The sequence below is a fragment of the Python bivittatus genome, unplaced genomic scaffold (assembly GCF_059951505.1).
Source record: "Python bivittatus isolate LINGU-HERP-01145 unplaced genomic scaffold, Pbiv_v1 ctg000700_np1212, whole genome shotgun sequence".
Lineage (NCBI taxonomy): Eukaryota > Metazoa > Chordata > Lepidosauria > Squamata > Pythonidae > Python > Python bivittatus.
Window position 1 is genome coordinate 66,299,030 of NW_028277098.1, and position 144,179 is coordinate 66,443,208.

The 144,179-nt window shown below is 38.8% G+C and overlaps 6 protein-coding genes and 1 long non-coding RNA gene across 7 annotated transcripts in view; 3 read left to right on the top strand and 4 right to left on the bottom strand.

The window, feature by feature from the left end:
• Positions 1-11,535: 11,535 nt before the first annotated feature.
• GUCA1B (guanylate cyclase activator 1B) lies at positions 11,536-18,827 on the top strand. Its single transcript, XM_007425521.3, has 4 exons — positions 11,536-11,739; positions 15,850-15,999; positions 17,103-17,217; positions 18,270-18,827. The coding sequence occupies exons 1-4, from the start codon at positions 11,536-11,538 to the stop codon at positions 18,395-18,397; spliced, it is 597 nt and encodes a 198-aa protein (XP_007425583.3). The 3' UTR covers positions 18,398-18,827.
• Positions 18,828-26,295: 7,468 nt separating this feature from the next.
• GUCA1A (guanylate cyclase activator 1A) lies at positions 26,296-37,855 on the bottom strand. Its single transcript, XM_007425526.2, has 4 exons — positions 35,750-37,855; positions 30,107-30,256; positions 28,504-28,594; positions 26,296-27,379 (listed from the first exon to the last, which is right to left on the bottom strand). Exons 1-4 carry the CDS (start codon positions 35,945-35,947, stop codon positions 27,219-27,221), a joined length of 600 nt encoding a protein of 199 aa, XP_007425588.1. The 5' UTR covers positions 35,948-37,855; the 3' UTR covers positions 26,296-27,218.
• Positions 37,856-38,149: 294 nt separating this feature from the next.
• On the bottom strand, positions 38,150-45,715 carry CIMIP3 (ciliary microtubule inner protein 3). Its single transcript, XM_088154021.1, has 3 exons — positions 45,603-45,715; positions 41,170-41,230; positions 38,150-40,570 (listed from the first exon to the last, which is right to left on the bottom strand). The coding sequence occupies exons 1-3, from the start codon at positions 45,713-45,715 to the stop codon at positions 40,157-40,159; spliced, it is 588 nt and encodes a 195-aa protein (XP_088010147.1). The 3' UTR covers positions 38,150-40,156.
• A 7,352-nt stretch (positions 45,716-53,067) lies between these two features.
• LOC112540343 (uncharacterized) lies at positions 53,068-63,331 on the bottom strand. The gene is made up of 4 exons (XR_003084413.2): positions 63,202-63,331; positions 55,373-55,451; positions 54,096-54,193; positions 53,068-53,181 (listed from the first exon to the last, which is right to left on the bottom strand). It is a non-coding gene; the product is annotated as an uncharacterized LOC112540343 (long non-coding RNA).
• Positions 63,332-65,711: 2,380 nt separating this feature from the next.
• Positions 65,712-109,710, top strand: CUNH6orf132 (chromosome unknown C6orf132 homolog). Its single transcript, XM_015887625.3, has 5 exons — positions 65,712-66,053; positions 80,974-81,089; positions 99,226-99,301; positions 103,993-106,951; positions 107,735-109,710. Exons 1-5 carry the CDS (start codon positions 65,906-65,908, stop codon positions 107,835-107,837), a joined length of 3,402 nt encoding a protein of 1,133 aa, XP_015743111.3. The 5' UTR covers positions 65,712-65,905; the 3' UTR covers positions 107,838-109,710.
• A 9,944-nt stretch (positions 109,711-119,654) lies between these two features.
• Positions 119,655-132,358, bottom strand: WDR77 (WD repeat domain 77). Its single transcript, XM_007425523.4, has 10 exons — positions 132,145-132,358; positions 130,375-130,560; positions 127,024-127,165; positions 126,890-126,939; positions 126,311-126,381; positions 126,025-126,079; positions 124,424-124,495; positions 124,225-124,333; positions 122,741-122,809; positions 119,655-121,601 (listed from the first exon to the last, which is right to left on the bottom strand). The coding sequence occupies exons 1-10, from the start codon at positions 132,266-132,268 to the stop codon at positions 121,439-121,441; spliced, it is 1,041 nt and encodes a 346-aa protein (XP_007425585.1). The 5' UTR covers positions 132,269-132,358; the 3' UTR covers positions 119,655-121,438.
• A 2,013-nt stretch (positions 132,359-134,371) lies between these two features.
• The window catches only part of ATP5PB (ATP synthase peripheral stalk-membrane subunit b), a 13,933-nt gene continuing 4,125 nt past the window's right edge, over positions 134,372-144,179 (top strand). Inside the window, exons 1-6 of the mRNA XM_007425524.4 lie at positions 134,372-134,519; positions 134,605-134,653; positions 135,578-135,723; positions 137,500-137,663; positions 138,969-139,094; positions 141,862-142,041. Coding sequence (XP_007425586.1) covers positions 134,486-134,519; positions 134,605-134,653; positions 135,578-135,723; positions 137,500-137,663; positions 138,969-139,094; positions 141,862-142,041 — 699 coding nt within the window. The 5' untranslated portion in view covers positions 134,372-134,485. The remainder of the gene's footprint in view (positions 134,520-134,604; positions 134,654-135,577; positions 135,724-137,499; positions 137,664-138,968; positions 139,095-141,861; positions 142,042-144,179) is intronic.

Genomic DNA, 144,179 nt, shown 5'->3' on the forward strand with positions numbered 1-144,179 from the left:
TCCATGGGAACGAGCTGGTGTAACTGGTCTAACCTGTATGCTACCCCCCACCTCCACCCCAAATGCCAAGACGCTTCATACTATTTTGCCTTGGAGGTTCTGAACTTGATTTGAGTCAACTGGCGTGACTACTTTTACTTCGAATTGCTTTAATCCATTTCAGTTTCCTGGAAAGTAAATGTAGTATGACTAAAATCAGAAGCAGATTCTTACAAAATATTTCTATAATAGTTTTCCTACAATGGTGGCCTTACAACCTAAGCTCAGGTAGTTAATATTTCCAAGTGACAAATGGTATAATTAGGCAGGATATTCTGCTCCTGAACACAGAAGTTTCACTCACAAGCCTTTAACTGTACACTACTTTATGCTTTAAAAAAAAAAATAGGAAGCAGAATAAAAATGTTTTAAATATATTAATAAATGCTATATCTCCTCCATGATTCTCTGCAGTCCTTTTGAAAGTCACTTTTAAAAATTTCATATCATGCACAGTTCCTGGAGATTTCCGGGACATATCCATGTGGCTCCTTTAGGTAGTTCCTGTCATCATATCTTTTGATAGCAAATTCTGAAAATGTGGCTAAACTAGAAGCAATTTTAATACATCAGTTTGAATTCTATCATTAGTCTATTGTTGCTGTAGATTATAAACCAACTGATTACATATTTAACTCAGATATGCAAATTAAAATGTGATCTCTTCTGCAAATGAAGAATAAAAGGACAGTCAAACATGAACAAGTGTTTCCTACCCCCATCAAAAAACTTCCAGAATTGTCTGAAAATGGATTATCTTAGCCAACCATATTAAACCAAGCATGAGAAACCAAAACAGGCAAGAATTTTCCCCTTTAGGTGCCCCTGCCAAAAAGGCTGTATTCCTGACATGTGTCCTATAAAGCAGGTGAAGAATTTTTTGTATCTTTCAAACATATTATTTGTAATATGGATAATAAAAAATTATTTGTAATAATTTCCATGGGTCTGTTTCTCAATAAACAAAACTGCTTGCTTTTAGGAAGGATGCTTGATCTTTTAATTGAGTTGCCTTTCTCTATACCTCTTTTAGCCCTTTGATAGTTTTTTGAGAAAGACATCTGAACAGTTTGTAGACTGTTTAGAAAGATCATTTAATGGTTCTTCATTATCTTCTTTAGGTTTCACCATTCTGAATAATTGAGGGCCATGATGTTATATGCCAGCTTGGCTTCCTCCCTGCACACCCCTCAGGCCAGACTGTTGATGAATATGTGCAGGAAATTGATCCTAGTCCTCAGGGATTCTGTGGCTGGTTCCCTTTTATTAGGAGAATTATGTATGTTCTTGATGGCGCTCCAAAATCTGTTGGGATGGACTTCAGGATCTTATGAAAATTCAATCTTACGAAATTCAGGATCTTATGAAAATCTTAGAACTTCACCCAGGACTCAGCAATAAATCTGTTTCTGGAAGCTCAAACCTGCACTCTTGAGCTAGCAACACAAAGAATCAAGGTCAAGGCTCAGATAGATAAGTTGCTTTTATTCCAGATACAAGAAGTCCCAGTAATAAAGAAGGTCAGCTTCTGAACAGTGATGACCTCTAGGTATAAGAGCCCAAGGTTTAAATATCTTTTTCTCATTCCATTTTATGAGTGGGAACACACTCCTTGGTGGAGGACACTTGTGCCATGTTCAAATAATGATTTTATCTCATCTCAAGCTCTTTTGTCCTTGCCAACTTCAACTCTCTCACCATCTTAAACTGGGAGAGTGAAGAGGGTGCTATTCAAAACATGATTATAGCAAGCAAATCCCCCCCTTTTTTTTAATACAGTAAAGCAATTGTGAGAAGTTCAAGTCTTAGAAAAAGAAATCTAATGATACTGCTCTTCCCAAAAACAGCTTTTCCAGTGGATGTATAGTTTTTAGAGAATCCAAAGCTTTTGGCAAAATGACAAAAGCAGTGCCATCTTGCTTTAAGCTTTGCACTTTCATATCTGTGTACAATATCAAAAGAGGGAGAACTTACAACACACATTGCTTTTATCTGTGACTCCTCCTGGCAGATGGCTCTGGTACTTTTAAACTTTCCTTCTGTTTTCTTTCTCCTTATGGTATTTTATACCACTTTGGTCATTTCTGTATAGTCATAGGTTTGAGTGGGGGTGGTAAGCAGCACAGAGAGATAAGACAACAAATCCTATTAATCAGTTTACTGGCAATATGATTACAGGAATTCTCTCTCCAAGCTGTCTGCTCAGGGATTTGGGCCTGTGCTGGCTTCTCCTTTTGCACTGGTTTATTGTGGTCCCTCCAAGAACCCCTAGAATTTAACTGTGAACTGGTAAAATGTCTTTTGAGACCAGCTGGGCGTACGGAGTTCAGTTTGCGTTCTGCCCTAGAGAAGCCGACCCAGCTAAACTCAGCCTGTTTAGCCACTGATCCTCTTCAGTGGCTCACCCACCACTGTGGCCTCTTCAGCAGTCTCTTCCCACTGGATATCTTTGGAGGTCTTGCCACAGGGGTCTCTTGGTTGGCCACGTACTTCCCACACAGTAGTTTTATGATTGACTTACCTACCTACTAGGACTTTTCCCTAGGTCTCACCTGCTGGACAGCTTCTGGCTATCCATGCCAAGTCCATTAACAGACTACCTTTCCTGCTGGAGCATTCCTAGTCTGCTTCATTTCTGCTTGGACTTTTTGTGCCCTCAGTACTGCTTTATCTTTGTTTGACACAGCTGCTGGACCTCCAGCACACTTAGCTAGCTGTTTTCTTTCTGCTTGTAGGTACTCAGTTTCCAGCCCTGCAACTCAAAGGAAAAACTCTTCCTAGCTCTCTTGATAAGAAACTTCAATGTGTCACTCCAACCATTTCCAAACTGCAAGAAAAACTCTCCCATATATGTATGTCTGTTGCTTTCTCTTGTCTTTCAGCTATTCATTCATTCATTCATTCATTCATTCATTCATTCATTCATTCTCTCTCACTCAGACACAGTTGGACTGTACATTTCTGCTTTTACCTACACAGCTCCATCAGCATCAACTGGTAGCAGATTCTTTCCTTCCAAAGAGATTCATACATCATGGTAAATTATAATGTGATTTGTTTGATTTGGAATTAATATCAGAGTCAGTTCTGACTGAAGCAACCTACATTATAAGTCCCACTAATTAATAGATATATATGTTATATGAAGTAGATGTTCCAGCTGATACACCAGGTTTATGGGTTAGGATATACAGTATTTTTCTGTTCCTCTGTAGGTTCAGCATACTGTGTTTCTTCAAAGCTCTTTGGAGATAATCTAGATCAGTGTTTCTCAACCTTGACCACTTTAAGCCGTGTGGACTTCGACTCCCAGAACTCCCCAGCCAGCACAGCTGGCTGGGGAGTTCTGGGAGTCAAAGTCCACACGGCTTAAAGTGGCCAAGGTTGAGAAACACTGATCTAGAGTAACACATTCCAGTTGAAATGCAATTGTAGGTACAGGTCCCTGGGTTAAGAATGCCCGGGTTACAGACAACCCATAGTTAAGAACGGAGCCTATTGTAGCAAAATTTGAGTTAAATACACAATGATTTGAATTAAATACACAATGGTTCAAGTTTATTACACAATACTACTTATACAGCATTATACAATAATACCGTTCTGGCTTACATACAAATTTGACTTAAGGACAGACTTTGGGAATGGAACTCATTCTTAAACTGGGGACTAACTATATTCAGTATTCTGTTTTATAGCAGTATTGTTTCTTAAAAACATGAACTATATACATTATTTCAAAGTAAGATATGGAGTGAGCTTAAGTAGCCTATTTCAAAATGCTGTAGCAACATTTTGAAATAAGCTACTTAAGGGGCTTTGATGAAGCATGATTAAAATTTCAGCAAAAACTGGATTTATAGATGATACCAAGCAATGATTTATTGAACTCTAGTTTACTGAATAAACTACAGTCAGCTGCTTCATATTACATGTAAGCCAAAACCAAACAGAACATGTTATAGTTTAACATGGTATATGTGCCTAACTACAGAATCAAGAACTTCCCAAACAATATCAAAATACTTCAGTCTCCTTGCTTCGATTGTATCAGTATTCCAGTAATATGCCTTTACTTTTATGATCACAGTACTTTGTGATCTTTTTTCCAGTAAGTTTACAACTGGAAATTGTAAGTATTCTCCTTACTTTCATTGCCTCCTGAGTTAAGGATCTGATGACTCAGTAACAAAGCTTGGTTTCGAGAGAGCAAATTATACACTAATTTTATGCATATGAATCAGAAAAAAAAGGAAGGGATTCCCCCTTTCTTCTATCCATATAGAGCACTGTTTTTCAAACTTGGAAACTATGTGGGAAAGGGAATTCTGGGAGTTGAAGTCCACACATCTTAAAGTTGCCAGGTTTGAAAAACACTGATATAGAATGTAGTCTGCTCTGAAGTATCTTCAATATGTTTCTAATTTTGGAAAGTCTGTCCAACATTAGGCTCTGTGTCAGTATTTTGAAATGTGTTCATCTTAACTAAGTTTGCAACAATAATAAAAGGGAAAATGCTATCTCACTTGGCTTTTGCTATCTTTTTAAACAAATGTTCCTATCGTATTGCTATTTTATCACTGAAAGGCATATACTTCAGAGTTGAATTATGAAATAATGGCATTTAAATCTTGTTAAACTACCAATGCAAAATTAATTACTCAGGCTTCCAGAAGATTTCAAAGCATGAATGTTTTGTTTTGTTGTTTTGTTTGTGGGCTTTTCAAAGCTGATTTCTATACTGCCACAATACAAGACTCATAAATAATGTTCTCCCTATTTATGATGGACCAAGTTAAGGAAAGCAGTTGGTGGATTTCCTTGGCCAATGTAATGAGGACATGCAGGAAAAAGTGGTTCATACCATACCTCAGGTCAAGTGAGGGAGAGACACTTACTCTTCCTGCTAGTTTTGATTCAATGCCATTACACACAATATCCTGGAAGTATGTAGGTGTAGCTTTGTTGTAGGAAGTGTGCCAGTGTTCTAAGCAGAAATACTAATTCCCTTATACATCACGTTCTTGTTTGTTTTTTCAAATCAAGATGGTATTCCAGTGCTACATATATTTTTAGAGCAAAATTTAACACAAAATGGGCTATGTTGATGATGCTTTTCTACCTGAAGGAACTCAAAGCAGTGTGCAAAAAACAATAAAAACAATTTGCAAAAAAGCAGTACAAACTGCAACAATTAAAACAGTATATGTACATACTGTATGTGCATACCCTTCATGCTTGTTTTCATGTGTAATTATGCCTTTAAGAAACTTTTTAAATGGAAAATGGAAAAGAAAACATTTACAAAATGTAAAGGGTATTGCACTGTAGGGGAAAGATGCTTGGGAAAAAAAATGAACAAACCTCAGCACAATGTACAAGAAGTATGTCCTTATTCCACTGTCAGAATCCAGTTAGAACTTGGACTGAAGTTCAAAGTCTCCATGGGAAGGTGGCATCTCCAGTAACTAGACAGCTGAAGGACAAAAAGAATTCATGTAACAATCTCACTATTTTTTTCTATAATATAGTATGTGTTCACTCCTGTATTAGCTGCCCACTCCCCTAATAAACAATTTCCTTTGATAAAGTGAACAGGGGAAATGAACAATCTCAAGATATATCTAAACAGGAAAGAAATAAGGGAAGAGGATAAAATTCATATCCTTTGGAAGAATGTTTACTGAACTTGAGAAAATGGATAGGGGAATTTTAAGACATGTGAATGGTGGTAGAAAGGTAGTGGGTTATGAGAAATGAATACCATCAGAAGAAAAGTTCTGCCCATTTTGTTGTGTGGAAGTGAAAAGTATGTCAGGACAAATTTACAAATAAGGTGGCCACAGTGTGAATGAGTTACTTAAGTGTATATAGTAAAGCAAGAAGAGTTGGGCCAAAAATTAAGAGTTTTAATTCATATGGATTGGATGCAAAAGTGAGTGATCAGTACAGAACAAAGTTTGTGGAACTGGTTTGGACATATAGAGAGAATGATTAAGGGTTAAACTGCAAAAGAAATGTATCAGGGAAGAGTGAATGGGTTGAGAAGAAGAGGAAGATTAAGGAAGTTGTGGTTAGAGTTGATGAGATCCTGAAAAAGAGATTGGTGAGAAGTTTAAAGAACAAAAGGCAATGTATGAAGTGATATACCATGCGGTGGAAACAAGGATGGTTTGCAGAGAAAGAAACTTATGGTGAATGATATGGGTGAGAAGTAATTTGCTATTTTTATCTAATCACTTTAATTTCTTTGTCTTACAGTTTTTTACTTCTTTTCTGCACTCTGTGCAACTTTGATTACCCGGAAAGAGAATAGCAGCAGGATGAACATATATTTGTGTAAAATGCAACCATTCTTGTAAGACTACCATATCTGGGCTGCAAAAATCTGGATGACCATTAGACAGGAGCAAAATATAATGGAATTTTGTGTTCCATCCTTCTGCGTTAGACCCTTAAGCTGTAATAGATGCTAGTATGCCAAATGGGAAATCTCAGTGATACCTTTTTCCTCTTCCTTTACCTTTCTTATAGCCAGCAAAGATCTGATCCCATCCTGTTGCTGGCATTTCCTGAATTTCTTTCAGTCTTTAATGTAGCTAACATGTGGGAACACGCCTTATAAATAGTCTGAAAGAAAATGAGTAATCAGTTTGGTTAAATCCTCCCAGGGTTCTTAATTGGGTAAATCTTTGTGCTCATGTTTGCTAATAGTATCTATTGCTTGCCTAGGACAGCTGATGATTGGATTTTGGCTCCTCAAGATACTTTTTGCTGTTGCTTTCTTACCTTGTATGAACATTTCACGTACTATAATGGATCAGAGTTAGTTTAATAAATCTGTGCAATAGAAGCAAATGATAATGTGATTTCTTTGGCTTTGACTTGAGACACTTCTAGACAGCTTTCCCATCACTCAAGTTTTATGATTGCTAGACTACCAGTTTGAGTTGGCAGAAAGTTTTAGAATTTTCTGTCTCTTTGCTGCCATCTAGTGGTCGTTTGGATCTTTGTAACCCAGATGTGGCAGTCCTACCAACTGCACAAATTAAACAGAGCTAGACTTGAGCAGGCTGTTTTATTTACGGCAATTAAAGCACTGCAGGAATGAATATATTGTACATCACCAAAGTCTACTGTACTTGCAGAGAACCAATAATTGATCACAGCTCAACCTTTCTGGCCAGTGGTAAAAACTCCCTTGAGTCAAATTTGACTCCTGGTGACTACCCAGAGGGAACTTATTTGCCATTGCCTTCTGTTGTTTTTGTTATTTTTAAAGATTTCCAATCAACTCTACAGTCTTGGAATTTCTGGTGGTGTCCTATCAAAATTCTAACCCAGTACAACTCTGCCCAGCTGTTGAGCTCACCCAAGGTCAGCTAAATCCTGCCAGAGACATCCTTGCTAGTCAGTGCTTGTACATTGCTAGTGAAAAGTACTAATTGCTCCTTAGTTTCACATTAAGATCCCTTTCCCCTACATAGAAGAAAAAGTAAAAGAAGATAAACTGCAAAGATTTTGTCTGCTTGCTACGGTGGTATCTCTCTGCTGCAGTACAGTAGCAGAAGCTAGGGGACTGGAGGACCCAGTGTTGATAAAGATCATCCCATGCAAAATGGCTAAGCAAATTGGTCCCATTTTTTCAAAATCGCACTTGAAAAAGATTTAAAATGGGAGTTCTTGAGATTACAGCAAGAAGAATCCAGAACATAGCATGACGGTAAGCATCCAATGAGGCTCAACACAATTTAATTTTCCTATTGCAGTCCTGTCTGGAAAAGGACTTAGTTGCAATGTGAAACTAGCCAACTGTGATTTTTTTTCCCAGTAAAGCATTCTAGATTATCATATTGTGTAAACCCAGCTGTAGAAATGCACTATACCTCTTGTATTTAGGACAAGGCACCATGACCCTTGTGCTTTCTGTGCTTCTGGTCTCATTGGCTGTGTTCACACAAATGCTAAAGAAGCAATATAACCTTCTGATAGTGCTTATAGATACTCCTTCTTGAAACTGTTAAGCACCAGGACCTAAGTAACTCCTAAAACTAATGCATTATATATATTTATCTAAAGTCCATGAGTTCAATTTCCAATAGAGAGTCTGAATCCCAGAAAATAATATCTGGCTGCTTGTATCTGAAGATTCCCAGTAAAGGTGAAACTGGCAATGTAGTGCCTCCTGGTGGTTCCTATAATTGAAAAAGTAAAAACACTCTTGAGCCAAAGTCAATTCCTTGTTTTTCCTTGGCACTAATACAGAAGTGATTTACCATGGTCTTTTGCTTGTTTTTTGACCTCCCAGTCTAACCTGCAGCCTTAAGATTACCTTGCTTTTTTTTTTCCAACTACTAACCACATCTAACCCTACTTATCTTTTGGGGGACCACTTGAGGATGGCTAGATGTTAGCTCCTGCTAAAATTGGTGTGGTTTGCTTTGGTTTTAGTTTAGTATTAGTAAACTAAGACCAAAGCAAACCACACCCATTTTAAATCATGGTTTATTGATTAAAAGCAAATGTATTCCAGAGAGTGGAACCTAAAGCACTGGGATCAAATTATTATACACATTCAGTGTGGAAGAGAAGCTTTGGAACATGCAAAGGTGCTTTACTGAATTCTAGATAGTTTCACACTGTCCAAATAGACAATAAATAGAATATAAATATTATGTATCAAAAGTATAATCTCCTGATAGTAAACAATACTGAGCACTGCAAAGATTTCCTCTAAATATAGTGAAATTTCTTTTGTTACATGTTTTAAGCAGAGGCTGATGGCCACCTATCAGCAATAACTGGTTTTCTTGTATTAGCAGGAAGTTAAATTAGATGATTCCTGAGATTCCTGCTACTTCTGTGATTTTATACCCACAATGGAACCACCATAGACAATGTTGTTCTGTTCTGTTGTTTTTAAGAATATTCACATTGAAGCAGGCATCTCTGAAATGACAAAGACATACATTTGGTCATTATGATTCCAAAATACCATGAAAGTAAAATAATAGATATTCCCCACTAACAGTGTAAAGGATCCTTAATAGTAATTAGAAGCATGTTCATATTAGTAGTACTGTACATTAGTATTTAAAAGGACTAGCATCAGCATAAGGAAACAGCATTGCATGGCGGTGTTATTTCAGAGTAAATACAGAGAGGCTTTTCTGTCTTCCTGAGAACAAATCATTAACTTCCAAACTTGCGTAACAGTGATGCAACACATGGTGATGCCCTGAGCATGTGGAATCTTGTTTCACATAGTTGATTTTGAAATAGCATATTTGAGAATGCCTTGCACTGCAAGAACAAATAATTCAGTGCTGGATCAAGTAAAACTAGACGGTTCCCTGAAAGCCCTAATAATGCTTAACTATTTGGGGTACATAATGGAAAAGCAAGAGTCTCTGGGGAAGACTCTGAGGCCTGGAAAAATCTAAGGCAATTAAAAAAGAGGCTGGCAGAAAATAAGGTGGCTAGATACTATCGCTGATGACACAGGTGTGAACTTGTAAGAACTCAGAAAAGTGGTTACTGACAAACAGTTTTGGGGAAATGATGTCCATCAGATTACGGATAGCTGGAAGCCACTGAATGATTGGAGCACAACAAGAAATGCCTTGTCCTCTGTTTCTGTCCTGTGCCTATGCCGGCTCAATATCCCATGTTGGGGGTTCATAATATAAAGAGTCATGTAAGTACTATTACGCATGGACAAATATGGACAGTTTGAAAGACTTTAAAATGCCCTTGAACATCAGTAAGCTTTTGGTGTAATCCACCCAATATAGTATCAGGCAGAGCAGTAAATGCAGACTTATTTTTCTGCTTTACTTGGTTTTCTACTGCAAAATAATTTGCCATCTGTGGCAAATAATAATTTTAGAAAACTGGTAGTCAGTTGGTACAGAAACTCATATAGTTTGACTTCTTTTCTTCCATTGTGGTCACATTTGGATCAACAGGATTGTTAATATGACTCTGGATCAACTGCTGTATATCCATATGTTTTTACTGGCCACATAAGTGTTTGAGATCTGTCAAGATAATATCAAGAGTTGTGCAGTTTGGATGGGAATGGAAGATGGCTAAAAGAATGATCGAACAATGGATTTTTAACACATGACAGTTGCTAACTGTCTCACAAATTGTCCGTATTGTATCTGCATAACTGCCTCCCTTCCTCCACCTTATTCCACCTTAAATTATGGAAATAGATGAAATATTGATTTAAGTTAACCAGCTAAGTGTTTGTGTAGGCATTTCAATTCATTATAATACTATTTGGGGTTGTATTTTGCTTGAAATTGACCTGCTGTACAGTCCATCCCCTTTAATCCTTCATGTCCTGCTATTATTACAACAGAGATTATTGTTTCTTCTAAACACTCTGCTAATCATCTTGGAATGGGATGTATCTCTTTATCAGGAGGGCTCAGGCCTATTTAAAGTGACAGGTTGTTTGTTTCTATTTAACAGGAGAACAGAAGTTTGGTCTGGAGTGACAGGGAAAAAGGGAATTGGGATAAGCTTTTAATTTAATGGAGACATAAGGCTGATATCTTGGGAAAAAGCCTATATTTGTAAAACAAACGGTTGTTTAGGAGCTCAGTATACAGGGACCTGCAGCTTCTATTCAATCTTGTTGCAAAATTTTCTCACTATTCCATCTGGGGAAGAATGCAAATAAATTTATTTTCTTCAAGAGCTTGAAAACTTGAAAATGGCTATTGATTGTTAAACATTCATATCTTGATGCTATGGCTAGGTTGAATTATGAACTATAATTGGCTAGATTCACTGAACCATAAATCATGGTTAAAAATCACAATGACTAGGTTTACACAACATGTTAAGCCCAACACAAATAAGCCATACTTTGGTTTATCAACCCGACCCCTGTTTCAGAGATTATGGAATATATGAAGAAAATCAACAAAATAATTTAGATTTAATCACATCTTCATTTCTGAATGTCTGAATGTCTCATATAATTTGAAATAAGCAACAAGGTTGTTATATAATAGATTGGCTGCTTACTTGTAGGGAACAATTGTGATGAGTTCATATATGGTTCAAACGGAGTCAGCAAAAAAGAGGTTATAAATAACTGTTAATCAGGTAGCATCCATATCAGTAGATTAGCATCAGAGACCAACCTGGGAGTTCTTCTAAATAAAGCATTGCACTGAGACATGTAGAGGTCTCTGTGCAACGTATGTGGGAATCTCCTATTGACCTTACTTATTTTTATCTTGTAATGATTTAAGTTAAGGAAACTGCATTAAGCTGAAATAGTGAGAAAATTTTGCAACAAGATTAAATAGAAGCTGCAGATCAGAAAGGTAAAAAGGAGTCCAGCTTACATGTGCAATAGTCACTGAAGGAAGGTAAAAGAAATTAAATATCTAAGAAGAAAAAATAAATATTTACTGAGAAGAAAGCTGAGAAAAAAGAAAGAACAAACATTTCTTCTCCATCTTTCAAAGCAAGATGGGACAACATTTCACTAATGAGGAAGGAGAACAAGTTGAGATTGATGTGGCTGAATTGCAGGAATGGTATAAGAAGTTTGTAATAGAATGTCCAAGTGGGACTCTCTTCATGCATGAATTCAAACGATTCTTTGGGGTTCATGATAATCAAGAAGCAGCAGATTATGTGGAAAACATGTTCAAAGCTTTTGATAAGAATGGGGTAAGCACCTTTTTTTATGCTGTATCAGTTAAAGGTTGTGTTTATTGTCAGATTCTTACTCTTCTTCCTATTGATAGATTTTATCATCATCATCTGAATAGCATTGATGAAGACCTTATAAGATGACTTTTAAAATAAATACTTGTTTGGTCAAAATTCTTCCAATACTTGCTGACAGTTATGTCCCATAGCATCCAGTCCATTATTTCCAAAATTGGAGAAAAATCTGATGAATTCTACTGTAGCATAAGATGATAGTCCCAGGAAGAAAAAAAGTAGGGATGTCATAATTGGAGAGATTAATGTCATGATAATAATTTATTTTGGTAAGGAAGCAATAGATGCAGGATTCATGCTAACATTTCCATACAATGGAAGAATGGTTTTTGTTTTTTTTAATGCAGTGACTGTGTTAAATGCATGGTTACTTTTTATGCCTGCTATTTAAAAAGGCATTTGACTCTGATCAAAATATATTGCTGTCTTAGTGGCTCTGGATCAAATAACCCGCTTTGGGTTAACAGAGAGTTACAAGAAAAACAGTTTTTTGTAATTCCTGCTAATAAACTGGAATTCTCTCCCTGAACTTATTATTTAAATACAGTGCAAATGCTAAAGGCATTTTAATTAACACCTACATATTCATTTTATAACATAATAATAATGTCACAGTACTTCATATTGTGTTAACTTCATACAGCCATTCTAGTGAGAAAAAGAGTAATAAAACTTAGTGTACTGAATCTGGCACGTGAATGTGGTTCAATCTTTTCTGATAAATGTGAGTTTCAGTATCAGAATGCAGCATTAAACACATGCAAAAACATTTTAAAAATCAACCTGTTTAATTCCAGTGCATTACAAATAGTCATTTTGAGCCACAGAGTCGCGTAGGTTCATATATCCACGTATCAGCCAAAAAGAAGCAAGAAAATATGCATAGGATCACACCGTCTTCAGACATCCCATCCTGTATGACATGGCCTGGGAGTGCATCTACATGATGGAAAGCGAAGGCACTTGGATTCAAGTCATCCTGATGATATTCACACTTACTGTTACTTTTTCTCTGGAAACATCCGTGGGCTTTGTACTCCAGCCTGTAGTTAATAAAAAGTTAACATATTTTATTACAGGAAGTGTATGGTTGAGAGATAAAGCTCCTGAGAACCAAAGTGGTTTTGCCATTTGTATGGGGTAACTTTTTTTTTACAATATAATTTAATGCAAAATATATATTTAGTGCAAAATTAACTAATTCAGAGCAAGGAAGGGAAAAGAAGGAAAAGAAAAGATGTGTATGAAATTAAATAAGATAAATATATTTGATTTAAAAATGGAGGAAGAGAAAGGAAGGCAGGATGTGGCCCATTTTATGACTTTAGTACTGGCCTTCTGTGAGTGTTTTACCATTACAATTGGAGGAGAAATTAATGAAATAGTTGGATTGATCATCTTCCTCCCAATAAAAGAGAGTTATTGACTTAGATTAACTTAAGGTTTGTTCCTGAAATTTTTCAATGGAAACACATTAAGAGAGAGGGTAATAAAAGTGTTCTTTTAATGAAAGTTATTTAACACATTTAATCACTCTAGATGGATACAACACTGCACGCTATCTCTTCACCCCATCCTCTGCAGCTTCCTAACCATTTTTTACACTTAAATGTACTATGCAAACCCAGAGCACGGTGCACTTACTGTTGTTTTCATCATTCTCTTCGAAGTTCTGGCATTCAGGGAAATGGGATTTTACTTCAGTCAACTTCACTTTCCACCACTGCATGCTGCTGTCATATTTTGCACAGAGTGGACATGCATACAACTTGCACTCATAAACTCTTTCTGAAAGAGTGTCTTTGCCCGTAGACCATGCTTCACGTAGTTCAGTTTTTACTCTGAATTTCTTTCCCCATCCAAACAATGGAAAAACAAATCTGAAGATAATGATTAGTTAAATATAATAGTGAGAAAGATCTGGTGCATGCTTAGACAGAGAAACCCAGATCCGGTCCACATATTGCATTATTTAACTATGGCTGGGTTCACGCTACCCTAGAAGCCAAAACCATATTATGACTTAGTGCGATAAGTGAATCCTGCCATCCCCATTTACACTCCTGTATAAAGTATGTAAATTGAGGAGGCATATTTTGTAACATAAGGGTGCTTGTATAGCTGTTCCACCATTCTGCCTTTTGAACAGATTTTATCTGGGGGAACAGAGGACAGCAAAAGCAGTGGGAAAATACTGGAAGGATATAAATGGATGAGAGCTGCAAATAAACATTATCTGAATATTATCTTTAAATCTCCATGCCAGGGCAGGAGGAATTGCATAATAAAAGCCTGGTCTGGAATGACTGTTCAACTTCTCTACTGGGTTTTGCATACTTTAGCAATGAGTCCTCGTTCTCTTGATGTCTCCTGACTAGACGTAGGGCTAGCATGTCACCTCGAGGAGGGTTCTTGTGCCACAGATTCAATCCACATGCTTTCGTCCATGGAGAAGGTGCTGAATTATTCATTTCTTTATTATTAGATTTGAATGTTGCCTTGAGCTGTACAAAATAACATATCAACAACCCTGTGAGGTGGTTGGGCTGAAGGAGGCTAGCCCAAAGTTACCAAGTCAGCTTTCAGTTCTAAAGCTTGTAAAGTATAGTTTATGCTATATGACTTCATGTGGTATACACTCAATTAACTATGGCTTATTTGACAAACCATGTCTAACCAAACCATGGCTTATGCAATGTGTGAATCCCATCTTTAATAAGAACAGAAGACATTTTTAATGGGCAAATAGCAGTGGCAGAGATCCCAATTCAGATCAAAACTTCAGCAATGGATTAACCATTTTCCCTTCACTTGTTCTGATCAGACATATGAATGCTGGTAACTGCTGTGTCCTGGAAGAGAAAGAGGAGCTTTAAATAGCAATTTCTACTGGAAAAACATTGCATTGGGAATAAGTAATAACAACCCATATCTGCCAACAGTAGGTTCAAATTCCAAATTGCCCTCTATCCTTATTGTTAGCTATTTTCAAAACTCCAGGAGATCTGATTTGCGAAACTTGCTATATCATATTTAAATTCAAAAGCTGTCATTGTGAACTAATTCTTTATAAGTGAACAAAGAAGTAATTCTGGGTGTTGTATACCATTGCTTCATTTCCCAGCTGCATCAAGAAATTAACCAGTCATTATAAATGTGTTTTGCATTCGATTGCAGCTGGGGATTAATAGCTATTCTCACGGACACTGGATCCACAGTTAACAAATCCCTTTAAGACCAAATGCAGATACAGTACCTACCTCTTCCTTGCAGAGAAGGGGTAGGCAAAATTTATTTATTTATTTCTCAAATTTGTATAGCCACCTATCTCACGAGAAGTGACTCTGGGTGATATACAACAATCAAATAAAAACAATTATATGAATACAATCATTATAAAAATATAAAGCAATCATTATTAAAAATTAAAATATATTAAAAAATAAAAGGTTGGTGCATGGGTGGGAGCGATCCTTTTTGTCAATCAAAAGCTACAGTGGCCAGAGCAGTAATGTGGGTTAGAGCCCGTCTCCTGGTTGTATGGATGATAGGTTAGATTGTGCCCAGCTGCTATGTGTTTTTATTTTTGTTTTATGTATTTTGTGTTTTTATTGTTTTATTGTAAGCTGCCTAGAGTCACATAAAATGAGATGGGGAGCTATATGACTTGTATAAATAAATAAATAAATAAAATGTGATTATTATGTCATTAGAAGGGACAGGATGTTCATTTTCAGACCTTCCTTCTTTCTTTTTCATGAGAAATAGCTGCTTTCAGCCCATTGGAGGCTTAACTATTTTACTTGAGGTTGTTGTTGTTTTTCCTTCTCCACCCCCCTGCACAAAAAAAGAAGTTGTACCACCATGATTCAGCTGTTTGCTGTTGAATTTTGGCAACCCGCTCTGGGCTCCAGAGTGAAAAAGAGGCATGGGAGCCATTGACAGCTCATGGCCATAAGTGGTGTGTCATGTCACAGAGCCACAAAATAATCAGTGTACTACTGTTGAGAACTACTGTTGTTCACAATTAAAGTGACCATTTTATGTTCCCAGGATAATACCATTGACTTTCTAGAATATGTGGCTGCTTTGAATCTGGTTTTGCGAGGGAAACTGGAACATAAGCTGAGATGGACGTTCAAAATGTATGATAAAGATGGAAATGGCTGCATAGATAAACCCGAGCTCCTAGAAATAGTTGAGGTGAGTAGAAATGTGTGATGTTTTTGCCAGATGTTCCACCTTTTTAAAAATTTTGGCCAGCTGGAAGCTAATGCTTTAGTTTCCACATGCCAGCTTCCTACTTTTTTTAAATTAGAATTTAAATAGAATCAGAATGAAGCTGTTATGTACATTACACTTGCTATACTGTGGTTAGTATAAGAGGATAGACTTTCCAAATCTGTTCACCCCTTTCCCAACTCATAAGTTCATCTACAGTGCTGTTTACTACTTTTACAATTAAGCGGTAACTTTTTTAGTGAGCCAGACCTCCACTTTGTGAATCATGAGTATCTAGAAGGGAACAGTGTTTGTGCCTAAAGGATATGTCTATTTTACATGGCTATTCCACAATCTGGTAAAAGGCAAGCCCAAAGTTGTTTCTGATTAAAGAATAGCTCATAATAACATGAGAAGCAAAAAAGAGAAGTCTAACATTTATTCTTTTAAAAAATTCAGAGTCCACAACCTACAACCCCGCAAAAAGAAGGAAGGAAGATGAATAGAGGATTTTTTTCCCCCTTACATTTTAAGCAGAAGGTTAAGAACCAAATGAAAGGAAGATAACGGATGTAACAGTTCTTTGGTGGCTTATGATCCCAGTTTGTTTAAGAGCAAACAAACAGGTTCAGATAGGACAATGAGTTATTCTTTCCTGGTTAATTTTACCCTCCCACAGAAAGAGAAAAATGAAGTGTGAAAGGATAAGTTGTGTGTATTAGTTTTCTTTCCACAACAAACCCAAAATCCTGGATTATAGGCAAACATAAGTAATGTATGTTTTAGCATCGTTTTCCAATTGTTCTTTCATATTTTTGTTTTTAACACTGCAAATGTTAAAAAGAAGAAAAGAGGGAACACCTGCACAATGCCTCATTTCTGACACAGCACTAGGAATGGTCCATATGGAAGCAGTCTACATCACTCATGGCTATACATTCCTTGAAATGTTTCTTTTGTTATGTTTTGTTTTTTAAACTCTTGATCAAAGTATTTGTCAAATTTCTATACTCATCTGTCTCAGAGGTTTACATATGCTTTATTGTGTGGCTTCCTGTTAACACTATGGGTGTATTTTCTTCCAGGCTATTTATAGGCTTAAGCAAGCATACAAATCTGATGAAGAAAGAGCTGTTCCCAGTCTCACTCCAGAAGAAGTTGTGGAAAGAATATTTGAACTGGTAGATGAGAATGGAGATGGTAATAACTTGATTTTGGGCCACATGTCTTATTTGAAATTAAGGTTGGCAATTTGATGCCCTCCAGATCTTTTGTAATGCAGATTCCATTATCTCCAAATACTACTGTCAATTACAAGTCTAATAAGAATTGTAACTCAAAATTTATGGTGGCAACAGATTGTCTATGCCTGATGCAAGTAGTACACAAATTTAATCAGTGTCATTTAAAACATGGAGATTTTTTAGATAACACTTTTGTATTGAATTATCAACTGACAGTCATCTAGTCAATGCACCCATGTTGAGTTCCTTTCTTTTTTACAAAAAAAAAATAGTATTTGATTACTGAATTACATATTTTTTTCAATCTTTATTTTTTAAAAATATGTGGAAAGGTTACAGATATTTAAACAATGTTTAAACATACATTTCGGCAAATTTAACTGGTTTCATATAAGTTCTAGGAAGAGAGCAAACATTCCATAATACTACAGATTGGAAACTTCAGCTCTCTCTTTCTCTTTCTCTAACAGAACCCCAGATTCATTATCTCTGCTATGCAGGAGGGGTGGAGGTAGAGAAAGACTTGCCAATTTTCCAGATTGTGAATCATTCACCTCAATATCTGTACAGTACTGTAGAGAATACTTTCCAGAAAGATTCATTCCCAGCACACCTAAATATTTCATTATGTGGTTTGTCCTTTCCAAATTTGCTCTGAGATTTCCTGACTTCCATAAATATTTAGGAGGGGCAGATGACCTACCATCCTAGAAAATCATGTTTCTGAAAGTTCAAATCAGACTTTCCAAGTGACTGCCTCACTTAATTGTTCTTGAATATCACTGTCCTTGTTGAGGAAAATATAAATGATTCTATCTGTTCTAACATTTGTTTTCCAGTGGCAAATGAATCAAAGAAGCAACATTTCAATCTGGTAGCACATTTCCTTTTCCTTTTTATACTCCAATGAAAAAGGAAGGTGATAGTTGACTAGTGGGATTGGACAGAGTGCATCTCCCTCATCTTTAACATACTATGACTTCTTCTTTCTTGCCATTGATTCTTTAGGGCAATTATCTCTGGATGAATTCCTAGCTGGAGCACAGAAAGATAAGTGGGTGATGAAGATGCTGCAAATCGATGTAAGCCCAGGTGGATGGATTGCAAAGCAGAGAAGAAAAAGTGCACTGTTCTAATCACTGTTGGTGCTACTTTAAAAGTTTGATGAGAAAAAAGCATCCCCTGTCCTTCACTCTATTTTTCCTTGATAGCAGCATGCTCAGCAGCAGGGGGGAAAACCCTCTAATGCTGCCCTTTTAATTATTCTGCAGTGCAGCTGGGCCACAGCCATGGGACAATGTTATGTCATGGTGATTTGGAAAGATTCAACAACAACAACAACAACAACACCTGAAATGCAGTGGTTAGGACTACATGGGTAGCTGTAGCTGATTTTGGGCTATTGATAGGGTTGGCAAAAGGCCCAACCCAAAGACTCAGGCTATTAGCAACTACCCCATGTTGCTTATTTCTGATCCCAGACTTAGTCTGGGTTAGAAAAAGATGGTGCTTAAAATCATGTCTGGGTTGTCATATTTCTTACTGCAAGGTGGTATTACATGATTGAAAATTCTGTCAGACAGAAATACATATATAGAGAAAATTAGCATTTCAGGGGAAAACTAAAGTAGATCCCTTTTTAATGTTCTGTAATCTTACAAGGACAACCAAATAATGAATTAATGCAGTTGCAAGGGCTTACATGGTCTGGTTTGCACAATATATTAAGTTATAAACAAGTTAGGCATATTGCAGCTTAGAATATTGGGCAAACCCAACCATTCAATGTGAATGTAGCCTAAAACAGCATCAGCAGATGCAACTGGCATTCTCTCCAGCACACATGTTTTTGTACGTGGTACATGGCTGCTCTTGGAACTCTCTGTAGAAAAATGCAAAGAGCATTTGTAGTATAACTACAAATCGAAATAGTTTGATTTCAGTGAACTAAGGTCTCCCTGCAGCAATAGTGAACCCTAGTTTTGAAGGAAGGTCAGAAAAGATGACAGCACAGCACTTCCAGTAAGATGGATGGATACATGTTAACTTGCTTTTTCGGAACTGGCTTACAAAAAGACAAGAGTTTTCATAAGTTTGCTTCGGCCCCATGCTGCTCATGAAAGAACTGCTTCCTGATCTTGGAATTTTATGATCGCAGGTCCTCCTACAGTTACACCAACTACAGTGCTGCAGTTATTTGCAAAGTGGTCAGAAACATCAGGTGAGGAGTACATCATATCCATGCCATTTTTTCTTATGCTTCAGAAGCCCAGAAACTATACAATAACATCTTAATATTCTGTGCAACATAAGCTGTAAAATGTATTGTCGAAGGCTTTCACGGCCGGCATACGATGGCTGGTGTGGGTCTTCCGGGCTGTGTGGCCGTGGTCTTGAAGTTTTGTTTCCTAACGTTTCGCCAGCACCTGTGACCGGCATCTTCAGAGTGCAGGAGCACAGACAGGAGCAGTTCTCTGGAAGAACTGCTCCTGTCTGTGCTCCTGCACTCTGAAGATGCCGGTCACAGGTGCTGGCGAAACGTTAGGAAACAAAACTTCAAGACCACGGCCACACAGCCCAGAAGACCCACACCAGCCATAAGCTGTAAAACTTTGCTGAGCTTCATATGCTAGGATGGATTTACAGCTGAGGAGCACTTTATCCACACTTGGCATTGATCTTTCTGGTCAACTTGGAGATGAGAGGAAGATATTTAATGGTGCAGCTTCCCCAATCACTTGCTGGAGAGGTCCCTGATATAATTATGCCCAACACTGCTTCCCCCAGATTTCACCTTTGATAGTAACTTTACAGAAATGCAGCAGGTCCATAATCTATTCACAATAACCACTTTGAGTGAAGTTTACGGATTTTTTATTGATTGATTGATTGATTGATTGATTGATTGATTGATTTTTATTTCTATATCAAATTTCTACCTGATCCACATTAACATAATTTCCATTTTAAACATTAACTGTTACTATAGTAATTAAGCAAAAGAAATTCTGCACATTCACAATTTATCTGCAGTCAATTCCTGCATTAATTCTAAGTAAAAATTAAGCAAATCTAATAGAGTATGTAACTTGGATGATTTTGTAGATAGTATATGGCTGCTCTTGGAATTCTCTGTAAAAAAATGTAAAAAACATTTGGAGCATTGAGATAGTCTGATTTCAGTGAACTAAGATCTCTCTGCAGCAATAGTGAACTTCAAAATACACTTTGGATTGTTACAGCTTTCTGTGTCCCAAAAAAACCCCTTGATCTATACTTTGGTTTCTGGGGTATCCCATATAAAAATAAAGATGATCCACGAGGGCTCATTCTATGCATTCATGTTTTTCCATCATGGCAGTGCCAGAAAACTTTGAATCCATGATCATAATAGCTAATTCTGTGCCAGTGAAACAGTTCTATGATTATGGTTTCACATGGATCTCATATAGACAATGTCATGTAATCTTTGACAATACATATTGATCTCCCAGAGTGAAATAAACCTGGGTTTTTTTGTTTGTTTTTTTGCCTCACACACAAGCTATGCATATTTTCAGGTGTTTAACATGCCCAGCAGTCCTGGCAGCCCATACTGGGGAGGGAGGGGGGTGTTGAAAAGGGAGACCAAAACCAAAATCTTACTTTCTCACCCCAATAATCACTGCTCTTTCATTCTCTCTCTTTAGTTTACTAGCCAGCTTCATTTTTGGTGGAACAAGAGGAATTGTCAGTGCTTTGCATGTGCTGTTTATGTCAGGGTTCCTCAACCTTGGCAACTTTAAGACGGGTGGACTTCAACTTCCAGAATTCCACCCGTCTTAAAGTTGCCAAGGTTGAGGAATCCTGGTTTATGTCAGAGATGAGAGGAAGTCAGGAAATTTTGTTCTGGAATAGTTTCCTGCCAACTCAAGGACAGGTGAGAGCCCTTTAAATCATCATCAGTATGATTGCTTTCTCAGGGATCCAGCCAGCCATATCCCCCTCTAGAATACTACATATTTTTCAGAGGTCCATACTGCCAATTGCTCTCCTCCACCTGTTCAGGCATTTTTTTCCCCCAAATTAATGCCTTCAGTTTTCTATGGGCCCATTCCCACTATTGAATTAAAGTGCTATCCCCCCAACCCTTGAGTCAGAAAATAGTACTAGCATCAGTGTTGCTGTCCCCATTGGCAATCCTTATTCTGCTTCTATCATCTTTGTTCCCAATTACTGCCAATTACCTGATTTCCCTCCAAGACAGCAATGGTGACAAAGCTTAATAGATTTTATACATCTTAACATTGTTGTTGGGCAATGTCAGAATAAGGGGGAAAATATTACTCCCTTAATACCAGTACAACTAAACCCCAGGTTGTCTCTCACTCATGAGATGAAATGAAAGCAACATCATGGGGACAAGGAGGGCAATAAGAATTGCCAGGACATGATTGTGCAGTGCTTAAGTACAAGTGGGGACACAGCCTAAGATTTTAGTGGGATGTTAAGAATTTCCCATCTTTAATGGGCTGAGAGTTTGTTTTTGTTTTGCTTCAGTTTCATTTTCCCCCTTTTAACTATTCTTTTAATTTTCAATTTAGTTATAGTTCTGTATAATTAGGAGATTGTGCAAGTATGGTCAAAGGTTTAATGTTTTTATTAAGCAACTTTGAATTTATTTTCTGAATAAAGGCAGATATTAGGAATGGTTACACATACACACATGTATAGATATATAGCTCCCTTTTGTCCCCTATGAACTGGTGAAATCTTTCTGTCTAATTAAGCTGAGTGTGCTATTTTATGAAACTAATGGACTGTCCATGTTAGAGAAAATCCTGCTGCAGAAAAAATATGTAGTGACATGCACATCTCAGAAAGTGAGTTAGTGGTTCAAAATTTTATAAAGCTTATATGCGTATTCCCATGGCCCAATTACACAGTTTGCAAAATCTTTAATCCAAACCTCTGATGTCTGTGAATTTGTGGTGGTGGGGTAACAGCTCTTTAGATGCCTGTCTATGGGATGAGATAACTGACAGCTAAAGACACATCTCCTATTTCTCTTGGCAACCTTTTGATCCCTGGCAGGATGCCAGGGCTCAGAGAGGTAGCAAGAGAAATGGGGACAGGAGTGAGTTCTCACTGTAAAGCTGTCCACCAGCACAGATTAGGCATTGCACCTCATCCATGAGGGGTGAGTTGTTAAAGTTCATTCTCACATGGTCAAAAATAAACAGCCAGAGGCAGAAGAAATTAAATTTTGATTTTACTATAAATAAGGCTTGCATTTGATACCCAGTAGTCACTGGAATTCTTCTGTAAAGCCTTTATAGTTTTTCTATAAGAAATCTACTTCTTGGAGCATTTGTGACCTTGGAAATCTATGTAAGATTTTTTGCCTTGCTACGCAAGGGAAATCTAATATGAGTCCTGCCCAGTAAAGCAGTACAGCATCACCTGTTTTACTGTGCAAACTCACTAATACCATCATCCCTGAGATCAGGTGATGCAGTTCCTTACATGTGGGAAGGGTAGATTCTGTCTGGTAAGGCAGTGTCCCCCCCTCCCCACAATGGATTAGCTAGCTTAGGGCCAGCTTTTGACAGATGGTCCAGCCTCCTCCCATAAGAAGCATGATTTGCGGTTGTTTTTTTCCTATCAGCTGGTAACACCAATCACTTTGCTAATCCCCCACATGAAACCTTGTAAGAACAGCACCAGCCACTGGTCTTGTTGAAGCAGAATCGGGCTTAGCAGTGCAAACATGCCAGCAGACTTTTGTTTTGCCTATCAGCTCAATGAAAGCTCATTACAGTGGCAGTGAGAAAGAGATCTTGAAGAGCCAGGAAAGAGCCAGTAGCAGAGCCTCCACAATTCAGTATCAAAGTTGTTGTTTTTTTAATCTCATTGACTACAATGGTTTTGCAGCCATAAAGTCTCCCAATACTGGATAACTGAATAAAGGATACATGGTAACTCTTTATTCTGATAAAGGCTTAACAAACCCTGAGTTTGAAAGAGATCTTGGTACCAGAAATGCACATTTTTTGATATCAATATAAGGAGTGTAATTATAGAAATGACCAGTTGGTGGTATACTAGGCTATGGAAGAAACCAGAACAGAAGATAGAAACAGGACAAAGACATCTCATGAAAACCCTTGCAATGTGAATTCCTCACAAAGTTTAACCTCCCCCCCTCCCTCCCTCCCTCCTTCCCTCCCTCCTTCCCTTCTTTCCCCTACTTGCCTCCATATACGATATAGAAACGCAGCTCAAATTGATTTTCGGTTATACAAATATATATAAAAGATATTTTTATGAACAGGTAACAGTATATGTTAAGAAAACTAACAGAGCACATCAATAATATAAATAAGATCCTTTATCAGGATGGCAGATGATGTGGGGGGTACAAGTGGAGATAAATAGTATTTCATTTCCAAGTCTGATGAAAGTAATGTACAAACCCTGTTGGAATTCTGGCTGTAAATTCTGGGGATAATACACATTTTGAGGGACACATCTTAAAGACTAAAGATCTCTCTTGGTGTTTTGTGGAGCAATCTATTAAGTAAATAAGCAACAGGACTGGAATGTAGATGATGAAACATAGTTGCTTGGCAATAAATCCTGCATAAGGTATAAACAATTCCAAGTGAATAAATTGATAGTCAAATGGGTATGGTTTTCAGCATTTTATGATTTTAGAGATGTTCTTATCTGTCAAGATTGCGGACTAAATAGTTTGACCACCAGCAAGTAAATAGCTTAACAGATGGTGGTGAGCAATTACAAATGAAATCATTTGATATGGATGTATTGTAGCTAATGAATCATGTTCACTATCTTCCATCTCCTATCTCAGCCGCTAATACCCTGGCTGCAGTTTCTGCTTTACCTTCCAAGATAGTCTCTCTCTCTCTCTCTCTCTCTCTCTCTTTTCCAAAAGAGGTGGGGCTTTGATCATGCTGCTACAACTATCATGTTACGTTTTTGGTCAGCCCCATGGATGCCACTGGATCCCATGTTCAAATCTGTTGTGGTTTCCAGCAGCAACAGTTCTTCCTTCTACCAAGCATTCTAGAAAATTGGAAGACAGATACACTGATTCCAAAAGTAAAATAAAAATCCCAAACTGACATGATTTTATAAAATGCTATCTGTAGTGTGTCGTTTCATTGTACTATAAGTGTAAAATATAAAATCGTACACGTAAACTGAAATATATACAGAAAATCAGAGAGAAGTCTGTACATGGAAAAATCTAGTATGCAATAGTTAAAACCCAAGGAAATTATTAATTCCAGTGTAAGATCAATCACTCTCAAACCTGCCTACTGTACTCATTGGATGGAGATAATTATATCTATTATCAGTGGGCCTAGCAATGATAAAGAGGGATAAATGTGTAGAGATACCAAGTGTCTCAGAATATTGCAGTTTCCATAAAATATTGTAGCACAGCTTATTATGAAGCTAAAGTACAAACAAAATGCACAGTCCATTTCCATTAGAGGTGTTAATAAATAACAAGACAGACACTCTTTGCATTTTCAGGAAGACATGTCATTATTTTGTTAATAAAAGGGCCTATGTTATGTAAATGGTTTCAGATCTAGAATTAAAGATACTGGATTTTAATGTCTTTGATTTTTATCAGTGAGTAAATGAGAGACTGGGACACTTTTCTTGGATAAAAATGTACTAATATTTTAAAAATGAAACTTGTATTTTTCACAGAACATTTTCTTTTGACATTTGTTTTCTTTCTGATGGCATGTATTTAAAGTGCCTTTGTACAACAGGACATTTTTGAACTCTATGATGCAATCACTTGTCAGTGAAGAAAGTAGGTAACATAGAAATATATGGGGGGTGGGGGGACACCACTATAAAAAATTACTGTTAGTGGGTATCTAAATCATAAAGCATTTGAACCAAAAGTCTCATTTCCTCTAGTGTACCTCCATAGCATTATTCCAATATAAATGTATATTGGATTATGCTAGAGCAAGGAAGACCCTGATGATATGACCGAGTTTTACAGAATCAAAAAGAAATCTCAGAGCCAGTACAATTTGTATACAATGTTCAAAAAAGCTTGCATTTCTCTGTTGTACACCAGAGATACTGATGAACAGATTATAGAGTAATTGTTGCCAGTAGAGACTCACTAGATAACAACTATTGTAGAGCCTCATGCATCTCCTGTTTCAATCTGGGGACACATTTTCAAGGCACTTGTGCATATAAATGGAAGGGGGCGGATCACTGTTTTTCTAGGTCTGGCTGGTGGTATGCTACTCAGGAACAAGTGTACAGGGCCATTACTATAAATCTCCTTAATATATGCAGACAACAAATATACTAAACAACTGTTGGGAAAGATAAAGGAAACAGGTCTTAACATTTCCACTTGCAAGATTTTAAAACTAGCATTATTCTCAAACATTCTAGCATGAGGGTTTAGTTTTTTCTTCCCTTCAGGATATTATGAATTTATCTGCTTATTGTCAGTGTCTTCTCAAGAAACAAAAATGCAATGTTTATTCATTTTGTGTGGTGATTTTCAGCCCTATTGTTTCATGCCAGAGATGACACATGCAACTCAAACAGATCTTTTTTTCATGCCACCACTGATTGGCCAAAAATGAAAATTTTCAACAATGAAAACTTGACTGGCCCATGCAAAGTTCTGCATGTAGCTTCTGTAACTCCTACTAGAAAGTACTTTCATTATTCCTTATCCTCTAGTATGCATATAATAATAATGTACAAAGCTAGAAGAGAAATAGATTTTTCTAGTCAAGTGTATACTAGTGTTTTCATATAATTATTCTTTGTTAAAAATGTAGTCACCAATGTTCAAAACTGCTTTTACAAAAGTCAACTATTTTCTATTTTTTTTTAAGAGTGGATTTTCATTGTAGGCATGATTGGTAATGATTGGTTTAACCTGTATCACTAAGGCTTCAAAAAGCCTAAGAAATATATACAGGTAAATGCTTCACACATTTAGAAAAGAGTTCACCATGTAGGCCTTTTCTCTATGTACCTGAATTTGAGTGTCAGTTTGATGCCAACTAAACTCTGAACTATGCTTCAATTCCTGTAAAAAAAAGTACTTAGAGAAATATTTAATAGACCTCATTTAAAAAAAAAAAGAATACAGAATTGTTTTAGGGAAACCAAATACTATATGCACATATTTAAATTATGAAGAACTCAGATCAAAGGATGGGTTATTCTGTGAAAAAAATAACATTGCATATTCTTATATGAGCAGAATTTGCTACAATAAAATATAGCATTTAATCTTCAAATGGCATGTGCTAAATCTGTATAAAGCCAAAACAGTGTACTTTGGACAATATCATTCATGTATTAAAAAGAAATTCTGAATATGCAAAAAGGCTTATATCAAAGGACTTGTAATAAAATTACAGGCTCCAAATCAATTTTTAGATATTCAGGAACCAAAAGATAATCTTGGGTGTCATTCAGTTCCACTATTGCTTAGGAAGATCAAGAAGTAGACATTATACAAAAAGCTGAACTTTTCCACATTCCTTAATTTGATTCTCCTCTGACCCACTTTCATTCCTTACCACAAGAAGCAACCTGAGAGGCAGTCAAAATGGCACAAGGCTTCTTGTGAGTCCATCTCAGAATACTCTCTCATACTTGTCTTCCTCACTGACACTTTGAAGAATGTATAAACTAAGTATCTTCTTCCATTTTTATTTGCTCATTTGACCAGAAGCATTGATAATTGCCTCAACTTTCTAGGCAATGTTGATGTCTTCATGAATTGCTGATAACCATTATTCAGAGTATTCACAATAGACAGTGTCTCTTTTACACACACATAAAAATATTCTAAAACAGAGATAGCTGTCCAATTTGTAGTGCTGAGTTTTTGTTTGTATAATATTACATTTATTACATTAAAAAAAACCAATAAATTGTCTATTCAGCTGCTTTTGTGGACATTCCTTCTTTACCAGGATTCTTTCCATCATTCTGGATCATTTTAATGATATGTTTCAGGTCCAAGCTGCGGGTGAGAATGTCAAGTAGAACCTCATCTTTCTGTACTCCCTCCATGAACTCTTCAAGAGACAGTTCACCTATAGAAACAACCAAGAGAATTTGGTTCATGTATGGCCTGCAGGAATGAATGGGAGCTGATTTTGTGAACAATGCAAAGCATGGATATCCAGTTAGCAGTAACTAACTACATTATCCCCTTTCTGCCTTTCTGGTCACCTTTTGAAAAAAAAGTTGTAGGTTTTTCTTTTGCTTTTTAAAAGTACAAAATTCCCTAAATATTTCTGTGAGGATATTAAAAAAGGTTGATAGACCTAATTTAATCAAGAAAATTCAAATCCATCAACTTCTTTGCCATCCGTAAAGGAATCTAGAGTAGGCGGTAGAGAGGAATCTTGGAGGTAGAGAAAGAATGAACAAACCATTAAAAGGGCGGGGGGGGGGGATTCTGAGAAAAGATTACTCAGTCTCTTCCTCAGAAAGAGGAAAACATGAGAAAGAAACTCAAAGCAGCCCTACCTTGATTTTCTTCAATATAAGATGGGACATGGAGAAACTTGGACAGGCTTTCAAGATTCTATTATCCTACCTTACTACAATAATGAGCATTCCTGGAATCTCTGCCATGCCTGTTTCTTGATCTAGCCTACATCAAGGGCTGACATCAGACTTGAAAGCCTGTCCAAGTTTCTCTCTGTGGATGGATGCAAGACTATGAACCGAGGCAGATGGGTGAATGGATGGGATGGGCATATGGGTTTCATTCCACTTACCATTGTCATGCTTTGCATAAGAGAATGCAGGCTTCAGCTTGCAAATAAATCATCTGCTTCTGATCTTAAGTAACTGGAAGATATGATTTCTGGACCTCAATATTTAGCTGGTTTTAACTCCACCTTTCTCTTCTTGATGTGCACTTTGGGCACTTTCCCACTGATAATAATTATTCCTCCATTTTTTGAGACTAATTTGAAGTGGTGGTGAGTGGAATAGAATAGGCTTAAAGGAAGTAGTATTGTTGACAGTTTAGCTAGATTCAACTATGTCTATCTAGCCAAAAAAAAAAAAAAATGGAATAACATCCAATCCATTCTGAACATTGCCAAATTGTCAATTTTAACCTTTTCCTTTTACACATATGATGATATGCTATTGGATTGCATCCAACCAGTAATGTCTCAGTGTATACAGAGAGGTTCCTTACCATCTCCATTTATATCAATTTTATTGAACACCATATCTGTGAATTCCTCAGCTGACATGATTTCTTGACATGGATTAATGGTGCGAATTGCCTGAAAAGAAATACATATATAAAATCAGAATAGGTCCACATTCAATTTCTCTACCTGTGAACAGTTCAAATATGTATGTTTTTTTAAACAACAACTTCTCATGCTAATGCAGTATTTTCCCGTGGGAATGACAAACTATATTGTGATTTTAAAACGTGAAGATCAGATTATGTTTTTATATGTTGGTTATACAATACTTCTAATCTACCCAAACTTGTTTTTTGCCTATATGTTCATTCACCCAATCTTCTTGCTTTGTGCTTGTGAGTTGGTCTTAGAGAGATTGTGTAATGTACTGCAGTTTTCCCCACCAAAGGAGATAGTCTGCCCCTGGTCATAGCCATTTGACCCCTCTGACCCTTGACCTATTATTTAGGGCCTTCAAAATTATTTATTTATCCCTGCTCCAGCAGAGAGCAGTTGCCCTCTAACAGAAGTTGGTCTTGCAGTAATTTATTTTATTTTATTTTATTTTGCAAATTTATATAGCCGTCCATCTCATAGCACATGACTCCTGGCAATGTACAACCACAGTGACAATTAAAACAGTATAACCATCATTAAAGCACTAAAGTACAAATAAAAGTAAAAAAAAAAAAAAACAAGATTGTGGGAGAATATCAACTCACATAATACAACCATCTTGCAGGCTCCCCTTGGGATCCCAAAGGTTGCTGGAAAAACTATGTTCTAAGGCAGTGTTGTCCAAACCTGGCCACTTTAAGATGAGTGGACTTCAACTCCCAGAATTCCCCAGTCAGCCATGCTGGCTGGGGAATTCTGGGAGTTGAAGTCCACTCATCTTAAAGTGGCCAAGTTTGGACAACACTGTTCTAAGGACTTTCTGGAAGGCTAACAGGGATAGAGCTAACCTCAAGTCGGGGGAATGATGTTTTCATTACCATAGGAAATTCTAGCAATAATTGAATTCTCTTCCAAGTACTAGATACTGGAATACATAACATGCAATTGGAATAACTGAGGATTTTTCTTCTAGGCTTTCCTTTGAATTACATTCAAATTGTGGAACAAATGCAACTACTGTTCTGACTGTGCTTTTTTTCTGGTGGGAATCACCAAAAGTCTGGAGAGCTCTCAAGTCTTCCTGCCGCACTGGTGATCAGAGGAGACTGAATGTTAGGTTTACCATTACAAGTTTCCAGAACTGTTGATGCTGCTTATCCTCTTGAATTATCATAGTTATGCACAATCATATGTTGCCAATCATCAGTGCTTAATAATGTTGCTAGACTAGCTGCTCAAGCAAAGCGATATCATGCAGAGTTTAAACCCATCTGTAATATAAATATAACTTCCTCTGCACTGAACATATTACAGTTTTTTTCCTCCGCATTTTACTCTACATAAGTAATAGAGACATATAGCACATATGGTGTGAGAGAAACTTAAATATCTTATCATCATACCAGTCAAGGACAATGTCTAGGTATATAAGCCATATATAATCAAAAGAGCAATTGTCTGAGGAAGAGATTGAGGAGAACAATTTACCTTAATGATGTTTAGCAACTCATCTCTGTCAATACAGCCATTCCCATCGACATCATACAGCTTGAAGTACCACTTCAATTTCTGTTCCACTTTCCCTTTCAGAACCAAGCTTAGAGCTGCTACATACTCCATAAAATCAATGTAGCCATCCTAGTGAAGTGCAAGAAGTGGCATGCCAATTAATTTAAGTAAGCTGAGGCTATACTTATAGTGCAGTTTTATAGCAATACCTTGCAGTGGCCACCCTTGTACTCTCAGCACATAAGCATATATAATGTACAGTACAAATAAAAACAGCAACAACATGGATTAAAAATAAAAATTGGTAAAGAAACCTGAGAGTCATAGGATTCTCTATGCTTTGAGCTTCTGAATTCCATCTTTTGACACAATAAAATGAGATTTCAAAATACAAAGTTAAACCATTCATCTTCTTCAGACTCATGAGCAAGAAAGGCTGTTTCAAATTATCAAAAGTTTTCTCTGCATCAAATAAGTCACCTTCTTGTTGTTCTGATTTATATTATCAATAACATTCAAGTCATATCTGATATTGTCTGTCATGTATCTCTTTGGGATGAATCCAGTCTGATCATGTTTATTAAAAAAGAAAACTATGTATTCTTTTTGCAAGCATTGCTGTAAAAAGCTTGCAGTCTATATTCAATAAAGAAATGGGTCTGTATGATTCTGAATGAGTTGGGTCATTTTCTTCCTTGAAGATCAAAGAGATGAAAGCTTCTTTCCATGACAAAGGGTCTTCTTGATGTAGATCAATCTCATTGGTTACCTGGAGTGGGTGGTTTAAGCAAAATTTCTTGAAAAGTCTTGTGGTATAAAACTGCTTCTTTAGTTTATCTTCTGTTATGGGGTTATTAAGTACTTCCTGTTGCTGATTGGTTAATTTTTTGGCATTTAATTTTGCTTTAAATTTATTTATTTACTTATTTAAAACATTTATTTATTTATTCAATTTATTTGGACCCCCCTCTCAAACAAGTGACTCTGGACAGTAAACAATCATCTATATATGTGATAGAATGGAATTATGAAGGCCAAGCTCAGGCAGATAACCATTTTCTTAGCTCGCCAGAACCGCGTGGGAGGAACAAGAGGATGAGACTGGCACCTCCCTGAGGAATTCACGCTGTTGTGGCTGGAGGACTTTGGGAACTGGGGTTTTAGTCTGGGAAGATTCTTGCTAGAGGTTGTAGCTAATAAACATAGCTGGATTGAATTGGCATTGTCTCTTGAAGTGCCTTGGGCTAGGCCTGACATCAATCTTCCCAGACTCTAACCCCAGTTCCCAAAGTCCTCCAGCCACAACAGTGTGAATTCCTCAGGGAGGTGCCAGTCTCATCCTCTTGTTCCTTCTCCCACGTGGTTCTGGTGAGCTAAGAAAATGGTTATCTGCCTGAGCTTGTCCTTCATAATTCCATTCCATCACAATATACTACTAAAACTGTTGTGGATGTTTGATTGTGTATAACCTTCAATTGGACAAAATGGTGCATCATAGGGCAACAATTTTTCAACCAAGGTACCTCAAATGGGCTAACTTCTGGAATGCATCAAAATCTGGGACCCAGTATTCCTGTGGGATTTACATTTGGGAAAGTTATTGCTGCTTCAGCGCCGCTGTGCTGCTGGTGCTTCAGTGCCACCACTGCGCTGATGCAATCAGCTGATCTTCCTTTCCAACACTCCTTGGCAGCTTCCTATAAGTCACTGGGGAAGCTGGCAGGAAGTTACGTGGATCATGGGATGGTGCGCAGGGGGGAGACTTACCGGGGAGGGAGGGAGGGAGGGAGGGAGGGAGGGAGGAAGGAAGGAAGGAAGGAAGGAAGGAAGGAAGGAAGGAAGGAAGGAAGGAAGGAAGGAAGGAAGGAAGGAAGGAAGGAAGGAAGGAAGGAAGGAAGGAAGGAAGGAAGGAAGATTTCTGGCACTCCCTGCCAGCTTCCCACAAGCAAAGTCAATGGGGAAGCCGGCAGCAAGTTGCAAGTTGCTCACACTCCCACTGCTTTTTTGCCCTTGATCATTCTGTTTCTCTGTTTAGGTAAGGAAATATCTCTGAAATGATGACCCAATGGGTCACAGGTTGTCTAGTAAAATCAATTTCTACTTGTAACTAAATTACAAATACAATGCAAAAGAAAATTAAATATATACAGCAGCTGAAAAAACTATAATCCACAGATGTTAATATAACCAGGAACCTTAACACACTCGGAACCCCAGGCTTGTGCACATAACCAGGTCTTCAAGGGCTTATGAAAGGCCAACAGGGTTGGGGCCATCCTAATCTCTGGAGGGAGAATGTTTCAGAGGGCAGCAGCTATGGCAGAGAAGGCACGCCTCCTAGTCCCCACCAATTGACATTCCTTGGCTGACAGGACCCATAGCATGCCCATCCTACTGGACCGAACTGGATGCGTAGAAACAGCTGGGAGAAGATGGTCCCTCAGGTAACCCGGTCCCAAGCCATGAAGGGCTTTAAAGGTGACAACCAGCACCTTGAATTGCATCTGGAACACAATGGCAACCAATGCAGCTCATGAAGCAGTGGTGTTACATGTGCCAAGTACCCAACACCATTTGCTACCCATGCAGCTGCATGTATATATCGCTGCCCATTTTGTACCAAACTCTGGGTGGCTCACAGCCAAACTCTATCATGTATTGTCATGCTGCCCAGAGAGATTTAAGTGTTTGTCAAGACCCTGAAGGTGTCTTGTAAGAAGGTATAGCCAGGATTTAGGATATATTTATTGATCTATTCGTTTGATTCACAACTGAGTTTTCTTCTATGAAACTCAATACATTTGCATGTTTTATAAATATTAAGGTGAATGTTCAGAAGTTCTGGAATAGCCTACCCAAATAATTTCCATCTTACATTAATAATCTGCTAACATAAACATTTTTTCAGTTCATTTACATAATTAGATTTCAACTATAAAATCACACAATTTGAAAGGGAATAAAATTCCAGTGGAATGAACCCTGCTATCAAATCACTCTATTGGCCTCTGAATCAGAAATAGCTAATTTACGTTATTGTACAGATGCTTTGTTCTAAAACTAGGTTACGTTTTAACAGTATTGAACCCAATTACCACCCTACATCTCCTGAATGTTGAGTTATTCATTATGACTTAGATTCAGAGACCCACACAGGTAGTTCCCCATGGAGTTTCCAACAAGAGCCCTTCATGCTACCCACCACATCATATTTGTACAGAGCAGCTCCAGCAGAAATAACCATTTTTTTGAAAGTCCATCTGGCCCAGCATCAATCTTTAGGTATCCTGAATATAACTTTCTGGAATCTAGCATAACAATAATAATTTATTTAGTGCCACTCTTTTCCAATTAACAAATCCCATCAATTCTTCTTGGTTTTGGTCCTTCAAAAAGCATAAATAAGACATTCATATACATGAAGCATTTCCCAACAAAAAATCAAGCATTACAATTCTTTTTTGGAAGGTACATCTATAAAAATCTCTGGGAATGCTTTCGTATAAATATGTTTTTATCAGAATACATATTTATAATTTTTAGAACTTACTCTAACCTTATTGACATTATGATTATTGCTGTTGCTGCTGCTTCAGTTATCATCTTTGTTGTAGTTATCCTCTTGATCTTGAAAACTCTTATTCAGAAATTACATTTTCTTTTCCTGTTGATTTATTTTGCTTTGGGCCAAAAGTTAAGATCTTACTCACATTCTTGTTTTAGAATGAAAGTTAAAAGATCAGGCCACTGTGTTTTTTGAGAGGTAAAGCTGGTGATTATTCCTATGACAGCATGGCCAGAAAGGAGCTTCTATGCTAAAAACTATCCCATGGAATGGTATGATAAAATTGCTACAAGTAATCATAAAAGCAGATAGTACTGCATGGGGAAATGTTCAAACTGAGGACATTTTAAACACTAATTTCAACTGATAACATTCAGTCATGATAAGCACAGAAAAGAAATATTGGCATCCTTCAATTCTGTCTTATCGGTCTCCAACTGTTTTCACAATGTTTCTGAAGATAATGGTATAATAGTATCAAATAATCATGTTATGATCCATTGCTGTTCATAGGCTTTCTGAGGGCAAAGTCTGCAGGAAAGAGGGTAGTGCATTGTATCCACTGAGGTTAGGATAAATTAAAACCACAAACTAAAAGGTCATCATGGGTATTTCCTAAGTGGGCCAAATTAATTTATTTTGATTTTTATTTTGCATTTGACTTTTCCCAGCAAAATCTCACTGGAATCTATGCATTACATCTAGGAACTCCTTGAATCTCCTTGAAAGGATTTTGCATGCTTCAATCTATTTTGCTTTGACGCAGAGACCCATGAAGGTAAACCACTCAAGTGCAAAGCTGACCCAAAGATAAAGCCCAGTTTGCTCCTTTAACATCAACAAACAATTCCACATTTACATGCTTGCTCTCTGAAAGAATGATTTGATCGTTGAAAAGCATCTTTAGAAGAACTTTTCTCCTGAAAGTTCTTCACAGAGCATTCTGAATCTGGTTGCCTACCACTATCAATAGTCAATAATCGAGCTTCTTAAATATGGCTCAGCCAAATTTACCTTTCTTAAGATTTAAGATAGCACCCTTCTGGTCTGTTGGGACTATAGCTCCCAAATTCCCAGCCAGCATTTTTACTATTGTCTCTAGGAAAGTTGATTCACCATTATGACTTTATACTTGCACAAGTACAACATGCTTTGTGTGTCTGTATGTATAATGATAGACATTGTTAATACTTGCCACATTAAAATTATTTGGATATGGAAAATGTTTTTTTAGGTCAAGTAATTAGAAACTGATGTAAGTAAAAAAGTAAATGACAAAAGAGAAAAACTGGAGTAAACCTGCTATTGTGTAGAAGAAAACTGCAGTACAAATCATTCTGTTCCAATTCTACTTATGAGCCTTTTAGTGAGACAATTCTAGGCTTCTGAAGATTAGGCTTACTCTTTTCAATCACCACCTAATCCAACAATGATTAATTTAGCCATTGTAACAAACATTAAAAAAAGATATCCCATGATTTGTTCATATAACACAGTCATAAGAACAGCAATTTGAAACATGACATAGGAACTGTATGCAGAATTAATGCTGACATAATGCTAATGTGTTTGAGTGAAAGCTGGTCATTACAGTTAATTTTCACAGAAACAAATGCTATCACTCAAAGTAGAAAAAGTACAGATCAACATAAATTATTTCACTGACCTTTGCATTATAGATCTGTATACAGGCCACATGCTTTTATGTCAGTACCACCAAGAATCTTGAGGCACATTAAAGATTAATAAATAATTCTGGCATGAGGTTTCATAGATTATAGTTACTCATAAATATATCATCTAATAAATTTGCTACTCTTTAAAGAACCACAATACTCCATTTGGTTTTATCTTGATCAAACCAACATGCCTATGTCTTCTGCAACTTATATGTTCTCTCTCTCTCTCTCTGTGTACACACACACGGAAATACAGAATATTGTCAATAATAATAATAATAATAATAATAATAATAATAATAATACTTTATTAAACCTGTATGCCACCCAACTCTCAACAATTCTGGGCAGCTATCACTATCATATTAAATCACTCACCTTATTAAAATCAAATGTCTCAAACATTTGTTCAATGTATTCATTTGATGACGGACTCAGATTTTTCAAGCCAAAAAACTGTTTAAATTCATGTAGAGTCAATTGTCCAGAGGGACACTCTGTCATAAACTTCTTGTACCACTGGTGGCACTCTGTGGTACTCAGTTCTTCAACAGCTTTGCCATCCATGTTCCCCATATTTAAAGCAAAATAGATGCGTCTTTCAAGAACAGTGAGGTCTTCTAAAGGTTTTTTCCTCTTTATTAAACATTCATATAGAATGAGTAGCTCAGAGGAAAACTAATGAAGTAGAGAGAAGGACAGAATCTGTTAAAAATAAACTTCTTTAATGAGGGAAGATGAAGCTCTTTGAGAGTTTTAAAATAGTGAAAGCTTCTTCAAAGCAGCTTCTGATGTTAAGTAGGCACTAAATTCTCCTCTAGCCAATCAGAGAAGAGTCCTGTGATGGGCTACCAAAGGGTCACAGGAAACTCAGGCCAAAAATAGAACAATGTAAAATGAGAGTTTAGCGGATTATAGGGCCCAGGAATCGATTACAATGGCCCTAACTGTAGCTCTGAAGATAGCTTAATAATGTATAATCCATTTTGGATTCTGTCACCCATGGTTATAAGAAAACAAGAAAGTGTTTGTGGAAACAATCCTGTTGTCTTTCACTGTTCCTATTAATTCCCCATGTGGAATCATAAAATAAGAAAAGGCCATTCAACTTGAAAGCAGGCCCATTCACTTAAAGAAGCTTAAGTAGTGCCCTAGACTGAGTTCCAAGGCACATTGCACAATAGACACAATATCTGAAAGTTAGCAGACTATGAGGTAGGGAGAGATAGAGAAAAAATATAACTGAAGGTATTCTAAAAAAAGATCAGGAATCTGAGTTTAAGGAGGCAGTGCAAGAAACAATCCACTTATGGGTTCTGCTGAATAAATTATAAAATAAAAAATGGAATAAATACAACAATCCAAATAGAGTGTTGTATGTAACTGTCTCTTCTGCTAAGGTATGCAGATATCATCACTGATAGTAGTGATAAGACTAAGAAAACTGTTAATGATTCTGCGATTTCTTTATGTCATAAGTATATAATAATAGGCGTATGTATCGGCCCTTGTGGCAGCTTTCCTCTTTTGCTATCTATCTACTGTAGGCTAGCTCTAAAGTTCTGTGGAGACATTTCCTGCTCAAGAGTATAAGTAAACTGAACTGGAAGATGTGGGTATATGTTTAAGCTCCACTCCACAGCTTTTTGTATTGCAAAGGATTTTCTAAGCACATTCAGCTAAATTTAGTTAGCTCTATTGATCCAGGAATCCAGAAGAAGTTAGCCCACCCATCACAAGAGCTTTGAATTGACCAGATACAAAGTTCTTTGCAAATTCTGCACACAGCTTTCAAATGCTTACTAGACAGCCAAGCAGGTGAAGACGCAGGATAGAGGTCTTACAGGTACTTCTATGTCTTTTTTGGGGGGGGGGGGGGCTTCAAATCCATTTTTAACTCCTGGCAACTGCCTGGACTAGTCCCTGAAGTTTTCTTGGCAAGGCTTTTCACAAGTGGTTGGCCATTGTCTCTTTTCTAGGGCTGAGAGTGACTGGCCCAAGGTCACCCAGCTGGCTTCATGCCTATGTTGGGACTACAACTCATGGTCTTCTGATTTCTAACCTGATGTCTTAACCCCTACACCAGACTGGCTCTCTACATCTATGTCTATCAAGCCAATTTAGATGTACTTATAGGCAGGTCAACTGCAGGTGTTTATTGTTATTAGCATGTCTAGTCTTTGCTTCTTAAACACATTATCAGTGTTGCTTGTTTGAGATCCCTTTTCCATTTTCTCTACTTCTTTGTTATGTAGTGGTTAACTTGAATGTGAATGTATAAGCTATTATCAAGATATCTTGAATAGCAAATTATTTTTTGTCAGACCATATACTTCATGCTTCTTGTTCTAAAAGGCATTTACTAAGTGAATGTTTCCAATACATATCTGAGAATGAACATTTGTGGGAATATCCTGTTCTGTCTTGTGCACACATTCCTCAGTCTTGCGTATATTCTATTGTTTCACATGTTTTCATTGTATATGTGTGTGGGTGTGGGTATGTATGTGTGCATGCGTGTGTATACATATATACTGTGTGTGTGTGTGTGTGTGTGTGTGTATATATATATATATATATATATATATATATATATATATGACTATAACTAACTATAACTAACCACAGACTGGAATGCTTTCATATCAATCATGTTTTAGGGAATTCTGAGCCAAATCTTTCAAATCACTTTTTTTAAAAAATCATATGCTCTTAGCTCTTGTAAGAATTCATGTAACCGAATGGAGAGAATGGTACCCTATTTTCGTCAAGAAATCAGTGAAGGGCCACATCTAAACAATGTTTTAATATATCCCCTCCACTTTTCAATATAAATCTCAGCCTTGGTCTTTAAGGTTGCTTCATCTGTATATGGAAGTTGTATCTTTGGAAGGAAGTATTAAGATCAAGGAGTCTGAGAGCAGTAGATACAGAAGACAGAAGGGCTCCTTGTGACACACTTTTTCAGGTTGTGAAAGAACAAGAGCAAGGTCGAAACACTTCTTTATTGCAAAGGAATTATCATATCTGCTAAGTAGTAGAGAGAGCCCTTAGCAAAATCAGAAGGCTTCAGAGGATTTGTTCCAATTGGCGTCAGAATTCAGCACTTGATAATCCCAACCTGAACTTGGCTTTTATTAGAAGCTGCTCTGCACACAGCCTAGTCAAGGGTTTCCATTTACTTTTTGGTGCTCCAGGGTTGCCTTCACCTCTCTGCAAGTCCCTGGTCATTTAGCCTATTCACTGGGGATCAATGCTGCCCTCCAGCGGTAATCTAGGTAGAGTCATAAACAAGTATAACTCCAAAAGACATTTGCATGAGGGAAATTTGACAGCAACTATATACCCCTAAGTGTTCTGTCATAAAACAGATGGAAAAAGAAATCCAGAACAAACAAACAAAAAGTATGAATAACCTCCTCTTTCATAAGATAGCAGAAGGTGGAGGAAGGAATAGCTCATCCTTTTACTTCTCCAGCAGCATGGAAGCATAGGCCTCTCTCTGCTACACCAGTCAGATCCTTACAAAGAAAAGCTTCATGGAGGCTCTTGGTCTGTCAATTAAGGAAGAGGTGGCCTCATGCAATCCTGGATCCTGTCACTTAAGTAAAAAACTAAACAGAACTGGATCTGGTTAGTAATTGGATGGGAGACTACCAGGATATGCTAAGGCTGTAGGCTACACTGGGAAGTAAAAAAAAAAAAAAATTGGAAGAAGGTAAGAGCAAATCTTTCTGTACTGTTCCCAAAACATGTCCATGAAGACATTAGGAGCTAAACTGTAAACCAATGAGACTTCTACCTTTTTATATAAAACAAAAGAGAACAATGTAAAGTAGGTGTTGTAAACCCAACATGATCAACATGTCGCTGGAGAGTTTAAAATTTGCTTCAAGTACACCATGATTTTAGAGCAAAGATGGGCACCATTTCACTGGCCAAGGGCTGTGCTCAAATAGGTGGAACCAGGATGCAAGTGTGGGCCAATCATTTTGCACATGTATGTGGGGCCATGGACATACTAAAGGAGGGGAATGCACCCCATAGCTTGCCCACTGCTATTCTAGAAATGTGATTATTTTCTCCACTACTAAACCTTGACAATGTTCTCCACCATCAAGCCTATTGTATCATTTCTGTTCCTGGCAGCTTGGAAAATGGTTTATTTCCCCAACTTGCTTGCCCTATAGCAGGTTCCCAGCTCTACTATTTTTTACTTTATCCAGTATACCTGAATACATAACTCACTAAACTGGCCTTTTAACTTCCACATCTACCCTACAGATGGCTTCCCTTAATTATTAGATTCTAAATATTAATGTGAATGTTATATAGCTCTGTTACACAGATGTTGAGGGAAGTGTTGTGGTTTTGCTTTCATTGTAATATCTGGAATTATGGTTGGCTGAACAAAGCAAATCTCAAATTGCTTCTGCTTTTGTCCTCCCCATTTCTCTGGGAATGAAAAACATATCATAGTAAATAAGGCAACAGACAGAAAAGTTAACAGCTCATTTGGTCTTCATGTTGGTGCTTTTGTGACTATAGATGTTAAACCACAGATTGTGGTTTCAAAGCCAAAGTAAGTCTGGCTTCGGTACCTTTCCTGAGGACTTGGATTATTCCATTGCAGTTTGTTCCAGAAGCTCTTGCCATAAGGCAGAACTCTTTCTTTTGAAGCTTCTGCAGCATCTCCTTTTAGACATGCTGGGAGGATGACAGACTTCAGGTTTTGAATCAAAATGCTGTTATAGAGGAAAGTCTCTGAAGAAATGCATGGCCACATCAGAATTTTGTGCCTCCTGAAGCCACACCTGGCTTTTTCCCCACAATAGTTCTCCACTTTGGAATATTTGCTCGCTCAACATCCAAGACTTTTCTTCGGTGGTCAGTGTCTCGACAATACCGATAGCCACAGGTTGGTTTTTGTAAAGTGTAAAATGGAGAGTATGAATTGGAGTAATTAGGGTTATAGAAGGCAAAGCTAAGATACTCAGGCTTCAGTCCTCCTGGGTGTATGACAATAGGGACATATTCGGAAATTAAAGCCTGGTCCATCTTGTAGCCCAGAGCTACAGGAAATTGCTTCTGGGGTTTGCGTGCAGGAGCTGATGACTGGAGCAAAGTTTTGGCACATCGCTTCTCGTGTGACATCTTGCAAGGCTTGACATAAGATCTTGTGTTCGTGAATAACTTGGTCTGTAATGAGATAAGCCAAGGGGAAGGACAGATTTAGTCTTCCTTTTCTACAACAAGCAGTAGGAGTCGTATTTGGCCAGCTGATTGCCCCCAAACTCAGGACCACATTAAAAATGTGCAGCGGAATCCCGCAAATATTTGTGCTAGTCTGAATTCATAACAAGGAGGATATTAACGATACCAAGCCACCCACCAGCAACCCTTCCCCACAAATATTTTTAAAACCTGTTTCTCTCCTAATGAAGAGATATTTTTATCTGAAGCAAATTGATTAAAAGTAACCACTGGTAGGGAAGGGGGGGAAAAAAGGAAAGAAAAGAAATGGCAAGGGAAAAATAAAAACACTTTGAGATGGAAAGCAGAGATGAGATTTCCATCCTACCCCACCCCACCCTCCTTCACTCATTCTGTATTTTAACTTAGTGGTTCTCAGCCTTTCGTATTTTATGCCCCACCAAGACTCTATCCAGTAACCTGTATTCTACCATGACAGAAACAAAAAGTCCACTTTTTTTCTACAAAGACATGTATGTTTACAAGCACGATGTTCTTTTAAACAATTTTAAAAGTAACTTCCTTGCCAAGCAATCCTCTCCTACCTTTCCAAATAATTTTGCAAATGGTTTTCTGTCCCAGAAGAGGCCATGCAGTGGTGCTCCCCTAGGGGCAAAAAAACAACAACAGTGAGTCAAAACAATCCCACAATAACAGTAAATAATCTATCTGCCAAGCTTGCCTCTATTTTCTTGCTTTATTGCAAAGTAACCAACAGGTGAAAAGATGCAGGAGCAGCTCAGCAGTTCCAGGCAGAAGGTAAAAGATTGAAAATAGGAATGAGGGTGTTCACAGGGTATGGTCAAAAAAGTCAAGATGGCAGTTGTGTTGTGTGACTGAAGCTCTGTCCATTTTTAATATGTGTTGCACATGTAATAAACACAAAACTGGACAGAGCTTCAATCACACCGTCACAGCCGCCATCTTGACTTTTGTGACCATACTCTGCAAACACTCCTAGTAGGAATTTTCAGAAGACCCAGCGGCTTGTCCAGATCACCTGTTATTCCATTTCTTCTCTATTGGTTTCCTTGCAACTTGAAACTACTTTCCAAGCATCAAAATTCTTAGGACACCCAGAGAGAGATAAGGGTTCTTCCAGAAAGAAAGAAAAGGTTGCCTTTTGTCAGCAATATCCCTGGATGAGTCATCAGTCTTTCTTCTCTCCTGCTTCATGAAATCTTAGCTCACTTGTGAGAAGTGTGATAACAAGTAAGAAAACTGGAAGCTGTGGGGAGAGAAATGTAGGGGAAAGACCTTCCAAAGTGGGACAGAAGGAGAAGGGGCTATTCACCCAGGAGATCAGAAACTGAAGGGACTCTGGGCAAAGACTTTTCCATGGAGCTCATGGGCCATGTGGCAGCTCTTCTCCCTTTAAGCCCATCTCATTTTAAGCCACTTTAGCAGGCAGATCCTGAAGGTGCTCAAATAGAAGTTGGGCAGATCCGTAGTTCAAACTTGCAGGATGACATGAGGAGAGGGAATTCCTAGTATTTTTATGAAAATCTTGCATCCTATTTGAACTTTTCCTGTATCCCATAAGTATACACATACCATCAATTGAAAACATTGCTTTAAAGCACCCACTCTGGTTTGGGGATATCGGGGGGGGGGGGGCGGGGGGGGACGGACTGCTACCATCATGTCACTCTAGACCAATGTTTCTCAACCTTGGACACTTGAAGTTGTGTGGACTTCAACTTCCAGAATTCCACAGCCAGCATGACTGGCTGGGAATTCTGGGAGTTGAAGTCCACACATCTTCAAGTGGCCAAGTTTGAAAAACACTGCTCTGGACCTCTCAGTATATCCAGCACTGAGCAAGTCACGTTCAGCATGTAATTTAAAGTTGAGTCGCGGGAGTTCTTTTGCCCTTCCGTAGTAGCAGTATCTATATTTATAAATTTATTGTCATGAGTTAAAGTACAAATTATAAAGCAAGAATGAAGAGCATGTGAACCTCCAAATACTGAACTATTACTTCCAGCCTTCCTCAAAAGCTTGGTCTTTCTTGTTGCTCACTATGAGCTTTTCCCCAATGCTGAGTTAAAGTTCTTGTCACTCATAGCAGAAAACCATAGTGACATGAAATTTGCTGTCCTCATTGTCAATCCTTATCCTGCACGTATTGCCTTTGCTCCCACTCACTGCCAATCCCCTGGCTTCTCTCCCAGCTTTTATACATCTTGAGGCTGCCTTTGCACAGTGTTGGAATAAGGGGGGAGGAACATGTTTGAACACTGATTCAGTGAAGAATGACCTAAGTTGGCCTCATTCATGGGGTTAGGGCACAGAGGAAGGCAGTGTCATGGGGACACGGAAGAAAAAAAGATGGTGCCAGGAGAGGTTTACATCATGACTAGCTGCAAGTGAGAAAAGAGCCTACATTTATTTATTTTGTTTATATTTGTTTGCAAAATTTGTTTATTTTGCAAACCCTCTATCTCTACCTCTTCTGTATGATGGGCTAGAAAAGGAGAAACATGAAGATAGTTATTGGACTGTAACACTTATGTTTATTTATTTTTAAGTAAGGCCAATTTTAAAAGCAAGCCGAGGCTGTCCTGTAAGAAAACAGAAGGGAATGGAAGCTCTCCATTCAGATACTTGAATCTGCCTCAGACTGCAGGAAGGGGAATGCAGAGTCAGGTTCTTTGAATTTCAGTGTTTTAAAAAATGTGATGGTTGAAGGGCAGTTTAAGGTAGGTGTGTGTGTATGTATTTAAAAAAAAAAACTTCAAAAGCCTTAATTAAGTGATGGGAAGTATTCTAAATGGATATTGAAAAAAGAAGAGGCAATGAAAATAATTTACAATCAGTTATCATTCATTTTATGAAAACTAACAAAAGTAGCTAACCATATTGTGATGCAACTTTCTTCAAACCAGAAGTCAGTCTTGTTAGTTCTGCCTTTGTTTCAGCCAGTGCTTTAACATCTTGGTATGACAGCTAATTTTTTTTAATTGTTATTTAACTGGATAATTCCAAATAAAATATTTTATTCTCCAACCTGTCCCTCTTGTGATGCTTACATTCCTGGAGACTGTTGAATGGAAAATGATTTATTCTGTAGTTAGTGAAACTGTTTATTTGTGTACTCTAAATGTGGATGGCAGTTGACGTTATTTTAAAAGCGTATTAATGGTTTTCTATTTTCCATGACGCTCTGAGCTTATTAGGCTGCGCTAATTCAGCTCTCTAGATCTAGTTTTGCCCACTAACCTATAAAGCCATTAATCCTCTAACAAGGGAAATCACTGAACACAGCCGTAAAACCCTACGGGAGCCAGGTTGATACAGCAAAACAAGCAGGATTTGTTTGATTGTTTTCTGTTTAGGGAAAAGATACCTTTCAGCAGCGAACCTTCTCAGGAAAAGGTTGTTGTTAAGTAACAGATATAAAGAATAAAGATGTCCTCTTTCAAAGAAACAGCTCAGAAATAAAAAAGTCTGAATGCAGATAAGTATAGTGTAGACCAGTGTTTCTCAACCTTGGCAACTCTAAGATGTGTGGACTTCAACTCCCAGAATCCCCCCAAGTTCTGGGAGTTGAAGTCCACACATCTTAAAGTTGCTGAGGTTGAGAAACACTGGTCTACACTATGCTGTAGACTACTATACACTGGTCTACAGTACATTATACTGTAGTACAGTACACGATACATTTCCAAGTGAAATCAATCTGTAGCCTCAAGGAGCCTCCACTCCTTTTTCATAGCCTGTAGAATCTACTCCAAATGGGTGCTGACTGCAACAGTTTGAAATTGGTGGTCTGATTTCCCATCTGCTTGGGATGGGAAATCAAAAAAAAAAAAAAAACAACCCTCTAGATTAAGCCATAAGACAACTTTTCACTTCAGTTTGATGGAAATTTCAGAGAAGTGTCTCTTTGGTGTTCTCTGTGAAGCAAAGCAGCTCCCATTTTCTAATTGGCAATGCAGCAACCCTATATTCCTCGGCAGCAGTGGCTTTGGGCCAGTCTTCGCAAGGCAAGCTGGCCAACTGAGGCAGAGCAGTTGGGCCTTGACTCTGAGAGCTTCTTCACTTGGTCAAAGAAGTGCTCAGCAGCATTTCAAGGCAAAGTGTTTCATGGAGGTGGATTGCTTGTGTTCTGCATACCCACATAGCTAGATTAAAAACAGTAAAAAATGGCCTACTCTTCCTGCAAAAAAAAAGAAAAGGAAGAAGAAAGAGTGGGGGGAGAAGGAGGAAGAGTTCTGTTAAAAGGAAAGATCCAGCTGCTGAAAGATGCAACATGATATACCCCCCAACTATTTTATGTTAGTGAAGACTTTGGGGCCTTCTAAAGCCTTTAAGCCATTCCCTTCCAGCAAAAGATTGCCCCCCACCAATCCCTGGAGTAGAGGATCAGAAATTATGCCAGTTAGTCATATCCCTTCATGCATTCAACACCCCATCTAAAGAGGAACCTATACATGAACACTCAAAGGCTCAAGGGCTGTCTCCCTATGCTACACCCATAATGCACAAGGACAGGGTTTACGATGGGAGAAAAAAAGGAAGGTGCAGTTCAAAAGATGAACCACCAGGAAACAGGCTACCCCCACCCCCACCCCCACCCCCACCCCCCATTGACCCAGGAGGAGGACTGCACAAGACAGCTACTACTAATCCAGTACCTAGAAGCAATGATTCCTTCTCAACTCACAATGGACGATCCTAATTATCTACATCAGTGTTTCTCAACCTCAGCAACTTTTAAGATGTGTGGACTTCAACTCTCAGAATTCGGGGGAATTCTGGGAGTTGAAGTCCACACATCTTAAAGTTGCCAAGGTTGAGAAATACGGATCTGCACTATACTAGCTCATAGATCCATCACTATACTAGCTCATAGATCCATCAAATGAGGCATCCATTCAGGGACTGCAACTTTTTAGTATGTCCAACATGTTGACTATCTTATTTCTAACAGGATCCTTTGGCATCAGGCAACTTGATTCTAGCACTTTGCTACCACACTTCCACCACATTCAACACATCTGGAGAACATTGATTTAGGGAAAGCGATTTTAACTGGATGAAATGGGTAGGTTTCAATACATTGCTGTCCTGTAAGCTAGCTTTCATCTTCACTACTTCTCTATTCTGAATAATTGGGCCATTGTCTTCTGATTCAATCCAGACATTTTGACAAAGGAAGCTGTTTTCCCTGTCACGTTGCCAAAATTCTGCAGCGACTGGAATTTTGCAGCACATACAAGGCTCCCTGGATTCCTTGGATCCTGAACAGAGGCGCTTATGATGAAATGGGGACTCCCTTCCTTGTGCTCCGCCCGCTCCTCTGAAGCCCAGCCGGCTCCTACCTCCGAGGGAATCCTCCCTGCGGGGTTCTCCTTTGACGTCACGCCGCAATCCTTTTGCACGTGAGCACCGAGCTCCTCCTCCTCTTCTTCCCGCTCTTCCTAAGCTCCTGGGAAAATGCGGCCGGCAGAGAGGAGGGAACAGATGGCCGTCGCTGCCGGACTCATGGTGGCCAGAGCCGTCCAGTGCCACTTCTTGACTGCAGCTGTGGAGGGGCCGCGTCGCGCCGCGCCGCCTGGTCTTGCAGATCTGGGTCATTGTGACTGGGGAAGGGCGTCAGCTGGCGAGGCAGGGCTGGACGGATCCCTCAAAGGGAAGCGAGCGGCTGGGCGTTGCTGGCTTCCCGCGGTCGCAAGGAAGTCGTAGAAGCAGTTGGGACTTCAGAGGAAGAACGTTTTTCCTGTTTAGGAGCTGCCCCGTTCTCCGCTGCCCCAGACGCCAACGCCACACCAGGCAGAGTCAGAAAGCAGTTTAAGCAATTAAATATCCCGCACACGGTCAGCGGTATTTTTAAAATCCGGATTCTAAGCCGAGCTCTTGTTTCAGGACAGAAGGAACGGGGGCTTTGGGGGCCGAGGCATGCGCCGTCTCGCTCCCCCTTCCCCTCCCTTCCCCGCTGCTTTGGTGCGGTGGCTTCCTGACGGGACGCCCGTTAAGGGTGCCGGGAAAGCAGTAGCAGCGATCGTGTATGGCAAGCGGGGGCTATGCTCTGAGGCCGTACCAACAGTATCATATTGACATTTACTATTTTGGAGTACTGTTTTGTAAATGATGCTGTTGTGTGTGTGTGGGGAGGGGGGGGTTGATCCTCGGTGCGTCGCCTAGAGTCTCTGGGGTGAGATGAGCGGTGATCGAAATAGTTTACATTAAACAAACAAATATTTCAATATTCTTTTTCTCCAGCAAAAAAGGCAAGCACAGAAAGTTAATCTCGTGCTTCTCTTTGCAAGCCTTGCAATTATTCACCCTTTCTTCCCCCGTGTGGGTTGCCGATCACCATTTCCTAGGCTAAGTTTAGAGATGTGATGATGTCAGATTAATTAACTGCATTTATCTCTTTGAAACTTTCTGGGCTGCTGTTCCAGTCAGTATTTTTGGGGTGATGAAGCTAGTTGGGAGGAGATCAACCAATCAGGTCTACCATAAACACTGTTCTTAGCATTTGTCCTGCTTGGTGAAGTTTATCTGTGCATGATACAATGAGAGGTTTTGTTTTTCTGCAGACCATTGACTGCAGACCCTGACCTTGATTAGGACTCAGAAGGAATGACTGGCCCAAAGTCCCCCAGCTGGTTTCCATGTCTAATGGAGGACTAGAATCTAGATCTCCCCACTCCTAGTCCAGCACCTTAAGGCACAGCAGCTCAACCTTGGCAACTTTAAGATGAGGAGACTTCAACTTCTAGAATTCCTCAGCCAACATGCTGGCTGGGGGATTCTGGGGGCTGAACTCCACACAACTTAACGTTGCCAAGATTGAGAAACACTATCTTATGTACTATACCACATTGGCTCTCTCAGAACAACAATCCATAAGCTTCGGGAAACATTCAGTTGAGAAACTGCTGCTGCCCTGGGGGCTGAATTGATGGGCTATATAGCTTAAGACAGCTGTACTAAACTGATGCAAAGGAGTAGAAGAAGATATGTGGCAACCATAAGTAAAACATGAGCATAGCCTGGGAAAACAAAGTGTGAGAAAGAAACTCAAGGTTGCCCCACCTTGACTGTCTTTCTTATAGGAACGAGGGAAAGAAGGGGAAACACTGTCGGGCTTTGAAGATTCTGTTACTAAAGCCTGTATCAATAACATATTTTTAGTATTTCTTGTAGTGTCTCTTTCTTGACCTGACCTGCTTTGAAGGACTGGATTCCTCCAGACATAAGAAGACTGTAGCTGGTAGCAGCCATACTGGCCAAGAATCCTGGGAATTGACATATCCAGAGGCAAAAGATGGTCTAATAGCTTGCACACCTTTTTAATTATTTATAATCATTTTTATTCAATTATCAATTAATCTGGCTGCCAGAAAGCTTGCATACACTTAAGAAAAGTAGAACTTCAAGCTTTCCTCTGAGTTTGTTTGTCTCTACCCTAACACCGAGTTTAAAAAAATCCTGTATGTTATAGCATGATTGTGGATGGAATGCCATATAAATCAGTTTGTTCCTGCTTAGCTGTCTGTGACAGCTTATCATTCTTTAAAATCTTTTCAAAGGGACTACACCCTTCTTGGGTATGCAGCATTTAATGTTTATGCATAGCTGAGTTTCATGTGAGTTAGCGGCATGAATAACTTGCGTCATGTCATAACAGATACTTACAGGAAAGGGAGTGCTGTGTTTTTATTATATAACTTCCCCACTGTATTTTTATCCAGTTAGCACATAGTTGTCGCTGATTACACAGATCTGTGAATAAGTACAAGTGTCAGTGCATAATTTGAATTATTGTGTTTTCATGAATCAATGAGCTCTCTAATTTCCAAGATAATTAGATCCAGATTCAGCTTTAATCCCCTTCCCAACCCCCTTTTAAAAAAGTGTATTTTTCTCGCCCTTAATTTCCTTTGCAATGATTTTCCCCCATCACATCCACTCAAGATCACTGGGTATTTATGGAAAGGACAGTGAGTACTTGCTTTACATACAGAGTTTCAGGTCTCATTGAGCTACTGGGACCTGTCTGACTCAGCGCAAAAAAGCTAGTTATGTTTCAGTGCTAAAATGCTGAGTATGGTGCAGGACTACCTCCCAGCTCCTCATCTTCTGTTCTTCCCTTCCCATAAAATGTCCTTACACTTAACATTTATCCCATCATAATGTCATCGCAATAAGTTGTATCACCCTTTCATTTCTTTCCACCAACTGTCATGGCTGAAATGGCTTCTTATATGGCAGCTAGTGGGAGAAAATCCTCAGACTCTGCAGGCTCTTCAACCCTTTCTAGTGAAATAACGGTGATACTATTTATTTCAGGGAGTTTCCATTTCAGGGAATCATAGTTCCTTAAATTGCCTTCTGAAAGTGCATATGAAGCCCCTTTTTTTAACTTGTTAAAGCAGCCATTTTCAGACACCGTTCCTGGTTGTCCCCACTGACATATACACACAGATCAGCTTTGCTTCACTGAGAAGAATGTGAAGCAAAGTGGCTGGATATACCCAAAGTGCCTCTATTGTAGTATCTCCAGCTGTACTATGCTATGGCAAAGCATTTCTAAATATGATTGTCTGCTATTCAGGTTTTACATGCCACTTCTAAAATGGTTGAGAGTCACAATCGTATTACCCAGAATGGACAGGATCCCCCCCCCCCGCCCCCTTGGTATGTCTACTCCTTAGGCAGTATGGAATGCACACAAATCTCATGGAAAGATAAGACAATTTTAATGTTAAATATCTACTTTCTTTTGTTTTTTTAGAGTACTGCCCTCTTGTGGAAAAATAATGTCACATTATTTCTTCTTTAACATTACCAATCAGTTTTATTCATTTTTATATTATTATTGTTGTTCATACAATCAGCCAGATGTTTAGACTGGATTTGGCATTTTTATCCACCTATCGAGTCCTTCCCAAGGACCTGAGATAGGAAGATGTTGTTTGATGGTGTTAAAGATATTGTCACAGGATGTAAGTTGTTCCAAGTAAAGCTGCCTTTTCCAATTAACTGATAGTGATTTTGTCAATGCTGATGGTGTTCAAGTGGTGGTCCACTGTTTCTTCAGCTTCTTTGCAGAGGCAGCATTTGCTGTCTGTGGCTGTCTTCTCAATTCTGGCTTTGTTTGCATTTGTTCTTAAGGCTTGGTCTTGTGAAACCAGAATTAGCCCCTCTGTCTCTTTCTTCAACTTTCCTGCTCTTAGCCATTGCCAGGTCTTGTTGTTATCTGCTTTGCCTGCTAGCTTTTTTGTGTACTGGCCATGTAATACTTTGCCTTGCCATGTCTCTTTTGTATTCTTCATTTGGTCTTTCATGTCGGCCAGTTTTGTCTTTTCAGTATTCAGTAAGCCTCCATGGTGTACTACATTCAGTGTATCTTCTTTACTGTCCTTCAGATATCCTTCCAATGCCTTTTTTTCTTCTTCAACCGTCTGATGTACTCACAACATTCCATGCCCACCAATGCTCCTTGGTAAGTAGAGTCTGTCAATGTCACTGCATGGATGAAGGGCATGATTCATTGTCATTGTTTTTCTGGTCTTCCTATCCAGGGCTTCTAGTTCTGCTTGAGTTCAGTCCACTATTCCAGTTGTCTATTTAATGACTGAATTGCCTTGATGGTATTTCCATCAGTGAGTTTAAGATCTTCTTTGCTTTCTTTTTTCTTCTTGACTTTAATGTGCTTGATGTTGTCAGCCTGAAGGAAGCCCAAGTATTTGCAGTGATTTCTTCATCCAGACTCTTGATGTTAGGGCATCTTGATTCCTTCAGTTTTCACTATTTTTCCTCTGTTGATGGTAAGGGTGCTATATTTGTCCAGTCCAAACTCTATTGCAATATCTTGGATGTATATGTGGACAGTGTTGAGCAGCAATTCTATTTCAAATGGTATATTTTCCATACAGCTTCAGATCGTCCATTTAAAGGAGGTGGGATAACCTGGCAGATGTTTTTGATGTTTTGATAGCCATGGCCTGACTTGTTCAGTATTGTTGACAGAGGAATCAATGCAATGACAAGCAGTAGTGGTGACAGTGAGTCTCCTTGAACGATTCCTCTCTTAATTTTAACTTCTCCCAGTCTATCACCATTGACCAGCAACTGTGTTTTCCATTGTGCCACTGATCTTTGCACAAAATATATTTCTACTGCAGTAAAATCTTCTAAATTTCTGTTTTAAATGTTCTAATTTTCAATTTCCCATAGGGTTTCATTGAAAATATATAAGAGAAGTAACAAGCAGATTTCAAGAGTACTGATGTGTCTGCACAGTGTATGGAAATTATCCTGTCTTCATTCCCCTACATCAGCAAGAAAAACCCTGCCTTAGATACTATACTTTATCCAGGATGTTAATGCACTAGAAATTGATTTACTACAAATTGAAGATTGGAGGAATGATCTCTCTCTCTCTCTCTCTCTCTCTCTCTCTCAATTTCTCTCTCTCTCTCAATATCAAAAGCTGAGAAAAATATAACTGTAAGGTAAACATTTTCTAACCTAGAAAACCAACTGAAACTTTGTCCTCAAATTGCAACCAACCATTGATCCATACTGGATCAATCATTACATGTTTAGCACCAAAAGCTACTTGGCACCAGATCAAATGCAAAATTTATTTCCTAGAGCTGAGGGGTACAGTCTGTAGCAGAGTGTAGTTAAAGAAATATCAACAAGAAGCAACTCCTGTTTGGGGGCAAAAGAGCTGTAAGTCAGCCAAGTATAATCAGAAAACACCTCTGAGAATTATTGGGAGGGGTGTGTCAGAGAAACCATTCCTATTACTGCTTGAGGATGGGAAACTTAAATGTCAGGTTACCAACATTTGTCTTATTATCAGTGTGTGAATCATTTGACTACACTTTCCTCGTATTTTCTAGTTTAGGCTTCATACCTTTCAGTGGTTTCCAGTTAACTGCCTTGGTGCTGTACCAACAGCATTTTGAAACAGACTGTTGGTATAAAACAAACATGTTTATTTTCACACTGTGATGTGGTTTTAGAGGAACGTGTTATTGAGAGCATGTTATATTTTTTTCATCTGTTGTTAGTGTTTTCAACAGAACAAGACCAAAAGATGCAGTAATGGAATATTACCACATTAAATAAATAACCAAGGCTTCTGAAACAACGTGAGCAGAACTAGATAAGTTGTTTTGTTCCTGTTGCTGGACCAATTCTGTTGTTGACAATGCTTTTGGCAGAGAACTGATTTGTCAAGCAGAATAGAAGGTGGTTTATATCTAGCACTTACAAGATTTCTATCAAAGCTTAATATACATTTGAAAGTAGGTAGCATGTCCCTAATCTCTGCTGGTAGAGTTTTGTATAGGACAGTCTTGAAACAATGAGATAAATTCCCTGCCTTGAAATATGGGGAGTTTTATATGTGCTCTTTGTTTGTAACATGGATATTACATCATGATTTTTCTGAGTGGCTCAGGGCAACACATGTGTTTCCTCCTTCACACCCACCATTTTACCTGCAGAACAATCCTGCTAAGTAGATTAGGCTTAAGACCAAGGTATGACAAATATGACTTGAGACAAAATATTAAAGGGCAAAGATATCACATGGGCAATAAACATATGTATTGTCAAGACCATTGTTTGCCCAATTCTAACATATGGTGTTAAAGAAGCAGTTACTGACCAACAATCCTGGCAAAATGGTGCCAATTCCAAAGAGTCAGAAACTGCTGAACAACATAAAAAGAGTTTGCTCCTGACACAGGAAAAGGAGGGACGGTTTTAGAGAAGATTGCTCAGACAGGAGAGGTCAGCTTCTTCAAACCTTTATACCAATGTTTCTCAACCTTACCAACATTAAAATGTGTGGATTTTGACTCCCAGAGTTCCCCAGCGATTCTGGGGGTCAAAGTCCACCCATCTTAAACTTGCTAAGATTGAGAAACACTGCTCTATTCAAATGAAATGAGAGCTGAAATTAGGTTCAGGAGTTTGGAAAGGAAACTCTTTTAAATTCTATTATTTTAAAAGGGTACTCTTAGTTTTTATTTTGGACTGAACAAAGCATTTTCTGCTACCCCTTCCATGAGAGCAAACCTATCTGATTTCAGTCTTTTAAAGGCAAGACAGCTGGTGCAAAAGTTCAGAACTATAGGACAAATTAACCGCCCCTCTTTTTAGTGAACAGTGTCTAGGAAAATTGCAGATGTTAGAGGGGTGTCTGCTGCTAGGAAACATGGCAATTTACAGAAATAGGTAAAGGGAATGGGAGTTGGGTTACTTTACATTTAGATTTTATATAAAAAGGGGCATGCACCTCTTTGAAGGCCATAATTAATTTATATTTTCAGATAAAGGACTTGGTATTTTTCTCCTGGTGAATTGAGATTGGAGAGCTTCTGATGAATTGTTCCCTTGTCTGTCACTTGTTTCAACCAACTTCTCTCTCCATCCTTCTTCCTGTCTTTTAGAAATAAAGGTTTAGGGTTGCACAGTGTTTTTCTGTAGTGCTTAGATGCATTGAATTGCTTCACAAGTATCTTGCTTTGCTGTACAGAATCACACAGTCAGTCCAGAGCAGCCTGATTTTCCTCAAGGATCTGTCAACACAGATACAAATTAAAAGGTGAAATCTCCTTTGAGTTCAGCTTGCTTCCTGGTGATTTCATGGATACATCATTACAGTTTTTTTGGCAAAAGCATGGAAGTGGCTTGTTGGTGTCTTCTTCCAGGATGTCCTTTCAACTTCCCAGTCTAGCCTATAACCCTCTGATTTCCTGGAGGTCTCCCATCCAAATACTAACCAGATATAACAATACAATCTCACAAGATTGACAAATCTAATGAGCTTTTGGTGATTTTCATGAGATCATTAAAATCTTGTGACTTTCGCACCAGAGCACTGGAACCTTGGGAGCTCTTACAAATGGAATCAAAGCTTGAAAAGGTTACTGATCCCTAACTTATGACGTTATGACTGAATGGGGATGTACACCAATCCTAATCCTAAATGATCCTGCAAATAAAATATTATATGCAACTGTCAATTTCTAATGCCTATCAGAAAAGGGCTTCCTCTGGTATGGAAACCCTATTACTCAGTTCTCAGAGAAAAATGCTTCCTGCATGTGCTCGGATGTCCTAACATCACTGCTACACATGTTCTGAGCTGTGCTTTAGCATTACAAACACTTTCTGATGACAGGCAAGCCCTAACTTGTCCAACCACATCTTGACTGAAAGTGCTGACTGTGGACAGAGCCTGTCACATGTGTTTTTGACTTCTTGCCTCTGGGTTCCTTATGATTTACCATGGTTTAAAGGCTCATAATAGTAATGGGCAAAGAAACAGATAATTTCTTCCACACTAATGATCTATACTGTCTAATACCATCATTCTGCAACTCTGGAGATGCAGCAGTAATGAATACAGGCTTTACTTTGTCACAATGACGACTAGCTAATGTTATAAAGAATTATAATTTGGAAATGCAATGTGATTGCACAGACTTACTTAGCCTTCTTGGATGGGAAGCAAAGAAAGCATAAAACAGGTATTTTAAAACATCCCAAAGTTTGCTTCTGAATGGTTGCTTCTGGAAATTTCACTACCTATTCTCAAAATCAAATCAAAACAAATAAGGAAGAACATATTAGAAGAGCAACTACATCAGATTTTCCTGTTCTTAGAGATAGTCCAGTGTCTTATATAAATGAAAACATGGAAATAGAGGATTACCTTAAAGAACATGTTACAAAACAGATGACCTTGTACTAAACTCAGTTTGTCAAACCGAGATATGGAAAATGTCCCTTTGTATATGCAAGTTGCTTCCTCCCTGATATTGTGATGGAATGGAATGATGAAGGCCAGGTTCAGGGAGATAAGCATTTTCTTAGCTCGCTGATGGAGTGTGGGAACTACAAGAGGATGAGACTGGCACCTCCCTGAGGAATTCACACTGTTGTGGCTGGCTGACTTGGGAGATGGGGTTTCAGTCTGGGAAGATTCTTGCTAGAGGTTGTACTTAATAAACATAGCTGAACTGATTTTGCATTGTCTCTTGGAGTTCCTTGGGCTAGGCCTGACAGATATACATAACTCCTGCACTGCACCACAAAGGGATGAAAGGATTGTACATCCTACACCATGATAGAAAACTGGCATGGGAATATGGGGGGCTGAGTCCCTGAGGTATCCATGCTTTCTGGACTGAGATGAAGTTGGGAATAATTTCATGAATGAATACCATCCCCTTTATAGGTACCTTGAAAGCATCCCAAAATTGGAAAGGGCTAGCTGGAGCATTATTGTTTGTTTGTTTGTTTCCTTTATTCAGTTTATATGGGCACCAGAGACTCTGGATGGCTAACAAGACATTAAAAACAGTAGTCAACCAAAATTAAAATTACTGTCCAGTTGTCAAAGCATTACATAGCTTTATGTACTGGTGTATTCCACATGCCACAAACTAAAATAATGATAGATTGGATCCTGTGAATACATTAAACTGTCCATTCTGAAGGTAGAAAGTTAGTGACTTAAATATATTTAGTCTTTGCAAGTGAAAAATAGTGCAGTCACAGGCAAAAGGGGGTAGAGAAAGGTGTCACCATCACCCAGCTTTCTTGAATCCTACTCAAAAAAGTTACAGAAATAGTGCCAGCAGAAGACTCAGCTTGATAGTAATGCCAAGAACAAGTATCATCATATTAAATGATGGTATTTTGGGTGAGTATTTTATTTTATTTTTTATTTTTTACAAATGTATAATATGGCTGCCCACTTACCAAAAGAAATTCTGGACAGAGAGGTTTGGTTGATGTTGCAGTTTTTCCACCATTCTCATAATGCATTTGCAAACTGATTCTGAAACACAAGATTGAAATGTGTATGCATTTTGTAATTGAACACAATGTATTAGACCTCAAGTCCCATGATTCTTAAACAGCATGGTCTATGGGATGCTCAGTGAATTTGGAGGATACCAGCTTGAGAAAACCTGACATAAGCTGTTCAAATATGAGTGGTGAAAACTAGCCTATCAATTCCACTCTCAGTTTAGCCATGCATGGACATGGGTAAGGTACAATATAGCTACTTATTAACAAGGAAGTGCATGCAGCATACACCAAAATAACCATATGATATCTTCACATGATATCAGAAACTAGAAGGTTTAGGAAAGTACCATACCTGTTTAGAAGCCATCTAGCGAAAGAGCATGCAGTTAAAACAAATTGTGGAGCTATTTTATCTTTTCCTATTTTCTCTTTCTTTCACAGTAACGGGAATGATGGAATACACAATGAGGAAAATTCCATATATGAGTCAAGATGATTGAATAAGAGAAACATCCCCATAATACAAGAGTTCCAAGAGAGGTGTAGGAACAAAACACAAGTCATTGCCAACTTGAAAGTTCTTGGGGGAGTAAGAGGATTAATAATGATAATGATACATAATACATAATAGCTTCCTTCTAATAATCATGAGTAGTAGATATTCCTCTTGGTTTATTAGAAATAAAAACCCCAAATAACAGTGTTATACCATTTTTATCACAAAGGAAAATAACTTACAGCAGTAAGCAAGCTCTGAAGTTCACCATGGTCTGATAAAATCAAAATCTTTCAAATTTTTTCCTTAGTCATTCTTGCTCTAATACATGTTTCTACCAACCCCTCAAGACAGTACTCTTTTAGAAGACACCTCCCATTTTTGTTCCTTCCTTTCTCCTATGTGTATAATATAGCTTGCTAAACAGGTTTGATCAAGCAGTGCAAATACCAGGCAATATGTCTTGCATATTTCTAATAGGTATTGTATCCTGCACGTAGGTATGCACATGTCTTCTCTACTGAGTATGAATATTACTGGGCCTGTTTTTAATCTCATTGAATTCAGTGGGATATATCTCTGAGTAGACCTGTATTGAATACAGTCATAACACGTAAGGCTTGGAAGTTACCTTGATCATCTAGTCCAGTGTTGTCCAAACTTGGCCACTTTAAGATGAGTGGACTTCAACTCCCAGAATTCCCCAGCCTGCAAGGTTGCATCTTGTATGGCTGGCTGGGGAATTCTGGGAGTTGAAGTCCACTCATCTTAAAGCGGCCAAGTTTGGACAACACTGATCTAGTCTAACTCTCTGCCCAGTGCAGGAATCCACTAGTAAAGCACGCTTGACAGATGACCATTGGAACTCTTTAAATACCTCTAGCAAAGGAGACTCCACCTCTTCTCAAGGCAGTTTGTTCCATTATTGAATAGATCATCCCACTGGGAAATCTTTTCTGATATCTAACCTAAATCTTATTCCTTCTAATTTTAAAGCCACAATGTATTGTCCTGTGTTCTGGAACAACCCTGAACAATTTGGCCCCATCTTTTATATGGCAGCCCTTCAGATTCTTGAAGACAGCTATCCTGTCTTCTCTTCTCTAAGGTACTCAATGTACAGGCTAAATGTACTCAATGCCTCAAATTAGTTCTCATAATGTTTTCCTTCTAGTCACCCTATCATACTGATTGCCATTCTCTGGATATGCTCCACTTTGTTGCCAAAGAAAAAGCAGTGCCCAGAACTGAATGTACTCTGATCAACACAGAATAGAGAGGAATGATAGCTTCCCTTGATCTTCTCATTAGACTTCCATTGACAAATCATAGGATTTTTTTTTCCTCAGGTGCATCACAGTGTTGGTTCAAATTCAGCTTGTGAACCACTAAGATGTTGAAATTAATCTTGCTAGTTTCTGCCCATTGTTTCAGCTTCTCAGGATCCTGAATTCTAAACAGAGTGGCAAGATAAATGTTTGGGAGGAAGGGAGTAGGGTATTTGTATTCACCAAAACAGTTCCCTTCTTCACACCTTGGATGTATTTTTTATCATACTACAGAACCAATGCATACCAAACACATTCTAATTCCCTGCATTTCTGAAGACCAAGAATGGAGAATTCAGAACAAGGAGGCTGGTCCATAGGATGGCTGCAGTATGGGTATGAGAAGCCTTGATGTAATTCCAGTTGTGAAATTTCCTGCAAGGTTGCGTCTTGTATCTAAATATAATTGTACATGAAAAGTTTGCAATTACACCTCCCATGTGCAGTTAAATCGGAATCATGTTGATCTGCCATCTGGTTAATCCAAATAAGCAAAGCAGTAACAGGATATCACATAGTCACTTGGTGCAAAAATCACTCCCCCAATAGTGTCAGCTCCTCAGATTAGTTTCTACTTCCTCTTTTATTTCCTATTCTGGTGCTACAGATCCAAAGAAAGCTACAATCTAATTTACTAAGCCAATTTATGGGAAAGCTGGAGGTTCGTCCAGAAACAGTGCAGCTGCCGAGAAAAGATTACAAGAGTTTCTTCTCATTAGATATGACTTCTAGAGTACTACCACCTGGCACTTTGGCATCAGTCCTGGATCACCTGTGCTCCCATCAACCCACACCACTATCACAACTGAGCAACCAAGCCAATTTACTTCCAGCTTGACTGCAACTCAGGAGGAATTGCAAAACTTCTGTTTTGCAACTAAGAACAATAGAGTTTGATAGAGGTCTGTTTTCCCATTGGCAAAAGTGCCTGCCTCACCCTGCTTTCCTGGCTTCTCTTTCTTGCAATTGCCAAACTGCCATCATACTAGAGTGAAGCGATAGTTTTGCAGTCCTCCCCTCTCATTGACCATTTTGCTCCATTCCTTGAAAATGAGGCAAGAAGCTTCGTACATCAGAGAATGCTGTAGACATATAGGACATGGACCTTAGCAAAGCCTTTGATAGAGTCTCTGGTTATATTCTCCTTCATAAAATGGTAAAATATCAACAAGATGCTACTTCTCTTAGATGAAGTCACAGTTGGCTGAATGATCACACCCAAAGAAGACTCATTAATGGCTCCATCTCAGCCTGGAAGGAAGTGACAAGTGGAGTGCCACAGGACATCTCAGGAACTTGGATGAGGGAGTTGGCGTGACAGTTACAAAGTGTGTGGATGACACAAAGCTGGATGGTTAATACTTTAGATAAAAATGAGAAGATTCAAGAGGATCTAGACAGACTTGAGCAGTGAGTTGACATCAGTAGGATGGAATTTTACAGGGAGAAATGTAAAGTTCTGCATCTGGAAGGGAAAAATGGAAGACACCACTATAAGATATGGAGGAGACCTGATGTGAAACAGATTTGGGCTCTGGGTATCCTTGCTGATCACAAGCTAAACAAGAGCTTGCAGTGTGATACAGCTGTTATAAAGACAAATTTTATCTTCAAGGGCATTAACAGAAGCTGAAAGTTCAGATCCAATCAGGAGCACCACAGTTCAAAAAGGGCAGAGACAAATTGGAGGAAGTTCAGAGGAAGGTACCAAGAGGGTAAAAATGTCTGAAAACCAAGTCCTGTGAGGACTGATTAAAAGATTTGAGTATGTTTAGCCTAAAGAAAAGACTGAGGGAAGATAATGATAGCAATCTGAAAGTATCTGAAGGTTTGTCACACAGAAGAGGGTTTGAACCTATTATCTATTATTATATTATATTACTCTGAGAAACCAGGAGACTGTGAATTCTAGTCCCACCTTAGGCATGAAAGCTGGCTCAGCCCACGATGTCATGCTTGGGGGACAAGCTGGTCGGTAAATTCTTGCTGCAACCAATGGATCAACATTTGGTTGACCTGAAAAAAAGTGGACCCTGCACCTGCAGGAAAATGCTAGGAAGAATATATATATATATTCTTATTATTATTATTCTTATATATATTGTGTGTGTGTGTATAATATATATATATACACACACACACACACACATACATACATACACACACACACACACACACACTGAGAGGGAGATATATATATGTATGTGTATGTGTGTATGTATGTGTATATATATATAGTCTGAGAATAGAATAGAATAGAATAGAATAGAATAGAATAGAATAGAATAGAATAGAATAGAATAGAATAGAATAGAATAGAATAGAATAGGTTTGTTAATAGTCTGTTAATAGTAATATAATATAGTAATATAATAATATAATATAATAGTCAGGAAATTCCTCCTGATATCTAGCTGAATTTCCTTCCTTGTAATTTTAGCCTACTGGTTCTGTTCTTCCTCAGAGGCAGTATATTATATTATTATATCATATTGCCTCAGAGGAAGAAGAACAGAACCAGCAGGCTAAAACTACAAGGAAGGAGGTGCAGGTTAGACATCAAGAGGAATTTCCTGACTATACAACCTGACAGCTAGTAGAATAGGCTACCACATCATATAGTGAGTTCTCTTTCACTAGAGAGAGATCTTCGAACAGTAGCTAGATGGTCATTTCTCAGAGGTACTATAGTGAATCCTGAACTAGCAGGGGGTTGGACTGGATGATTTCTGAAGTCACTCCCAACTCTACAATTCTCTGATTCTAAGAAGAGAAGGACAAAAGGACTGTGACCAGATGCTGACTTTTGTGCTCCCATTGGTCAGTAAGAGCGCTGCTTGGTCATCTGGAGTTCTTTTCAGCAGCTACACTGAGGACAAGTCTAGGCTATCATGAACCTGCTTAATAGAGCTTGGGAAGGATTTAATGAATGACGACAATGGCTGTGAACGTGCCCCTAGATTCTTAGTATTTCTTTTAAACTGTTTGTTTTTACTTTGTTTTTTTTTTAAATTGTAGTTATTCTGTAAGCTGCCAGGGGTCGTAATAGATTTAGGCAATCTATAAATCCTATAAATAAACACATGCGATCTAATTAAGTTTGGTCTGTGAATTCATAAAGCATTGTTCAGTGAAACTCTCTGTTGTTCCCTATACTACTTAGAAGCTTCTGAAGATTGGTCCCAGCTGTAGAAATAGCACCTTTCAAAAATGGATTATCTGTATCTGAACTCACAGGTCTGAACAAAGCAGACATCAGTGTGTAACGGTTGGTTCTCAGACTGGGAAAAATTCAGACTGTTGTAAAAAGAGCCAACTGGAACCTCCCTCCTTATCAGTGAAAAGACCACTAGTTCACAAGAAGGCTGTTAGAAAGAAGATAAGGAAATATCTACTTTAATGTACTTTGGGGTATATTGGTTTTAGATAGGAAGTAGTTCAGCTGCTGGAGTCTTGTATTCCAACCTTTTCTTTTCAATGCATTTTGCTAAAGAGACTCTGCATGAAAAAAATATCACTTTTGGTTTTGGGCACACACCAAGAGCTTGTGCAATACTTATAAAATGAGTATTCATAACTGCCATAAGAACTCTAATGTCATAATGAAGTTAATATTAAAAGTGATAAAGGATAGAGGATTTTCGGTCTCTCTTAATCTTACTCATTTGCACAAATCTGCAAATGAAAGACTGGGATTCTCATATATTTCAATAAGGTACGCCAGTTCAACCAGATCCGATTGTTTTTTGGGGGGGATTGTTTTTTAACTTTAAATTTTATTGGGGGGGGTTGCATAAATAATTTTTATTGTTAAAATAGTGAAATAGAAAACACAACAAAAGAACACTATGTTATAATGGTTAAATGACTTAAATATTACAACAAATTAGTAAAAAGAAAAGATCCATATGATAAGCACCCAGTTTTTCTGTTTTTGTTTTTGTTTTTATTGTTTCTTGTTTTTACTTTTTATATGATATTCCTTTATCTTATGATTGTTAGCCACCCAGAATTCTGGTTTAAGATGGGTGGCCATATAAATATTTGAAATGAATGAATGAATGAATGAATGAATGAATGAATGAATGAATGGAATTAATTCAGTTACTGAGTTTAACATTAAATCTGGTTTAAATCTGGTATATCTGTTGATATATAATGTGTCATCTTCTCTTTTTTAGAACATAAATTGATAACAGATTCATATCCTGAATCCATTCCTAAAATCAGGACTGTGACTTTCTTGACAAATTCCATATTTTAGGAATACAGTTCAACATATCCTTAAATAAAATATTTCTTCCAAGAATTATATTAACACACATTAATTAGAACAAGACCAAATCATATGAGTTAAAGAACCTTTATATTCTTACATCACCAATGTAAGAAATTTAATGACTATCCCTTTTTAAGCATTCTTTGAGGGGTCCAATAGGCCCAAAATAACATTTTCTGATGAATTAGTTTCATTAAGTCAAAGAAGTATATTTCACGTTTTTTAATTCCTGGAGCTATTGATATTCCACATCTTGGACATTAGAGCTGGATATTCCAATTCTGCCTTCCACAGATTCAATATATATAAACAATACTGATTCTAATTGATTCCAGTTGATCCACCCTTGATAACTAGGACTACCAGATTTGGGTTGCAAAAACTCAACATGACTAGTAGATGGTAGAAAAAAGATATGGAACATCCATATTTTGGCATCCCAAATCTTTTAGTCCTACCCCAGTAATTGTCTCATCAGAAAACTCTGGGAAACTGCAACTGTTCCCAACATTCTATTAAGCAGCGATTTGTTTTGAATATGGGTTATTGAACAAACCAGAACCAATTGGTCTTGCAGACAAGCAAAGTAATTATGGCTTGTTTGGCCAATTCCTGGGTTGGTTTTCCTAGGTCCTTTTTAGTTTACCTTTACCTTGCATCTCTGTGAACTGGTAAGCAGTTTGAATGGTACACAGAAATGAACAAGGAAGAAACCAGGAAACTACAAGGAGTTTCTCCCATCTGAACATCACACATAGCCACAGCTGCAAACAGTAATTCAGAACAAGCCAATATATCCAAGTGTCATTTAGCTGCCTAAAATAATCCATAGTTGATTCTCTGACCCTGTTTGTACATCCTGCTAAATCAAAAAGAAACAGAGCATATCATGGATTACAATCTTGTGTGTTTTGGTCTATGCCCCTCATCTATAACAGACAGATATTGAAGACAGTTGCCTACTGCTGTTATGTTAATCAGTATGTGAAACCTCTAGCACACCATAGGTAGTAATATTAGTAGCAGTAGCAATAGTATCAGAATCATTAGAAGCAGCAGCAGTAGGCATACTGGGTTGCAAAAATCCAGATAACCATTAGATGGCTGCAAATAGTTTGTGTCTCTTTGGTGCCATCTAGCAGGTATCTGATTTTTGCAGCCTAGCTGTAGAAGCATTGGAAAGACTTCCACTGATAAGAGGAAAATGCATGTCTTGACTTTCTTGCAAGATTCTTCTTGCAGTTGGAACAATGCTTAAAATGAAATTTACACTGATTGACAGCTCATTCAGGTTTACCAAGACATAAATGCCATTTGAGTTTAAATGGAGCTTAAATCCCCTCATTGTAAGTGTTTCAAGTAGTTCTGGGAAATTATGGTTGTAAGAAAAAGCTGTAAGCATATGAAACATCTCTCAACATTACATCTTAAACAGCAGGTAATGCTCCATAAATATTTAATGGCTTAAGAAATTAATGTTTCAACTTGTTAATTTTTGTAAATATCCACATGACAGTATATTTTGGTTAACAGATGTCTTTCATACTGATGTACTTTCTGCTGATGAAGTAAAGTAGACTTCATAGCTGCATGAATATTTTTTGTCCTTTAAGAACTAAAACCATTACGTCCTCATACATTTAACTTTTACAAAGAATAAGTAAACACTTACCAGCTTTTAAGAGTTAAGTATAACTAATCCATGCTAAATGGTAATTCTTGGTTAAATATATTAAGTGCTTTTTTAGGACCAGTCCAAACTACATCTAATCCAGCATTCCTCATCAATCTAGTTTCTACAGCTCCCAAGATTCCCAATTAGAAGGCACAGTCCATCTCACTAACACCTCTGGAGGACTTTGGAATGAGGAAGGCTGCTTTAATCAAACATTCTACATAAGAATCCCAACAGCTGGCATGTGGACAGAAACCATTGGAAATAGACAAATTGTGAATCTCTGCCTACTTCTGCTTAACCCTGTATTTAATGACTGAAAAAAATGCTAAAATTAGCAAAATTCGTAATCTCAAATAAAAGCAGATTTGGTCCATTATATTTTTCCCATAAATATATTCTTTTGTCAATTCAAGAATAGTTATTTCCTCCTAATCTGTGCATATTTAAAAGGAGGTTTAAACTTGGTTTTAAATCTCTACTTTTTTATTCTAAATCGGCATGTTCAGCTGTCAAAAAATGCTCTCATCGGTATATTTGAGAAATGAATTCTCTTTGTGTTTTTAAAGTGGCCCAACAACCACATACAACCACCATACAATTGCTTCTTTGAAGTGCAACTATACTGAGGCCTTCAAACAGGCAGCTCAATTTTCTAGAGCTGAGTTCATATTTCCAAGAGGTTTTTCTGATAAAATTTGTGACAGGTGTGCTTTTCTCAACTTCAAGCCCTCCCTCCCTCTGAAACAGATAATTTTATCAACCATTCTTCTTTTGCGGGAAGGGGTGATTGTCACCCCTTGTATCAAAGTGGACAACTAGAGTCTCAATGTCTCATATGAACCCTGGAGATCTTGGAAGTGATACAGTTTATGATATTTACCATATTAAAAATTAAAATTGATGCATTCATAGAATATTTATTTATTGAATCATGTAAAAATAACAATATTAAACCCATTAGATATTAACATAAATAAAATGTTTTTCATGAAAAAAACACTAATTTTTTTTAACAAATAAATAATAATGAGAAGGTGACATTGTTTTAAATTTTTGCAAATAACTTCAATATATAGCAAATAATTTTGATTTCACAGACCCCTGAGAGAGTCCCCCTGGGATCTCTAGACCCCACTTTAAGAAACACTGTTCTAGATAATATGTGATGTCTGTGTGAACATGAGCATGAAAGGCAAATGTCAAAGTCAGGACATAGGATATAATGATTCGTATTAAATATTAAGTCATTTCCTGGTTGGAAAGCAGATTTTTTTCATTCCTATATCTCAGCCTGGAAACAGTCTCTTCTTATTTCTTAGAAAGGCGATGTGAAGAATTTCCAGTGATCGCTACCCATCATGAGGAGGTTCACCAGCGCCCAAGTCCAGGCTCTGTGACTTATTCTAGGCCAAAGGCCACACTGTTAGCCCTTAGAAGTAGGCCAGGTTCAAGAAACCACAGGAATTCCAGGAATGCTCTTTATTGTAGTAAGGTACAGTAAGAGAATCTTGAAAACCTGTCCAGGTTTTGCTCTGCCCCAACTTATACTAAACAAACATTGAGTTTCTTTCCCACACTTGCTTTAGTCTCTAGACTATATAATTGCTTCTCCAAGACCCTCATTAATGGTTCTTTCATACCTTCCTCAAGGTCACATCTACATTCGTTCACACACAAATCTTCCCAGGGAAGCCGCCCTGCAAAATGGATGGGACCAAATCAACAAAACTTGATTTCACTTCCTGTACAGTTACATGTAATGCCACTTAGTGCTTTGGAGGGTTTGGGGGTGCTCCTGTAAGCACCAGTCTGCAGCTCCTTGAAGCAACTGTTCCTCTCCCCAGGACTGCGTGATTACCTTCTGTGGCTGCACTGTGGTCTCAGGAAAAGACATATTTGGTTTAGGGAGTTCCTAACAAATACTACATATGCTGGATACCTGCTTCCCCTTCAATCCAAGGTGTTGTGCAGCACTAATATATATTATATTCATCACTTTCCCTTTCAGAGACATTAAACATGACAATTTGGTGATAACTTTTGGAGGGCACCTGATGGCCACATTCAGGATTTTCAGAGCCCCCCGAGAGTCTTAAGACCTCCGATTCTGAACTTCTGCCATGGCTGAGTTCTCTTGCATGCATGAACCTTAGTTAAAATGAAAATAAGGTTATTTTTCTTTAAAAATGCACATTTACAGATGTTGCTTCTAAACCTTTAACAAACAGAGAAGGTTATAAACCTAAATAAATATTGACCTGGTAGGCTGGAGAATCCATGTGTTGCTAACAAATACATGCCCGTTTACTTGTTTTTAATCTGAAAATCTGGACAGTGTATTTGTTTTTTGCTATTTTCCGGGGAAGCACTGTAAGGCTTAGAGTCACCTTTAGGACGTGGCACTGCCCTGGGGAAGACCTTTACCAGTTCCAGGGGTAAAGAGCTGCTTTGGGCTTAACAATGGCTTATTGTAGCAGCAAGGAAAGAATGTGACGGAAGGAGCTTCTGTGGGGTGTGGCCAGGTAGCAGCAGCCAGCCCTCTACCTGTTCAGGTGGTTTAGCTTTAAAGCAGCTGAAAAGAGAGCTCCCCAGACTAGCACCTGCTGGAGTTCTGTGTGCTGAGTGGTAACTGAGAAAACTGGAAATATGTTTTGCTAGACGGAGGAGCTAAGAAACTTCAGGGTAAGAAGAAATAAGGATGAAGAAGCATCACTCAGTACAGGGAACTTTTAGCCGACTCTTTGGGAAAAAGCATGCCACCAACAATTCCACCAGCTCTCTCTTTGTCACCAACCCCCCTTGGGTCTTCACACAGGAAGTCAACTCTGACAGCCTGGCAACCTCAGGTCAGTATGGGTTCTTTTTTTGAGTTTTCAAGGTAGAGTGGGAAGGACAAAGAGAACCGATTTACACTTTGGCTCTGGACTTTCACCCAAACAGGCTCTGTGCCGTAGAACAGATCCAGCCATCAAGGCTTTTACTGGGGTGGCGTTGGTGTGCACGTTTCATTTGTACCCCAAGAGATCTATATTAAGCAGCAATTCAGCTAGAAAACTACAGGAAGTATTTGGTAGGAATGACTGGATGAAATAGGAACGTGTTGAAACCTGTAAAACCAAACTAGCAGCCTGGATCCTCTCTCCCTCTCAAATAATTAAACATATGAAGATTCTAATGGTAACTCCTGTAAAGCACTGTTTAAAGAGCAAAATGAGAGAGTGATTTCCCAAGATTATTTCATAAGATGTTTGTCATTTCATAAGCGATTAGAATTGCTCTGATTGCAGCCGTCAGGAGGCCTTTAGATGGATATGTGCTAGGGACTTGTTATACAGCAATAGACTTGTTCTCTGGATGGTAATTCTCTCTTGTAGCCTGTAATTGTGGGACAACAGCCTGGAGGCTCAGATGGGTGGGTGCCAACTTTGAATTCTTTCAGAGCAGTGCAGAGCGTCCGTGAGGGGATTAATCTGGCAAACTTAAGGTCCCTTCTACCAAAGCAGCAATGCAACACCTGTTGGCTTCAGCCAGGGATTTTGCAGAGAAATTCAGTGCAAAGACCAATGGAGACTGAACAATAACATTCTTCATAAATGGTGTCCTTGGAGGTCATCAAGTTATGTAACTTGTACCTGTATGTTAGCTCAAGAGAGAAAAGGTCTTGCTTCAATAGCATGTATACTAAAATTGGAAAGTACCTCAGTATCCAGGAGAGTGTTGCGTCTTGTTTAGGGCTTCTGGTTCTCAGCTGCAAAAATTTGGACAAGCACCAGATGGCAGCAAAGAGTTAGAGTTTCCTCTGTCAGTTTCCTGATTTTTGTAGCCCAGATCTGGCAGCCCTATTTTTGTCAAAAAAGAGAGAAAGAGAGAGCAAACTCTCTGAAATTGAAGAAATGGGAAACTTTGCCCTTTGACCTGTTCATATATCACTAAAAATTGTTTTAAGTGTTAAATTAGCAAGCTCTGTCTCAGTTCTGAGATAGTATCTGTTGACACTAGAGCTATTCAAGGTATGACCATAAGGAATACGTGTTTTGAGATGTTCTGACTATATTCTGATATTCTCTCTGTGGTGGGCTGGTGAGCTGTCAAGATTGAATAGGTGTCCACATTTTGTCTGAAGATCTAAGGAGTTAACTTTGCAGAGAACACCTCACTTGTCATTCTTCACATTTATGTTCTTACTCCTGTCCACATACACCTTCTACTCACAGCTGTAAAGTGTAAATATGATAAAATATCTGTAAAAATGAAAACACAGTTGAATCATGAGAGGCTTTACTATAACCTGTCACTTTGAACAGCCCAAGGCAATACACTGTCCAAGAGGAAGGACATCTCACTGCTCATCATGTAGCCTAATGATGGAGTTAGTCCTGCAAACAAGAAATGACAGAGGGCTGTGCCTCCTCCCTACATTTAATTTTAAGCCCAGGTTCCACTTTTCTGTGTCATTCCAAAATAAGCTCAAGAAGAGATGAGGAGGAGTGGATCAATGTCTGTTTTCATTTTTGTTGCACAAATATCTAAAACTGGTTCTGTGCTGTGTTTGTACACACACAAAGCTGAGCAATCTGACCCCCACACAACAGGTCTCCTTCTATCTTGTGTCAAGGTACCTCAATTAGGCTATGCAATATCAAATCCTCCCTTTGCAGGCAAGAAGAGCTAAAATGAAGTGATGTATAAATATATCAATGCATAGATCTGGCCTTATTTTCCCCAAAAGGGAACTAAAACTCCCACAATAAAGTGGGATAAATAAGACAGTATCTAGGATGTGGATCAAGGTAAGCAAAATTGCAAAAGCAGTTTCACGTTCATATCAAGGATTGGAATGAACAGCAGAATCCTGAAGAAATTACTTTCGGTCCCTTTATAAATGCTTTCAAGACACTGTTTTTGCTCGCATGATTTCTAGTGGTATATCTGATACCTTTCTGTTGATCTCAGAATAGGGGTGAGCATTTTTTGCCAGCAAAGCCTGTGTATAGTGGTGGACATCTTTAGTTGGGCAAGTCTATGTGCACTGGACAAGGTTGGAGCTGACAAAGGGGATCGGGTTTGGCTCCCCCCTCCTCTCCCCCACACTACAAAAGTGCACAAAAACTTATGCAGTCTGAACTCTCTCTTTAGGGAAGCAAGGCAATAATTCTCAGTTGGAAGGACAACACTGGCCCTCTCCTGTTACTTTTGAGTCCCTATAATGCCATTGACATGGATATCCACAGATATGTATATGGTACATAGGCTGTCCTGCATCCCCAAGGCCAGTGTTGTCCAAACTTGGCCACTTTAAGATGAGTGGACTTCAACTCCCAGAATTCCCCAGCCAGCATGGCTGGCTGGGGAATTCTGGGAGTTGAAGTCCACTCATCTTAAAGTGGCCAAGTTTGGACAACACTGCTCTACAGGATATAACATTGCTCTGGTCCAACCATACTTGTGATTACCATGCAGTGCTATGGAAAATTACATCAAAAGCACTAGTGCCTCCTTTGAGAAAGCTACCTATTTGTAGTGAATGGGTAGCTAAGCATAACACTGAAGTTGCTCTGGACCTGTATGTTAAACAGCTCCTTGAATGTAATGTTTGCAGCATCTTTTATGCTGCATGGACTAAAAAATAGTTGAATGCTCAGCTTCAACCTCACCTTAGTTTTGCATAAATGAATTGCAAAGTAAACACAAGCTACCCAACCCGCAATGGGTGTGGACTTGTAGGTGTCACTGACTCAAAGATTTCTGAATCTAGTCTCTGGCCCTTCCTTCTCCCCTATACTTCCCTTAAAGCTATGAATGTACTCAGCATAAAACACAGCTACACCTCTCATGCGTAATGCAGAACAATGACACAACGTTGTTCTACATATCTGAAAAATAGCCTCTACCTACCAAATTAATTATATAGTGATTAGGAAGTTGTCACTTTTGCAAATACAACCCAATCATTAGGAGTGACCAATTCTGTAACAATTTCCCTGCAAGTTCTGATCAGACTTAACTTTCCTTCTATCCTGTCTCTGAGTAACTAATTAAAATATTGTCAAGGTTTGTCACTAATGAGTTGTTTCACAAATGTTCCTTCCTGGGATATAAACCAATTCCCCATGCTGGATGGGGAATTCTGGGAGGTCCACACATCCTAAAGTTGCAAGTTTGAGAAACACTGGTTTAGTGTTTCATTTTTAACCTTGACAGCACACTTGGGGGAAAATTGGGTTTTTAAATTTACAATTAAACTCCAATAGTGTTAATAATAGTCCAGAATGTTTTGAATTGACTTGAATAAATATTGCAAGAATAACTGAGAAAGCCTCTTAACTACCAAACTCTACCAATCCTTTTGCCCTCTAAGTCAAATGAGCCCTCAACTGAACCATGTAGGCAGTTCTGGAAATTTATATCCATTGTTCATGTATTTCCTAATGCTCACCTCCCCTTATGGCAGTTCTTCTCCATAATTCCTTACTTCTCCATGATTCCTTACTTATTGCTTTCCATTCACAAGGCAAGTCAGGGCCTTCATCCTGCATAATCCTCAGAGTTACAATTGGAGAGTTCTTTAGCAGGTACTGATAAAGAAAGTATAGGATGCGAACATTAGAAATAAAGATTGTTTTCCAACTAAATACTGCTACCAATGAATCTAGAGCATTAGGCATATTCACTTATTTACTTTTACTTGAAAAACACATGTAAAACATTTTCAGTGCCAATCACAACCAGATGCTTACCTAATTAACCACAGATCTCAAAGTGCAGGCTGGCTGGGAATTCTGAGAGCTGCTTGCATTTGTTTCTAACGAACCTGGAGGATCTCTTTTAGCATAAACTGGTATAAGGCATATCATACCAAGAGTTAGTAGAGGCACAAGTCCACTTTGACATGTTTATATTAAACCAGACAATGTAGTTCAATGTTGTTGACTCAAGACCAGCAAATCACTTCTTAAATTAAGCTTTTGCTTTTTAAAAATTCTTGTCTGCTGCAAGAATTATTTCTCATACTGATAAGAGGAACAGCAGTTACCAAAATGATGAATGTATGCACCTTCACAAAGGAGGCAAGCCTCCTCCCCTCAACCATGAAAATAGTATAAGGAAATGAGCAAAAGGTTTTACCACCCATGAGCATCTCATTGGAATGTGCTGGAATTCTTTTGTTATACCTTTAACTTTCCTTCTAATAAATACTATTAATAAGAGCTTTAGGGTTCTCATTTGTTGGGTTAACTGTTTCCAAGCTAGACAGTAAAGAGAAAAGCCTGACATCTGATTAGGCTTATATGAAATAAGAGCTAGGCCCAATATTTGTCATGCCAATATTTCATCTCAACTTCAGGAAGATGGCTTAGTTTGCAAGGCTTAATTTGCAAAGTCTTGCTTTAACTAAAGTTTGTGCTGACTTGCATTAGTATGAATTGTGTTGCCACATTCATGGTGCATTGATCCTCTAACAGGCTTGATGTGCCTATTAATGTACTCTCTGGATGCAAAAATGTTCTCCATCACTTCCTGCTTTATACTAAGTAGACTAAACTTTTGGAATCATCTGATGTTTGAGGAAATGAGGTTGCCTTACAAATGACAGGGTGGACAGGGATTTTTGCTTCTTTTCAGTGTAAGAACATTTCATAGTTTTGGCAGTCTTTGGGTGAGAGATTTGCAGACTATCAACAATCTCTGAGGTTTACATAGTGCCCAAAACCAAGAGTAAGCCAACTGAGTTCTATCATGTTCTTCCACTTGAATAACCACCTGACTAACAACATGGAACTTGGTCATGCCCATATTGCTATCAAATTCTGTACACATCATAGTCTTTGGTTTACTGGAGTGTTTTAACAAAATCTCCCAGATTTTCAGCCTTCTTCTCATTGTTTGCCAGCACATAAGGAAGATGTATCCCAAACATTCATATTTTATATTATTAAACGAAGGGGATACATTCAGTTTAGCAAATGATAGGGGCAGGTGCCTTGCCCAACCAGGTGCCTTGCAAATATGTTTTATAATCAACATGCACAACCAACTTGGTTCAATAGAAGTTGTTGTCCAACTCACCTTCAGGACACCAGATTGAGGAGGACTAAGGTCTTCCCATATGGGGGATCTCATTCCTCTTATTTTTCTTTTTCAACTTCCAGTTCCAAATATCCCCTACTCCCTTTTCAAATTCATCTTTATCCTTGCAAGGTTTTATTTTGCATTCCTAGAATGAAAATTCATTTAAAATAATAGGTGGAGAAAGTATGAAGATTCCTCTTTCTCCAAGAGTTTTTCTGTTCTGAATTCCTCCTCTCAGAGAGATTTTGCTTTAGTGAAACCATGCATTGGGCATCATTAGACATATCATTGTATTATATATTTAGCCACCTTGTTTATGAATATATTATACTCCACATTTTCATTGAATTGCCTCTTCATTAAAAACAATCCTACACAGCACTTATCTGGCATGATGTGGGCTTCCCATCATTTGTGGATGCATTTGTGCTATTTTCAAGATGATATGTATTCTACCAACTGGGAGTTAACCTTTTAAAAAACTTGCATGATTTGCATAGAAGCTTACTAGATGGAAAGAAATATATTCAATGCCTGGCTGCTTGAGACCAGCTTAAAGAGAGATGGGGCAGCTTGGTAATTATGGCTTCTGCCTGGCTTTCCCACAGCACTATTAAACTAGCTGTGGTTAGCAAGTTGCAGTACAGAAGCAGGCAAGCTACCAGAATAGAATTTATGTGGGCAGAGGAGATTGCAGGATGAGTGAAGAAAGAGAGCAGCTCGCATGGGGTGGGGATTATTACATCTGGGAAACCTTTGGATTATGCAAGGAAGAGATAAGGAACGCCTGGTAGTGTATGACACGTACAAACTTCCTCCATGTACAATTAGTGCAGTTAGGAAACAGAGTGTGAATCCAGTCTTAGATGTAGGTTGGACAATACACTTATGCCACCACTATAGATAAGTCTGTTTTCTTCGCATTTAGTTCTCTTTTCTTCAAATGTAATGGTTACTGATAGTGGTCCTACCTACAGTGCAATGCTATGCATGTTTGCTTAGAAAGAAATCCCATTACATTCACCATTTAGTATGCTTAAGGTAACAGCTTTAAATAACATGATGCAGGTAACCCTTGAGGAACACATGGGACAGATACAGCCTTCAGTGCAATTTTCCTGTCACACTGCCTTACTGCTCTTTTTTCCTAAATGGTCCTAAATGCCCATTCTAGGAGCTATTTTCTGATTCAGCTGAATCAGCCACTGCGAGGCAAACTAGCAAACTCCATGTGATTTATCAGGCACACTTGGTTGTGAGCCAAATGGACATCCAAATGAAAAGTTGCCAAGCTTTTGGAAAGTTTCCAAAAACAAATGAAGGATGTGATGAACTGCAATTTGGGGATGTGTTAGAAGTATCACACAACCAGCTTATGACATGTCAACTTGGGTTGACTGACTTCTTAGATGCAGTTAATTTGGAGAACTTTTTTAAAAATATGAGTATTTTGGCTGGCTATTTGTTCTGCCTCAAATGCCTTGTGTTATTTTGCATGCCACTGCCGCCCTTTTAATTTTTCCTCCCATGCCTAGCATTGGTTGTCCTATCCATATCAATAACTACTTAAATCCTAATATCTTCTGATTTAGGTGCGTCCTACTCCACAGTGATCCCAGAGTTCCCTGTAGGGACTAGCCATCCTGGGAATCCTCCTTTAGAAGATACGATTGCCAGGTATCAGTAACCTGTTAGAACAAATGACAATCCTAACTCTTTTTACCTTATCATTATCTACATTCCCTACCATCTACCTACCATTTCAACATTCCTTATCATTCTAAGCAACTAGCATCTGTTTTGAATTGAAAGGATCTTTCAAATCCTTTGCACTTCTGCTCTTTGTGAGTCTACACCCTTAGCTTGTCCTTGCTATGAAATAATAAACTTATTTTTGGACTGTAAGAAAACACTAGGATAGTGAGAATTAAGGTATCAATTAAATGGGTTTAAAATATGTATTACTCATGAGAACAGAAAAGTATTTATACAAGCAACACAACTTTAATTGTGCTACAAATTTCTTGCTGGTTTTCAAAGCTCATTTGGGCCATCTAGACAAAAAACTGGTGCAAGAATTCATATATTAAAAGAACAGGTGAATTTAGTGTCCATGATCTTTATTAATATGACAATCCAGAAGAACAGATAGTTAAAGAATTTCAGGTGCATGTTCATTGTTACGGAAGAAATACTCAGAAATATGTATTTCCATAAGAAATATATTTCTTCCAGCTCTTTCCTAATTAGAAAAGGAATTAATGGCCTGCATTTGCTAAACAGAAAAAAGCCACATATGGTACAGAAAAATATTTTGCAGATGTCTGAGCCTCTTTTGTAAGCATGCACAAGGCAAATCATGACTTTGTATCATGACACAGATGCCTGAAATGGGCAGAGCTTGTGGTGCAATGTTGATTTCATTAATCTGACAAAAACAGCAAGAGCCTACAGACGGGTGGGTGGAGCAAGCACACACATACTTATGCCCTTTATGTAATGAAACTATATTTAATTCCTTCTCTATTTCCAGCTTTGGATCAGTAATGGAATGGTACTGATTGCAGTGCGCATGGATTTTTCTGCTGCTTTTATTGCTGATCGTGCATGCTCTGTGTGTCTCCCTTCTTCTGATGTGCTATGCTTTACAGTAATGTTTACTTTCTCTGCAGCAGCTTCCTACAGAGTTTTCCAGCAGAGGTGGGGGCTTATAGAGTCTGAGTGTGTCTGCTGATCATATTTGTTAATTCAGGCCGTTTACCTGAGAAAGTAAATTATGGGCTATATTCACTATTAGAAAGCACAGCTCAGAGAGGTGTGATTCTGTGGCAAGAATGTGTGGCTGGAAGCTAGAAAGTCCACAGGTCCTGGTTCAAGAATGTACCAGCACAATCAGTAGGTTTCCTCCCACCATTTTTCCTCCCCACCATTTGTATAGGACTGACTTTAGTTGCATTGAGATCCTAATTGCCATCTCAAAACATCTGGAAAATGCCAGGTGGGAAGAATAAAATGTGGTCTAATCTCTGTGGCCAAAAAACCCTCTGACATTTCAGATTGTTTCTCTTTGTCAAGAAGATGACTTCAGAGGATGTTAAAATTTGTTTAAGATCCCAAACTCATTTTGGATAGGCCCTAGGATGAGAACCTAGGAAAATCTGTGATTTGTTGGCCCAATTTTCCCCAGGTTAAAGTAACCATTGGCCAGACTGACTGGCTTGTTCAAAGGACTCCTTTTCCCCCTCTCCAAATCTCAGTTATGAGTATTTTATGTAAGCGTAAACATTGGGGGGCAGGGAATCCCTTGTACTAAAAAATGGCCAATTTTTAAATTATGATCTTTTTGAACATGTTTTTTCAGCAATTTTGAATGTGCATGATGATGCTAGCAACAAGGCAATAATGTTTGCCAAATGTTCCCTTTCTGTGAAACAACAGTTCCCATCACACAGCTGTATATACCAAATTGAATACTTCTGAAAGTCTGAGGCCAGGTAGTAAAACAGAAAGAGCAAATGGGCCTTTCAGAAAGTTAATAAAATACAAAAAGCTTGTCCTTGGCATTATGTTGGTTCAGGACAGTCCATGCCATTCCTGCTCACCCTATTTCCCATTCCTCCTGTTCCCACTTCTTTGTTGTTTTGTTTAATTTTATTTTCCTCCATACATATTTTGGGTCCTGCTGTTTTGGCTACAAAAGAATAGCAAATACACCTGAGTGTTGAAAAGTGAAAGAACAAATGGAAATTCAGGTTCCTGCACTCTTTCTTCCATTCTGTTCTCCCCTCCCTTATGATTTCCTCTCCTTCTCTCTCAAGAGTCATGAGTTTGTCTCATCCCCAGAGCATATCAGTCCCTGCCGAGCTATTTTGAGATCCCCTCCAAAGGGCAGTTTTCTGAATGTTTATCAGGTGAGGGAGATTTCCACAAATCTTAGATTCCTATCATCTCTTCAAGGAAGGCTCAGTCAAAATGCAGACACCACAGGGATTCCAGGAATGCTATTTTATCGTTGCAGGGTATAATAACAGAATCTCATCCAAGTTTCTTTCTGTCTCATCTTATACTAAACAAAAGTAAGGTGGGGTTATTTTGAGTTTCACACTTCTTTCTGTCTCTGGATAATCTCTTGTCCAAGAACCCCTTTAATGGCTTGCTTATACCTTCCCCAAGGTCAGTTTTAAATTCCTTTACATCTCCCAAAGATTGTTCTAGGAAGGTACGTGCACATGTGATACGATTTTGGCTGCCTAAGTGTTTGCATCTGGAGACTTGAGATTGCTGTATGAAAATAGAAAGATAATGACTAAAGGTGGCTTCTCTGAATCTCCAAGATATTTATATTATCTAATTAGCATTATTAGTTTGGATATGTAACCAGGTGTTGAGACAAAGGGAGAGAAACTAAAATTTAGGTTGCTGCTGTTTGATAGGTTAAACAAGTTGTCCTAAACAGCTGCCATCCAGATATACCAAAACTCTGCCATCTAGAATGGTGTTTCTCAACCTCAGCAACTTTAAGATGCTGGCTGCGGAATTCTGGGAGTTGAAGTCCACACATCTTAAAGCTGCTGAGGTTGAGAATCACTGATCTAGAATACCAACCCAATATGACCAAAGACGATGCTAACGTGGCATTCTGAAAGCTGTAATCCCAACACACTTCATCTTCAAAGGTACCAGGCTGCAAAAGGTTGATTTAAAGTAACTTTATATTGCTGATTAACTGTAAGTATATGTTTTCAATGTCTTTTAGTAGGGCTGTTGGGATGAACAGCTGACATTAATTCACCATAAACTATGCAATTCAATGCATACTAATTTGAAAGTATTATTTATTTTAATGAAAGTCCTTAATAAGCACATATAAAATTGCAGCCAAATAAGTAATTAAGGTATCCCAATTAAAAAACACATTAACAGAATTTCTTATAAAATTGTAGGTGGCAAGCTTAATTTCAAACATTGCATTTCCTCTTTGGTTTTGGAGACAAGTGAATGTGTCTTCTAAAGTAGTGCCTGCTGCTATTTATGTGGAGGGATCATTTGGAAAAAAAAAATACACACACACACACACACATATATATATACCCACACATACATATTCAGAAATAAGCTTAGCTTATTCATTTGCAAATATGACTTAATTTAATTAATAAATTAAATGGCTAAATCTCATATATTAAGGCTGTAACTCTGTGTAAATTTTCTTGGAAATAAGGCCCTTTCATCTCTGAAGGACTTGCAAAGATGCACAGGATTATGGGGGCAATCAGTTAAAGTTCCTTTAATAATCTAACAGTTCTAAATCTGTATTTCTTCTGTCAAACTGCCAGCCAGTTTTGAGCTCCAGAACCTAAGATGAGATGCTACACTGTAAAAATAGATCTAATTATTGTTAAGAGGAGGTACCAATTTAGGAAGATGAATTCATGAGATCCTTTAAGAGAAAAACCAAGGAACTAAGGGCTGAATGTTATGGCATAATATTAAAGACAAGTCTATTCTCTGATTTATATGTTATGATTGTGTGTGTTCTTGGTCCTGGTACCAAAACATGACTGCCTCTGGTCTGCATCCTCTGAGTTGTTCCCTATTCCCAAGAAATAGGATCCTTTGCAGCTATTTGCCCAGTTCAATTTGGGATTGGTCTTCATGGGATAATGCATTTTTTAATCCAATTAATGGACCAGGCTGAGCATTTCCAGGTACTTATACATATTGCTGTTGTGACTGTGAAGGATTGCCTTCTAATTCATACTGTTTTCCAATGCTTTACTTTGTCAAGAATGAAACCCCAAGATAAAGAACAAGTCTTTTTCAGTCAAGCCTCATCTGTGCCTCCCACTGGATATTTTTGAACGCCCTGTGTCCATATCTATGGCCCTGCGTGATGTTCCTTTCAAAGACATCAGACGAAAAGCACTGATGTGGGTGCAGGTTGTAAACCTGCAAAACTGAAAGAGTAAAACATTGAGGACTCTTTGTCCCTCACTGCCCTGAGCTTAATTAAATGAGCAAGATCTGGTGATGTGATAAAGGCAACTAAAGCATTTGGGTATGAGAACAGAGTCCCTGTCTTTGGGATTGTGCATTGTCAATGAAAGGACAAAAAGGAAAGCTGGTAGCCTGAGATTGGGAAATATGGTTAATGGCAGGTTGTTGCTTGCTCTCTGGCAACACAGTTTGATTGGTTGTTCTGTCAAAACCTGCCAGATAAGACCATGGGTAGAAAGAAGCTGAGTTATCAGCAGGATCAGCTATTCTCTTTAGATGGAAGGCTGATAAGAATAGAAAAGGGACGTTTTCACCACATTTGAAAAAGCTTTCTTGATTTCTCTCTTTTTCCGTTGCCACTAAGGATTTGTCTGCACTCCATGCTGGAAATGACGTTACATTGAAGGTCTTAGTGTTTAAAACATCTAGTCTTATTTTTCAACTCTCTTCCTTCTTCTGTTTCCTCTGTTTGTATATCATATTTCCTGGTAAAACACTGCTTGCTATTTCAGTTAATCATTGTAAAGATATCACCCAGCAATACATTTGGACTTTTTTCTCATGGACCAGCATGGCTACAATCGCTTTTCGGAAACATGAGATACTTTGAAACTGTAGTGCAGGGTCTGGCACTTCTGAATATGACAGAGCTGCAAAAGCCCACATTCCCTGCCTGCCAGCCAGCTAGCTAGAATGGTAAATAAGGGTGTGTTATTTTGATAAGGATATATTGATATATAACTCTATTAACCCACAAAGCTTTATTAGTGTTTATAAGGAAGTAATCATCTCTGATTTTATTTTCTCTCACAAGGATTAGTTTGTCGATAGCATAGTTTAATCTTTAAGCAAGGGCTGAATACCAGAATAAGGCAGAAGCAGGTACATTTAGGTATTATAGGGACTGTTCGTGTGCAAATGTAAAAACTGTGGCTGCTGTGAATAATAGTTCCAAGAGTGAATGTCCACTAGAATATAACTATTAGTCAAAGTGTCTATGTGTACAAGCAACTTTTAGATTACTGTTCTGAAAACTCTTCCTTTCCTCCCTTCCCACTAAAATGGGTCTCTAATTAAAAACTTACCAATCTGTATTTGTTAATAATATGATTCTTTCATTTCATGACTTGACAGGAAGCACCTGCGGGACACTTGATCAGATTATCCCATCCAAAGTGATTCCGTTTGAACTTCCCTCTCTGGAAGCTGTTCAGTCCTCCCCACCAACCCTGCCCCACCAATAGAAATATATTTTTTTTATGGAATCTTCCTTTGCTGACAAAGGAAGTAAGACCATGCCATGCCAAGAACTTTGCAAACCAGGTTCATAAACTATTCTTCAGAATACAGATTCATGTAATTCATTTTAATTTAGGTCTTTTGTCTAGCCTGGATTTGGTCTTACCAGCAGACTGCTGGCCTACAGATTACCTGATTATAAAAGAGATTAAAGGAAACTCTGGTGAAAAGGAGCTAAAACATATGCCTGAGCAATCAGGGGTTTAGAGTAAGCATTATTAATAATCATAGTGTATGTTGGCATCTCCTTTTAAAAAAAAAGTTATAACAAAATATGTCTTTAACCTATCCTGCCTTGAAGGATTGGGAGACAAGCACACATATTTATCTACTAGGTTTTAAGTGTACCTTTAACAAGGAAATTTGGCAACAATGGGGGCCTCCACAGCACTGTTTGTCTTACCTCTTTTATCTTACAATGCGTTGTGTGCCAATGTGCAAGTAATCTTGTTACTGCTTTCCTCCCTGCCAGGCTTGGGTGGATGAGGAAAGGAGCAGAAAAAAGGACCATCTTGGTGGCCTAAAGAAAGCACAACAATAAATACTCTAATCAGCCCATTCTTTGCTACTAATTTCCCTCCTACATTTCTTCTTGTAACGGCAAGTGGAAACACCACTGATAAGTGTTGGCAGCAGAAAAGCTCCCCGTCCAGCTGCTTGTGCAGAACAAGGGTCAGTGGCATGTTGTTATGGAGTTTGGCCATCTGGCAGAAAGGTGCTTCTGCTGGTGGAAATGGCTCCACACCACAGTCCCGGAGGAAGTGCTGCAAAAATGTCTTTGCAATGTTTGCTGTGGATCAGGACTTGAGCTGATAGTTAATCAGCTCAGTTTTTAATCCCCACACAAGCCCTACAATGGTTGTAAGAATGCAGGATGAGAGTGAAGGGATTTACATGTTTGCTAACTCATCTTGTATCATACTGATATAATCTTATTGTACTGATGTAATCATCGGGAAGTTTTCAACTGCCTGTTCAAACTTCTTTTTATTTATTTTCATGTATGTATGTATATATGTATGTATGTCACATTTATATAGCTGCCCATCTCACACAAAGTGACTGTGGGCAGCATACAACAATTAAATAAAATAACAAGTGGATAAAAACAAGCATTATAAAAAGATAAAAAGTGATTATTAAAATAAAAACATTATTAAAAGTTTTTTAAAAATTAGAATTTAAAATATTCTAATTTTCCAAACCCCATGGAGAGAGCAGAATATCCATTACAGTGGAGCCATCTAAGAATGTCTCCAGTTCCCAAAGACCTCCAGGCCTGATGACGCAGCCAGGTCCTGAGGGACTTCCTAAATGACAGCAGGGAAGGGGTGAGCCTAACTTCAGTGGGGAGAACGTTCCACAAGGAGGGAGTCACAGCAGAGAAGGCCCGCCTCCTGGGGCCCACCAAATGCAAGTCCCTGGCCGATGAAATGCATAGCTTACCTTCTTTGGCAGATCTATTGGGACAAGCTGATGTGATTGGGGAGAAGTGATCCCTCAGATAACCCGGCCCCATGCCATGAAGGGCTTTAAAATTCAAAAACTGTCAGGCCTAGCCCAAAGAACTCCTGGAGACCATGCAGGTTCAATCAGCAAGGTTTATTAGCCAGCGCCTGTTTACAGAAATCTTCTCAGACTGACCCCTAGCTCCCAGGCACAGCTATTCACTATCTTCTGGAATGTTTAGGGATGCGCCAGCTTTCTCCTCTTATCTCCAGAGTGTTGCTCTGGAGACGAGAGCACCGTTTTCACCCCCCTTCCTCCATTCCAGTCCATCACAAAAACAGAACCTTGAATTGGATCTGGAAGCAAACTGGCAGCCAATGCAGCTCATGAAGCAGAGATGTAATATGTACTCTTCTAGGAGCACACATAACAGCCTGCGCCGCCTCATTCTGCACCAGTTGAAGCTTCCAGATACTCTTCAAGGACAGCCCCATGTACAGCGCATTATAGTAGTCCAATCTGGAGGTGACTAGGGCATGAGTAACTGTAAGCAGAGCCTCCTGATCCAGGAAGGGGCGCAATTTGATAGTAAGTTTGGGTTGCATCTTTAGAATGATTCAAATGACTTTTAGGTTCTATGTATAAAATAACCTGATGTGACTTCCAAGTGTTTGTGAAATCATGGTGGCCTGTTATGTGCTTCTGCTTTTAATGCCCATTAGTTTATACCCTCTGTACAAAGGAATCTGTTATATCTCATGGACAAATATTATTACAAGCTATTTAGGTGGTAGGGTTGGTTTGCAAAAACTGTATTCTAATTGCAATGATATGCAGCTAGATAAAAAAAAACAGACTGGACTAACTTATGAGGTTTACAGCTTACCTCAAAAACAACATTTGGACTTGATTCCTTTGCTTATTTATTATCTCCTTTATATTTGTTTTTAGGTGAAGTGGATGACGTTTATTACGGAGGTAATCGCTTTGGGTCAGTGACAGATTCCGGAACAGCCACACTTAAACCACGTCCAAGAGTTCGCCCTCTGCTCACGTTTTTGCCTCTAGTGAGTATTTGCTATGCATTACATGCTGTAAGATGGTATTTTATCTTCATCCATCCATCTATCCATCCAACTATCATATTGTCCTCGTAAAAGAAGATACTGTACAAATTGATTGTTTTTAGTTTAAAGATTTTTTCATATAGCTTCTTTGAAAATAAGATGGAGTTTTTTTGGAGGGGAAGGGGGAAGTGAGAGAATTCCAAAGCTTTCATATATCAACCAGATACAGTGATACCTCGGGATACGAACGCCTCTGCTTGCGAATTTTTCGGGTTACGACCAGCTCTGGCCCCAAAATTTTACCTCGGTTTGTGAACTCCGCCTCGGGGTACGAGCCATTTTCCGCCCGTGCCACGTGGTCCGCGGCCATTTTCTGCCCGTGCCACGTGGTCCGCGGCCATTTTTCCGCCCGTGCCACGTGGTCCGCGGCTGTTTTTCCGGCCCTGCCGCGTGGTCCGCGGCCATTTTCTGCCCGTGCCACGTGGTCCGCGGCTGTTTTTCCGGCCCTGCCGCGTGGTCCGTGGCCGTTTTCGCGCCGCGCCGGGCTGTTTTTGCGCCACGCCGCGCCGCGCCGCGCCGTTTTCGCGCCGCGCCACGCCGGGCCGTTTTTGCGCCGCGCCGGGCCGTTTTCACGCCGCGCCGCGCTGCACCCGGCCATTTTCGCGCCGCACCACGCCGCGCCCGGCCGCTTTCCGTGTGGTCCGTGGACGCCAGAACAGATTAACGGTAATTACATTGAACCTTATGGGAAATTGCCTCGGGTTGCGACCAAATTCGGGCGGAGGGCGGAACGGATTAACCGGATTTACATTGAACCCTATGGGGAAATTTGCCTCGGGGCGCGACCAAATTCAGAGGGCGGAACGGATTAACTGGATTTACATTGAACCCTATGGGGAAATTTCCTTCGGGTTACGACCAACTCGGGATACGCCCAGAGTCACGGAACGGATTAAGTTCGTATCCCGAGGTACCACTGTATTTATAACTGAAATTGTATGTTCTGGTTTTATGTGAATGTAGGGAGCAATCATAATCAACATGAAATGTAACTTGATGTCATGGAAAGTGAAAAGGGCTTCAGGTCTCATATAGCATACGCGCTGAAAATCTCAACGTGAAATGGAAAGATATTTTGCATTCAGCATGAAAATATATCATGACTTAGGTCCAGACTGGGTATATCATTAATAAGGAGAGTGGGAGAGTTCTTTCCTTTTGCAACAGTAATTGGAAAGAGAGACACTTTTCATAGGGACCAAAGAGGACACAAAGGTTACAATCTCCAGTCTACCTGCCATGGTCTTGATTCTGCTCAGGCTGTACTATTTATATTGCAACGCCATGCATATTCGGTGCATTCATGCAATTAATGTCTCAGCTTAGCTGTCCCTTGAAGTATTAGAAAGATCTTTTAAATTTTTTGTATGACTTGAGTCGATGTTGCAACCCATTGGATTGCAACAAGATTTTTCAAACAGGAATGTTTGGAGAACTATTTTGAGCATCAATTATTGTAAGTATGAGCTTGCCTGACTGGACTGACGTCCTTTCTGCAAACACAGTGGAAATTATTACTGACGTCCTTTCTACAAATACAGTGGAAATTATTGCAAAGCACATGGTTCATGGGAATGTTAAAGGGATTATTAGATACATCACTAGAAGAGAATATGTGTAGCTCAGGGTTGAACTGTGGAGTCCTTGGGGTTCTCTGAGCTTGGTTGTTTTCTTGCAAACATTTCATTACCCGGCTAGATAACATTTGTAGTGCTAGAATGGAGTGGGGTTTGCTCTCTGTTTATATGCAGTGGCTTGCCCTTCCTGTGTTGGGGTGTGTGTGTGTGCATGTGCATGTTTCTTTTTAGGGAATTAGGTGATCAAGAAACTACCAGAAACACACACACACACACACACACCAACACAGGCAGGGCAAGCCACTTTATATAAACAGAGAGCAAACTCCACTCCATTCTAGCATTACAGATGTTACCTAGCCAGGTAATGAAACGCTTGCAAGAAAACAACCAAGCTCAGAGAACCCCAAGGACTCCACAGATGCGTCACTACTTGATAAACTAGTTTTCAAAATGAATCAGATTAGTGAAGAAAGCTGTGGCAAGGAAAAACGAAAAACAGGAAATGTGGTTAGGAATTATCAGGAGTAAGAGTTTTCAAATATATTTTCAGAAGAAAATCTGCATCCAAGTGTAGAAAAGAAAAACTTTTACATTCACTAGAATCAGGTTTAGGGAGCCTATCTCTTTACAGTGCAGAAGTGAGGATCTGTGCTTTTATTTTTTCACCCCCCCATTTATTTATTTACATACACACACACACACACACACACACACACACACGTAATAAGATGTTCCGCTTATTTCCCTGCCTCTTATTTAGAACAATTTTAGGAAGATAATCAAGTGATTTTTGAGTTGCTTTGTCTTCAGTCTATTTATTTTTGCTAGACAAGCATTAGTATTAGATAGATAAGCTTTGGAACAACTTGGACCAGTACATTTAAATTTGGAAACACATATTTAAGCTCAATGAAGCAGAAATGTTCTGATACCAAGACTGCTATGGGTGAATGTATTGTTAGAGTAAAAAAAATTAACACATTTTTTTCAAGACAGATTTTGCAGTCAGATTTCCCTTTTTAAACCAGATTGGCATAGCTGTCTGCCTTTTATTTTGTGACAGGTCTACCTAGAGCTCATACTCACATCCCATTAACCATGCAACAAAGATGTCTCAGTAACCTTTCTTAAAGGACATATTCTTCATCATTTCACTTCCAGCCTACCATGGAGCAGCTTATGTTATCTTCGTTGCTTGGATGTTAGTGTTCTTCTTTTCCTGATATAAGCCTTGCAGTATGAATGATGATATAGGAACCTGAGGACATGCCTTTGGGGACTGGCTAAAGGAACTGGGATGTTCAGTCAGGAAACAAAAAAGATTGAGGAAAGACAGGATAACCATGTTCAGGTCCATAAAGGGAAACTACAGGGGAAATGGTCAAGAACTACTTTCAATGGCCACATAAACTAATGTCAGAAATAAGAGCTATAAATTTGCATCTACCTAGATTTCATTTAAATGTAAGGAAAAACTTACTGACAGTAAGAAGTCTACAACAGTGGAAAAATTCACCTATGAAGGTTGTAGGTCTCCATCTTTGGAGGTTTTAAGAAGAGGCTTTTGGCACCAGGAGGGTCTGGTTCTTTCCTCTGGACCCCAAAGCCATCTCTCCTCACTTTACCTACCTCCCCTACAGACATGGCAGCATATCCTGAGACTGCCAGGAGTTAGAGGGGGGCAAGAGAAGGGTAGAAAAACTTTTGCCATTCTGCCCAGCATTGGCTTGGTAGGGTGGGAAGAGAACTGGGGGGATGGGGGAAAGAAGGGGAGCTGATTTATGTTGTCATCAGATATCTGGTGGCATGGCAATCTGGTGGTGAAAGAGTTTGCTCCCTACAGGCAGCACCTGTAAGCCAGCCTGAGAAGCAGCTGACTGACACTGTTGGGTGCACCATGAAATGGGAGATCCTGCTTCATTATATGGTTCCCATAGCACCCATAAGACTATTTTAAACACAAGTTAGGCACTCTCTCTCCCTGAAGTAGGAGAGTGCCTTCTCACTACAGCTACAGCGCCAGATCTGCAAGGTGGGTTGGGGCACTCTGGTAAAGCAGCTGGCAAGCACACAGGAGGGTTGCAAAGTGAAGTGGGGGAGCCCTTTCTCACTTTACCTCATAACTATCACCTCTCTCCCCATCAAGTTTGGGAGTATCTTTTTGGACATAGATTTTGTGCTGTTCCAAAACAGAGCTATTCAAAAATAGTTTGACCTTTGTCCAAAAGGAGCCAGACTATCAGCTGCACATCTGTGCAAAAACCTTTATGTAAAGCCAGAGCACGCTTTAGCAGGTGGAGAAGCACACCAGTCTAAACATCTGTCAAAACACACCTCCTGCCCAGGTACAATTCTCCCCCATGTCAAGGAAAGTGATTGGTGGATGTTTTTCCCAATGCTGGTGAGATTTGGTGGGAAACTAAACAGAGGCAGGGGAATCCACCAATTGCTTTCCTTAACTTGTCCCACATTAAAACTGTAAGGTCTGCACCCCTCCCTGGCCTTGTTATTGAGGCAAAATAGGGCTGAGAATTGAAGGCAGTGCAAAGTCTGCAACCATACTTTGCTGCCAGCTCAAGGATTAGAGACATGTACATGAAGATTATTGTGAGGAAGACCCTTTACTAGAAAGTTAGTGATCTTGTGAGCTCTGAGGTTTTGAAATGACAGGCAGAACCTCTGGCTTGGTAAAAAGTAAGTCACTGTTTATTTGGGTTTGCACTAGGAAGTGAAAAAGCAGAACAGCACAATAACTTTGGGATAATATGTATTTGTTGTTTTGATAAAGTACAAGGCTGCAAAAGATGCCAGGACTTAAACTGGGGCAACTTTAAGCAATTCTGAACCATCTTTGGCCATTACTTTGCTTTTCTCTCTGTACAGAGAGAAGCACATGTAAAATGATATTCGGCACCTATTTTAATATGATTGTTGATCTCATGTTTCTGTATCATATAAGTCATCTCTTTTGTAGTAGCCCCTCCCCAATTATAATTCTATAATCCAATCATTCCAGTCATCTAGAATTGTTCTTGTCCAATGATTTTGTTTGATAAATGGCTTTCCAAAGGATGTTTTACAAATGCAAGTTCATCATCCAGCTTTATTTTCATGTGTGAATGATTTAGCACAAATGAAATTATTCTAGTTGGTCTCCCATAGCCATTTTGGTGTTTTTCAAAGAGGTCACTTCAGACACTAGTTGCAAATGAACAAATGGTAAATATAAACATACATAATGAAGACTACAGTGAATCCAGATTTAGTTATACTTAATCACATTTCTTCAAAGAGATCACATGATATGTATGACTAAGACAGAACCAATCCAGTAAATGTTAACATTCCCAAAAGAGATTCCTTCCGGATAAGTTGAATGAGGACACCATCTTAGCCTGTTGTGTCAGCACAATTATTGACTATGCCAGTTGTGAAAGATGGGGCATGTGGTTCAACATTCTGATCCTCTTTTAGTTGTTGCTGTTCTGAATATCAGAATATCTACATTCTAGGAATCATGCTATCTAGAAAAAAAATCTCATGGAAGGTATTGCTAGAAACCAGTGAATTGTATGTTAAGTTAAAGGAAATGACATGGCTCAGATAAGTAAATAATTTAGTCAACAGTCTTTCCCCATTTGCATCTAACCACACCATAAAGTTGTCCTGGAAACACCATTTTTTTTACCATGACTCATGATATTGCCTTCATTGCATCTCCAGCCATCCTTTGCAATCCTAAATCCTAAAGCAATGTTTTCCCCTTATCTACATCATCCAAGGGAAGCCTCAAGACACTATAAATCTATTGGGTTTTGTCACCCATTATGTTAGAGAAAATGAGGTGATTGGCACTGACTGGGAAGAGAGGAATCAGCAATATGGACAAGGAATTACATGTCAATATAATTTTCTGCCAACTCAAGGATGGAGGTATAGTACTAAGCCAGCAGTGGAGAAAAGCCCTACTAGCAGGATTCAATCTTTCTCTGGTTTTCATACACAGACTGGACTCATATGCCTAACCCTAAGCAGTCAATTTTTGCTATGTTCACATAACATGCTGATTCCAAACAAATAAATTATATCAGTGCTTAACATGATGGTCTAGTTCACATAATATCATAGGCAGGTAGATTGGGAGTAGCTGGTATTCATTAGCCTTGGGGGTGGGAGTGCTCAAGGGGATGAGTGACATGTGCACAAATGATGCAATTTATGTAATTGAGGCAAGTTACAAAATTCACATTTGTATGATCAAGTTACAATATCTATGTGACATTACAGTATCCATTGGATTCCTGTGCAAATATTAGATGACTTCATGCATACAATTCATTCAAGAATTGAATGTTCTGCATATTATTTGTGTACTTAAGAAAAACACACATGGTTCCCCCTTTTTTAACCATCACTGTTGAAAAATAGATCTGTGTTTGTGATGGCAGACATCTACCTTGACTCCAGATGAGCCAGTAAATCCATAGAGTTAAAGGGAAAAAAAGTAAGATCTCTGTTGTGAGAAGCAGTGGACACTGAAAAAGCAGGATAAAAAGAGTACTGATGCTTTTGAATGTTGGTGTCGGAGAAGACTCCTAAAGAATACCTTGGACAGCCAAGGAGACAAACTAATGGATCATCAGACAAATCAACCCAGAAGTCTCACTCCAGGCACAAATGATCAGGCTCAAATTATCATACTTCGGACACATTATGCAAAGCTCTCTGGAGAAGTCCATAATGCTGGGAAAGGTGGAAGGAAAAGAGAAAACAATGACCAACAGCAAGGTGGATGGACTCCATTAGAATGACAATGGGAGCACCAATGGAAGACCTGAAGGACCATGTTGGGGTCAGATCCCCCTGAAGAAAATTTACCTATATGGTTGCTAAAAGTTGACACCTTGCTCTGGTTTTTGACACTGCAATAAACTCCTGGATTTTGACAGGCCCTGAACTTTAACCTCAGCAGTGCATCTTCTTTCCTATCTTCCTACATGTTTACTGGACAATATTAAGCATTAAACAAGGCAAGACACATTTGCTCTTCTTATTTTTTGCCTCTAGATCCTAGTATCTATTCTTCTCCACACCATCCCCTGCAATCCCCAACCCCGGTGAAATTTGCAAGCAAATGTCTGTAACAAAGAAACAGCATTTGGAAACAGCCTGGAGGGGCTTCTATTTTGAACACAGGAATGGCAGGAAAAAAATCTTCTTCATTTTTTTCCCCTCCAAATCTTCCAGAGAATTGCTTTTCCCCCTGTAAAATGTGCACTTGCTTCAGGGGTATCCACGGGTGTGTGTAGAGTGTGGTCAACCTCATGATCAAAGTCCAGACTGTTTTTGTGTTGCAGGGTTTCAGATTTCAGTTGTGGCGTCACAGCCACCATCTTTTTTTACACACACTCTCCCAACAGATGCCTCTAATTTGGTGTCTTGGAATAAATGCAATTAGGAGCAGGATTCTGAAGAGGAAATGGCTCCTAATAAATACTTTTGCCTTCCCTCCCTGCTACTTCTCTACTCAAAAGCATTTAGTTACTTTTAATTTAAAAAAATATTGGCACCTCACTATATGTATTATGTATTCACCTCTCAATTCATATAATTCTACGGGGGGAGATGTACAAGTGCTTTATTTCTGATGTTGCTTGGCAAGTATGAAAACAGCCTTACCTTTCTCCTTGTACACAGTCTTGTGGTATGTGCCCGTGTCACTAGTTGTGCATGGCAGTTGAGCAGCTTTCTAGAGTGAGGTGTGGCTATATCTGGCATTGGCCTCTTATTTTAAACAAGTCTGACTGGCCATTATTTTTAGCTTTACCTTTATTATTAGTCAATGGGTATTTAAAAAAAACACTATAGGTTTGAATGAGTCAGCAACAAGTTGTGCATGGCAGCAACTAGTTGTGCATGGCAGTTGAGCAGCTTTCTAGAGTGAGGTGTGGCTATATCTGGCATTGGCCTCTTATTTTAAACAAGTCTGACTGGCCATTATTTTTAGCTTTACCTTTATTATTAGTCAATGGGTATTTAAAAAAAACACTATAGGTTTGAATGAGTCAGCAACAAATTAGCCATTTTGTCTTGTCTGTCTTAGTGCCTACTTCTTCTTCCTTACGTATAGCTTATATTAATTCCGTGTGCTATACATGGGGCAATCTTTGAAGCCTGCTCCAAGATTTTATTTGGAACGTAGTAGGAACAATGTTAAACTAATTTAAAAAAAAGTAAATAAACCTGCACCAGCTGCCAATTCTTTTCTAGCCATAATTTAGTCATAACTTGACTTCTAAAACTCTGAATAGCATTGACATTTGGGCATGAAAAGATTGTCTGTTTCCATACAAATTGGTCTGATGTCATTTTCCTGGGCTTTACTTCCTGGGCCTCATCCTCTAGAATTAAGGATGCATGCAAGGGAGTCAGGTCTTATGCACTGTGGCTCCATTTGTGGAGTCTTTTCCCAAAATATGTTTGTGTGCTTCTGATTCTTTTCTTTACAGATCACCTCAAGACATAAATATCACTTCATATATGATATTTTCACATATTTTCAGTTTTAGGGCAAGATATACATCATTTAACCAAGCAAAGAAGCAGCAAAGGATGATTTGATAGGCATTTGTCTCACTGAAACAAGGAACTCCAGTATCCACTGTCTAAGGGGAGAGGCAGTCTCCCAGCAGAGAGGAGATGCCTTTTAAATTTGGACTTTTGGTATCTGAAAGTCACATTGATAGGACAGTAAAGCATCTGGCAGCTACTGCTGTGCTGTGCAGTAAGCAAGAGGGGGGGAAAACAGTTTCTGGCAGCTGCGCAGTAAAGAAAAAAACTCTGTAAGGGTTCATTAAAAGTTCAGCAGTTTATACCACCCCTGGGTGGAGAGCTAACATAACTAGCTTTCGGCAGAAGTGCACAAGGAAATTATGCTGATGTAGCTTGTATTTTCAGCTTCAGTAAGGAGTGCATCCTAGGGCAGTGTGCAAAAGAGTTAACAATGCACGTGAGCAAGGATCAGGGAGTAAGTGATCTAAGACAACTGAAAGTGATAAGGATGGTATGTGCAGGTGTCTCTTTAGTGTCTGTAAAAAGCGTAGGTATAGAATAAAGGGCAAGGCAAGCGTGCTCGTGGACTGAGAATTCCACACTCCGCCTAGATTATCGCTTTGTGGCTGAACGATGTACCATTTGTGACTTTGTATCTTGCAAGAATGTATAAAAATTCTGTTAACTTGAGAGTGTTTGTGCATGCTTTAGAAAATAGTCCCGTGCATCATCTTTCTTTTGGGCAGAATAAGTATTTTATTATCTCCACCCTTGGCATGTTTCCTGGGCAAAATTGCATGCCAGGCTAGAACCCCCCAGAGTTCTTGGGACCACAATATCACCACAAAGAAAAGAAGTCACATTGGGTAGAGCTGTGGTTTCTGGGTTTTCTTTGCATTTTTACATGTGCTAACACTTTCCCATTTGTTTTGTTTTCCATGTTCCATTTAAAAAGTGCTAGGAAACCAGGAGACTGTGAGTTCTAGTCCTCCCTTAGGTATGAAAGCTGACTGGATGACTTTGGCCCAATCATCTTCTCTTGGACCAATCCACCTCACAGCATTGTTGATGTGGGGAAATAGGAGGCAGGAGCATTAGGTATCTATGCCGTCTGGGATTGACCAAAAAATAAAGCTGGGATAAAAATCTAATAATAAATCAATCAATACATCCATTCTGGGGCAATTTGCCTTCATATCTGGCAGCTTTGGAGCCCCCAAAATTGATCAGTGACCACATATACAGTATACCAATCATATTCACATACATGGATACACACACAATTTATGTCCATATTCAGACTTAGATTTTCAGGCTTAGTAAGTAAGCTACATGTAAATAGTCTGGCAAATCTCCAATGACTTTGTAATAAAATAGTGGGTTTTGGTGTGTGTGTATGTATGTAGGTATATATATAATCCCCCAAAGATTAACCCATGATGTGCTTCTTCTATTTGCTTTGGGTTTGCATGAGCAATTACTTTTTCATTAGGACTACACTAAGAACAAATATATGAGCAGGAAAAGGGAAAAGAGCTGGTGAGAAAAGAGTTAACGTTCCCTCCAGCCTGTACAATGAACTTTCCTGCCCCAAATCACCTCCCCAGAAGCTCAAAAAAAAAAAAAAAAAATCCAAAGAGAAGGGGTCAGTGTGGCTTCATGTCATGCATTCTTATATAATGCATAGGTAGGCTCTTAAATGCTGGGTAAATTTAACAAATGAACTAACTATGAAGTACGTGAGTCTAAGCCCATATTTTAGCCATGCATCTCTCTGAAATGGCTGACCTCGAGGCCTTTTTCCTACATAGGCCTTAACCCCTATGCAGTTCTACCCCAGAAAGGAATGAAGGTCTGACCAGCTGTCTTAAGTGCAGGAGTGAATCAATATTTGAAATTGCACAGGAACTGTATACACCCAATATTGGACAGAAGCCCATTCATATTATTGTACAGTACTTTGAAAACATCCTGTAAGAATGAAGCTTTCTGGCCCTACCCTGGGCCAGACTTGGCATTTGCCTTACAAGCTCACAATTTAGAATCTAGGAAGCCTATTTTAAATTTGTCTTGGTGGGATATGTGAAAGCATTCATTGTGGTTTAGCCTTAAGTGTGAACCAGGCCATCATAATGTATTAAACCATGTTTTAAAGACATGACTTTGTGTTATACAAAAAAAAAAAAAGACTTTTCACTTATAGCTGTGGGCTTCTTTTTTTCTTTGAAAAAAAGAGAACAGTTCAAAGCAATTATGGAAAAAGTTCATATTACAGATACAGTAATTTTTTTTCAAACTTGCACTATTACAGCATCCCCAGTTAAACAATCCAAGCAGCTAAAAAGACAGCTCCAAAACCAATTAGGACAAGTAAAATTTCATAACTATCAACTATTACATGAACAGCAATGGAGCCAGAGGGCCCTCCTTTTGGATGGACAGGGTGGACTCATGATCTTGGAGCTTGGCAGAAAAGACCATCTCCCTCATATCCTTCCAGAACCTCATCAAATGCAATGATGAAGTTTTTATGTTATCTGGGGCACAAATCCAACCTCCATCACTAGCATAATGAAAACCTAACTGGAAAAGATGAGTGATGCATTCAAATGGTTGATTTAGAATCCACAAACCTGAAATGCTGGTTTTGCTGACCTTATTTATTCTTTCCAACCCAACAGAATGTTGGAAATAAATTATGTTCTGTCTGCCTGTCCATCTTTTGTCATCAGCAGGATAACAGAACAAAAGAGGACCAAATTTGATGTGGCAGGAGAAGCCAGCAAAAGAAAGATTGAGTTCCAAACTAGGCTGGATCAAGTCAGGGAGGCATGGAGAATTTTTCCCCCTAAAGCACCCTATGGGAGAGGCAATGCTGCTGATTCTTCCAGTGTTAAGCCCTCTCTCTCCTGGGCCCGTGACTCAGAGTGGACCATATGCAGCCCACTTGTGCAAACATATGCAAGCACATAGAGACAGAGACACAGCACATATGCACCCATCTTTATTAGGCTTACACATACCAAAAATTGTAGCATGTATGCCCCCGCAAAACACACAGTTTCTTTTAATTCATATTATATTTAGGTACAATTATTTAAAGATTCAAAACAAATAGATAGTGAATGTGGCAGATGCAAAAATTTGGACTGCATTTTTTGAGATTCCCCCCATAGATTTTCAATAATGCTCAAGTCTGGGGACCGTGTAGGCCATTCCAAAATCGCTCTTTCCTGTAACAAATTCATGATTGATTTTGAGGTATATTTCAGATAGTTGTCTTGCTGAAATATCCAACCATTTTTCAGTATTAATTTCTTCACTGACATCTGAAACACATATAAACAACTGAGATGCATTACAAGGGGACAGCAGCAACACACACTGAGGGAATGCATATGTATCCATCCTGATTAATATGTCTCTCTCACACACACATGCATATACATACTATACTCACAATCACAGGCACACAGAGGTATTCACAGAAGTAACATATATTCACAAACTGATTAGGCCCTGGGAAGAAAGTACACAAACACCCCCTCCCCCCACCCCCAATATTACTGAATTAAACCAAAGAAAATACAGACACCTTGTACGGCTACTGCTAGGTTGGAAGAATTCCAGAAGCTATTACATGCCTGCTAGTCCTACCTTGTTTTAATTTTTTAAAACATTGAGATCAAAATTCTTCAGATTTCTCATAAAAATTGCATCCAGTAATACGATCATGAGGCATGTTGAGGCCCAGATCAACTCCACTTTGAGGTTCAAAGGAGGTCAGAGATTTTGCTGAGGTTTCATACAACTCTGACCAGGGAACATCTCAGCATTCACCGTTTTGAATTCCACCATGCAGAAAGGCAGGTTATTCAAACATTAAAAGAAGAACTTGGCACAATCCACAATATTGGAAACGAATTAACTATTCCTGAGAGCCTAATAAAATGCCATAGTGCAAACAGTTTTAAACTTTGAAATACAGCCTTGACTCTCAGGCGGTTAACTTAAGAATTTTAAATATCCTAAATAATGGAGTGTCTGAAGATTTGTACTTTTCAAATTTCATAGCAGAATTTCATAGTAGAGCATTCTGGCTACATCTGCAGGCATTATTTTTAGCAACCATATGATATGTCATTGCTTCCCCATTACTTACTGGTTTGGAGTGCTGGGGGACTTATAATTATGTAAGAAAATTCTCACTTCAATCCAAACATGATTTTTTTATTTTCTTCTCATCTTGAAGAAGTGCTTAGTAAATGGCTTCTTTTGTAACAAAACTCTTTGGGGATAAGTATATATAACAAAGATATGTACCATGGTTCAAGTGTTTATGAAGTAGAGTCCAGTTTATCAGATATTTGTAAGTCTCAATGGTTTTGAACAGAAAAACGGTGAAGTTTTAGAATAAAGGCTAGTCTTTTAAAATAACACATATGTAGTATCTGTATTTCACCCAAACAACTATGTAATAGCTACATCACATTCGCATTGAAAATAGAAACTTAACTGCCTGATAAAGACAAAGTGCAATTTGCAACAAAGGGGGACTGAACTTGCCAAGTACGATTACAGAGCAATAATGGTTCAAGCGCAGAGGATAGAAGAAAAGATTGAAGAATGAGAACTATGGGTTGGTTTGTCGTCTTCCAAGGCTGCATCTGGATGGCAGCTTAATCCACTCCTTTCTAAACTAACCCTCAAGTGAGCATAGAAGTCCTTCAATGGATAACATTTTGAGCAATACTGTATGGGTTACAAGCAGTGGTGTGCCAGAGCCAGCTCCTACCGGCTCACAAGACCCGATTATTAAATTTTCTGGAAATTTGCAAGCCGGATAAGAGCAGAGCTAAGCCATTAAGACTGGGTGCCAAACAGCTACTGGTGGCAATGGAGCCGACAATGTCAGTAGACATTGGATTTTTTTTTTCCCCCAGACAGCCAGGTCTTAAAGATTTACCAGCACACCATGGTTATAAGGAAAGCTTTCCTGGGGTCACAAAACTTTGCTTGCCTCATATATAGAGAGAGATGAAATTTCATCTGGGCCAAATGCCTTTGAGTGACTTGCCTGGGGCCATGCTTAAAAAAAAGTAGTGTTTGAAGCCAGAAATAAAATTAGAGTTGATTTATTTACATTTCAAATTAAAATGAAATATGTGTCAGCCCTACAAGGTAAACCAGACCAAGGAGTAGATACCACATAGGCCTAACACTACTTTTATTAGAGTGACACAATCTTGCAAGTTTAAACGTGCTTCCTCTCCTCCCTCTTTTACCTTCATGTCAATGGGGGGAGGGAAGAAGTGCCTGTCTGAGACATGTTCCTAAATTTCTCTCTTCATAGGGGCTTAAGCCACATTTTACCTGTTCATTGCCTTTGTAATGGATCATCTCTCTCTCTGTCAAGGTCAACCTCTATATTCTCTATGATATGGTTAGTACTCCTGGTCCTAAATGGAGTACTTTTCTCTTGTGTCCAGGGCATCTGGAGGTGGTGGTGTAAAACAAGTCAAAATAGCAACCATGACTGTGGAACCAAAGCTGCCATCTTAAATGTTTTGACTCCCTCCCCCTCCAGTGGAGGCCAATACTTGGGTCACATTAAAAATTATAATTTGGTAGGTAACAACCTTTGGAGGTCTCTGGAGGCTACCTTCAAGACTTTTGGAGCCTTCATGAAGCTTTCATGCTTCAGTCTGTATGCCTGTTTCTCACACACAATTCTGAGGTTGACTACAGTAGAGCAGAGGAGATTCCTAAACTTTTTGCCATCACACCTCCCTCTAGTGCAGTGTTTCTCAAACTCAGCAGGTTTAAGATGGGTGGACTTCAACTCCCAGAATTCCCCAGCCGGCTGGGGAAGGTGGATTTTTTTGTAACAATGTAACTAAAAGGTCCTTCACACCTCCCCTGGACTCTGCCTGCATCTTTCCAAGGGAGGTGCACCTCCCAGTTTGAGAAACCCTGGACAAGAGCAAGCCATGGCTAGTACAAGGAAGATACAGTCATGGTTGCCCAGTTTTCTCCTTCCCTAATGAACTTATTGGTTTGCCCCACCCCCAGTTTTTAACCCTTTACTTGCCCTTCATCATTTTGATTTGAGTGTTTTCACATTTAAGTTCAGAAGACTTTGGCCTTTTGTTTCAGATAGCAAATATGCAGTGGAAAGCCCGGGCTTTGCTTAATCATTATCCAACCTTGTATTCAGAGCAGAGCAATAAATATTCAAATAAACAAAGCACCAAATTCCAGTAAGATGTCTATTTCCTAGTTACTTGTTAAAGCAGTTGATAATATACTCTCAATCTCATCATATTGTGGGATCAATCTTTAAACTGTGCAATGCACTTTACCAATTTTCTGAATCAGTTCAGATGAATTTAAGCCAAGATATGAACGAAGCAGTAGATCACAGCCTCAGCAATCCTTTCTTATGAGCTATGATTAAAGTCAGAGGTTCCTTGCAAATTAGATTGTTTTACTCTGAAACAAGAATCTAAGGTTCTAAGGAATCTAGTACTAGGATAATACTAGGATAATAATAGAAATCTAGCAGAGAGCCAGTTTGGTGTACAGTACAGTAGTAGTTAAGGTGCTGGCCTAGAAAGTACTGAAAGAGTAAGGTGAGACTCTAGACAATTATGCTTTATTCAGTAAATCATGGTTGAGCAAAACCTAAGCTTAGCATGTGTAAACCTAGTTTTAATTCTGTTATGGTTTGATCCAAGTATAGTGATTTATGCTAAAGCTTTTAACAGAATGTCCATTCAGTAGACTGAAACATTTTGATATAATAACACAGTGAAGCCTAAAGTACAGTTATGAGAAGATAATTTCACTCCTAGCAGAGGATAACAGCAGACAACTTCTAGCTACAATAATTAACAGACAGCAAGTTAATGCAGGAGAGTAAAACTAATTATAGAGGGACTGTGAGTATTCCAGTGCTCTATTTCTAGTCTTCTATTCCTATATGGTGGAATATCATGTTGTATTATTTTCCTAGCTATCTTTTAAAAAAATAGGAAAAAGTGAAGACTCCCTTGAGTCAGTTTTGACTCCTGATGAATATATAGAAGTGAGCTTTGCCGCCTCCTTCTTTTTTTAAAAAAACTTCAGAGCAAAACTTATAGCCCTGGGATTTTCTCATGGTCTCCTATCTTAGTACTAATCATGCCCAACCAGACATAACTTTTGGGGATCAACCAAAGTTAAATCAATGCTGCCATTTGGTGTAACTTTGCTAAATAGTTAGGTGAATACTCATGTTGATCATTCAGATTTACCAAAACTATGGACTATTTTGTTCCATGGTTAGGAAGGGGTTATGGCATAATATATGCAACAGGTGTCTGACAGGTTGGGTTCTGATGTGGGTCAGCTGAATTTGGGTGAAGCTGAAATTTAGTGCTATTAAATAACTCTGAGTTTACTTAGGGACATAAGAAGTATGAGGTTGACTCATCCCTAATTTAGATGCATTAACATATGTTGAAAGGACAGCAGGAACCCTAAATGCTGTTTTGTGAAATAAGTTTAAGAGTAAGTTGCAAGTGGGTGAGGGACAAATAGAGTTTTGCTCTGAGGCTAGATTGTGGCAGAAGCCTGTTTCACCACTCTAAGCTATTAAGAGAGATTTCAATGGTAAATGATATTAACTGAGGTTGAAAATGAAGCAGGGAAGGTGGGCATCTAAAATGGTACCAAACTGCCTTTTCCCAAGCATGGAATCTACATCCTCAGGCTTAGAGTCACAGGATGAACCATAAACACACTACTAATGTTGACTAGAAACTAGAAGTAATCTTAAAAGTGGTAATACAACCCCAAGCCAATTTGCCCATCATCTCTGTAATCTGTGTGGTTCACCTATTTCCTCTTTGTTGTTTCTTATCCAGACAAAACATCCTCAACTCGTTCAACCTTTCTTCATGCTATTATTATGCATTTGTGTTAATAGTATATATGGCAAGCTACTGTATATAAACAGAGAGCAAACCCCACTCCCTTTTAGCACTGAAGATGTTACCTAGCTGGGTAATGAAACGTCTGCAAGAAAACAACCATGCTCAGAGAAACCCAATAACTCCACACTTCAACCCCGAGTTACATATATTCTCTTCTATTAATAATATATATTATTACATTATATTTTATATTATTATTATTGCTATGATTTTAATAAATAAAAATTATAAACTTAGTTTATTGGCTTTAAAAGAGGAGGAGGTTTAAATCCCAACTATCTGCAAGCTCTGCTTTGAGTTTTGCAAGAGATTAATCAAATAACTTTGTTAGTGGTGCTTGTCTTATTATGCAAATTGTTTTATAACTGCATTGAAAGCCTGGGCGATCAAGGACACAGTCCACCCCATTGTTCCTGTAAATACAGTTTGCTTAAATGCACCATGGGCCAGGACTAAAGAAGTACGTTCTTCAAATGAATTCAAGGACTTGGACATGCCTAAACTAAATGACTTCTTTGCCTTGATTAGTGTATCCAAACCACAACATGCAGCTTTTGAAAGCCAACACTCAGATTTCAAAAACAGTTTAATATGTGACATTAGGAATGGTAATTTGAGAAATACTAGTCTAGAATTTCTTGGACCCATGGAAATAATTGCATAATTTCTTGGATTCTGACCAATGAGTTTGTGGCACACTCCCCTAATTAGAAAGAAATGCCCTTCTTTCTGGTCTGCAAGATGTTTTATAGCATACAACAATTAAGAAATCCACATACCCGTTTTCTAGATGCTTATGTCAACATGAACCAAGAACTTCTGCATATGTCCAATGTTGGACACATGAACACATGCACCTGATATGACCCTGATTGTAAGAATTAGGTTGAATCAATTCAGTGGAATCAAAATAGATACGCTACTTCACCTTGCCAAATCTAACTTGCATCCTCCAACATGTCATCAGGTTTGAGCAATTTTAATGCTTGCGAACAGAAAATCTTCATCAGGAAATTCCATCCAAATTCCAGCTGAATGGCTTTGCTTGAACATCCTTAATATTCTAGTGACAGAACAAGTGCATCACTTCAGCTAACTATTAGCTATGAAACAAAAGCTTGAAAACCTACTATTTTGCCGGCTCTGAAAAGGGAAGTATGATAATATTATGCACTGTTCTACTTTCTCTAACTAGGAAATGTTGACTTTACAATGACAATTGTGTAAGGAAATGACCGCTTCAGTTCTTCTGTAAACCATGGTAGGAAGCAAAGCCAATTATTGTCTCCATTGCACATCCCTGAATTTAATAAACAGGGTTGTATATCACTTTTCTATACATACATGTATAGGATATATAAGATTGTAAACTGCAAATGATTTGTAATGGTAGAGAGAAAGTTCTTTTGACTGTAAAATATAATACTTTCATATCCTTAACAGTTTTTTTTGAAGGACTCTATATAGCACTATCATGCAGGCTTTATATTTATACTCAGGGATTCCAAGTCAAGATGAAATGCAAAACTATTACTTCTGCATTTTCAAGACTGGATCAGTCATTGTGTGTGTGGATGCATCCTGAAGTCTCCCTTTTTTTTTTTTTTTGCAAAAGTTGGGGAAAGTTTAAAAGATTGCACTTTATGGATTCCACAAATGTGAGTTAGCATTGTAACAGAGCAGATTTATGAACTGAATTTGCATACCCACTAGAGTTTAAATAACATTTGTCTTGTTCTTTAACAATAATATAAGCCATAAGCAATTTGTAAATATTGCAGGGAAAATATTTTAGATAAAAATGGAATAAATAATAGTAAAGTGTGTGTGTGGTTTTATACACACACACACATACATACTGTATATATAAGTGATCCATATATCAAGTATTGAATTCTTCTAATGAGGCATTTACATTTACCAGGTTTTTTCTTCCTAATCGTAAAGTCAATCTTTCAACCTTTTCAGAATGCGCAAGAAGCACATGGGGTAGCTGTACCGACACCATCTGTTCCGGCGGGCTTTGAGGACAAGCTAGCTGTAGGTAAGATGACAACTGGGATGGATACTCACCATATCTAGTATCTGCATATCATTAGCTACAGTTTATTATCTTATTTGACAGTGAAATCCTAAATTTTGCTTTGGCATCAGTGCATCATCTTGCAATATTAGCACAATGTTTTTTTTGTGGTGCTCCTGAACCTTTGTGAAACTGTAATCAATCCTTCACATTTAGAAACTTAGGACTGAAACAAAAGGTGTTGACCACATTTTATGGAAAGGGTCTTCAGCTGGAGTAATCAGGGAATCCATCTACCAGGAAGACAGAAAGATAACTTCTGATTCCAGGATCCGTTTTTCCTGTTAAGATAAATCAGCCATGTGGTACCTATAGGTATTATGGCATCCGTGATTACTCTTAAGTGATGCCTATGCAATAGCAATTTTTTAAAAAAGTAGTTGTTTTTGGCTTACTGTTGTTTTTGGCTTGGTGCTGCTTTTATTGCTGTCATGTATGAAGTTTTGTTGTGGTTTTAGATGTTACCATGGATGTTTTGAATCATTATTTTATAGTCTATGCCAGTGTTTCTCAACCTTGGGAACTTTAAGATGTATGGACTTCAACTCCCAGAATTCCCCAGCCAGCTTTGAGAAACACTGGTCTATGCTGTGGTGTGCTGGTAAATGTTTAAGAACTGGCTCCAGTGCCGCCACTGCCCCACTAGCCATGTGGCTCAGTTCTGCTCTCAACTGGTTTGCAAAATTCCAGAAAATTTAACAATTGGCTTTTGCAAGCCAGCTCCAGCACATCACTGAGTCTGTAACCTACCAAGAGTCTTTTTTGATTGTGGCAGAATAAAAATGTGCTATAAATGAATGAAAGAATGAATGAATGAAAACTAATTTATGAGATTGTCAAATTTCAAGTGTTTTCTTGTGATATCTCAAGAGCATGATTAACAAAATGTCATAAAACTGTGGCCATTTAATTTTGAGACAGCTCCTTTTGGTGACCTCTGCTGTTCCAGTTAAGACAAATGGTTTAGCCATATTGGGCCATTTTAAAAATTTGTCTTTATTTGAACAGACTGTAATACCCATAATGTGTATATTTAATTACTGTGTTAAATTATCTGTTTAAAAAAGAACTGGTGGGGTTTGAGTCAAGAAGGACCTGAAGAGCAGTGTCTCAATTCATATCCCTACCTTTGGCATTTTCAGTCAATTTTAGAAAAATCCTACTGCCTATATTCCATAACTGACAATAGCTAACAACCCAACCCAATTTAAATTCAGTGACAAATATCAACACTCATTTAAGCTTGGCATATCTGTGACTCAATTGCTGAGGATGCCAGTAATGCAAAGAAATGTCTTTAACCCCCCTCCCTCACTTGATAGCTAAGTACAACCTTCCTCTAGCCCAGTGTTGTCCAAACTTGGCCACTTTAAGATGAGTGGACTTCAACTCCCAGAATTCCCTAGCTGGCTGGGGAATTCTGGGAGTTGAAGTCCACTCATCTTAAAGTGGCCAAGTTTGGACAACACTGCTCTAGCCAGAACATTTGTGTTTGTGAGGGTTCTATGAAACTTAGAATCTGCTTCTCTTTCATATAGTGTCTGTTTGTTTGTTTGTTTGATTGATTGATTGATTGATTATGTGCCATCAAGTCAGTGTCAAACCCTTACTGACCACAAAATTCCTCAGTCACATTTTTTTAAACTGGGGTCCTTGGTTGCATTTAGGAGATGATTTTTGCTCAATAAATCTGAGGGCGTAAGGAAGGTCATTTTTAAATGCAACCAAGGTTTTTAATGTGCCATCTAATGACTTTTCAATACCCCCACATTCTGTGATCATGTTTTCTTTTTAGATGAATACACTACTTAGCATTAAGAGTGTGAATTCAGTTCTAGTTTTCTGGCCTTCCTATTCTAAGACCTTTCAAAACATCTACAACAAACACAAAATACTTAGCACTGCTAACAGGAAGGCTTGGCACAGAATTGAGGGAGCTACCATTAACTTAAATCAACCTCTTAAAAGCACGTTCAGCTAGTTTCTGCAGCCAGGCAGCCGGCAATTAGCAAACTTTTAAATATATATATAGTTACTTCCTTGTTGATGAGCAGGTCTGGTTTGCCACAGTCCCCTATTGCTGAGAAAAAGAATTGATTTTGTTTGGCCTTCTTTATAGCAACTCTTTATAAGCTGATTAGTCTCTCAAACTCCAGTATCTGTTCCATCTCTGAAAGGAACATTTCCTGGATACCAGATAGGTGGAGTGCTGTGTGTAGTTTCATATAACAGCTACTGTAAATCATTATGTTATTCCTTTTAAAGATTTCTTTGTAGATCATTCAAGCAGAGCTAAATGTGCCATTGCACTGGTAGACTCATATGTCTGAGCTGGTTTGCCATTGAACTGATCTGAACTGGATTGATTGGGGGTATATTGTGCACCTTTTCTGTTGTGGAGGTCCTTTTCTTATTTTTCTTTCTCTCCTCAAAACTGAAATGTAATCTTGTTAACCAAGGAAGATCTCTAACGGGGACCAAACCCTTTCCTGATTGGCAAATTAGTTTACCTCTCTCTCTCTCTGTACATGTGTGTGTGTCTTGGAATCTGTACAAGATATAGCACACTTTGTTAATGTTTGATATTATTTATTATTTAACATTAAGGCAGGAAGTTGAATTAATTTTAATTAAATAATTTAAACCAGTTCCCTTAATATTATAACTTTGGTAGGCTGTCCATCTTTGTTTTTCCTGGAACTACAGATATTTTCATAACCTTGTCACTCTAACAGATTGAGATATTAATAACAACAACAATAATAGTTTATTATAACTGCCCACTGTAATGGCTTATAAATACAAAATACAAAACAATAAAAACTGTTAAAAACATATAACCCCATAGACAGCCCAGACTGTTTTATCCAACCAAACCCAGCAAAACCAGGAGCTTCAAAACATGCAGAGAGGGCACTGTCTGTATCTCTGGGGGGAAGCTGATCCAGAGGGCAGGAGCTGTGACAGAGGAAGTACACTTCCTCAGCCCTATAAGATGATCACATTTAATAAAGGGGACCAAGAGCTCTGCTGGAATATACTAGGTGGGCAGGAACAGTTGGAGAGATAGGCGGTCCCTCAGTTATCCAGGCCCTATGCCATAAAGGGCTTTATGGGTAATATCCAACACCTTGAATTGCTACCAGAAGCCAACTGGCAACCCATGCAGCTCACATAGCAGTGGTGACACATGGGCACACTGAAAGGCACACCTTACTGCTTGTACCAGTTATAGCTTCCAGATGGTCTTCAAGGGCAGCCCCATGTAGAGCACATTGCAATAATCCAGATATGGAGACTCCAAGTTCTCCTCAGACCCATCCTTCTAGCCCCACACTCCAATTTCCCCTCTCTTAGTTCTATCCTCCCTATAGAATATAAACTGTGGGGAGATATCCTGTATTGCATGCTTTGAGTGACTGTTCTAATACTCAATCATTATAGGCTATTAAAACTCACTGTGGGCAGATGGGGGAGCTGAACTTTTCTCCCACCTATATTATTATCCCTGTCATTGTGAGACCCCACCATTGAAAGTAGCCCCCTACCCAGTAGCAAAATAGCTTGGAAGAAGTGATTTTGAGAGGGAAAAAATATGTTTTCATATCATCTGTGTGCTTTACATGAATTCTGCATTGAGTTGCATTCATGTCTGTAGTGTGTTATTTAAAGCCAAGTTGAGCATGATGTTAAATTTCTTTAAATTTCATGTATTTGAACAATGCATATACATTTTTGGGTTTTTAATAAAAATAATCTGGTAGGAAAAATGTGGCTATCATAAACCCATTGGAAGCAGGGGAGAAATTTAAGCTTTCCTTCCTGCTGCCATCCAGAATAAATTGTGTAGTGTCTAGGTGCCACTTGTTTGAGTTCTTATCTGTAATCAGGAGCTAATGTTTCCCATGGAAGCAGAAGCTCTTTGTATTTTATAAATGTACACATCATATTTAGCTTGGCTTTTACTCAGTGGCAACCTTCCTCTACATAAGGTTCTACAGATATTTAGGGATGCAGCTCAAAAAGTTCACCAGCCAGAATGGCCTCTGGTCATGCTGGGATTCTGCATTCTGCAACCCTGACACCTGGAGGCAGGCAGGTTAAAGTGTGCTCTCCAGCATAAAAAGGAACAGATTCAATTGCAAATTACAGATATGCCTCAAATTATAGGAATAGACCATCTTATTTTTCAGTAGAGATTCCAGTGACCATGTAAGGACACACAGCTCTCTTAAATGTGATAGATAAATTTGATGTAGTTGCTGCATTAGTGATTATGTTCCCCATTTGCCTCTTCTGTTAATCTTAGAACCCAAATGAACTTTCCCCAAAGAACTTCCCACTTGCTTAATTAAAAAAAGCATCAGTGGCTGAAACTTATTTCCATTATAAAAATAACAGTTAATTTGCCAGTCAGGAAAAGAAATTGAAAACCAAAAATTGAAGGTATTATAAATGGATTTGTACATTTTGTTTCTCTTTGGGTTTTGACGGCAGGGAGGAGCTACCTTCTCTGATTCCCTTCAAAACCTTTTGAACTATTTCTCACTAGAGTCAAACAGAAAATATTCACTTAGATAAGTTTACTCTTCCCAGTGTAAAATGAAAGCAATATAATATATTTATTTACTTATGTGCTGTTTTCTCCCTAGGTTCACAAATCAATGGCAGTTATAGAAAGTACAATTCAGTACTTGACCTGAGGACAAAGGCATTTGAGCAAGATTATTTGGATGATGATTACATTCCACCACCACCTTCAATTCCTCCTCCTCCACCACCACCACCTTCAGCTGACTTACCATCAATTTCATCTTCTATGATAGCTCCACCTCCACCTCCTATGGTATCTCCACCTCCACCTTCTGTGGTAGTTCCACCTCCACCACCAATGTCTCCTCCACCTCCACCTCCACCAGCAATGCCAGCTCCATCTCTTTCATCTCTGACTCCACCTTCATTCCCATATTCCAATATGTCTTCTCCCAGTACTCCATCCCCACCAGACTTCATTCCTCCTCCTCCTCCTCCTCCTCCTCCTCCTCTAGATTTTATGGATAGTGCATTACCTCCTATTCCTCCAGTTTCATCACCAGCTTATACACAACCCTTCTTAAATGGTGTGTCCAAATGGAAATCAGAGACTGTTCTAAATACTCATAATTCTTCCCTCATCTCTCCAACAACACCTATTCAGAAGGAGTCACAGTTACCACAATCCAGCCCAGAGCCTCACCTCACCTTTCCCAAATCATTAAAAGTACCCCCTCCTACTCCCATGAGAACATCGTCTATTTCCTCAGGAGAAAAAGAATCAAGCCCCAAAGAACAGTTTTCTAGAATGGCACTTGACAGTCACACTCCTCTATTACCTACTGTACAATCCGCTGCCATAGATCACTCAGAGGCAGAAGCTAGAGCCAAAGCTACTTTGGAAAAGCATTTTGCTTTAGCCACAGAATCTGAAACATTAGATTCCGAAAGATGTTCACTGAAGAAAGAACAGAATTTCTTTTGGTCCACTGAAGAAAGAACAGAATTTTCATCTCCAGACCACGCATTGTCTGACGATAATGACTGGAAGGAACGTTGCAATCTGGATAAGTTGAAGAATGAACTGTCAACCCTGCTGTCCTCATCTTGCAAAAAGGAAGACAGACAGATTGAAAGAACTATGGCTTCCAAGTCTAAAGGCACATATATTGATAGTAACAATGTTACTACGGACAAATTAAAACTAGTTAAGCATGATATGAAACAAACATACTTACCAGAAGGAGCAGAGAATGAGAAGAAAGAAAAGAAACTTGCTAACATTTCTTTCCCAACCACATCTTTCACCAAAGATGTTTTCTCAACTACAGACAAATCCCCCACCATTCAAGGAAATTGTGTTATGAAATTTAAAGAGGAGTTGGAAGCTTTACTGGCTCCAGCAAAGGAGGGAGGCCCACCTTTGGCAATTGCAAACCTGAGACATAATCCAGAAACAAGGAAACAAATTACTCTTCAGTTTGGTGGCAATAAGGACAATAATGGTGAGTTGAAATTTCCGACAGCAAAACCATGTAGTACCACATTGGAAGTTACAGAGAAAGAACCAAAGACGCCTAGTGCTTCTGTCCACACCTGCAAGCCACCAATTTCACCTTTAAAGCCCAAAAGTGAACACTTGGCTCCACCTGCATCTTCTCCTTCCACTTCTGGGGCTGCCTCACCCATACAAACTGCTTCTCCCAGTGTGGATCTCTCTCTTCTGCAATACAAGACTCACAGGACAAGATTGGACTCTGATAACAGCCTTGCCTCTGCAACGTTTCCCCAAGCTACACATGATGGGCCCAACAGCCCAAGTAATAATGAAAATCAAAGAGATTCTACTGGGAATGTGCCCTTAACAACAGCTAAACTATCTAGGAATGCAGAACAAGTGAGCAGTGATATTCTATTTCATCCTGTTACAGGAGAAAAAGTAGAGAAAGGGTCTCCAATGGCTCTTCTTCTGGCTGCACAACTGCGGGCCCAAAGAGCCAAGTGTTCTGCTTCTGCCTCCCAAAAGAATAGTTATTTATCTGAGAAGTCCCAGCTAAAGTTGAGCAATAGCAGCCAATCCGAGAATGGGACATCCACCATTTATTACAGCAGTTCAAAGCCCAACACTGTCAAGGTTGTACCAAAGTCCCCACACAAGGACTTATTGGCAGTCTCTGAAAGTAAGCAGTGTAATGGAGCAACTGCATCCAACAGCCATATCTGGAGCTTGTCAGGACAAAGTGAGAATAAGCCACAAATGTTCTCCAATGGCTCCGCACAATGCAGGGATACACTGAAGTTCAGGGAGATGAATGAATCTCAGAGTCTTTCATCAAGTAAGTGTGGTTCATCTATTTTGGTTCCAAACTTCTCAGACTCCAGTCAGTTGAAGCAGCATGATCCACTGAGCACATCAGAAATTCCTTTTCATTTTCTCCCTCCATCCCAAAACCATACTGTCAAGAATGATGAGGTGGAAGAAGGATTCAATTACGAAATAATTCCTCCACCACCAGAGTTCAGCAATGATGCCTCTGAGATCCCAAAGTGGTCTTCGGATGGGGAAAACTACAAATGTCTCAACCTATCATGTGATACTCAGACCTCAGATAAGCACCTTAACTTCAACAACTCAAGCTATAACTATGGCAACAGCTACTCCTTGACATCTAAATCAGTCCTGGAAAGCAGTCCAAGTCCAAGTGGATATAGTCACCATTACCCAGGTGGTAGCTATACCTCCAATTACCTTAGTAGCTGTTCCAATAGCCGCCCCCTAATTAAAAAACGCCTTTATATATCAGAGACTGATGGCTTATATAGCAGGGCAGGTATGTCTACTCGCAGTATGAGCACACCTAACTCCTATGGCCACAGTGCAGTGACCTACAATTCTCCAGCTGCAGAAGGGATCCACCGAGCAAATTCTACTCATAGAAATGTTCCCAATGGTACACAGGGCCGAAGGGTGTCCTTGGAAATACCTGGAAAAATCATAACTTATAATACTACTTTCAATGATGCCCAGTATAAAAGCCAAAATGGAGAATATTCAACCAATGCAACAGCTGATGGCAGGTATGTTCCATTTGTCATGAATACAGGAATTGTAATGTGGGTAAAGGGCTGCATGGAAATATTTTGGCCAGAAGTCTGCATGCAGGTTAACATTCTGCAGTTTCCATTTTCCAGTATAATGTAAGCAGTCTTTGTTTTTTCCTCCTTTTCAGAGTTATAATGCTGTAGATAGAGTACTTTCCATTTAAAATCAAATTATTGTTCAGCCAGGTGACCAGATGTCTACTACTCCAGCCAAATGCATGCTTCTTCCATACGTGTTCCTACAGCTAAGATCACTGTCAAAATCACCAAGTTCTCAGTTGAGAAGGAAATAATGTATTACTAGTAGATGACTGTTTGATATGACCAGCTGTTTATTTCAAGTTATATTTAGAGAAAAGAGATAGGTACTGGGAAATTTACATAATTCAACAGACCTTATTTTCAGATAGACTAGCCTTTTATTTCTTTTATTTCTTTTTTATTTCTTTTTGAAATGGAAGTGAAAATATTCAGAACACCCAGGTTATTCACTATTTATAATGGGATGATAACACTGTTAGAATTTAGCTGAAAAAGCCATTAGGCCAAAAACCTTGTATTACATATCTGCTGTATGTGCCTCTGATAACCAAAGGCTATCTCACTATCAAAATCTCAGATTATACTGACTTGAAAAGTTTCTTCCTTCAAAATTGTTTTCTTGTATTTGGAATATACCTATTAATTGGATCACATGACTTTATTATTGCTAAGAATTTCTATTGAACTAATGATATTTTTGCTATTTCTTCTGTTTAGACCTTTGCATGGGAGTCCACAATATGGAACTGTAAATACATTTACTGTCAGGCCTGGAACACGACAACCTATTTCTTATTCATACCAAGGGGGTCTTCATTAAAACACTTCTGTCAGAAGCTCTGCATCTGCACACAGCTTGGGCCAAGCTTACTATTACTCATCCTGGACCTCATTCTCTTTTCTGTATTATACCTCTTCTTTGTATAGCTCTGTAGGGCCTGTATCTTTTTGTAAACAGATTGGTTTTAAGTTATTCAGACAATGTTAAGAATGAGTCTTTTGAACCTATCTTTTTACCAAGCTTCTAATCAGAATGTAAGAGTAGCTACATAAGCTTCTTCATTCTAGGGCACATTTGACTAATAGGTGTCTGCTTTGAATAGAAGGGCATGGAGTAACTTTTACCTTACTGGCACCACCTTCATGAACATGCTTTGGTTATTCAGGACAAGCAAACAAAGAATGAAGAATGCAACAGAAAGGAGAAACAGAGAATCCAAGATCCAAGTTAAAGAATGGCCATTCAATAACCCATTCATGGCTATTCTAGATCAGCCATGCATGGCCTAGAAAACAGGCTGTTAGCCAGAAGAAAATGGCACAGTTGTGGGAAAGAGAAGGACGAGTTCACAGAAATAAAGGATGAGCAAGGTAGAATGGATCAGAGAGGCTAGAGTTTTGTGACACTTGGAGTTTCAATAGTGCCACCACCAAAGAAAATTGACTAGAGCTTTTCTCAGCAGTGCATCTCCAAGTTGCACCCACTAGTTTTTTGTTTATCACATCATTGTTACAGGCTCAGGGATCCTGATTAGAAAAAAGTGAGAAACCCAGGAGCCCTTGTCAAATATTCTTAGATCTTGCAAAAGACTTGAGACTGAACTTCAAACTAATTTTTTAGACAAAACCATTTAGCTTTTGCATTATCCACCTCCACAAATAAAAATGATAACCATTCTACAGACAGAAATATAATTCTTGCAGTCCCCTTTAAAAACCAACATCTGAATTTAATTTGGGAGGCATTTTTAATTAAAAACCGTACAATATTTAAATGAACCAAACAACATATCCCTGCCAGGCTAACCTGAAGATTCCTCGCCATTGTTGCATTTACGTTTTTGTTTTCAAGAACACAATCACAACATTGTTTTTTCTTGTGGTTTCTTATTTTGGTTTAGGATTTTTAAAAAAATATTATGGATATGAGAGGTGTATTATGGATAGAAAAGGTGCTGGCACCTATACAAATGAAACTGAAGTATATCTCTGCAATTAAAGTGAAAGCAGTGCACGTTTAAAGGTCGCCTCTGAAAATGTCAACTATGTCTGTTTGAAAGTAAATCTTATTCAGTGAGATTTACTTTTAAATACCTAAGTAGCAGATAGCAGCTATAATCAATTTTGGCTTGTACTGATTATACATGAAAGTTATAGTCCCATTGTAGCTCTAGTTTTTTAGAACTGAGAGAGAAAATGTCCTTCCCAATTCATTTCTGCAGATTTTGCAAAGAAACACGAATATACTCATTTTTTTACACACTTATAGATACATTATTTTAAATTATAAAACATGTACAGTCATGATGATTTTGCCTGGCAGCAGATTCACTTTGATGAAAATATTTTGTCAAAACTATAGTGTAGTTTGAGTTCAGTTTAAATCATTAGGGAGTTGGTTGTCTGTCCCTTAGGGATGCTTCATATCTAAAGCAATCAAATGTTTCCAAGCCTTTAAGAACTACGGTATGTAAAAAGAGGTTTTAACAGGTGTAGTTTGTTACACTCTAGTATTGCAAGCCATCTTCTGTATTGCATTTATTCATCCTATTTACAAATTACTTTATTTCTTGCATGCTGGCTGGGGAATTCTGGGAGTTGAAGCCCACTCATCTTAAAGTTGCCAAGGTTGGGAAACACTGACCTAGAGTAAAGCCACCTCTATCAGTAGACAAAATGAATCCACCTCAAACAGAAGGTGGGGTGGGGTAAGGTGGGGTGGGGTGGGATGGGGTGGGGTGAACAGAAGTAAATTGTTAGGTATTTAATTTGTGGATTTTCTTCTTTGATTTTTTGTTTTGTATCTTTACGGCCAGGACTGGAAAGATGTCCTTCTGTAATTTTCTGCCTCATGTGGTCAGAAGAACTACTCTGCCATGATAAGTGTCCATTTGTTGCTCTGCTTCAGGCAAGGGAACAACTTGGATTAGCCCTGATTATAACCTTTGATACTAAGATAAACTAATTGAAGAAAATTTCCTACCCCTCTAGAAGATCTGGGAGGCTCCTGACTTGTAACAGGAAGCGGGAGTCTGCCTGAATGCCCCATAGTGAGAGATTCTGTTCAGCAATATCCAGAGTCCATTCCTGCATTATGTTTCAAAATGCAGAGGCATCATTGGATATTTCCAGTATGCACATAAACAGCACGTTCAGTACTACAGTACAAATGTCACATGACGTTGTCTTAGCTCTTACTTGTATTGATCCCTCATATGATTAGTTTTGACCAAACTCCAGTTTCAAAGAAATAATAATCTTGATTGGTTGTAACTCATTTTGGTAGGAGACATGAAAGTCATTTAGAAGACCTAGAGTAAATAACAGCTTTGTATTCTCAGCATCTATCCAAAGTTGTTAAATTATTTCAGATTGCATATTTGTAAACAATCACTGAGATCTGCCACACCATCAGCCTCTCCATTTGTTAAACATTCACTGTGTATTTTAAAGCCAACCATTATTTCTCCACCTTTTTTAACCATCTGCTCTTCTCAAATGCTTTCTGCATGATTTTTGTATATGTCGTGCAGAGTGATAATCACAAACACTCCTGTTTGTGCAGAGCGCAGCAAAAACTCCAGGAAAATATTAGCCATGAAAGCAGACCCATCAACAGCTAGTCACAATGCAATGTCCATTTCTTGTTTCCCAAAGAAATCCAGTCAAAAAATATATACTAACTGGTGTTTATTGATAAAAATGCAAAATGCATTTCGTGCAGGTGTTTTTCACATGATCTCTGTAGTCAAAATATTATTTGTTATTGTTGTAAAGATAACGGGATGAATCCTTTCCCATGAGAAAGAAAATCCTAACAGTATATGCTGATGAGTTTGGAGTTCAAAGAGTGGTCATTCAGCTACTAATTGCTCATTCTAAGCTAGTCAATATCTGACTGCACAGAATGTCAGTCAATGAAGGTTACTTCTGTCTCAAACTGGTTACCTGCTGAGTGTACTGTTCCAAAGCTTCCAGTGTTTAGTTAATTAACAAACAGCCTTTCCCTTTTCCTTCTTAGAAGCAGCAAAATACAGACGTTTCTAATTTCTCCCATCCCACAACAAAGACAATCTGTGTATTTGTCCACATGTATTTGTATATACTTGTATGGTAGGTTGTTTTTTTTTTAAACTCCTTATAGTATCCTATGAGGTGGTTCATGGCAAGTTCAAATTCTGAAACAATGGTATTGCTGTAATAACAAATGCACTGAGAAGCCTCAACAGCCTTCTGTTCACCATGGCACTATTACAGAATCAGCCCTTTGGAGATGACATTCTAAAGAACTCAGTGTACTGTCATCTGCTGTAGAGGGAAGAGCAAATGGCCTTGAAGGACAGGAGGAAGAACCACTACCAAGGCAATGGTCAGATTAAAGGGGGCCTGAACCCAGGCCAAGAAAGTAACCTGAGTAAATGGCTCAGAGTAGCCCCTTTCTAGTTCATACGAAGATAAAGGAAAGGAAGGGGGAAGCACATTCAGACTTGCAAGATTCGGTTACTATAGCTTTACAATAAAAGTAGTACTGACCTACATGGTATTGGGTTCTTAATCTGGTCTACCTTGAAGGGTTGACATGTGCTAGCAAAGTCTGACAGTGTTGCATGGCAACAAACTCAGTGAGAATAGCATGTTAGGAAAATTGCAAGGATTTTTTTCCCTAGCTGGGCTGAATGAAAGACCAAATAGGAGCTGGAAGGTAGAGGAAAGGGCAGGCGGGTCCTCTTTGTACAATAACAAATGGCTATAACTTTTTGTATTATGCATTTCATCTGCTTCTGAAGCAAAGGAAATAAAATGCAAACAGGCTTCCTGAGATAAGGAGTTTGAGATTTTGGAAATTTACATTACGTTACTATTGGTTTGCAAAAGAAAGACATATACAGACGAAGAAGCAGGGAAAACCGGACCTCAAAGTGCCCACTGAAGCAGGTGACTGCAGTATTTGCCATATTGCAATGAAAAGACTATAATGAAAATGTAAAAGTTTTAATACTATCGGAGCCTAAAGCACTTTGAAATAAGCATATCAAAAGCACTCTTATTTTCCCCCTACCTGCATATCTATATATAGTTCATTAAAGCTCTATTTTAAGCTCTATGCATGTGTGGACATGAGGCTGATTTATATATACATCACTTTTAAGTTAAAACCTATGCAATGCATATTAACTGGTTACTTGGCAATGCGTGTAGATGCTTGTAAAAAGTCATAGTTTGTTTAGTTGTCATTTTCTGTATCAATGGCCTATGAAATCCAATTTTCTTTTTCCAATAGTATTAGATGAAACAAAATAAATTCCAAACTGCTCTAATGCAGACACAGGATACCTGTATCAAGCATATTAATCTCAAAACTGCACCATTTCTCTGTGTCCCTGCACATCCATCCTTGTGGTAGTGCATGTACACAAGCACAGAGGGCCCAGGATCACAGCAATTGTTCCCAAAAAGTTTTGTTCAGAGAGATGAGTTCCACCAAAAGAAAAACTCCTTCAAAAAGCTTTAAGACTACTACCTTTTCTTCCCCAAATCAACTTGGTTTTGTTTCAGTTGTATGAATGAATAAAGTTACAGAGTTCGGTGACCTTTCAAGAGCAAATCTTTATTGCTCTGCTTAGTAGGACTGCCAGGGTTAAGAGGGCTCTTGGCAAAATGGTCTCTGTGGAGTCCTTGGTGCTCTCTGAGATTGGTGGTTTGATTGCAAGCGTTTCATTATCTGACTAGGTAACATCTTCAGTGCTCAGGCCTAACTCCCTAACAACCCTAACTCCAGTTCAACCCTGAGCTAGATATATTCTCTTCTATTGGTAAGTTTCTAGAAATTGGGTGTCCCCATTTTGATTCCCCGAACACACACACACACACACACACACACACACACACACATCCTAGTGTTAAGCACTAGCCTTTGTTTATTCGTTTACCCAAGTTTAGAGAACCAAGTTAACTTGAGACGAGGCATTTTATCTAACAAATGTTTTATTGGGCCAAGAAACATCTGGATGGGTCATTCAACACCGTGGCAAAGTGTTGAAAAGAACCACACCTTGCAAAGCAAACAACAAAGATTTTATAGACATCCACAAACGTAATCGAATTGTACATCCCCTCATCCCCATATAAGGAAATGCAGGGATGGTCTAAGGGGGGGAAAAAGGTGGATCCCAGAAGAAGAAAGTGAGCTCAACTTTCTCCTTCTGTTACCAAGGGAATAGCCCATATCGGTCCTTATCTCTTCTTTGTTCCTCTTTGGAATTTCTTCTGGTCTTCTTTGTAACTTCTTTAGAATTTGGTGTCTCTGCCTGCCCGGTACAAATCTAATTTATAGCTTACTTGTTCAGTCAGGCATCTGGCTAATTGCTTCTAAAGGAAATGGGATGGGGGAATGGTGTGGTCTCTTGGAAGGCAATCAGGCATTCAACAAAGAGATAAGGTAGGGGAAAGAAACGCTGTGCTCTTTACAAAGCAAGTTGATCCTTTATAAATAAGATAGAGTGCACTGTTACATGCATGTTAAATATATATACAAAATATAAAATCATATTAAAATAATGCCCTTCACTACTTTTGTTTCCTTCTTAGCTGATACTGTTGCTATTTATTTTCTCCAACTCTCCAGCTGATACCAGGTGGCATTACTGACACTTTTTCTGTTTCTTTTAAACTTAAACTGCAGAAAAAAAGGTCAACCACCCAGCATCTTTGTTTCTGCCGAAGGCCTCTGAGCGAAAAGAGGGAGGAAAGCAGAATGATAAATTTTTTAAAATGTGCATGACGCTGTATTTGCAGTTCCTCCAAGCGGCCTTGAACTTCTGATCCTGCCCTAATACATTACTGGTTCTGCTGTAATGGTAATGGAAAAATCTTATACATGAGTCCCTCCGACATTGGGGGCTCACATCCAAGTAAATGGGTTGAGACAGTCTCATTTTTTAAAACATAGTGAACTAAGCTAGTAAATTATTAACAAAGCTTTAATAAGATTTGCTACTTGCATTTCTCAACATGTGTTGTGTTATTTGAGTTAGAGCCTCTATTTGAGAAATAAGGACTGACATTTAAAACGCACTCCTATAGCTCATCTACTAAGAACTAAAGCCTATGGCGTTAACTGGGATACTTAATCAGGGAGTAAGCCACTATTGCTGGCTTATAATACCGTGTGGCATTTGTTTTTTCAGCTCAGATCTGTTTGTCAAATGGTCTGATGAATTTCATTTTGAACGACTAGGATTCCAAACAAGAGTTATTACTAGCTTTTCTTTCTGTTCAGAATTAATGTTTTCTTTTTATATAATAAGCAGTGTATTTTCCTTCAGTGAAACAGAATAATACTTTCTTTCAAAATCTCCCTCCCAGTCACATAATGGCTCAGAATGGTGCATAGGTAGCCTTTTCCATGTTGCCCAGCACATACATACACACAAATACATATTATAAAGGGTTCCAGAACCCATGCTCTGCACACTTTCCCTACCCTTTTTAGAAGAACTATTACAAAACCTTGTGATCTCACCGATGAGCTTGAAAATTAATCTGAAACTAAAAGGCTACCTCCATTTGTAGAAATGTGGTTTTCAACTGGCTTGAATGCATAGCAGGGAATTGCCCACACTGATGCACCTAATAACCATTCCAAAATCTCTAGTGTCTTCAACTGGTACATAAAGGTGTTCAAATGTCAAAATACAGTAATGGGAGTATCAAACTTTTTTGGTGCTTTATTTCCTATGTACATTTTTTCACTCTACATTATTAATAATGCACATCTGCCTGTGCAAACTAGTCAAATTTACAGAGGAATTATTGGGAGGGGGGAGTTTCGAAAATCATTTAAGTTGGGTTTACCCAACATTCTAAGCTTAGCTTTGGTGAATACTGACAAGAGAGTAAATTCATAAAGTGGCTTGTTTGGTTTTGGCTTAGCATCAAATTAGCCACTGTGGTCTGAAAACTAGTTTATGGGTTACCTTGATGTGTAAATCTAGTCAATTGTGGTTTCTTAAACAAATAATGGCATTTATTTATTTGATTTGATTTGCTAAAGCCGCTCAACTGTAGAAAGACTCTTAATTTGATCTAGCGTGTCAAAAGGACACAGAGGTTCCCATTATGATCCATCTTACTTATAAATCTGCAAAGACATGGCTGTTACTGCTCTATAACTAGATCTTCCAAGGCTCTAGGAACACTTGCAAAGAGTAATCACATAGTTCAAGTGAATGGGACTCTTCTTTATTAACCCACGTTATCCTTAAGATGTGGAGCTAAGGAATTATCTTAGTGTGCATGTATATAGATACACACACACACTCACACCACACACACAACCAGGTTTTAGGGCTTTCAAGGAAATGTTCCATTTTAAGCCAGTCTCTGCCTCCCTTGTTTTCTTTATTATTATTTATTTATTTTATTGGATTTCTCCGCCGCCCATCTCACCCACAATAGGGGACTCTGGGCGACTTACAAAAAACATTAAAACTATAAATACATCTAAAACACATAAAACATCCAAAATTTAAAACAATACTAAAGAAAGGAAGATCCAAGCAGATGGCAAATCAAGCTGCAGAGAGCTGGCCACTACGGGGCTAGCCATCCCCCTGCTTGAAGTATTCCCTCCCCACCCCAGGCCAAGTGGCAGAACCAGGTCTTCAAGGCCCTTCAGAAGGCCAGGAGTGAGGGGGCCAATCGCACCTCCGGGGGCAGAATGTTCCAAAGAAAGCAGTTTGGCACTGCTTTCCTATCAGTACCAAACAAAACATCTTAAATGGAGAGATACAGCTGATGGAGCAACACGGGCAGGGAATCTTGTTCTGCTACTTTTATTGACTCATGCCATAAGCAGAATACATATTTTCCAAGCTGCCCATGCAACTCCTTTCAGCAAGCCCTAACCAGAGTGTCTTTTGAAATAACAAATATTTGCATTACTCCTCCTATGCAATCAAAGCAAAACTCTGGGAAACTTGAAACAAAGCACAATTGTGTTGATCCCATATAAACAGTAATCTTAAGCATACAGCTCATGCTTCCACAGTACTTTTTCTTAAATACTGGCAAAGGAATTTTTGCACAAGGCAAGCAGCAAAAAGGAGACAGAATACAGTGGAATTCCTTACGCTTCTGTTAACGAACTTTTCGGGTTACGACCAGCTCCGGCCGCAAAATTTTGCCTCGGTTTGCGAACTCTGCCTAGGGGTACGAACAGGATACGTGGCCATTTTCCCTCCCATGACACGGTCCACGGCCATTTTTCCGCCCCTGACACGTGGTCTGCGGCCATTTTTCCGCCCGACATGTGGTCCGTGGCCATTTTCCGCCCGACACATGGTCCGCAGCCATTTTTCCACCCCTGACACGTGGTCTGTGGCCATTTTTCCGCCCCTGACACATGGTCCGCGGCCATTTTTCGCCCCTGACATGTGGTCCGTGGCCATTTTCCGCCCGACACATGGTCCGCAGCCATTTTTCCGCCTCTGACACATGGTCCACAGCCATTTTTCCGCCTCTGACACGTGGTCTGCGGCCATTTTTCCGCCCGACACGTGGTCCGCGGCCATTTTCTGCCCCTGACACGTGGTCGTAGGGAGGGGGACTCTCCCTCCAAGCAATAGCCGCCTCCCTGTCCTCCACACCAGAACGGATTAACAGTAATTACATTGAACCTTATGGGGAAATTTGCTTCGGGTTGCGACCAATTCAGGCTGCAACCAGAGTCACGGAACAAATTAAGTTTGTAACCCGAGGTACCACTGTACATTCAAACCAACTTGAAGCAGCTATTTTGAGAATTCTTCAGGCTCTGATCTGATCATTGTTAGATGCCATGTTTTTCTGAAAAGAATTTTTATTTAAACCTCTGCAAGGAAGGTTGGTCTTCTGTTTGGCAGAGCAATAGAGTCTACCCTGTGAAATCTCTGGTGATGATAGGTTTCCTCTGATGCAGACTCTCTGCATCTTTTGGACTGTAGCTGCACAATTTTCTAACCTTGGCTGTGGTCGCTGATGGATTTGAAGGCCTAAATATACTTTATGTCTTTCATTTTTGGTGCTTGGAAACCATTTGCATCTCAGGAAACTGAAGAAGTGTTCCAGGGTCTTAACATTCCATATATTATCTTCTTCAGTCCTAAATATACCACCTGCATGCCTTCAGGAACAAATTTAAACATTCTGGTCATGGAATTTCTCACACCAAAGTTTCTTGTTGATAGGGGATTCTGGAGAGAACTGCTGTAGAGTACACAGAGGTTGTTGGGATTCATCAAACGCAAGGATAAATCTATTGACTTGTAGCCATGACAAGTGTTTAGTTCACACATTGCACTGAACTATAATGTGGTTTGTTTGATGTGAATACAACTCAGCCATTGCAGTTTATAGATCATGAATGGATGATGTAAACATAGACAATTTTGACTTATTTAACAACAAAACTGTTAAGTAAGCTGTATTGTAGCACAATATGGGAACTGTCTCCATGACACTGAACTGCTTCTGCAAACAGGGGAAGTTAACAGAAGAAAGTCTGACTCGCTCAAATGTAGTTTGCCAGGGTTTAGCTTGCCACTTTGTGTGAATCGAGGCACAGTGGGTTTACGGATCTTTCAAAGAGGCACGGAGCTGTGGTGATGAAGATCTTAATTACATAGATATCTACTGAATGACAATCTCTGCCAAGTATGGTCCTTCCAGGAAATTCCTAACTAGTCATATTAACAACTTCCCTCTAGAAGATAGAGGAAGGTACAAGAAATTAGCCATCCTTAGCCAGATATTAATATAGAAAGCTTAGCTAACAACACAAAAGTAGCATATACTTTAGGTGAAAGTGACCATGTAATTCAGGAGTTACTGATTTTAAGGAGACCTCAATGTGAGGCCACTCGGATACTTTGCACTTCAAGAAAATAGATTTCTGGAGCAGAACATAAATAGGATTCCATGTCAAGAGAAGCTAATGGGAAAAAAAGCTTGAGTCTCTGAATTGGGCAAAAACAAAAATCAAAATTATCTTGATAAGTTAGGCAAGCAAGATGGAGAATATCTTGCTTGTAAATTATATGGCCGCAAGGATTTTGAATTGCATTGAAATATGAGCCAGTTGTGACATGACTCCATGAATAGCACATATGATGTTAGGCTGTATCAATATGATCTCCAAAATCATGGGAAGTAATTACAGATAGTCCTCAACTTACAACCAATCATTCAGCAACAAAGTTACGATGGTGCTGAACGAAGGGACTTATGACCCGCCCCTGAGGTAACAGCCATTGCAGCCCCCTGCGGTCATGTGATTGCAATCTGGGCATTTGGCAACCCATTTGCACATCTGACCAGTTGCCAAGCACCCCACTTCACGTGATCACCATTTGCAACCTTCCCTGCCAGCTTCCACAGAAAGTCAGTGGGGAAGCTGGCAAGGAAGGTTACAAGTCGCTGGGGTAAATCTCCCTCACCCACGTACCCTCCCCAGCCCCTCTGTGCTCGTGCTGTGTCAGCCACTCCTGCACCCCTGCATATACTTCCTGACCTGCACCACATCCCGATGTGCCCTCTGATCCCCGTGGCTCCTCTCACACACTCCTATGCACCCTCCCTAACCCATACAGTGGCTCACACCCCCTCACACTCCCCCCTCACCATGCAGCAGTCACTTAACTGCCTGCCAGCATGGGACTTACAATTTCCTGCTGGCTTCCCCACCAACTTTGGTTGTGGGAAGCAAGCAGGAAGTTGTCTTGCTTAACGACCCGCGATCCTCACTTAACAACGGCAACCAAGACTACAGATATTGCCATTGCTAGGTGATGCGGTCGTGCTTTACAACTGCATCCTTAGCAACAGAAATTTCAGTCCCAATTGTTGTCGTAAGTCGAGGACTACTTGTATTTCACTCTGTCCAACATTAGTCAGACCTTAAATATTTTCCATTTCTTGAAGATTCAGACAAAAAAGAACAAATAGTACCTGAAGAGATGTCACAATGAATAAAGCCATCACCTATTCTGTATTGTACCAGGATACGAGTTATGGAATAATGACTTTAAGATCTTTTTTCAGGTACAGGTGGGAGCCTGAAAAAGACATAGCTGCTTTACTCAGCTGCAGAGGGGTCCTCTGCCTGCACAAGGTCCAAAGTGCCTCTTCAAAGTAATTATTAAAGGATGAACATGCCAGACATGTAAAGCAAATTGCAGTATTCAGCAAAGCTAGATAAGAATAATAATCTGCCCCCTTGTGGTGCAACACTGGAAATATCCACTGCTACTAATAGGGAAAGGCTTCAATTATTGACTAGGCAGGCAGACATATTCATTTGTGTAGCAGAAGAATGGATATTACAACCCCTCCAAACATTAAAATGATCTTGAGTTTTTGTTGTTGTTTTTGGTTTTTGTTCTTATACATTCATGGGGGATAAACATTTAAATCTTGATAATTTGCAATGCAAACTTAATCACTGTTTTAACCATGGATTGTGGAATAGGTAAGTGACAAATAAAATTTTACCAATGCATGTTGAAAAACAGTAGTGCCCAGTTTCACTGAAATAAGACATAAGCAGACATAATAAAACAGATATAATAAAGACAAGACTGTCAAACAAAACTAAGATCACCAATTTAAAAATGAAGTTTATTTTAAAAACTGCCTTCCATTTGAGTATGGTCATCATGCATTTTGTATTCCACAAAAGTCATGGAACAGCACTTGTTAAGAACATCAAATAACTATAACGTTTCTCTACCTTCTCCAGAAGTTCTACTAGCATCTCATTACAAAACCATGATGTGCCACATGAATATGCCTATTTTACAACTTTTATTCTGTGATGGAATTTGGGCTTGAATACAGTGAATAAAATATGTTGCATGTACAAAAGCCTACCTGTTCAAAAATCAACTATGGACAACACCAACAGCTAAGATTTCATACCAAACTTGCCTGTTTCTATGCCTTCCCCAAGAAGTTCATACTGAAGAAATGTGCCTGTGCCTTGCAAGATTTTAAACCTGATTTACACCCAAGGAATCCTGGAATGTTTGATAATTTCAGAATACCCAATTTCCCTTTTCCATTCATATGCATATTTATCTGGATGTGTTATACAATCTAAATTAAAGCAATCAGATTTGAAGTGGCTCTCGCCTTCCTCCCTGCATTTCCAAAGGCTCAACCAAAACATGAGGAGTCATAATATAAATATCTCCAAAGTCTTCCTGCCCAGTAGCAAAATAAGGGAACTCGCAGAAGAGTATCTAGGGCGGTTTTCCCTAACCTGATGCCCTGTAATCCCCAGAATTCTTAGCCTGCAGATCCTGGAACTGGTGCAATCCCAATGTTTTTGGAGAAAACCCATTTGGGAAGGCTTTTCTAGTGAGGATTGTAAGACAACTTAAAAGCAAACTGCACTTTCTTTCAAGCTTACTAGAACTTACAAGAATACCTTTTTTGTCATATTACTTATCAAAGACCAGGGGGAAAAAAAAGCAGAATGAAAAATTAACTATCCATCAGCTGAAAAAGTAGATGGAAGTTCTAACTAATGTGGCTTTCTGAAGCGGTCTCTCTTTAGGGAAAGATGTGGATTTAAAAAAAGGAAATTTAGAAGGCTGGGCCAGGACCAAAATAGATATCTTACGCAGAATATTTTTGTCAACCAACTTTTTCTAACTTTTGCATCCTCCTTCTTTTAAACAGTACATCCTAAAGTTAAGCCAAAAATTATTTTGCATGTATCTTGCTATTATTACAGGTGATGTTTTATCTGCAATGTACACTAGAGGACTGTGGAAAGAGTTGTTGTTCAAGAAACAGAAATCGAAGAAAATTCTTGGATTCTATTATACAGTTGATAGTGTAAGAAATTCTGTATCAGGAAATTGGAACAGCAAGTGGAGAAAGATTTTTTCGCTGCACACTAAATGATTCCCAAACTAGAACATACCAAATTTAAGCACTGAGCCTCACAACTGTGCTGAAGTACATGCTACAAAAGCAAATGTGAACTGAGTGTGTTAAATCATAACTGTTATCTCTCAATCAAAATCTGGTAGGCAAGTCCAGAAAGCTCTGTATGATTTATTCTTCAATAAAAAAAAGTACACAAAGAAAAACACACATCTCCACAACTTTGGAGGTTGTATAAAGTATCACTGAACAAAAATTAAATGAAGCCAATTCTTTTAGGGTTTGCATTATTGTGCATCTCACTATAAAACTTCAGTTTCCTGCAGAATTTGACTGGTTGTAATAAGCAGCTGGTAGGCATCTCCTGTTCATCTAACTGGAAATTGTTATAGGACCGTTCTTTGCTGCAAAGAGCATATTTAGCCCCATAACTTAACCACCACTCCTCAAAAAAAGCAGCCATTTCAGAGGAAAGGACCAAGAAAGTACAAACTACGCAGTAATGATATTGTTTTTTCCAGAACGATGGTTATTCTGTGTTGGGACTGTGTGATGTAGAACTTGATGGTCCCATCCAACTGTTGTCAATGAGTTTTTATTCAAGGGAGACCACGATAAGCCTGTTACGAAGTCTCGATGAGACCGATTCCTAAAACTGGGGAAGATAGGAAACATTTCTGCTGTTACTTGAGGAATGCAAGGTGAGTTCAGAAAGAAATAATTATTAAGACCAGACTACCTGCAAATTACTAGAAATGGGGAACAAGAGGAAGAATACTGAACTTCTAAAATGAGGAAGAGCTGATGCCTGTAAGCATTCTACTTGGGGTATCTGCAAACACTGACTTTGCTCCATAAAAAATAAGGCAAGGAGCAAGAGCTTTTGCTTTGCTCTGTTCATGGAGGACCACTCTCCATGTAGCAAAAGGTAGGATGACATCACTATTTGCCTCATTTACAGGAGGGAAAACCAATGAAAGGGCTTCTGCAGGGAAACAAGGCTCCTCCTCACTAAAGTTCCACCCATTTTCCCAGAGATATGCAGCATGTTGGGGTATAGAGAGAAATCAATCCAGCTTTCAGTCTGCATTCAATTCCCCAGTTCTAGAATGAGCTTTCATACCAAAAACTAAAGGAAGATGTTCTTGATTTATCTGAAATATTTATAGCTCACCCACTATCCAGAGGATCTTCAGATGGTGAAACACTAAAATTAAAGATAATGACTCCAGGGAATGGAATCCTCAAACATTTCTGAAGCATCAGTGTAAGCATGAGTTTCTAGTTTTCCCTCCTTCTTGCCTAGAACAGAGGTGGTAGCTAATCTGTACTCAGCCTACAGACATACTGCCTCCCTGCAATGCAGTCTCCAATAGCTGTTGAGGAAAATGCACAGTGGATGGAATTCTTGCTTCTCCTATTGTCCTACATGCAAGCTGCTTTCATTTTGCAAGGATGGGTCTAGATAAATAGACCTATCTCTGTTCCATTCTTGCATGGGTCCATTAACCTGGGTGACCGATTATGAGGCTCAGGTGATTCTTGCCCTTGGCCACAGAATCCACAAAGGATAAAGATGGGCATACTTTATTAAGCTTGGTCCTGACCATCACTTTAACCAGAGGTGACAATTTGGATGTGAACTGCTGTGCACAATTATTTTTTATATACAGTAAATGTATGCAGCTTCTACACCAAGATGGCAATCAAATCACTGAGAGCCTAAATGATTACATGGCAGTGAAACTGAGGGGAAAGCAAGAGAGAAGTGGATGGAACTCTTTCATAACTCACACTTCTGAAAAACTGGAATCAAGAACAACGACGGAACAATCTTCGCTGATAGAAGCCAGCAGAGGTGAACTAGAGGAAGAAAAAGCTTCTATTAACACGTATATTTTTTTTTGACAAAGACTTTGTTTAAATGTCACAAAGAAATGTAAGAGAGCTTATTACCAAACGTATAAATAAAAGAAACATGTCATAGCAAAGATAAGCTTACAATCTGTACATTGAACCTGAGGAAGAAACAGAAGCAAATAATTATGGGATCAATGTGTGTGAGCGCACACAGAGATCTATTTATGGCTGATGTAGGAAGGGCTAAGAGATAATGTAAAAAATGTGATCCAAGAGGAGAGGCATAAAAGAGATTGCCTGAAGTGAAAAAAAGAAATTACACTATGTATTTAGGGAGTTCCAAGGAGAAAGAATGGATCAGCTTTACACACAAGAATCTTTTTTGTAGCAAAGCAAGATGAACAAAGATAAACAAAATAGCTTTTGTAGTTTAAAATTGAAATTGGAAGATTAAAGATATCTTAGTAAAAGCCAAAACTGGTTAGATAAAATCACTACTGTACTTTAATTTTAGCCAAGTCCTTTTTTGCTACAAAATGTCTTCAGCTGAAAATAAAGATACCAGTAAATATTTACAGTGCAAGAAATGATTGTGTAGAGTCTAAAGAATTAGCGGTTGTCATTTCAGAGGAAAATCTAAAATTGAACAACACATTTCTAAAGACAACTGGAAACATGAAGAAGACTTTCCATAGAGATCTCCCCTTCTGTTGATTACTAAGGCAGAATAATTTTCCAGGTCCCATCTTACACACTCTGGCAACCCGCAGCTATTCTGAATTATATAGATCCTTGTAACCTCAAACAGCCATGGGAAGGTTCTCCTGGATTCAGCGCTCACACAAAACATCAGGGGAGGGGGAAAGCTTTTAATACCATTGTCAAATTAACCGTTTACACCTCACTTGGAAGGGAGAAATCTGTAATGCTTTTACAGTGTTTGTAATCTCAAAGCAGGATTAACAGGCCTTTTAGTTTTTACACTGCTGTTTGTACGGCTTTCAGTAAGCTTATTGTTTGTGTGTTTGTATAATTATTATCAGACTGAATCAGTCCACTGCAGGATGAAAGCCTGTTTGCTGAAGATTATAGATTGTAATCTATCAAGTTGATCCAGTGTGGGTTGGTAGATAGATGTTTTTCAACTTCCCAATCTAGGGCTCAAGAAAAGTGACTGGCCCAAAGTCACCCGGCCACCTTCCATGACTAAGAGACGACTAGAACCTGAGTCTCCCCACTCCCAGTCCAGCACCTTAACCACTACCCCACACTGGTTCTCATATGCATATTTGAGTGTGAATGTGCACACGTACACACAACTGTTTGGATATCCACAAGTGAACAGCACATACATTTGTAAATAAAAATAATGAACAAACTGCATGCAGTTCCACCTATTTTTGGTACCGCAGCCATACCTGTGTGTAGAAAAAGCAAATCCTGTGATGCTACGGGAATGCACAGCTGAACTGATGACAGTATCTGGATTCTTTGTATCTATAAGTGCAATCATCCCACTTTCATCACCTTTGAAATATCAATGGAGAACAAATGGTTGGAGTTAAATGGGTTTTTAACATTGTAATATTTAAAAAGGATTTATAAAACACTCCTTACCCAATACAAAAGTGTCATTTTGATGTGGATGCCATACCAGTGAGGTAGAAAGGTTAGTAGAGGCATTGCAGGCTGAATATACGTGATGGGAGAAGAGAAAACTATAGTTAGATTTGAAAATCTATTTTATATTGCAGAGAAGACAACTGATTGCTAGCTAATACTCAAAAGAAAACACACACATATAGACATTTCTTCCTATAAACACATATAGCTAGCTTATTTCAAAAACTGCAACAATTCAAGTTCAAGACTTGCTTTTCCATCTAGAAATGCCTGATTTTTTTCTAAAATAAAAATACATTTAGAGAAGATTTATTCATTTATTTATTTCTTGCATTAATATTCTGCTTTTTCTTTGGGATTTAAGAGTGGAATTAGGAATTCCCTGATTTTATTCTCAAAGCTACCCTGGAAGGTTGGTTGGGTTGAGAATGAATCATTGACCATAAGTGACCCCTCTAATTGGAGAGGAAACTTGAACCAGGGTAGCATTTAATATACTATATTTTATGCTACACTCTTTCAACCTTGTATCTTTTGATTTTACTTTCAGACGGCCAAAATCTTAAAAAAAAGACAGGGATATAAAGGTGGGGGGAAGATACTTAAAGCTGCTTTCCAGAACAGTCTTGAGCACTTAGACTGTTTACTTGTTACAATACTTCTGAATCCTGCATGCACTTCTATAATAAGGACTATTTAATATAAAGAATTTTACAGTTCAGAATTGGGTTTCCTTATTGAACTCCATGATTCAAGTGATGCCCATCAGCTGCAGGTATCTACAATAAGCGCTGGGGAGTGAGCTGGCTTTCAGGCACAATGGTAAACCACTATAGCAGTGTTTCTTAACCTTGGTGACTTCAAGATCTGTGGACTTCAACTCCCAGAATTCCCCAGCCAGCCTGGATCCCCTTTCACACAATCCCACCTCAACTCCACTTTTCTCATTTTATTTACTTGGAATAATGTTATATTTCTGCATTCCACAACCAACGATTAAAGCCAAGTATGAATGTCCCAAGCTTTGATTTGAAGTGAGTTTGCAAACCATACTTTTCAGCAGTTCCACTTAACTTAATTATCATTAATTCCACTCTGTACATCTGTAAAATTACTCTACTGACTGGATTGAAAATCAGAGGATAGACTCCATGCATGAAAGAATTAAGCAAACTCTTAAAGCATTCCTATTATGAACTGGATTTTGTGATTATGATTTCTTCACAGGACAGTGACCCGATCAATGTTAAGAATGTATGGTTAGAAAAAAATGTTCTGTTGGAGACAACCACATTTCTTGCCAGTTATTAGATACTCATACACTCATACACACCTGGACGTGCACTTGGTGGAGGGGGGGTAGGACATCTCATTCACTGGATGAGATGTTCTACCCCCTTCACCAAGAAGTTTGTGTGCAGGTGTGTATGCGTGTACGGGTATCTAAAAACTGGCAAGGTATTCTTAGGACTCTCCAACTTGGCTGTTGGATTACCCACACAAAGGTTATCCCGTGGGGGTGGGGGGACCAAACACCAACATTATTCTATTTAAAGCAGAAACATTCCCACCAAACTATCAAACACAAGACATACCAATTCGAGCTGCTGGTTTTGGAGATCGTGTATCCCAGAGTAAAACCCTGCTGTCCTAAAAAAAGTGCAAAATTAATAAAACAGAATTAAAAGTGAAATTGTCAATCACAATATAAACTCCAGCATTCCAGTTTTGCCAGATTTCTCCCTTTCTTTGCCATGCTATTTATTATCCTTGTCATTCCCTTGATAATCTCAAATATTCCACTGATTTTTGCCTTTAGAATACAGAGATTAAGTCTGAACCTACATCTACAGTGATTCAAAAATAAAAAGTGGGCTTTACCTCAGCGCAGGACAGGAACACTGTATCCTTTCCAGGGCAGGAGGCCACACAGGCCACTTGACCAGAATGAGCTAGCCAAAATTAAAACAAAAAGCACCATATATCAAATTCAAATAAGTTTGCTTAAGAGTTAAATGAAAGATGCTCCAGAAAGCATCACTGGATGCACGCGTGAGACAAAAGCATTCCTCCACATAGGCAATTCAGAAGCGTTAGGCTGCTAAAAAGGTGGAAAAGAATAACACAACATATATACAATGTTCAAGCTCCATTAGCTATGAAATTCAACATATGACCATCCTCTCAGCCCAACCTGCCTTACAAGGTTGCTGTGATAATAAAATATGAAAGAGTGTACCACACGTCTTCTTCAATTAATGAAGCAACAATGGAATACTGCAATAAATTAATACACAATGGAAAATGAGGAGTCATAAACAGGATTACTTAAGGAATGAGAGTACTGCCAATTCAGACACAAAACCAACTTGAACCACATTCCCAAGAGATAAGAAAATATCCCAGAAAGACAGGATGAAATAATTGAGTAAGGAAGTATAAGGCAAGCTTGACACTTACCTCTATATGTGCTAAGTACTGTTTGTTGAGGGATGTCCCAGATCTTCACACTAGACATAAAATTCAGATCAGGTTTAAGAAAAAGCATAGATGTTTTTATTTAAAGCAGAAAAACAACATCACAAAAGAGTCACCTGAAATCTTTGCTGCCACTGATGGCCTGTGTGTTGTTGGAAAGGACACTCACGGTGGTCACAATGTCATCATGCTCGTATTTGCAGAATTTGTTCACTATCAGAGTCTCGTTCTCATCCAGCTCCCAAAGTTCCAGAGCACCTGGAGAACAGGGGAGGAGAGAGACAAATTCATACACTGCAGCTGGCATTATTTGGTAAAAAAAGAAAAAAGCCCCTAACCAGTTTATATCCATGTCTCAAAATATTTCTTTTTGTTCAATTTATATAGCTACCCATCTCACATATGTGACTCTGAGCAGCTCACATAGTTAAAACAAAAACAAGAAGCAATACAAAGAAACAATCAAAACAAAAACTATTAAAAGCAAATTAAAACAATGAAAAACCACTAAAATTCTAAAACAATCCATGGGAAAGTGCAGTCCATACATTACAAACAATGCAACTATTTTGAACGCTCCACACCAGGCATGGTGGCAAAGCCGGTCTTCAGGACCTTTTGGAAGGCAAACTGGGTCAGGGCCAATCTAACCTCAGGCTGGGATGATGTTTCAAAGGGCAGCTGGCGCAGCAGAAAAGGCTTTCCTTTTGAGTCCCATCGGAAGACACTCCTTAATAGACAGGACCCACAACATGCCTTTTCTGCCAGACCTAACGGGATAGGTAGATGTAACCAGGGAGAGGCAGTCCTTCAAACAACATGGCCCCACGCCAAGCATTGGGTACCACTAATCAATAAACTATAATTTACAAACTACAATGATTGGATTCACAGAACAAGCTAAGTCAAAAAGAAATAAATGACCCTACCACGAAGGACAATCCAGTGATTAAACTCCAAAACGGGTAACATTCCTTAACATTATCAGTGCTTGGAAGGACTGTGGAATCTACTAGATTCAGCTGTTGAACAGTACAATCTAATACTGTCAAGTTTTACTCCAGATTCTGCCTTTGGCTTCCTCAGCAACTGAATTAGTTTATTTGCAACCATTATTTCTGACACACCAGAACTAGGAAAAATCAAATGGAATTTTGCTAGACTTTTCTTATGATTGGTTGAGAAAGGCAAGTGGACTTATGTGGGCCCAGCTTCCCCTGGCTGGGTACTCTACAATATAGCAACCCAGGTGGCATGTAGGGAGTTGGTGTGGCTATAATCTGTAAAGAACATCTCCCTTACCAGGATAATGGAGAGAAAATTGGGTCATACTATGTGTACCTCACTTTTGGAACTAGAGAAAGACTGGGGATGTTATTAGTGTACTGCCTGCCCTACTGCCTAACAGAACCCCTGACTGAGTTGAGAGCTGGTCTTGGAGTTGGTATTAGAGATCCCTAGGCTTATAGTGCTGGAAAATTTCAATATCCATTTTGGGGTTGATGTCCCAAGTGGTTCAGGAGTTCACACCAGCCATGACAATGGTGAGCTCTTACTGACTGGTAACAAGGCCAATCATGATGCAAGTCACATGCTTGATTTGATGTTCAGATTAGGGAGACATTCCTTGGGAGTGGGTACCTCAGGTTTTCCTACTGACATGGACAGATTGCTATTTTGCTAAGGCCAGCTTAGTGTCTATATCTCATTTTTGTAGGGGCACTGGTCTAAGAGATCTATTGATACCACTGACCATTGTGTCCTTCGGGGCCACCACTTGGGAATATATGATACAGCCTTATGGTGGCTTTCTTCTCATCTCTCAGGCAGATTTCAGATACTGCTGCTTGGAGACACTGATCCTTAAAACAGGATATACTACAGTGTCCCTCAGGACTCCATTCTGTCTCCAGTGCTTTTCAATTCATGAAACTGCTGAGGGAGGTCACCAGGAAATTTGGAGATGGGTGCTGTCAGTATACTGATGACACCCAATCCATTTCTCTGTGACATCTTCATGAAATGGTGTAGCTCTCCTGCATGCCTTCTTGTAGCCAGTAATAAGCTGAACTGAAACTGAACCCAAATAAGGTACTCATTGTTAGGGGTTATAATTCCAGAAAGATGGTAGATCTGCCTTTTCTGATGAGCAGAGTCTCCCAGAAAGTATACTGTTTGGGGATGTCCCTTGACCCAAATCTACCTCTAGTTTCCCAAACTGAGGAAACAGTCAGCAGTATCTTTTATCAACTTTGGTTCGTAAGCCAGAAAGTGACCCTTTCTGGAAGATGAGCTTAAAACTGTGGTGCAGGTGCTGGTAATCTCCAGGCTCCATTATACATTCTACAAGGGGCTGCGCCTAGTCCAGAAACTTGAGTTTGTACAAAACTTGGCAGCTAGGTTTGCCCCGGAAAGAATGTAAAGAGACCGTGTTACACCTGTGCTTAAAGCACTGCAGTAGCCAATTCATTTCTGGGCAAAATAAAAAGTACCGTTTATTACCTTTAAAGCTCTACAAGGCTTAGATCCAGGCTATTTGACAGAACACCTCGTTTCACACGAATAACCATGCTTTTGCAGATCATCTGTGTCAGTGTGGCTAAAGATGGTGAGAGTCTGAGTCAGGATCAAGCCTTCTCTTTTACAACCTCAGCTCATTCCCTGCAGGGTTGGGTCTAATATCTTCATTTTTTTTTAAAAAAAAAAGCCATTAAAACACATGTTTGTACAGGATTTTAAATGTTGATTTTAACAGTTGATTTTAACTATGTTTGTTTTAAGTGCTATATTCAATATTTTTAACATCTGCATTTTAAATCTGCTTTTGAACTGTAAGCTGCTGAAAGATTTCAGTACTGAGCAGTATGTCAAATTTAATAAACAGCAATTTGTTCAAGTTGCTCAGTCGTGATATACAGTATCTTGATTTGCTCCATCAGAGGTTCACTGAAATATTGGATAAACTAAACTATGATAAAATGCAGGTTCATCACAAAACAAGAAATTGCCCAAGCACTCATAGGAACCTTCAATAATTGTTACAACATTGGCTGTTTGGCCAGATCACACATATGGAACGGAAAAGCCTAGAGTCACTTGTATAGTGAGATGGGTGGTATATATAAATTTGAAAAATAAATAACATAAATAAATAAAAGGCAAAGAGAAAGCAGCCATTTTTAATTTGTCACTGGCTTTAAGGAAGAAATAAAACAAAATTCCACGCTTGCATTTTGTATGCAAGCTCCATTGTCCAGTTCTTCTGAAACATTCTGTTTTTCTATAGGATCATTCTGCTATTTTCTGGAAGTGATTCTTCCAAAATGGGAAGTAGTTTTCAACATTCTAGAATCAGCATGTTCTAGGAAATCTTGGAAAGTTTTGTAACTTTTGTCTCTTCATCCTATCTTGGCCGCTATCTATAAGCCATAGCAAGTTTCAGGAGACAAATGTCTCTTGATGCTCACCTGAATCTGAAGCTACCAAGATTCCTTTGTCTGCTACCCATTTCAGATCTGCTATTCCTGCTTCAGTTTGTACACCCGCAGAGCAAAAGCCTTCATTAGGAGCTTTTGATGGATCTTTGAACACCCAAATGGAACCAACCCAGCAACGTCCACTCAAACTGGATGCTCCCAGGAGCAGAGAACCATCTGCAAAACAGAATTAAAACAGAGATCAGTGTAATAAACAACTTTAGTGTACTGTGAATAAAGCAAAGATCCGAGTTTTGCATTTTAAAACCACCCAGGGTCTTTGTTTTCAGCCCAGAAACCTGCTCCAAGGGAAGGGAAGTTTTGTCTTGAATGATATTCCTAAATCCTTAATCCAGTTATGGATTCTACTCATAGTGAAGGAGGAAAGCACTGGTTTTTCTGCATACAATCACAATTTACCAAAAAGAGTGGAATAAATTTATGAAGTACCATAAAAATACGAAGCAGTTAATGGAATGCTGAGGACAAATGTATATCTCAAGATGGCACCAAAAATGTCTGAGTACTAGAGAGGAGTTCATTCAAAGATGACTTAGCTTTTTGTCAAGGTGGAAATGTAGGCTCAGAGTTTACCAAACTGTTACTTAAGATTATTTTATACCCAAGAAAGAAGCAGGGCATTATTGTTCAACTTACTTAAGCTTTGAATCTGATTTTTCAATGACAAGAGTTTATCCCTCTTTAAACAGCAATAAAAAAGGCCTGTTGAACACAGGAGGAACAGCTTCAACCAACATTCACATATGGAGAACCTTCACATATGGGGAAAAGCTATTTTTCTTGAATGCTTCATTCCAATTTTAGGAATGAAGTACTAAACAGGAGTGCGCTGATACACAACTATAGAAACAGACCAAAGTGCAGTGGTTGCTACTAGGGAGGATATCATCTAGGGCAGCGGTTCTCAAACATTTTGGTTTCAGCACCCTTTTACATTCTTAAAAATGACTGAGGACCTCAAAGAGCTTTAGTTTATGCAGGTTATATTTATCAATGTTTGCTGTATTAGAAATTAAAACTGAGAAATTTTAAAATATTTGACTTTGCAGACCCCCTCAAAGGGTCTCAGAGACCCCCGGGGTCCCCAGACCATACTTTGAGAACTACTGATCTAAGGTACCCTTGCTCAATCTAGGATCTCTGCACCTGCCACTGTCAATCCTTTCATCCCTGGCCACCTGTTGTGTAGGATAGGAGTTATAGGCAAGGATAGTTGGAGTCCAAAGTGTGGGAAGGCTGATCCCACAGCAGGAATTTTTCAGTACTCAGTAATGATTCAGAACATCAAGTGGTCGCAGGACAATCCTTAGTAGGTTTCTGCCATTTTTTAAAAAGACGAACAACAGAAATTGCAATAGGTTTTAAAGGTTTTAAAAGGCAAAGGTTTTAAAGTGTGTATGTTGAACAATACTATAGAAAATATATTTACAGAATGAAACTCGGCTCACAGCAAGCACATCGGGAGAAACAGCCAATTTAAGAGATGCTCCAGCTGAGAGCGGGGCTCTTGAGAAACATAACTTGGGTGTCCACAAAGTATAAGACATTTCGGTTCCCAAGCCACAACAGCCGCCTAAGAGGCCCAAGTTCTCTCAGATATGTAGGCTCCAGACTTCCTCAGCTCGTCGCCTTCCAGATGTTCCGGGCTACACCTCCCATTATTCCCAGGCAGCGATGGCGAGGAGAGTTGTAGCAAAGGGCACCTGGGGACACCAAGTTGGTAAACGCTCACGAGGGTACCTGTTCGATAATGGGCCCCGTCCAGGTGGCGCTCCATGCAGGCGGGAGCGTTGGGCGGAATGTTCCATTCAGACCCGGCTTCTGCCTCTACTGCCTGCCCGGGGCTCGGCTTGCCTTCTTCCATGGCTGCAGCGGCGAAATGCGGTCCAGCAAACTCCAAGCACGCCCACGTGTTCCAAAAAGCCACCCGTACCGCCCTGATAGTCCTCTCCCTTATCTCGCGAGAATTTCCAAGATGCCTTACAGGCGGGATTCAAGCCGGTATAAGCTTTTCTCGCGAGATTGTCCTAGACTAAAGACTCAAACTCTATGGAGAACCATATAGAACAGTGTTTCTCAACCTCAGCAACTTAAGCTGTGTGGACTTCAGCTTCCAAAATTTCCCCAGCCAGGAGAATTCCCCATGCTGGCTGGGGAATTCTGGGAGTTGAAATCCACACAGCTTGTTGCTGAGGTTGAGAAATACTGAAATAGAAGGTAACTTAATTGAAGAATCGAGAGATGGAAGTGGCCATTTAGTTTATGGAGCTTCAGCCCTTCTTAGTGGAAAATTAAGGTATCCCAACAGAGGGCTGCCATGCCTGTGCTTGAATGTATCATGTGAAGTGGAGCCTGCCACTTCGAGTAGTTGATTCCACTGATCTTATTAGGAAGCTATCTCTTAATATTCAATCAGGATTGACCCTTTTGTGATATCAATTCATGGTTTTGTGCCCACACTTTGCAATGAGGGAGAACAGGGCTATAGGTGGCCATTACCAATCATAATAATGTCAAAATGATAAAAGGTGTGTCATGAAATCACAGTGCAAACCTTGTCCTTTTTGTAGCTGCATTACACTGCTGACTCATACTAATGTGCAATCAACTACTAGCCCAAGATACCTTTCACAAGTACTTTTGCCAGGCCAGGTGTCCCCCACTCCAAAGTCCTAAGTGAAAGTGTTAAACTGCATTCTCTCTGCAGCACTCCTCTTCAACCTATCAATATAATTTGAATCACCATTTATCAGGTGTGATTGTTGTAAGAATAATTGGGTAGGTGGATTAGCTGTCTGTAATTATAGAATTTTAGAAGGTGGCTACACTACAATACTGTTGTAAATAGCTATAAATTGGGACTTTCTGGTACATTACTTTACCAAGTGTTCATAAATAAATTTTCACTGTTCTGCTATGCAGTACATGAATAATAGTAGGGGAATGTATTTTAATTTTACATAGCTGCTCATTTATTTTGATTTTGATCGTAAAGGCCTTGGAAGTTCATGTTTTGTAAATAAAAAAATAAAATAGTGGTATTGGCTTGTCTTGAGCTGCTCTCAGCTACAGCCTGGAAAATGGGAACAATGGTACATTTAAGTTGTGGGGTGATATCGACCCTTGTGTTTTATAGTGTCAGTTTGTCATTATTTAAAATGTTCTTATCAGGTTAGTTTTCACTCAAAATTAAACCTGAAAAAGAACATAAGCTTTCAGGTTTGGGCTTCCTTTGTTGCAAGCATGAATAATCTCCAGTCTCACCCATGCTAACATCTGAATTAAAGTCATAAGCATCCAGTACAAGCCCTGATTGCATGATGTGCATCATGATGTCATTGCAAAAAGGATGCAAAGGATGCAATTTGCACCATTGGCACGGCATCACCATGATACACATTCTCTCTCTCTCTCTCCCTGCCTATGATTTCAGCTGTGTTTTCTATGCAATGGAATTCATTGGCTGGATTCATACTTGATTGAAAGTCATAATGAATAATGTTCTCAGGCCTTAACAGCTTGCTGAGCAGTATTAGGTTTCAAAGCAGGCGAGGGGAGCTTGGATCTGTCACAGACACCTTTCCTGTTGCATCGGCTGCTCATTAAAGTAAGCAAGACATGGCATGGCTTCTTTAAAAAGCAACCAACGGGTAGGGGGAGAGTGCCTACCACGCGAGACCCAAAGCAGCAAGGATGACTTCTGCACGTTGTTTAATAACCGTGCATGAACCTGGCTGATTATGCCAATTAAAACAATCCATAGTTAAGCAAGCCACAGCTTAGCTCAGTGTGTAATATCGGGGTTTGAATGGTAGTTGGCAGGACTCCAGAGATACACCTGTATCCTGCGTCCACCAAGAGATTTGTCCTGCGACTTGGTCGAACTTTTTTAGCTCTACGGTTGTCTTATATAGGTTGCATTGGCGTAGCTCTGTGGTGACAGTCCCTGGGTCGGAGGCGGTGCTAGGAGGACAAAGCGAGTCAGGTTTTCTCGCGAGACTTTCCTGACAGAGACGGCCATTTTAGTGCTGCGGCTGCGGCTGCGGGGGTCATAGGGACATCGGACAGCGCGGCGGAAAGTATGATGCTCTCTCGGTTGGCGTTGCGCGCCCTGGGTGAGTGAGAGAGGGGTGTCTCAGGGGGCGCGGGGCCGGGGAGGGGTTGTGCTGTGACCTGACCCGCTCTTTTTGCTCTCTGCAGCCCCGGCCGGCCTGAAGAGCTCGGTGGCGCTGCCCTCCCTGTCGCCGGGGTAAGTACAGCTGGGCCAGGTACCCGGGACCTTGCGGGAAAGGGAGTGAGACCTGCTAATGGCCTTGGGGGAAAAGCGGTCGGGCATCGGGGTCTTCTCTATTAGCAATACTAGTTTGCCACTGCCTCAAGTGACCTCTTTCTGACCCACACCTCAAATGACAAGGCCCTTTTGGTTGAAAGCGTTAGTTGAATGAATGAACCCCGCAATTGGTCAGTGGCGCTTGAGTATATTTCCTATGTTATATACGTTGATGCAAAATAAGAAAAGGCCTCCAGGATTATTATCACAAAATAAGGGAAACAAAAATACCGCTTGCTTTAGTTCAGTGGAATTGAGAAGTGTGGAGAATTGCTCTGGCTACTAGTAGCCCAGCAACAAAGAGCTTTGAAAAACGTACTGTGGAGCATACGTTTATTCAGGTCTGGTCTCCATTAGCTATAGGAAGGGTGATCTTTGTATTACAAATTACAATTATCTTTGTGCAGATGTAATTTTGCATGGTAATAGTGAATATTGATTAAAATGTTTGTATTCATAATGTTCATTATCCAAGTTTTTATCTTTATTTGCTTTTGTTTATGAACTTTAAAAAAATTGGGTAGTTATTTTTAGGAAAAAAACAAAATATTGAACATGAGACCAATATTGTATTCACTGTGTAAAAGATCAGTTGGGAAGTTTGTATAACATGGCAAGGCATAATGAAGCTTACAGATGCTCAAAAAACATGCTGGCTTCTCCCATGACAAAACATGGCTGACAAATAATGAATGAAATAGTGTGCTGTGCAAACCAGGAATCCAGATTTTCTTTTAGGAACAGATGTAGTTTTGAATACTGTCAAGAAAATAATAACTGCTTAATCTCAACTAAAATATTTGGAAGGATTTTGCAAAGTTAAATGGCTTTTTTTAATTACAGCATGATTCAGATATCAAGATCACTTCACACAAGTCAACAGCACTTGGCTCCAGTGCCATCTCGTCCAGAAACAGGAGGAAAAGTCCGCCATGGAATAATCCCTGAAGAATTTTTCCAGTTTTTATATCCTAAAACAGGAGTCACAGGTATAAGTTTGTGAGACTTCTAGCATTTATTTAGTGGACTTTATCCCTGATTTTTCAAAGTACTACGTACTTCATATATGCATTTATGAAGATTATAGAGGTGGTGTCATTATCGACGGAGGGATTTAATGCCAGAATGTTTTATTATACCAATCATTGGCAGTGAAATAAGGATAAATAGTATGAATATATGGATTTATTTTTGCATTATGTATTTCAACTCAATTGTGTGTGGCAAATACAGACTTGTGCAATGAATTTTTGAATGCATGTATTTATTGTTAGCAAATAGCCAGACAGCCGTAATAAAAACTCCTGGAGGCCTAGGGCAACACTCTCCCACACATCAGCATTCCACCTTTCTAGGCTCTACCCTTGTCCTACACCAATACTTGTGGAACTGCCAGCTCTTCAAGGTCTTCCAGATTTCTGAGGGAATGGTGTTCCACAGGGCAGAGGCAAGTACGAAGAAGGCCTGCTTCCTATGTCCCACTAGTTGACAACAATTAAAGGATGTGCTTAGGGCACACCCACCCTATCTGACTTGGTGGGATGGGCAGTCCTACAATTTTTTTTTTAAATCTATAAATATATTTGTAGTTAAGCCCGTGCATCTATCAGCTCCTTTTGAGCATAACATTTCAGAGCCCTCCTCATTCCTTTTATTGTGTGGAAGAGCCATTTCACAAGTTGGCTATATTATGATTAAAGAACCAGTTTGGTGTAGAGGTTAAGCACCAGGCTAAAGACAGGGAGACTGAATTCTAGTCCCACCTTAGGCACAAAGCCAGCTGGGTGACCTTGAGCCAGTCACACATGTTCAGTCCTAGGAAGCAGGCAATGGCAAACTGCTTCTGAAATCTTGCCAAGAAAACTGGCAGTCCAGGCAGTCGCCAGCAGTCAACACTGACTCATATAATGATTAGCATTTTAGAGAAGATGGTGAAATGATAAAGCCCGTGAAATATTAGTTCATTTTTCTCTTAATTGAAAGGAATGTTAGGCTTGTTAAAATTGTTTAATTGCTATATGTATTAACTTTATTACAGTCAATTAGACCAGTACAATATTAAAAGAAAGGGAAAGACATGAAATATGTCCAATCCAAATAAGGGATTATAGATCCAAAAGTATGCTAGTCAAGGTACTTGACGGTTATAATTAAAAAATCATTTACAATAATTTATGCACCATGGCTTCAATCCTAAAATTACACATTATAAACCATTAAAATTAAGAGTTAATATCAGTTTTTGAGTATATAAATATAGAGACACAGAATGCTTATATCAATTGTTCACAATAATACGTCGGCTCTTAAGAGCTGCTGCACAAAATCTTGCCACCTGCACTGTAACATTACTCCACTCATCTTTGAGGAGAATTTGAAGATATTCGGCATCCAGCCGGCCAGGATATCTGCTAATCGTTGGAGAAGTAAATTTTATTCGTAATTCTCTATAAAATGGACACCGGAAGAGGACATGCCCAGTGGTTTTCACTTCCCCAGAACCACATGGACACAGCCTTTTAGCCAATGGTTTAATTGCTATATATTGATGAAATTTTGAAAAAAAAAAAGACAACTTGGTTAAGTTTTTTACTTCTTGTTTCAAGTTTATTTGACATGGCTCAAAGGCAATAGTTTTTGCCTCTAGCAACTCATATATGGGGGAAAGATAATGTACAATATTCCTGAGGGGTTTTTTTAGCTCCTTTCTATTATACCAAATCTTTCTGGCCTCTGTATAATAATTATATTTTGGTTATTGTTAGGTCCGTATATGCTTGCAACTGGGCTGACGCTCTACCTCCTGTCTAAGGAAATTTATGTAGTGAATCATGAAACAGTAGGTGGTGCCATGGTTTTGGGTATAATAATCTATGGAGTTAAGAAGTATGGTCCTAGTGTAGCAGCTTTTGCTGACAAACTGATGGAGGTGAGTATAATGCCTCGGTTGTATTATACTCATTTTGTTGCATAGCTTATTTTGTTGCCTGTGTTTTCTCAGGAATATTATAACTTAATATTTTCTGTATAATGTGTAAAATTTTAAAGGGGTTTTTAAGATACAGAGTAGTGTTCAGTCTGCAAGCATTATTATTCTAATGAGTAGCTCCCAATTTAACTTTGGCCTTTTTGATTCCTATTTTATTTGTTTATTTACTGCTAAGATTTCTAGCTCCCCCATTCTAGACTAGCTCTGAGTGATTTACAGGAAAATACAATGCATTAAAAGCAATAGAAAAAAAACCCCATCATCATAACTTCAAACAATTGCTGAATGAATAGTTGTAACCTGAGGAGTACCAGTACTTCCTTCTTAGCCTGTAGTCTGAACCATGTGTATTCTTATGTGCTGTTACATGTGAAATTTCAAGACTTTCAAGGAGGGAATATGAATTATTAGGCTGCCCAGTAAAACTTCTTAACATAAAATATTCCAGTTCCATTAATCACTTCTGTGTGTGTGGTGTTACTGGAATGGTTGTCCAGACTTAAGAGATGCCATATAATGCAACTGAAATTTTTAATGATAGGCCCAGATATTATTTATCTATTCAGGTTGTTGTTATTGTTCAGTCGTTAAGTTGTGTCGGACTCTTCATGACCCTATGAACCATATCGTGCCAGGCCTTCCTGTCCTTCACTGCTTCCCTGAGTTTGGTCACTATCATGCTCAATCTATTCAGGTAGAGAAAACTAAATGCAAACTGATGTAATTAGGCATTTCATTAATACAGAATGATGAATAACCAGTGCTGTCAATTGCTACTTAACTGATGGGAGAGGCAATATTGTCTCCAGTCTGGCTTATTCAACATTATGTGAACTGGAAAGTCTGTCATGTTAGAAAATGAGATAAACAGGTCTTATGATTCTAGTTTCTTCTGAGAAACAAAGCAATGTTCAGAGTTTTGCACATAATATAAATACAACACAGAAATAACCATCTCTGCGTGCTTGGCCATTCTGCTGGTAGGAAGAACCAAATGGGAGCAGTGACCACCTGTATTCTGCTTGTCACTGGTTAAACCAGAATTCAGTCTGAATGCAGTCTCTCTATGGTGTTAAATTGCTTGTGCTTGTCATCTTGTATCTGCGTAACTTCCATTTTTTCAAAATGATAATTATACTGTACTTGCCAATAATATTGTATCAAGGTAAAATGGGATGTGGTAAAGGACTTTGAACATTTTTATTTCTTTCAAGATTAAACTGGCTTTTCTTTTTTTCATTTTAGGAAGAACTTGCTCGTTACGAAAACTTAAAAAAAGCTTACATAGCTAGATGTGAGAAGGGAATTGAGAATGAGAAGAAACAGCAGTGGAGAGCTGAGGGTCACCACTATCTCTTTGATGCCAAGCGGGTATGGTAGGAAATGGGACATGTTATTAATAACGCCAATTGCCTCCAAACAATGTTCACAATCACTTTCCCTTGTCCAAGCCAGCTAGGGCTGATGGGAGTTGAAATCCAAACTTCTGGATGTTATCAAGTTGTCTCCCCTCACTCTAGAACATAGTCCTCTGGTAACTATTATAATAATGAGTACATGGCTTCATTTTTATTTTATTTATCATATTTATATAGCCACCCATCTCACACAAAGTGACTCTGGGCAACAATTTATGATAGTACTTCTGATTTACAATAGTAATACTCAGTTTGTTCATACCTTAGTCACCTTGTAGTTGGACTGTTGTGACATGCTCTAATGGGGCTGTTCTTGAAGACCATTAGAAAATTACAACTGGTCCAGAATGCACCAGTACATATAGCTACAGGTGCAACTTGGTTCATCCACGTAACTTCTGCTCTGTGAACTGCACTGGTTGCCAGTCAGCTTCTGGGTGGAGTTCAAGGTGCTGGTTAAAGCTCTTCATGGCTTAGGGCTTGATTATCTTCAGCACAACATCTCTCCAATTATGTCTGCCTGTCTTATTAGTTTAGTGTAGCAGGCATGATCCAGGTCTTACCTCTAAAATGTCATCTTGTGAAACTTCAGAGATGGGACTTTTCTGTGGCCACCCCTCCCCTGTGGGATAATATCTCTCTGAAATCAACATAGCCCTGACTCTTTTGTCATTTAGGAAAGCCCTTATTCTGGAATAATGTAAAACATTTTTGTAGTAATCTAAAAGATAATGATGCAAATAATGTGTACTAAGCTTAGCTAGTAGGAGAAAGATAAGAGCACAAGTACAATGAACTCTTTCCACTGATAGTGATCCTTTACCATGTAGTACTGAGAGGGGATGATTTCCTTTGTCATAATCTTTCATTTGTATCTGATTACCTGCTTTTTAAAATTCTATACAGTCTGCTAGAGGCTCCTAGTTTAGCCCTTTTTATCCACTGTCATAACAGTCTCAAAATTTCCATCACTCTGGCTTTTCTCTGACTCTATTAATCTTAACAATTTTTTGCTCTCTTTGACTACATTCTTTGCAGCTATTTTTGTCTTTTTATGCATGTTAAATTTTATCTTTCATGCTCACATTTTGTTGCAATCATTTCACCAAGCATTTTTTCTTTTTATTAGCATAACTCCATACATTAATGTGGCATTCTGAAGTACAATTTTTCACTCTTTTCGAAGCAGCTTCCACATCTTTCCTTGCATCGACTCTCTTTTCATTCTGATGGGAGATTAATCAGTCTTCTAATACTTTTTCATATAGGATTCATATGTCGTGCTGTCTTATTTTCAGACTCATTTCTTCTATTCCCTTCCTTTCCATGCATGCTTTTCCATGCTTGCTTTTCACCCAGGAATCACTCTTGACATCACCAAAACATGGACTGTCACCAGTTGTGTTTCCTTCACTAATTCTGTCAATCTTTCATTATAAATAATTAAATCACTTATGCATTTTGATTTATATTCATTCCTTTGCCATGTGTATGTATGAATATATTTATGCTTCAACCATATACTCAAAACAAAGAGGTATTTTGCTTAACACATGCTCGTGAAACAATCATCATCTCATTCACTCTTGGATCTCCAAACGGCCCAATCGTTTTTTCTGTACCCTCTCTTCCTATCCTTCCATCCATGCCACCTAGCAGAATAATCTTTACTCTTGGATCTTGTTCATTCAGAACTAAAAGGTACAAACAGAACAATTTTCCTCAAAACGTGTATCTAGTTCTTCCTTTATCACCAGTGGAGTATAACATGCAACTATCCCCAGCCTTGGATTCATACTTTTGTACCCATCACAACAACTAGATGACAGCATCTCATGCATTTTAATGATAATAATAATGTATTAAATTTATATGCTGCCCAACTCCACTGATGAAAATTTTAGCCCTTTCACTTACATTTTCAACCTACATCTTCACTTCCCTGCATGTATTCATCAACCCCTCAAGGTCAGGCCGTATTAATTCAAACATATATCTTTCTCCTTTCTCTTAGTCTCACAGACATACAGCGTACATATTGTTTCTCATTTTGCTTGTTAATTCATGCTGTTTTCCATTTATTCCTCTTAATGTTACAAGTTGTAATCTTCCATATGATGTGATTTCTCACCAGATGAATCCATGAATTGTATATTGACCTGCAGTGCCCATCACAGCTTTGGGTCAATCAAGGCTTTCACTGAGCATGGATATGGCAGAGATAAAGTTACCAGCCTTAGCTGTATGTGTGCTACATGCAGCATTTCTGACTAATGAAAGGATATTTTGGCCATTTGGGGCATATTTGTCACACATGCACAGAACCAAAGCCCAATTTTACACCAAACTAGTTTATGCTATTATATGCACATTTTGGACCTTCAATATTGAGACTAGATTTGCAAGGCAATATATGTTGCCTGCATTCCACCAACTAGAAGGTATAAGCAGTAAATTGGCATTCTGAATTGCATTTTATGTTGTTATATATTATTCAAAGAAGGAACATGTCAGAAACAAAAATCTGCAGAAGACAATAGCAAATGTCTAAACTTGCCATTTATATCTCTCTTTGGGAATATGGATTATTTTCAGACTGGTTGAATTTGTGGCTTCTGATGCATTTCTACATTTTCTGCTTATTTATGAACAGTGAATATATCATAGAAATATTGTAATCAAAAGAATAAGGAATCATATATGTTTTCTTGTGGATCTAGAACAATATTGCTATGATCTTGGAGACCAACTATAGAGAAAGGCTTCTCGCTGTATCCAGGGAGGTGAAGAAGAAGCTAGACTATCAAGTTGCATTACAGCAGCTCAAGCGGCGTATGGAACGAGATCACATGATCAGCTGGGTAGAGAAAAGTGTTTGGCAGAGTGTTACAGCCCAAGAGGTACTTAGCAAATACTACCTTACAGATAGCTTATGGCCATTTTATGGCTGGAAAAGCCACTGGCTTTCCCTTCCTTTACCTCCATAGTGAAGAAGATTATATCTAACCTTTTGGGAGATAGATGCATCTTCTTAATACTAGAAGTAATGTTTCATTTTAATGATTTTATTCTGTATTTTATTGATGAACCATTTTAATCATAAACTGGTTTATGTTTATGTGTATTGTATTGCTTTAAATTGTTCCATATTCTGTGGTATATACATGTAATAAGTACATGCTACATATTTTTAATGTTGCATATGCTTTGAAAAGGATTTAGAGGTTTTCAGAATATATGCAAGTACAGCATCTCTTTAAAGCAGGGGTCCCCAAACTCTTCAGCTCATCGATCCCTTGATGATGTTTCAAATTGTTCATTGACCTCCCAAACATTTACTGTATGAAAATAATTTAATAAATACTATTTTAACTGATAGTACTATGAATAATAATATCAACCCCTTGATAGTCCCCTTGGGGGTCGATATTGACCATTTTGGGGAACTCTGCTTTAAAGCAACCATGTCTTTTTTCAGGCTTCCACATAGACTGAAAACAGACATTGCTGCTTTCATGGTCACACAAAAGCCTAAAAAAAGATGTGGCTGCTCCAAAGAGATGCTGCAGTCCTGGGTCCCACTGTAGTTCTTCTGAATTAATTTCAAAGCATGTACAGCCCTTTTGTCCATCAGTTTTTTGAAGTAAACAAGACATACAGGTAAAAGCAGCTCTTAGATATTACTCATTAATACTTATTTAAGAATAAGCAACATTTTTGGGCCAATGGGAGCAACTGGAATTTTGAGGGCAAATTGTAGCAGGGTCACAAATGGCTGTCATGGGGTACAAATGCTGGTCTGTAGCTAAGTGTTATTTATTTTCAAAGTTGCTCTGTGAGGTAGTGTTCTTGGAAATAAGAGTTGTATTGCTTCCCATTTTGAAAATAATAGGCAGGCATGGAAGCAGCTGGATGCCGGACTCTCTTCTCAATATTGTTTTTTAATATTTTATTTATTTTATTATATTTTAAATTTAACAAATTGGAAGCTAGCATGCTATAAAACAAAATACAAGCTTCTTTACTGTGCTCTACGTAGAAGCTGGACTCTTCAGAAGCATTATTACAAAATAGTGGATGGCTGCAGCCCAGTATTTTGTTTGGAAGTGTGGCCTCTTGGCCAGAAAATAAAGATAAGCTGAGATAGTCAAGGGCATTTTCTAAAAGTAAAGGAAGCATGGGAAATAGATTTTACTTTAAATGCATAATTAGCAGCCATATCTAACTTTCTTTTTCCAAACGCTATTAACAAATGTGGAGAGATGCATTGATATAATGGTAGGGGTTTTTTTTCCTAAGATTAATCACTGTGTTTGGAGATAATTTTCCATTGCAGTTGTGGCAGAAAGGAATGATTAATTATCTTTTTTTCCTTAGTTCCACCATGGAGAAAACTGTGAAAATGTAATATGGTACCACTCTTGTCCATGACAAAACTGCCATACCTTTTTTCATTCCATCCCATGTTATAAGACTGCCTCACGTAGCGACAGTATGCTCTAACAATATATTTTTATTCTACATATAGGGCAACTGATCTAGGGTGGTCTTCATAAGTACTATATCTCTACATTTTAAGATGGCAGAATTTTTGACTGAGAGGATTGGGTGAAGAGCTAAATATTCTTCATGGTATCAATTAGATTCTCTAAGAATGGGTTTCTTTATGTTACATTTTTTCCTTCATAGACCTGAATACTTTATTTAAGTATCATATACAGTCAGGTCCAGAAATATTGGGACATCGACACAATTCTAACATCTTTGGCTCTATACACCACCACAATGGATTTGGAATGAAACAAACACAATGTGCGTTAACTGCAGACTGTCAGCTTTAATTTGAGGGTATGAACATCCAACTCAGGTGAACGGTGTAGGAATTACAACAGTTTGCATATGTGCCTCCCACTTGTTAAGGGACCAAAAGTAATGGGACAGAATAATAATCATACATCAAACTTTCCCTTTTTAATACTTGGTTGCAAATCCGTTGCAGTCAATCACAGCCTGAAGTCTGGAACGCATAGACATCACC

Bases quoted from the DNA above. Each gene is read 5' to 3' on its own strand.
- GUCA1B (XM_007425521.3), top strand. From the start codon at position 11,536: ATGGGACAACATTTCACTAATGAGGAAGGAGAACAAGTTGAGATTGAT. The intron at 11,740-15,849 runs GTAAGCACCTTT...TTATGTTCCCAG, and splicing joins AAGCTTTTGATAAGAATGGG to GATAATACCATTGACTTTCT. The intron at 17,218-18,269 runs GTAATAACTTGA...TTGATTCTTTAG, and splicing joins GGTAGATGAGAATGGAGATG to GGCAATTATCTCTGGATGAA.
- GUCA1A (XM_007425526.2), bottom strand. From the start codon at position 35,947: ATGGGGAACATGGATGGCAAAGCTGTTGAAGAACTGAGTACCACAGAG. The intron at 30,257-35,749 runs GTGAGTGATTTA...GCACTTCACTAG, and splicing joins AGACATTTGATTTTAATAAG to GATGGCTACATTGATTTTAT. The intron at 27,380-28,503 runs GTAAGGAACCTC...TTGTTTCTATAG, and splicing joins AATTGATATAAATGGAGATG to GTGAACTGTCTCTTGAAGAG.
- CIMIP3 (XM_088154021.1), bottom strand. From the start codon at position 45,715: ATGAAAGCTAGCTTACAGGACAGCAATGTATTGAAACCTACCCATTTC. The intron at 41,231-45,602 runs GTAGCAAAGTGC...TTTTGCCCCTAG, and splicing joins TTGAATGTGGTGGAAGTGTG to GGGAGCACCACTGCATGGCC. The intron at 40,571-41,169 runs GTAGGAGAGGAT...ATCTCATTACAG, and splicing joins TTGCAAAATTATTTGGAAAG to ACCAAGTTATTCACGAACAC.
- CUNH6orf132 (XM_015887625.3), top strand. From the start codon at position 65,906: ATGAAGAAGCATCACTCAGTACAGGGAACTTTTAGCCGACTCTTTGGG. The intron at 66,054-80,973 runs GTCAGTATGGGT...ATTTGTTTTTAG, and splicing joins TGACAGCCTGGCAACCTCAG to GTGAAGTGGATGACGTTTAT. The intron at 81,090-99,225 runs GTGAGTATTTGC...CAACCTTTTCAG, and splicing joins TGCTCACGTTTTTGCCTCTA to AATGCGCAAGAAGCACATGG.
- WDR77 (XM_007425523.4), bottom strand. From the start codon at position 132,268: ATGGAAGAAGGCAAGCCGAGCCCCGGGCAGGCAGTAGAGGCAGAAGCC. The intron at 126,080-126,310 runs GTAAAGCCCACT...CACTTTTTTTAG, and splicing joins TGTTCCTGTCCTGCGCTGAG to GACAGCAGGGTTTTACTCTG. The intron at 124,496-126,024 runs GTATGTCTTGTG...ACGTATATTCAG, and splicing joins AAAACCAGCAGCTCGAATTG to CCTGCAATGCCTCTACTAAC.